Source organism: Coturnix japonica, chromosome 3 (genome assembly GCF_001577835.2).
Source record: "Coturnix japonica isolate 7356 chromosome 3, Coturnix japonica 2.1, whole genome shotgun sequence".
NCBI classification, from domain to species: domain Eukaryota; kingdom Metazoa; phylum Chordata; class Aves; order Galliformes; family Phasianidae; genus Coturnix; species Coturnix japonica.
The window spans coordinates 68,339,168-68,483,346 of record NC_029518.1 but is presented as its reverse complement, the minus strand read 5'-3'; the positions used below and the strand labels follow the sequence as shown (position 1 = coordinate 68,483,346).

Below are 144,179 nucleotides of genomic sequence, written 5' to 3'. Positions count from 1 at the left end.
GCTCATTAAAAATTTGCAGGGCTCTCTCCCTTTTCTTCCAGCCTTTGTTTTAAGAAAGAGTTTATTTTGTACAGATCAAACCAGACCCTTGCCGTTACTTTCCCTGACCTGCTTCCCACCACGAGTGCTGAAACTCCCACGCGCTTGCTTGTGCACTCTGTTTCTGGTTCTAGTTTTCATGTTTGAGTTGAAAACAAGGACTGCGATCTGGTGTGCTGAACAATACAATGGAGATCCCAAGCCTGTGACAACCACCAGTGACTCATTGTGTTGAAGCGTGCTTGGGCAGAAGGAGAAGAAGGGAGGGGAAGGTACATGGAGTTTTAAAGAAGATCCTTTCCCTCCCTTTAAGCACTTTCTTTGATACACCTTGCACTGTCCCTACAGGGGAATGCTGTGCAAACCTCCTGGACCTTTACTCAACCTCCAGCTGCCATTTTGAGGGGTGTGCTCCAGTTTGGCTTTCTCCAGGAATGTTAAGAGCTACACAGGATGCTTTCAAATACTGCATTATGGTCCGAAGCCAAGGGAGTGCTTTTGAGTGGAAAACCCAAGTCAGCCTCAAAGAATTGGGAATTTGGTTGATATCCAAGTCCTTCTGTGCAGCTCTGCTTTTCACATTGTCTTGCCCTCTATTTTCCTCTGTGCTGAACTGAAAGTTAGGTTCTTGCTTTCCCCAGGAGTTTTACTATTCTGCACAGCACCGTGTTTTGCCATCAGATGTGTCCTCCCTCTGCAATTACCCACAAGAGAAGAAGCATCGCACACAGGAGAGAAAAGAGCGTTGTAAAGGACAGCTTACAAATGACTTCAGTGAGGCAGAGTGATGTGTCATTCTGGCAGAGAGCCCTTTAAAGAGGAAGCGTTGCTCTTAAATACATTCAGCTGGGGTTTCTGAGAACTCCTTTGTACCCAGTCATTATCCATTTCACATTCTGGAAGTGGATGGTTATGTTTGCCTATGTGACGCAGATCTTAATAGTTTTCTGCAGTACTACATCATTTAGCTCCCTGCTAATGCAAAGCCAAGCTAGTAATTAACGTTAAATGCTGAGAAATGGATGATATGATGAACACTCGGAACATAATGAGAACACAGAGATTTCAAACTTGGAAGCCGTAGTGGTCTTACAACATAACCAGTGGTTTCCGATGCCCTGACAGAGCTGGGATTAACAATAGGATATAGTTATGTTAGCAAACCCAACTGTTGCTCGTCTGGTAGAAGTGGCGCTCTTGAGTTCCACTTCAGCAGATAACAGCTCTGGCATCTTTTGTCATTTCAAAATGGTGTAATGCTATTTATTCCACAGAAATCCCAGCTGATCCATGAATTATATGCAGATCAGGCACACCACTGAAAATGCAGCTGTGTCTGGGGATGAGGCTTGCAAGGAACTGCTCTGCAAGGCCAATTCATGCACAATGGAGTAGGACAATGCAAGTCAACCAGAATAATTAATAATTAAATGATTTGTAAGGACAGTGAAAAAAAGACCACCAGACTGGAGCCAGACACTGCAAAACCAGCAGCTGGTTCTTGCTGGACAATAAGATAGATAGACACAAAGCAATGTCTAAGAAAATAGCAGAGTAGAATGGTCCCTTTGGCCAAAATGTCTTCATCTAGCACCGGACCTGGGTAGAAATGGAAGTGCAAGGCAACATTCACTCATAAAAAATAATATGAAGGCAGTGAAGATGAAGGTAACTGTATGCTTCCTGTGTGATTTTTGTTTTGTTTTGTGTGGGCTTTTTTTTCATTTATTTTTAACTTTTTTTTTGAAGGAAGATTTGTGTCTTATAGGCTTGTATATCCAGTTAGGAAGAGACAATCCAAGTAGAAATAAAAGGTGAGCAGGAGGATGAGGTAAGGAATGAAAACGGGGGAAATAGGCAAGGAGAGAAGCACAGAGTGAACCCAAGGCAAGGAGACTGAAAATGATTTACATAGATTTGACACAAAGAGCTGATCAACCCAAGGCAGAGGAAACTCAGCCTGTGCTGTGGAAAAATATAACAAAAGTTCCTGTAAGAGTTCACATAGAATAGTAGCTTGGAAAATCCAGCATTGTGAATCCTGAAAGTGTGAAAATAGATAGAGCACTGACTGCTATTCACTAGATTTATCTTGGAAAATTATGCATGTTGTGCAAATTCTACTAAAACTCAAATTTATCTCAGACCTGAAGGCTGGATCACAAAATATGCACTTCTGGCAAGTGTGCAGCTCTTCCTCACAAGTAGCCAAACCTGTGGCTTGCTGTGAAATATTTTATTTTGCCCTTTCTGATCACAGAATCACAGAATCACAGAATCACAGAATTACCCGGGTTGGAAGGGACCTCAAGGATCATGTAGTTCCAACCCCCCTGCCTAGCAGGGCCACTGATAGAAGTACATTTTTAAACTGCCAGTAATGGAGCTGAATAGAAATTTTTCTACCAAAACAGGATGTTGAGCATTGAGCTTTTTACTTCACGTCCACCTCCCTTGGGCCTATGCCTTTGCTTTGTGTATTTTTAAGGTCTTTAGAATAGCCTAAAGTTGAAAGAGCAGGCATTTCTAACTTAGCCACAGTCACCTCCTTGACTAGACTAATCACAAATTACACAGAGACAGGTTATCAAGGAGGAATTTTTCACATACCTTTCAGTCAGTCCTTCTTTTCTCTCTGCTTTTATTTATTTACGTATTTTTGTGTGTAAAAATGCCAGTCACAATTTTGTATGGTGGCAATTTAATTTCCTAGCTTTGTTCATCTCCCCTTATGCTCTTGGATCTAAAATCCACAAAGGAAAAATGAAAACACTTGAGTATAGTGGGAGAGGATCAGCTCTGGGCCTGCAGTAGAAATGAGGAAAGAGTAATCTCTATGAATGCATCTTCATATGCACATTCTGCAATGGCATACATTAATTTTTAATCTATTAATTTTCTAAATTATTCATATTAGAGAAATAGAATGAAGAAAGGAAAAGGAAAGACAGTTGGTACTTAAAGTCTATGTTCCTGAGCATCTAATGTCTTTTTTTTTTTTTTTCATTTTGTATGCTCTAATTCTCCTTTTCTCCACTCTGATTCTCTTGCAGACATAGCTTTGAGTGGGAGCGAATTACCTAGTAGCAGCAAGGATACCCACACTGATGCTCCTGAGGCTGAGCTTCATCAACATCCCAGTGCTGGTGTCAGGGACAACTTTATGAGCCCATTGGATCCTTATGTAGGGCTTCTTCTTTGCCTGCAGTGGTTGTGGGTCCACATTGTGAATTAGATCAGGCATTTTTTTCTGTTTGAAAAAAAATGCAAAATGTAAAAACTATGGAATCATAGAATCAGAATTGCTTAGTTTAGAAGGGACCTTAGAAGCCATCCAATTCCAGTACCCTTGCCATGGCCAAAGTTGCAACCCACTAGGTCAGGCTGTGTAGGGTCCCATCCAACCACAAAAGAAGTGATCATATATTACAGAATCACAGAACTTTAGGTGCTGGAAAGGAGATGGTTTGGGGTTTGGAGTTCCTGGTTCTAGAAAAGGACACATGCTGTGGTGTGAGAGTGGGAATAAAGTTTGGAAACAGAGGAGGGCTGCCTTGTGGCAGCACTGCTGTTGAAGCCTCTGCCCAAGTCCTTCCCTGCATAAAAAGTATAAAGCTCCTGAGCTCTGAGGGGTTTGAGCAGACTTCAGATTGTGCCACTTTCCTACATACTCATTGGTATCTGGCTCAGATGCCTCCCCAGTAGAAATGATCATGGTGACCACTTGATGCATTACAAATGGGTTGAGGATTTTGAGCACTGGCTTGGAAACAAGCCACAGTTTAGATGAAAGCACTTTCAGAATGGATGTGACACATGGATAAGTCTCTGATTTGGGGAATCAAATGAAGATTTTCTCTGACAACCCCTTGTTTTACTGCTATCAGTTGTGCACAAGCCTGTGGATAACACTGGGCAGACCTGGTCTCTGGCTTTTGCAGTCTGCTCCAGCTGTCACATGAAAGCTGCTGTTACCTCAAGATGCTCTACAAATTAAAAGCAGCTCATGAAATACGCCTGCAGATTTTCAGACCCACAGACTTATCTCCCTGAGTATTCGCACCACACACAACACAACTGAGGCTGATCTTGATTGCACCTTTTTTTGCATTACTGTCAAACAAACAATGCAAGAGCTCTCAGCAGCATCCTCCAAGGCATTGCTGTCTGTGTGCCATCTCCTCACTTGATTTCTTCAGGTCGGCAAGAATGTATGAGCAATCCTCTGCAGTAGCTTTTGTTTTAAATTAAAGATGCTACAAGACTATTATGTCATGAGGCATTATGAAAAATATCCTTTCAGGAGATCAGATTGACACTTCCCCCCTGCAAGTGCACAGTGCCACAGCTCCATATGATGATCTGCTGATGTTTGTGTAGGCACCGCATGAAGTCTTCGAGGGCAGGCAGGGATTCATTGCTTTGTTCTCTCACCTGCACTGAGTAAAGGCTGTTATTGGTGCTCAGTTTTGTTACACTTGGAAGGAAAATAATACTATGCATTACAAGTCTGGTAGGTGATAAGAAAATAAAATGGTTGTGTTCCACTGTTTTAAATAGGGGTTACTTTGTGTGTGTCTGTGTCAGGGCATGCAAAAGGGATGAATGTAGCCTGATGGGGAGTGTGTAACTGTAGTGTTTAGGGGCCCTGATTCCAACGCCCTTCTCTGCCACTTTGACGTGGTCTCTGAATGAACACCACTGAAAAAATAGTACCGCGAGTAGCAATTTCAGGGCCAGTTTTATTCATTGCCTAGGGTCCCAACTGTCAAAGCAAGATCCAACAAGCACTTCAGCTGGTATCTCTAGAGGTGAGACTTACAAGGAACCTGACCTTCACAGCACCTACTCTTGGAAATGGATGGTTTTCTACAATACCTTTTCCCGAGATTGCTCTGAGTTTTCCCATGCACAGCTGTGAAGTCATGTGGAAAATATGTAACAAGATCAGTTGCATCCTCATGCACCTTCTTATGGTTTGCCTCTGAAGCATGGACTAGAGGTACAACCTGGCTGGAGTACTGCATTCTCCTATTCATACTGGAGGAACAAGTGTAGGATTACTGCTTTGGAACACATACTGCTGTATGGCAAATGGGACTAGGGATAAATTCATGCCACAACCAGTACCACAAAAAAAGGGAAAAACTAAGGGCAGCTATCTACAAGTCTGGAGATGAGAACAGCTATAGGAATGAGATAATGATGTGGGGAGGTAATTCTGCCTCAGCTGTGGGGTGTTCCGGACAACATAGAGTCCTAACACTGCACATAGCCCTGGTTTGAGTGAGTGGCACAGCCAGCTTATCTGCAGGGTTGCAGCCCATCTCCTGATACAGCAGCACTACTACTCCATGGAGATTTCCAGCAGCACATCTCCACCTTGGTGAGGTTACCTGCTCATCAGGAACAAGATGGCTGCTGACTATTTCACAAAGGTATAATGCACAGAGTAAAAGTCTTCCTGGCTGTTGCTGAGAAGATCTGGAAGGAGTTTCATTTGGAAGAGATCTCCTGAAAGTCAAACATAGGCTGCATCTGGACAATTAGCCTGCTCAGGACAACCCCGAGGAGCACATCAGAGGTGGTTAGACAGGCTGCTCTTGGTACCCCCAGTTTGCGGGCTCTGTCTCTGGGATGATGGCCTCTGAGAGGCACGAGTGATCTGGCAATGATGGACTAGAATAGTGAAGGACAACATGAAAAATAAGAACAGAACTCTGCAGAAGGCCATGAGTTTTTTTCCCCCTGGATTTTTCACTCCTTTGGTTTTCTTTTGATAGGGCAAACTGTCTTGTCTCCGTTCTTTTATAGACGATGATAACAGATTCTCTTTAACAAGAAGATGGATGGATAGCTCATAATCTGATTTTGAGACCTGACACTGTAAGCCAGAAAGAGCTAGTGGCTCTAATTTTTTATTTATTGCACTTCTGCAGACCCCACATAACAGCTGAAAGGGTAGACCATATTTCTTATCTTTAAGGTTTTCTCCACATTATGTTTTTATTCTTTCTGCTTTTCTGCAGTAACCATTTCTGGCCCTAAACCTGGAATGGTCTGGGTACATTTAATCTAAGGGGACTGAGAGTGATCAGCCTTTCAGTGTGTGGTCTGTGCTTAATCTGATCTGGTCTAAGTAAGAAAGCGATATGGATATATAATCTATATCTGTGGGTTCCCCAGTGTGGAAGTTTGGAAATTCTAAAAATGTTTTATTTTATTTTTATTAATCAGTGGCATTGTTATTAAATGTGTGGGCTGGCTTTCACATTTTCCCTTTGCCTGTTGCTTTCTTGCAGGAAATCATTACAATTTTCTTGCATATGAGACCATTGCATTTGGCAATTGCAGAAGATTTTTTTGCGCTTTACAACATCTGCTTGTTATTTTGATTAAGGCCTTGAGCAAACTCTTAGTTTACTCTCTGTCTTCCAGCTCATCTGTGCAAAAGAAAGTAAAGTTCACAATAGGTGCTTTGAACATAATAGGTCTGAGTTTTGTAGATGAAGCATCCAGAGCCCTTGGCACAGGGAGCGTGGCCTGCTTGTTCCTTTAGGCTAACCAGGGTACAACAGTGCTCTGAGACAAACCAGGTGTGTGTGATCACAACACAGGTAGTGTTATTACCTCCTTTTCTAAAAACTCCCTTTCTGCTTACACTTATCAGACTACCACAGCACTACGACGAGGGGAAAGCTGAATGATGTAGAGGTTGGACTCCTGGCTTGTCTACTTTGTTTACACTCTCCGATCCCGCTGAATAGAGGGGTTTATATCAGAAGGTATAAGCAATGCAGGCAAGGCAGGTGCGGGGCAAGTGTGAGAATGACCCTTTAAGGTGGGTTGTTTGGTCAACTGTGTGCCTGAGCTGATGGCAGCTGGCATGTTCTGGAGTCTTGCAGCACAGTGGTGGCCTTTAGGAGTGACCTTACCAAACACTGGGCTCTGCCTTTATCTCCTGGGGACTCTGCTCTGAGCATAATGGCAGACAACAATGCTTTTGTGTTTGTAGGGTTTTCTACAATGACAGATAAGTAATTATCTAAGTAAGGGAAACTAAGTATCTGACATAAGTAGATGAATCTTCTCATTTGGTTTGCTTCATCTATAGCTGGACTGACTCCAATATCCAATTGCAATTCCCCCTCTCTTTAAAAAAAAAAAAATCAATGCTCCACTAAATCATTGTCTTTTTCAACTCCAAACATGAACATTTTATTGCATGATGACATCTACCTCCAAATCCAGGAAGTCGTTCACCCTGGATGCCCATGAATTTTAGGGGCTAATTTTTAATGATGTAGAAAAGAGCATAAATGAGTTCGCTTATGTATGTTCTTCTAGGAGTTCTGAAAAACTCATTGTTTTCAATAAACTTGAAACAAATATTTTGTCAAATGCAGCAGGGAGTATACAGTAAGATGACATAAACATACCTCCTACTCTCACTGGAAGCACGACATGACAGTTTAATAGACTAGCATAAGATCTTTTCATATAACCAGTCAGTCTGGACTATATAGGAGCCACCTGTCTATATTTTAATTACATCTTATAATCTGGCACCAGAGCCAACATCAGTGTGCGTCAGTAAGCAGCTCATTTTCCTGTGTTGTCAGACCTTATCTGTAGAATGGAGGAAGTGGTGGAAAGTATGTGCTATGTACTGGCAAAAGATGCCAGAAAGCCATGATGGGGACTTATGGGAATGCTGCTGGCAGACTTCCAGCATGCTCATGGTCCTGTATAGTTAAACTCTAAACAAACCAGGTTGAATGGGTCTTTGGGCAACCTTGCCTTTTGGAAGAAGTTCCTGTCCAGAGCAGGCAGGTTGAAACTAGATAATCATCTTTAAGGTCCTTTCCAACCCAGGTCATGGTATGATTCTGTGATTCTGTGCCACAGGGTGGGACAGAGGCAATCACACAGGATGGGCATAGGGTGGGCAACCAGGGCACTAATGCCAGAAGTTCATTCAGACATGCAAGCTTGAGTTGGATAGTCATCTGCCTCTGTGTGACTACTATGTTAGTGCAGAGTGATCTGAGAATCACTTTAAGTCTGCCACAACAAAAGGTTTTAAGTTAGGCTATATATTTGGACAGTGCTGACTGCTGCCGGCTTTGGTCCAATGGCCCAGTGGGAGTCTGAATGAAATGCCCTTCCTATAAGCAATGTGACATGCCAGGACAATGGCTTATTTGCATTTTTATCCATTTCTTTACTTATAGATGAAATGCTTATTCAGTCAAACTGTGAAGCTTTTGTTCAGGGTGGTGGTGTCTCTACTTGACTTGAGGGAAGCTTTGCCAGAATAAATCCTGAATGTAAAAGGAAGAATGGCTTCATATTTTGATGGTACGTTTTAACTGACATTTTACGTCAAAGCACATTTGCAAGAGGACTATGACCATAAGAAAACTTTTTGTGGTAAACACTGCAATTTTGGTTTCAAACAATGTCCCATGTGTGCAACATCAGATGATCATATCCTCTGATGGAAGCCTTCATATAGGCTCTGACAGTAGTGTGGATGAGATTAGTAATAATTTGAGTAATCTTCTTGTGGAGTTTCTGTACTTCCTACAGATGTTTCAGCTGGACTTTTAGCTGTGGTGTCTTGCAGTTCTGAATACACTATTATACATGCATAAACTTGAAACAAGTATGTGATACTTTTTCATGTTCTTCACCCAGTAGGAGGCATCCAGTATAATTAAAGCTGGTCAGGGCACATGGCCTTTTTTCATAGAGTGTCCTGTGTAAATATCTTATGAAAATAAAAATATAATGAAGGTACTATCGTTTTCTTTTCACATCATTTGCAAATGCTACAGAGACAGAATGGAGGAATATTTACCAAATAAGGAGGAAAAGGAAAGCTTCTGTGTAGATCCCAAGTGGTTCCTTTTTCAAATGGAACTCATTTGTCAGCGCATTAACACAGAAAGGGAGAGCAAAGGTGGGATCACAGGGCAGCCCTGCCTCTGGGCATTTCTCCAGTTAAAACTGCCACAGTGCATCTTTGGGCAGCACGTTCAGCAGTAGGGGTGGAGGATGTGGCACTGGCAAAGACTCAGCCTGGAAAGATGGGAGGAAAACCTGAGCCAAACACAGACAGTCCAATGGCTCACTCTGTAGTACTACTTCAGGGCTCTTGGCCTACTACTTGCGCTGCTCACAGAGACTGCCACAAACTGGCACGTGTGTTGCTTTCACCTCCTATTTCTCATCAGATGCTAAAGATCTTTGAAAGAGGAATGTGTTTTTTCTCTGTTACATGAGTGTAGTGTCTCATCACTTTATGCTGTGGTTCTCATTAGCCCTTACAAATCCAACTGCAATATGAGTAAATCTTCCTGCTGCTGTGCATGAGAACTCCAGCACAGAATCTCAGGTCGAAAAGGTAAAGGTTAGATGTGGGCTGCTTGAACAACATCTCAGACTTCAGAAAAGATCTGGAGAAACAAAAGCTGCTGCATTCCTGTGATAAAGCTTTGTCCCTTCCCCATCTTCCTTGAGTCCTGGAGGGGTGGGGGGCCCTGAAAAGACCACAAGAAAGGGTTCAGTGAAAATAAGTAAACATCATTAAAATTACTGAGTAAAAATTGTACAGAGCTGTCCTGGCTGAGAGAGACATTTTTCACTCTGTAATGGCCACACATCTCCCTAAGTGGAAGAAGGAAGGTCATTTACTTCATGGGAAAAAAAAAAAAAAAAAAAAAAAAAAAAGAAAAAAGAAGTCTATGAGATCATTTATAACATTACTCACAACCATTATCTATCCCAAATCATTCTTATGCCTTGTCTGATATTGGCTGCCTTGCAGTGCTTTGAGTCTCTCTTAACATAAAACTCCTTCTTATTCCTTAATGGCATACCAGCTGAAATATTTAAAGCGTTTGCAGACAAATGTACCTAATTGTATCCTAGATGCACGAAGGCTCCTGGGAATGCTAACTGCTGCCACAGTCACATTTACTTGCCCTCAGGGAGTCTGTTGTTTCAGTAAAAACCCTGTCAAATACAGGTTGGTTAATAAGAAAATGCTTTTCCACAAACAGAGTGTATTTGGGCTCACATCCTGTACTGACTCATTCCTTCACCTGATAAAAGCTTCCTGACCGCTCTCACAACCCACGGCTCACTAGAACCCACTTTGAGGGCTTTGTTGCCTAGAGGCTGCAAGACCTGGTACACCAGGCCTGCAGACATGGCCCTCCTTTACCTGAGGAAAGGTGGGCCCTGGATTGTGCTCAGTTTGCCAGGGGTCTCCACCTTCACAGCTAGCCTCCAGTGCATGCTCACACACGTGTAAAAAGGAATAACTAAACTCAGTCAGGAAAGTTAGGCAAGGGAACAAAACAGATTCTGCTCAGCCTTGTGCTTGCAGATCCTTCTTTGATTTATGCTAGTTTGATATCTCAGCCCAGATATGTGGGGCAATGTTTTTTTGCAGGCTAGGCTCACAGAAATCACTGGTTTCCAGCCACAAGACCTAGCAAGCACCTTGTACAGTTTCTTCTCTGTGTGTGGTTTTCATCAGCTAGACTAAAAATTGCAGAATGATGCCCAGACCACATTGTGAAGGGCTGGTATGGATCATTCAGGATCTCCTGAATACTTTTTTAGTTACTGCCTTTATGCATCTGGAAGCCCTACCCTGCACATTCTGAAAACATTTGTTTTTCTTTCTGAAGCAGAGCATGACTGATGCATTGCAGAGCCCTTTGGAAGCGTTTGGGGCCTCCTGCAGGATCATCATTGTGCTTACTTCAAGGATCTGACACAGCTACTTACTCTGACTCCGGCTAGCAAGTGGCTTCTATGTACTCTTGACAGGAAAACAAGGAAAGATGGCTTGCCTTTGTGAGGTAGGGCATCTAGGAAGAAAAAACATCCTTTGGTGCATCTCAGCACTGAAGAAAATACAGCTATTGCTCAGGATCTCTGCAAGCAGACTGTGAGCCCTTGCTCATTCCTTAGCATATTCAACACGAACAGTGCATTAGTAAGACATTATTTGAATAGCAGATAACTGTGGAAACATTTGGCAAGAAAACGAATGAGAGATGACAAAACAATCGCAAACTTTGGCTGCCACAAATTGAATTGTTTGAAAATCCTGCCCAGAAAGTTCTGAGGGGAAAATGTTACATGTGGTGCCCCAGATTATTTCATATGAGACATTAACATTTTTGCTGGTAAAGACTATCAATTTTCCCATGCTACTGACAGTTCCCTGAACTGATGCAAGAGCAAAAATAAATTGTCTCGTCCTGATCTTATACATGTGAAACTGCACACCCTATTCCCCGAAGCCAAAGCAGTTGAATGATCTACTCTAAGAAATACGACTCCAAGTATTTAGCAGCAGCCATCTCAGATCACCGTTGTGCAGCCACAATAAAAATTTGAGAGGTAGGTGGAGAGCAGCTGAGAGCACTATGAATGAGAGTGGCTAGTCCTAAACTAGTGCTAAGGCAAACAGCCAAAGAATAAAGGAGCTGGTGAGAAGGGAACACTTTGTTCTCATTACCTGCCAGTGGTTGCACATCTGCACTAAAAGTCAACAAAAAGGCACTTTTCCTACAACTGTACACTGTGTAATTAAGATAAGAATAAAACTAATTCACCTTTATCTGGAATTCCTCAGAATGGTTGTAGTCCCTGTAGACATAGCTGACTTTATAAAATGTGAACGTCTGAGTCATAACAGTAGATTGTACGTGGCAGAAAAATTAATCTGATGTAATAGAAATGTTTACAAGCCCAGTATCCCTTCTCTCTCCACCCCCCTCTACTTCAAAAAGCCACATAAGGCCATGGATCAAAGCAATGAAGTGGCAGCATACTGAACCCTGAAACAGTAACAGCCCTGACTTCCTCCAACGTCAGTGGGGCAAGTTACCAGAGGAGTTTTGCGTTCACTGATGAAGAAGGTAATATAATCATATGCATCAAAGACTGGAAGCTATAATGTCACCAACTCTTATCAATAAAATATTGTTAAACATGATTAAACATGGCTCAGTGGAAGTATCAGAAGCTGGCTACCCAGTGGGATCAAAAAAGCAGCAAACAGTTCAGAAATGTGTACTCAGTTAATGCTTGCCAGATGCAATCAATTTAGAGTAATAGTCAGTTCCAGTCCTTAATTCATATCTTTATGAAATGAGTACAGATACACTCCTCTTATATCTTACAGATTTCCTGCATCTATTTTTTTTCTCTTTTACGAGCAACACACCATCCTTTTTCTCGAACTCTTCGTCCCTCCCTTAAAAGCTGGAGGTTGCCTACAGATAACTAACAAACATGTTATTGCTTCCTGATCAGATCTCAGGTTTGTTAAGGGTAAAGTGATGACACAACACATTTAGGGTTTTGTAAAGCATGTGACTTCACTGTGAATGACACTGTGGAAAATAAATGAGAAGCATAAAGTCAAAAGAGATTGTACTGAACAGATTTAATGTTGCTTGTAAATGAGAATTTCTCACTCTGAAGGATGTTCCTCACAGGGTCTCACAGGGTTCCTTTTCTGGTCCTGGTTAGAAGTCTGTAGATAACAAAAAGAAAATGGTAAAGTGTGAGAGGGAGGTCAACTAGAGAAACTGATCTGGATTACTTGTTAAAGAAAGGTCAGTTGAACAGCATCTATTTTGACAACTAAATGAAAAATGATGAAGCTAGGGACAAACAAAAGCAGCTTTCCTACAGGAATGGGGTCTTTATTTTCAAAAGTGATGGTTTAGCAAAGGGTTTAGGTGAGTAAGCTGGTAATCAGTCCTATAGGCACTCTCGGGGTAATTCGTGGCATGAAGGCCAATCTAAATCTGAAAGAAGGGCAGTGCTATATTAGCTGCTGTGCTTAAATAGTGGAGAAAACTCAGACGAAAGCAACAAGAATGATCACAAACTTAGAAAATATGAACTTGGGAAAAAAATCAGAAAATGAGAACACGTCTTGTTTGGAAAACAGAAGACAACAGCCAGCCTTCAAATATGTAAAAGGTAGCTGCAACACAGACTGTGACAAAGTCTTGTCCATATCTGCTGGTGATAGCACGAGAAGTAATGGGAGTGTTCTGCCTCCCATTGTCAAATGGTAAAATCATTTTATCTTCAAACACAGAGCCCGAAGGTCTTCTTGAGTATCAGAAACAGTGATGATGGTGACACACACAAATAAATATCACACAGGGAACACACCAATTCTGTTAAAAACAAATGAAAATTTACCCTGGGAGGTAGCTGCATTTCAGAACAACCTTTAAGAGCAGGAAAATACTGGCAGCCTGGTTGGGATATGGTGGGGGAGCGTGGGAGCTGCCATAGTGGTGGAGGTTGGGAAGCTGTGTAAGTGGAGTCATTTCAGACAGCTGCAATGAATCAGTCTTAAAGTAAGCAATGCGTAACTGGATTTGGGGATGAGTGGGGAGGAAGGAAAACTGAGGGTGCTTGTGGGTGGCTGTGAAGTTACTGGCAGGTCACAGAGCTGGGAGCAGATTCCTAGGTGAGGGACACAAAATGGGAAAGAGTTGGAGGACACAGTCTGATGCAAGTCTTGGGGTGAGAGTACTTAGGTAGACAATTTTATGACTATGAACACCCACCAAGAAAAATTTGTCAGATATATTGCACTTGCCAGTGAAAAAAAGATACAGAGCTTCTGACAAAGGAAAGGGGGGCAACTTTCTGTTTTCTGTGACTCTTGTGTTACTTAAACTGTCTGAAGTGTAAGAATACATCCACTGAAGGAGATAAACTCATGAAATCAGGGATGCCCTGCTCCACTGGATATTGAAGGGTTGTGAGGACAGTGTCCTTTTGTATCCATTCTGCAAGAAACTGAGGATGTGCCCCTTATTGCTCTTGTTTGGGAGTTAGAGTCACGATCTCAAATGTCACAGTAGCTTGAGCAGAGAATTGCCAGGCCTCCCACTATTACACGCGTGGGCACAACTTAGATTAGTTCAGAATACTTTCTGAAAGAAGTTAAGCTTCATGACATGCTCGACAGACTGGCCTGCTCTGATTAATCTTAATATTGCTGTCTTACTAAAACTTGCTCAACATCATTCTTTATATCATTGCTATAGCATTACCCTCCCACTCCTTTCTTTCCCCCCCCCTTTTTTTTTGTTTGCTCTAAGCATTAAAGTACACTGCTAGATATGGAGAAGAAGCCAGTCTGGAAATGCAGTTCCTTAACAGTCTCTGTATGTTGTAGAAGGCCTTATTGATATCATAAGTCATGCCTGGATGGAACTGCATGTGCTATCACAATTCCTTGCCCAATGGTGACTCTTGATGTGCGTCTGGTCAGTCACAAAGCTGCAGTGGCGCTCCAGCGCCGTATGTACCAGAACTCCTCATAGAGGGAGTCCCAGTCCGCACTTAATGCTCTGAGGTTAAATGCACAGAACTGTAAAAACACAAATCACAAACAAGCTCAGTGAATTCTGAAGAGAAGTTTTGAACACCCCAGTGTGGACGGTAAACCACAACAACAGTAACAGGAAAAGCAGCACCACAAACGAAAACCCAGTACTCCATTTGAAACTAAACTCATTTAATAAACTAGAAGAAATTGCTCAGCAATGAAAAACTGCAGCACCACCCTGACCACATAAGATACATGAAAATAAATAGACGTGTGGGTACACCTCAAGAAAGCTTAAAACTGCAACCTGCTCCGAAACAGACTCCACACTAGCAAGGTGATCTCACCGTCTGGTAGAAATAACGCTCATCAGCCAACTGTAATCAATCAATTTCTCAGGACTGCTTGCTATATATAAAAATTGAGGTTGGTGAAATGTACAGGACGTTTGTTCCAGACCACGGTCTTCTGACCTCGATGAGCAAACAAACTGAAAATATTTCTCACGGAAACTGGTTTTGGGTTACAGGTCAGGTAACAACTTGGGAACTTCAACAAAGGACAAACAGTAGCAAAAGCCTTCAGAGAACACTTGCATTAATGCTTTTAATTTGCCAGTGAAACCTCCTTTGTGGTCCATGTTTGCAGAGGAGTCTGGGAAACTGGTTTTATTCTTGCTGGTGCCCAGGTAAAATGGCTTTGGAAGCTGAGGGCTTCGTGCTGGAGAGGCAGGTGGGGGAAGGAGGGAAAGGAAGGACTACTTGCTGCAGTGGCTAACTGGTGACCATCAGCTTCCTCACGCTGGGGCAAAGATCAGTTGATCAAACAGGGAAAACATTTGACTTTTCTATCACAAACAAGACCGTACACATAAACACACACTTATTCCGTATCAGCCGGTGGTAAATTACAACCTTTCTTATTCGCTTTTTCCATTAATTTTGTCAAGCAGCTATTGAGTGGAAGTAGGAAGTCAATTAAAAGTACATGAACTAGATCTTATATCATCGTTCGATAATAATAATAATAATAACCTGTTTTTTGGGGAAGATGTGTCAAAACAAGCTTTGTACTTGCATCTAACATACATAATAAATAAGGGAAGTAGCAAATGTAGCTAATGAGAGGATTGGCTGCTCCTGGTCACTGTGAAATAGATATTCAATGATATAAATGTTCTTAAAGACACATGTAAGTGCTCTGTGGTGTGTTCCGAACAGTCTCACTACTATCTCCTATGGAAATTAGTGACAGTCATGTGAAATGGGAACGGTACCTTCTTGAGCGGTGTGGAAAATCTCACCCCACATCATTCACGTTTCTAAAATGAGTGCCTTGACCTTGCCCACCTGTTTCTATTTACAGGGTGGAAGAGGAAATGAGCTCTGCTGCTTCTTCCACTCCTGACTGATTTTATAACCGTGAATGAACTTGGTCCAAATGAAGAAAGTGCTCTCGTCACACCTGTTAGATAAACTGAAACCAAAAGTCGCTACTTGAAGCACTTTTCTGCATAACAGAAACCAAAACTTTTTGCATTTAAAGATGGCAATTCCCAACAGAAAATAATATTGATAACATGATATGTTTTGTTTTAAACCAGCCTAAAGTGTTAAGACTGTTTCCTCTTTTTCCTGTGACTTTGCAGCTTCCCTTGAAAGTGGATGTTATCAGACTGATAAGTCAAGGGCAGCAGTTGCTGGAGCTGAAGAGAAGAGAGAGATAAGCCTGAAAGTCTGAGGTTTGCAGTGTACCATCTTCTGCTGGGTAGGGTGACTGCTCTTGCCCCGAGACTGGGGCCTGATGGCACTAGGTCTTCTCTGTACATGTAGAAAGTAATTAATAGTACAGGTGCAAAGGGTGAAAGTACAGGTGGAAAGCAGAGAGAGTGAAGTGAAGACAGGGTTCTTGACATGTTGGGAGATGAGGTACCTTGTCCAGAACCACACAAGAAATGTGTGGCAGGCAGGTGAGTCAGCTGCAGGCACCTAGAAAGGTGTGTGAGGGGTTCAGTGTCTATTCTCTGAACAGCTGCCAAGGGAACAACATGTGCATAATCAGGTGTCACTCAGTAGTTTTTTTCATAGCAACATTATCATTCATTAGCTCCTGAGATAAGACAGTCAGATGGCATGAACTGCCCTATGGAGGCATCTGCTGTTCTCTGAGTATAGAGAGGCTTGGGGTGACCAGCTTGGACTTAATTAGTCATCTTCTCAGTGAGGCGACACAAATCCCCTCCCTACTAGCATGGACACTTTTCCACATATTGGGATGTGGGATGGAGGAGTGAGAGATCCCAGTGGCCAGCAGTGTTAACTTGAGCTCTGCTGGGCACCACCACTAGCAAAGGGAAATAGTCCCATCTGAGTTCAGTCTCTGGTCCTCTCTCTGACCTCACCCAACTGCGTGTGTCAGTAAGTAAAACATAGTCTTTTATGCTAAATGATGTTCTGCTGTATTTTACACAATGTAGGAGGTACCAGCACATAAAGCAAAAACTGGAGCAACTGGAAGTCACCTAGTGATACCACTGAGCTACATTTAAGGCCTAGTCATATACATTCCTCTCAGACTAATTCAGCCCAAACCAAGCACATGTAAGCTGCCTGACTGCATGAGATATTGCAGTACTGATGCTTAACATGGTTGACAACTTAGTGTTTATGTTAGCAATCATTTGGCAGAAGACACTATAAATTATTGTATCTTGTAGTACCTGGTTGGGAAGGATTCTTTATTTTGACTGCAACTTTACTGTCCAAAGGGGACACTATGAAAGTTAGCGCAAGCAAAGACTAAAACAAGTAAATAGCCCTAAATGAATTTCACTATACATAAAATGCTCATAAGCCTAGCTACTCCTAGGCATTTATTATCATTAGATGGGGAAAATGAGGCGTAGTGTTACCTGGCTTTACTAAGGCCATGAATGTAGCACTCCAACCAAATTCCTGTGCCTTGTTAGTGGAGATCCCTTCCCTCCTCCCACCCCCCATTTGCCTCACACAGACTCCACAGAATCAAGGTTGGCTACTGGGTCAATCCTATATGTGAACTTTGGAAAAAAGTGAGCTGCAGGCATTATTTAAATGTTACCAGCTTTGGGGAGGGGGAAACAGAATGAAACAAAACACTACATATCTTTATCCCCAGAGAAATAGGGCAGTGCCTACAAATGGAAAATGGTGGGTTTCCTTTTGAAACACACATAAATCTGGACTTCCTTCCCTCATGGGAACTTCTGCTGCTTTGTAGCTCCCTTGACTTGTTCCTCAGAGAAGTGTATGTCTTTCAGCAGCAGTATTTCTAGCTCTCTTTGGGATACAAACTTTGGGCTTCATTCAAGAAAGCACTTAGGCATGTGTAATTCCTTAAATTTCAACATGACTATTCATGAGCATAGAGTTAGCACATATTTAATTGCCTTCCTGAATGGGGGCCAAAATAGAGACTATCCCAGGAGTGCATGGGAAAGAGGCTTAGTTTTCATTATTTTAATAAAGATAGCTGTTCCACTCAGAAAAATTTCACAAATAGCTTGGAAAGATTTGGGTCTTCTTACTGGCACATCACTGGAGATTGAAGCCATTATAAATGAGGCAAGGATTGCCTGTGCCTGCACCACCCAAAGGGAGAGGAATCACGTGAGAATTGATCCTTTCATGTTAATTTTTTTTTTCTAGATGGCAGGCAGCCTCAGAAGCGCTTAGTTCCAGTGTTCTTCCCATCCATTTGTGAACATATCAGTTTTTATTAACGTCATTTGAGAAAGAGCTCTGGATTGAAAGCATTCAACTGTGCAGGTCTAAATTGCAAAGAAACATTTGTAAAGTGTCTCATCATTAGAAATTTGCTTTCCATTTTAAAAAGAAGTTCCAGTTGGTAGGCAGAAAAACATACTTTTAATGTTAACTCTGGTAAGAAACTGGAGGTAAACTTGTGGCGCATTTCATTAGTCTAATTCAAATTGCCTCTCAGATACCACTTGTCTTCACAGCATTTGAATGAAATTGTTATTAAATGTGAAAACCACAAAAAATCTTTAGCATTTACAACCATTTCTTGACTAAATGGTGCAGGCAGTCTTTTCAGTTTCCAAAACAACTTTAACATTTTCAGTGTGTTGTTTGTTAGTACCACCAGATCTATCATCTTTTCAGTTCTAGATAATCAACATCTGAAATGATGCTGGATTTTAAAACAGAAGCCTTTTGCCCAAGATCCTCATTCATTTATTCATTTGCAGACAGTTACAGTGGAGGCCTCCACTCCACTCTGTGAGGCATCACTCTTTGTGACGAGATTCATCTTGTCTTAAAATAGATGTCTTCTTAAAAGAAGGGAAAGCAATATATACTTGAGAGCTGTTCTGTCTGGGGAGTTCAGTTGTGCACTCCTCACTGCAGAGGCGATAGGAATCCTACCTCACATGGCTGCTTTCTTCACCAACCTAACAATAGCTAATGGACACAGAAGCCAATAGAGCTGCATTACAGTAGTACAGATGGAGATCTCTTCCTTCTGTGAACAACTCTGCCCATTTTATTTTATTTTATTTTATTTTATTTTATTTTATTTTATTTTATTTTATTTTATTTTATTTTATTTTATTTTATTTTTGCTTGAGCATAGCTATGAATGGGGAGAAGACAGAGACTGAGAAATCATCACCTAATTTTCATGCCCCAGTTTGTAACACTGGCAGCAAGCAAGACAAGCTTGCTTTTTTGCATGGTCAGTTTTAGTGGTAACTTGGCCTGCTACAGCCATGACCCATACATACAGAAGATCAGTTGATCAGTGCTAACAATTAGCACACTGACTGCTGCTGCAGACTTAGTGGCTTGGAGTTGAGTCACACGTGGGTGGGGGGAAGGCTCTCTCCTTTCCAAGCAACATTATTTTCAGTGACAACCTGAGCAAGATGGGGGAGGAAAAGGGTTAACAAAACAGCATACATGTCCTGCTTGTGGCAGCATCAAATGCTACTGCTCAGCATATTGGGGTTGAGAGGGGGAACACAGCTTCTACAGTAGGGATACGCTGAGGGCTTGCTGCCTGGCCTGTGCTCCATTCCCGATTTTCTAATGGGCAGAGATGCTTTGGTTTGTAGGGTGAAAGTAGCTTAAATCCTGTCCCTGCAGCACTGGCAATGGAGCCAGTGTGCTCAGGAGCACGTGGCTGATGATGTTACACAGCAGGGTACACTGCTGACATTGCAAAATGCTTCTCTGCCAGAGGTGACACATGAACATCTCCCTGATGGAGGTGAGGGAAGTGCTTTTGAAAGGCATGTCAGAAAACTCCAATGATAATTTCTCATTTGTTCCTGAGGACAACAGCTTAGGAAAGGCAAAATACAAAGGGATGCAAACATTTACATGCAAGCACTCGCATTCTTAAATGTCTTCTGTTAATACACTGGTCATACATGGAAACATGAAAGTTTACACAGTAAAAATGTGATTCTAAGGCAATGCTGGCCTCTACAAAGATAGGGCTCTAAAAGGACTGTTTTAAAACCCACAAAAAAATGGACTGTTCACTCGGCTTGTTTTTTTTAGATCGTAATTCAAATATAAGGCCGTGCTTATGGTGGCATCTAGTGGCTGTTGTGTTCCTGGAGGTTTCCTCCCCACAGCTGCTGTGAGTGAAGAGCACAGGGAGCTAATGATCAGTTGTTGCCTTTTTGTCTAAGGCCGACTTTCCAGAAATATTTTTTCTTGTGTATGTTTTTTTTCTTAGAGAAACTTCTCATGGATTAGTGCAAAGGTGAATATTGAAGTCAGAGGAGTCCCAGACATTCAGATGAGTGTGGTTTTCCCCTTATAAATAGGTGAAGTTCTGAGATGGAGGCTTCATTTTATTCCAGAACTGGGATTTGAACAGGGTAAAATATAGGATGGTTCAGACTGACAAGGGCTAGAGGTAGCTCAGACCGAAGTATCTTTCATGTGAAGTTTTTCAGGCTTCACAAAAAGAAAAATGCACACACATCCATGTTTAACAAAAGGGCAAGAGAGGGCTCTTACCATGTTTCTGGCTAGTTCAGTGTGCTTACCTAATGGGACAAAGTCAGAACAGTTGCTGAAAATGGACCATCCCTTCCGTTAGTGAATATCTTGGAAGGGGACAAGGAGATACAGGTTGCTGATAAGGTGACCCAGAAAGTGATCTTCTTCTCAAGAGACTAAACTGACAGGAGGGGATTTTCCTACAAGAGGGCGAGAACTCACTGTTGCTAAGGAAGAAGAGGGAATTCACTGCCAGTGGCAGCTGTGAGGTCATTCTAAGTAAAGGGCAGTGCAACAGCTGGCCTTCTGCTCACCGTTCCTTCCCATTGAGGGGAGCTCTAAGCTTCTCTTAGTTCTCTCATAGTCTTGGGCCTGTTCCTCTTCTCACAGATTTACCAATGACCCCAGTTCTCCTGGTTCCCACCACCCCAGCCTTCCACAACCTTGCAGCCCACCGAGGCCTGTCACCATCCTGACAGCTCTCCATGAGACCTTCCAGCCCAGTTCTGCAGTGACCCAGCTTCCTACTAAGCCTGCTCCCTGGCTTTGGCTCCCTAATTCCCATGCTGTGGACATTACTGATGAAAATCTCAGCATGATGCAGAGTTTTTCCATTCTGCAGGATCCCCCTCTGTCTCATCTGCCTTTGTGTTAGCTGGCCTCTCCACATCTGTTGATCCCTATACAAGGAATTTCATTTCCTTTTCACCTGACTTAGCCTGCAACAAGTTCTCTCTCCACCACATTCCCTGCTACCCCTTTTCTGCAGAACCATGTGGGTTTTGCTAAGAAAAACACTGAGCTCCTCTGTGACCTCCCTCTTCCGTTTGACCCACTCTTTCCTTTAGTCACACACACAGCTTTGACTAACAGTATTATTCTGAGGACTATGGCCTCTCCTTCTGTGAAATTCAAACACAACAGCTATGTTCTGCTTCAAGAACCAGCAGGCCAATTGAGGGGCCCTGGACAGTAGTGTGGCATTGTCCATGCAGTTAATTTAGGCACACTGGTCCTCTCCCATAAATGCTTAGACACTGTCTGGGGCTGCTTCCTTACAGGCTGCAGAAGGGCGGTAGTTACCTGTATGGTGTGAGCAACATCCTGCAGGTTTGTGTCAGACCTGAAAATCTGAGACCCATGTTATTTACAAAGGTAAGTGTGATTGGCATGATCTAAGCTGTCATGAAGAATGACTCATTGGCCAGAAGGCAACATGAGTCTGCTTGAGTAGCACCCTGGACCTTCCCCTCAGCAAACAAGACCTGAAGCCCAGCAGTTGCACCAGCACTACTGCATTCCTCCCATGAAGCCTGCTCTTCCTAACTGTGCCCATGGGAAATCTGTGGTAAATTTAGGAAGCACTGAAATAAACCCCTGGCAAAATGATCCACCAAGGACTTTCAGACCATTCAGAGACACCTCAGCATTCCCTCGTTGCCTGTCTCAGGGATGGGCTAGATCTGCCCTCTGTGTGAGCCTCTCAGCATGCCCTGGACACAACAACAAAAGTGAATTCAAGCCTAGGATCTAAGGGTAGTGCTTTCCATAGTGTAAGGGCAGCCAGATTTACATACTGAATTGTTTCGTTAAGACAATTCAGGCAACAATATGGGGGAAGATGTAGAGAGCTCGTGCTTCACAAAAACCCAAGGGAATCTTTTCTTATATGCATACCTTAGATTGTAACGTATGAAATATTGTAGCTAATATTGTAGCTAATGAGTCCCATTTACCTGAGATGTTAATACATCTACATCCTGTATCACTTCTCTCTTTTGACATTTTAGAACTTCTTTTTGAAGTGATAATTTCCTTAACTATATTATTGTGAATTCATTTAAACTCCTAAAAGCTTAGCTATAGTCTAACTGTGACGTAGATATTGGTAATATGAAATCTGCTTTTGCAATGCAAATGCCTGTCTTTTAGCAGAATCTTGTCTAATTGATTTTGAGTTGAGAGCAGCAGCTGTTTATTCAGTTCGTAGGTTTCTTGTGGTTTGTGGTTTCTTGCGGTTTAAACATTTGCAGGGTGTAGACACTAATGAGAGCACTGAATTGTTTATGGTGATCTTTGAAGGAGCACTGCAGATTTGTTACGAACTTCTGCCAGCCCAGCAGAAATATATTGGTGTCTCCTTATGCAAAGTGCCACCTGCAGAATAACCTCACTAATCCAATACCTTGGGACAGTGTCACCATTCAGGGGAGTGAAAGTTTACCCTGCCACCAAATGGATGTTGATTGCACCCTTTCTTCAGATCTATTGTGGAGGATTGTCTCTTTCCCAAAATACAGTTCCCGGGCATAAAACAAAACAAAAAGAAAATTCATTTTAAGGCTCTTGCAGCAAAAGCCAATGTAAGAGCAATGGACAAGGCAATTAGCTTAGGAGTTACCTCCATGACTGTTGAACTAGTTCTGTAAGGCTAGCTCTGCACCAGGAGTGCATGGATAGTCTCCCCTAGTTGGAAATCTGTCTCTTACAACAACAGTCTCCTGCCAGAAACAGAGGTAGAGCTCCTCTTTTTTCTTCTTTTTGTAGCTTTTGACTTTCACGAGTACTTCCATACCTATTCTACCACTGCACATCTTCCACTGGACAGCTCATACTGGTTTTCATCAGCTGCAGTGAGAATGGTCTGGTTCTCCCAAACTCAGGGAAAATGTGACCAAATTTCTCCTGCTAACTCTTAATAACTATTGACTGCAGAGTGGTCTAGTAGATGTTTATCAGCTCTATAGGGAAGGAGTGGAAGTTTATTCAAAGTAGGCTTGCCAAACCTTTGAAAAAATACACCTGCAGAAACAATATTAAACCACGGAGGAATAGTATAATTAATCTCGAAGTTCTTTCTCCATGTATATTCTTCATGACAAATCACCTTCCTAAAGTACATGGCAAAAGGGAACCCTCTATGGTATGTATTATGTGGGAAGATCACCATTTTCAAGGTGCTGTGCAGCTGGTTTCATTTTGTACTTCAGCAACAAGGGAACACATGTTCATTAAAGCACAATAACTTATGTTGCAACTTCTACATCTAGGAAAACCTAAACTGCTGCTTATCAAAGCCCAGGCAACTTTGCCAGCAGAAACATCTCTGTATCTATCTATTCCCTGTGTCTCTAAGCATCTGTCAAAGACCAGGTGGAAGAGTTGAAAGTCCTTTGCAAAAGCTCATACTGGCCATTCTCATACTTCCTAAAATAGAGCATGAAGAGATGAATGGAGGCCACCTCTTTTACCAAAATCCCATTCTGGCCTTCACTTCTTTTTGTGCCCCTGTAAGTGTTTCACAGCTGCCAAAGCCTTTCCTTTTCCCAAGGTTTTCTGCCATCACAGCAGCACTTCCACTCTCTGCTACCTATGTGCTGCCACTATCAACAGCCATCATGTCCTATCTGTCTACTTTTCCTGTAATTATCATGTCTTTTCCCCCTGCTGCTCTCAGATTTCTTCAACAAACAATCAGACAGCTGGAAGGAGTGGGATTAGCTGTGATATTTAAAAATACAGAACCTTGGTACAAGTAAGGTAGGTGGCTTTTGTGGTCTGCTTTACACAGCCTGTTCCTTGTGTTTGACTGAATGCAAGACTCAGACCCTCTCTAGTCTTCTGGCAGCCCTGTGGATGGTAGGGTGCCAGGACATCTTTGGTTCAGGTGGGATGGAAGTCCTTTAAGCTGGTCACAGCAGACCCCAGCCAGTAGAGCCCTCCCATCGCACATATCTTGGAGGCACTGTATCCTCTAGGCTCCATAGTCTCATACTGTTCTGTCAGTGAGGATTTACTGCTGTTTCAGATCTAATGAAACTCTCTTCGTTCTTCCTGCTGTTTTGCTAAAGCATGCTGCTGTAGCTCAGGTAAATTACAGGCTTGTAAAAGAATTGACTGTGTGTTACCACCTGGCCTCCATTGAAAGAATGATAGACCCAGGGACTGCAGAGAATCCTCCTGAGCCTGAGAAATGATGAATTGCCTTGCAGAGCTGTGGCTTTGCAAAATGCTACAAAGGCTTCTTTCTTTTTTGTTTTATTTTTGGTCCCTTTTGTTTACTACCCCAGTGGTGGTGCTTTTACTGGCTTGGACAGTTGTGTAGCCAAAGAATTTTATGACTATATATTTTCTGGCCTTTCCTTCTAATCCAGAAATACTACAGGCAGTAAAACAAAACTTGTCCAGAAATTCCTATAAGGCAAAAAGTAGAAAACATTCTTATTTTCAATGGGATTTCACATTTCTTCTTTTTCAATTCATATGCTGAAGAAACAGAAACAATTTTGCCTTGAGTGATAGCTTATGCCTGTTCCCTCTGCCACTTGCGGCAGCTCAGCCTTGAGCTTGCATTGGGACCGTGCTTTGTGTATAGCTCCTGACTTCAGGCAATGAAACAAAAGGTGAGAGAAGTTAAGCTGGTTGGTTGGATGAGAAAAGCACCAAACCTGATGCTTTGCTGTGCCCGTGCCTGTTAACATTGGCCTAGAAATAGAGTAACATCAGAATTCATGTATGTTCCTTTCCTCTTCAGATGCCATGGCACAATTAGGAATACAGTTATCACAGAAGCATTAAATTTGGAGAAGACTACTAAGATCATTTAGTCCAATCACCAGCCTATCACTGCCATGCCCATTAACCTACCTTATTTTGTAAACAAAAAACGTCAGACTGTCAGACTTCACTGCTGACCTGGATTGGGCTGCAGATTCTAGTTTTAGATTTTGAAATTCTCCTCTATCAGGTTTGTCCCAGTTTTGAATTGGCTTCACCTGAGGGACATTCCTGTATTAATGAGCTCCTCTGCCATCTGCTGGAATGCTCGTTGAGTGCTGTGGGCTAAGCGCTCCAGGCTTTGCAACGATGCTTTGTTTTCCCTGCCATGCCACACCCTCTATTATTTCTCCCATCTGACTGGATTTCTAAGATGCATTCTGGTGACAACAAAAGCACAGAGAGTCTCTGGGCTGTGCAAATATCACTCTTAGGGGTGCTATGCTCAGTGCAGCTCATGGGGAACGCTGGCTGGTAGAGAAGGCAAATATAGCACTCACTAGCAGGGCAAAACATTTGCAAGAGCTATCTGACACACTGTCCTTACCTTCCCTCAATAGGCAGAGGCCACCTTCATCAGGCAGGCACGAAGGTTCTGTCCTGAGTCACCAAACTGTATCAGCCTCCAAATCCACCTTCCTGCATCTAGACTGACTCTGGTTATTGAGCCAAATATGCTTAATACCCAATAGCTAGTAACAGAGTTAAGCTGTGGGACATGATGACTGTAAAATTCACTCATTAAAGAACAGTTCAATTAGTGCATTCACTGTTCTGAAGAAACAGACAGAAGATGAGATATGGGGCATTGGCTGCTTCCTCTGGAGCCACAGACCAGAATCTAAAATGCAGTGTGTGCCAGTGCATCATGTTGTGTTACCAGCCAGCACCCTGGGTTTCCAAACTAACAATGAAAGTACCATGAGCTTTGCTGCAGCAGGATCAAAGGGCTGAAGCTCCCTCAGGACAACATTTCTGTTGCCTCTTGAACTTGGGAGATTCAGATCCCACTGTGGAGGGGCTGGGTAGCAGCCTGATGAACAGGCTGGGTGCCTGTTCATCTGCTGTGTTACAAAGATTGACTCTTCAGATGCTCATGCAGATGCTGTAGCTCCAGAGCATTTACAAGAGGCAAAGTGTAACCTAACAGCTCCCAATTAGCTTCTCAAAAAGAATACATGGTGCTTAAGTTATGCCAAAAGATCAGCATGCGACTCCTTTGACAAAAGCAACGCTGCTATTCCTTGTGATGCTTTAGCCTCCTATGGTGCCAGATGTAGCTAGTGTTTTACTATTTCTTTCTTCAAATAGCAGTGCTCAGGGGGGATAAACTTTACTTAACCTAATTAATTTTAATCACAGCTTTCAAATCTCATACTGTGCAAAGAATTACAAATTGGAATACATTAATAGAAGCCATGGTTTATGCTGCAAGCTAATCGGGAAGTGTGCATTTACATTTTCTGCATGAGCTTGCAATTACCATTAAAATAAAATTCAGTTATGTCCTTTTATATTACTAAAATGTGACGAACAGATTGAGCTGGTCTGATTTGTTGTAGAAAATGACTTGAAAACGGCCCACATTTCAAAGAATTAAATGATTCTTACTGAGTAAGAGGTTTTAGAAAATGACTTCCAGTTGTCTAGAGTTAAGGTGCTTCCAGGCATTCTGGTTTAAACAATCTTTCTTTTGCAATAATGGATTACCTAATATTTCCTACCTGCTTCAGTGCTGATCCGCGGAGGGAACAAAGAGAGTTCTTTCATGAAGTCAGTGATGCTTTCCTGAGAGAGTAAGCTGGAGAAATAGCATCTCAAAAGACCTCACCCAAAACCCAGTACTTGGGTACTACAGCACTGAGAAGCAGTCCAGAAAACTACCCACTCAATGAAAGGATTCTTATCTGGTGAATAATCTGGGGAGGGCAAGAATACTGACAAATCCTATAGTCCAGCCAATCTGGGGTTTCATTACAGACACAAAACTCCTTCATATGTTTTTGAAACCATAATTCTGGTTGGATTGTTTTGCAAATTTTACTTGCACCCAATGATTTTGGAACCTACATCTCAAACATGAGTCAAACCTGAGTGCATGTGGAAGATCAGTCCGTTCAGTCACCGATGGGCCCACTCCCCAGCACCTGACCTTGAATAAAGGCCCACTTTTGTATCCATGTGATTATATAAGAAGGCTGAGTGTCAGGTTTCTATGGTCTGTGTCACTCTAAGTCTGGGAGCTTCTGTTTTTGGGGTTCTGGTGACTGCAGAAGTTGAAAGGAGAAGAAAAGAGAGGAGGGAAGAATGGTCTTGGCCTTGCTCACACACAACAAACCAGCAGAGTCTTTTTTAACAGAGCTGTGATGCCAGATCAAAATGATTTGGCTATGTAACTCCTATTCTCAAAAGCAACTTGGACCCTTAGGAAACAAAGTCCCATTCATTTCAGTGGACAGCCCTAAACATGTAACTAAAACCCCTGAAGTCATTTTGGCTCTACTGAAAACATGTCATCTCTTTGCAAATGGCCTCATTTTAAGGAGAAAGGGAATTGCTCCCGAAGGTATATCTGTCTTCAGGAGTGCAGTCTGTGTTACAGTGTGACAGGGCTCCAAAACATCTTTAATCTGAAGTTTTATATTGTAGTATAACAACAGTGTTCAAGAGAGTCCAGTAGTGTTTGTATTTGCTTCCCAACATAAACACCCCTGTAACTTGATGCTCTTTTCCCCCCCTTTTTTCTTTATTCTTTTCTTTTTTCTTTTTAAATTCAAGATTATGCAATGCATGCAGTGGAAAATGAAGAGGAAAACCACAGTCTCATCATGCAGAAACAGCTTACTCCTTTGTACAGCAAAAGGTCAAATTGCACTGCTTTTGGGAAAATACAAGCAGATGTATATATTATAGATGATAACCTTTAGCTAAGTTGTAAGCCTTGTGCTTGTTAAATTATTGATAGTACATTGGAGGTTTGTGAAAGCCATGTTTAACATGCTGAGTTCAAATAAAATGGCTTGTAAAAATGGTTTTTGTAAAATGTAATACAAAGTACAAATATTGATACAGAGACCAGGAAGATGAAACATTCCTTTTTTTTTTATTAAGAATGTTATTACATCTAAAATAGCACTGAAGCTCACTGAAAACTCTGGAAGAAGAAAATTAACTACGTTATTGCTGTGAAACATCACTTCAAACTTGTATCTGCATCAGAAAGTTCATCGAGGGTTTTTTCTCTTTAAAAATTCAGTTGAAATGTTACTTAGAGAGCTCCTAACCACAGAATGATAGAAGTAGCTTTAAAGGAAATGATGAGCTGATTCTTGACTGATGTAAATCACCAGAGCTCTGCTAGAGTAAGTGGAAATCTGCTCAATGGACAGTTCTCATTTCAAATAAGATACAGACTGAAGATCCACCAGAATAGTTTCCGTGCGCTTTCTTTAAACCACGGTGAGAAAAAGCAAATTGGCTTTTCCACCCCTCTGGTTTCTGTGGGTGCCTCTTATAAGATGGGATGCTGATGGGGCAGAAGGAAATGCAAAAACACACCACACCTTCCTTTTTGTCACATGCAGGTAAATCACCAGCAGATTCCAAATGGCTGCACTGCTGCAGAAAAGCAGAGAGAGCATGTGGCTGCGCACAGAGCTGCCTTGTCCCAGGGTGGTTTGCCAGCACCTTTTGTGCCAGACAGGAGGTCTACCTGGTTTGGTAATTCATCTGTGAGCTTTAGCCAGTGCTTTCCTTTATATTCATGTCATAGAATCATAGAATGGCCTGGGTTGAAAAGGCCATAATGATCATAGATTTTCAACCCCCTGCTATGTGCAGGGTCGCCAACCACCAGACCAGGTTGCCCAGGGTCACATCCAGTCTGGCCTTGAATGCCTCCAGGGATGGGGCATCCACAGCCTCCTTGGGCAACCTGTTCCAGTGCATCACCACACTCTGTGTGAGGGTATTCTGTACAAATAATCTGTGTTCTGTGCAAGTAAATCAAGGCTGATTTCTGACAGCCCTAAGGTGACTTGTTACTAACTAACTGCCAAATTCCAGCTTCTCTACAGCTGAGCCTGTCCGGCTGCCATCTGGGTCAGCCTGGGTTTTATGATGGCTGTTTGCAGCTAGAAGCATCGGCCTCCCCCCATGTGGACATTTTATGTGCTCCTAAATTATTAATAGCACCCACCAAGTATCAGACACAAAACCACTTTGCACCCATTAGAGCAGTTCTGTGCGCTGAACAGACATCTACATGATGCTCCCTCCCAACAAGTCTGTATGTAAATGAGGAACCCACCGCAATTCTCAATTTTCGAGTCATAGAACAGCCTTCAGCACTGGCAGCTGATGACTTAGCACAATTTAATTGGCTCGGGAGCATTCCCAGGCCACTGCTGAAATGAAGCATGTGCACAACTTCAGGCTCACTCAATGACAAGCAAAAGTTTTAGGTTGCCAGGCCTGGGGAGATTTCTGTGCAGAGCAGGGCTTCTCCTTCAAAAGCTGTGATATTTTTCTGGAGGCTAGGGAAAAAATAATAAAATCATATTTTTGCATAATCACAGCTTTCAGTAGAACAAAATCCGTGGCTCTGTGGGAAATCACAAAACAAAAAGTCTTCGCAAGCATGAAACCCTCAGCGCACTGACATGTTAATATAAGAGAAAAATTGCTTTGCACAAAAGGGACCATGAGGGCTGCTGGCTCCATTTTTCCCTTGCTGGGTCTTTATTCAAGTTCTTGTCACATTTACCACAGTTTGAAGGTCTCTGTGAACAACTCAGCTCAAAGCCCTGCCTCCTCCTGCTTCTCAGCCCTCCTGCAGCAGAGGCCTCTCACCTGCTGGGAATCCAAGATTTACCTCTCCACCTCTGAGCTGCAAACTGCTGCACTCTTTCTATCCAACTGGGTAGTTGTCCAGAGAAGTGGTGGATGTCCCATCCCTGGAGACATTCAAAGTCAGGCTGGATGGGGCTCTGAGCAAGCTGATCTAGCTGCAGGTGTCCCCATCTATTGCAGGTGAGTTGGACTAGATGACCTTTAAAGGTCCCCTCCAACTCAAACAATTATATGATTCTATGATATACGAATAGATAGGCTCATGGAAATGAGTGTGAGAGCCTGAGTGCAGAGAGCAGGCAGAGAAACCAAAGAAAACGAACCACCAGTGATGAAAAATGGAATAGTCAAACCTCATAGTGAAGATAAGCTCAACATTTCTGACTTCTTTTTTCTTGCTTGCCTGCTTTAAGTTCACATCAGAGAGAAAATGAATGAGAGAGAAGTAATGCATGTGGGAAAGCAGTGAAGGAAAAAAACCCTCATCTGCCAGATGACTACTGAAGCACCTCGATAGGATCAAAACTATAGTCTTGATATAAAAATGTCAGCTCTGCGTGTGCCAAGCCACTTGGGCACTTGATAGGCCTTCTCTTCTGCCAGCCTCTGCAGTAGATATTCTTCTCCACATGCTGCAGAAGTCTTTCATTTGCTTAAAACCTGAAGTCCCCATCCTCACTAGCTCATGCTTCCCCTCTCTTGAGTAAGAGGAGCATCCTAGCATAACCTTCTATATAAGAAATAACTTTTAGTATTGAGGAGTGCAAAATGGCAAGTGTAAAAAAAAAAAAAAAAGTCTTAAAATGAAGACTTTTGTTGCTGTTATTCATACTATCAGACCTGCAGCATTTTACCTCTCCAGTGACACTTGTAATCCATTCATAGCTGGCACGGAGGGTAATTACAATGTGATTTAGCCTGTGCTGGCATTCTTCATATTGCTTAATTAACTTCTCAAATTTATTGTGGTTTCTTGCAGATCCAGCCCTATTCCTACCAGCACAAACATTATACCTTGGATGTAGCAAAGCTGACACCAAAAAACTGCAGAAAAAATATATGTATTTTATTACCACTCTTGTGGTGAAACCATAGTGCTTTTCTCCACAAGTATACACAGCAAAGAGCAGAAAGACGTATCTTCCTTTTTCCTCTTGCTTGAATTTAGAGGGTAATCTGTAAATGTCATGTGTTTATTTCTATATCAATATATTTGCATCTCTAAAAATCATATAGTCAATAAAATCAGAAAATAAGATCAATTATTAGTTTAAAACACATCCATGGATGTGGCCAGTCTTACCAGTGCATAATTTGGGGTACTGGTGACCCAGGAGAGTTCCTCCACTGGGGCTTTGGTTTTGGTGACTCCCCGGCTAGGGCTGGGTGGGAGCTCCCATGAGGGATGGGCACTGTGAGCTGAGCAGCTCAAGTTTCTGCAAGAGGAAGTGGGGCAGCCCTCCTCAAAGAGATGACAAAATCAGATCTTCAGTAAAACAGCAGTGGTGTGCGGAGAGCAAACACAAAATACGATGATGCCTTTCTGTTCTTTGCTGGCTTTTGGTTTTGCCTTTCTGAATGTGGTTGTATTTCCTGGATCATTGCAGGCTAAAAAGAAGAGTGGGTTCCAGCTTTGTCAAAATGGTGGGACTCCGGGGAACTGAGAGTAACTGAGCCAAGGCAGGAGACCAGCAAAATTCACTATTCCATATAGATTTTCTCTAGACATCAACTGAAACATACGTTTGTTTTCTCTTTGCTCTTTCAGTGCTGCCACAAGAAAGTAATGTATTTTATTTATGGCTTTGCAGCCAGTGCTGGATTTCATAAAAGGAAGATGAGCTTGCATTTCCTGTGTCCTAAATAGCAGAGAAAAAACTTGAGAAATTCCTTCTTCAAATGTGCATTGCATGTGGAGATACAGCTTTAGGCAACTGCTTCAATAACTCCACTGAATCTTGAAGTAATGAAATGCAGTCTTTTGTAAGGAGAGCCCTGAAGTGCGTAACATAAACAGATCTCTGACAAACTCCTCCTTCAACAACAAAAAGAATTTTCAACAATTTTACAGAATTTTTAGCAAGTAACAATTCATTTGGTTTAGAATATTTTCCTCTCTCCTTGAATTGTAAATCTCTTTGGGGCATTACCAGAAAGGCATCTCTTATTTCATTGATAGTTATGATTCTGAGCAAGATTCAGCAGAGTCAGCTGGTATGCAGCAGGTCCCAAAGCCATGGTCTGTCATTATGACCTTTTTACGCAGGAGACATGTCTCACGTGAACATATAATTTCATCAGCCTGCTGTGTGTCTCCAAATGATGTATCCTTCATGCTTCGTTATCCCTCTTTCACAACAGTCAGACTGTATTGCAAGTGAGTGTTAAACTTCCAGTCATACTAGTCCATTCAACTTAGTAAACAGCAGCAAAAAGTGCCTCAGTCTTTTCTGGTCTGAAGGTTAAATAAACACTCTCCAGATGTAGGAAGTTTCCCTGTTTACCTGCATCTTCACCAGGAACAGGATCGCTGGAACCCATTGGACAAAATCCCAGATGAACAGGCAGGAAAGCCAAACCTGACTCCCAAACCAGGTATGGACATTTTGGAAGGTCAGTCACCCTCCCCCAGGCCTCTGGGTCCCTGTAACCATGCTTACAGGGTTTTTGAGAAGTGTCTCAGGTGAGAACTACTCTGCCAGCGGGACACGCCATCAATAAAAGCCCACCTGATGGCTACATACACATCTTTTTCCCCTAAAGAGTTTCCATGGGACCAGCAGCACACACAGACATTACGAATTATTGTGAGATATTTGCCATTATGAGTCTGAGCTAAGACTTGTGCATCTAAATAAGCAGTGAAAAGCCAGTCACTCCTGTCAGTTTTCTTATTACTGATGCTTTATGTGCTGCCAAATAAGCTCTTGTCTTCTGGTTGCTGCAATGACATTTTTACAAGACACTGCTGCCTGCGAGACCAGATGACTGCTAATGACCCACGTCCTTGTTCCCTGCTTCCCTCGTGCCTCTTGTTTCTCCACACTCCATTAGGGAAGGAAATTGAGGTTAATATTCATGTCCTTGAAATTAAATCTATCTTTGTCCCATTGAGTAATTAATGAAAAGAATTTGGATACGGAGCCTTTCACCTTTAGGTCACTGGTTTATGTAGGAGGTGCTGGTAATGACTCACGTCACTCATTTATCTGCTGGGTGACAAACACTAAGCAAATTGGTGACGTTAGCCTACATCAGAGATATTTCCCTTGCAAAACCACAGCCGCAGCTAAGCATCCCCTGCTGCTCTGAGGTGAAGTTGTGGTGACTGCACGACTTCTTGTGCTGCAGTTCTGCTGGAGACACAGCAAGGGCACACGTGGCTCTGTTGCTTGTCGTACTGTTATTTCCAGCCATGACTGGAAAACTTAGGCTCTTGTATCTTAAAACATTAACCATGGTCAGAATAACAGGGCAAGTTATGCTGCATGCTTTAACATGAGAACTGCAGGTCAGTTACATGTTTGGCAGTTTTCAGGCCCAGAACTTATTTAGCGTCACAAACACAACAGTGGAGTCAAGATGGGTGTATGTATCACTTCTGGTTTTGTTCATTGGTAGATGCTGACAAATGGGGAGCTACTGAGGGTCTTCACAAGTGCTAACTTCAGACAGCTGAGAACAGTCCCTCCCATGCCCATTTGTACAGTCTTTGGGAGGCTGATGCAGAAGGCAGGGTGCCATCTGCTCTGCATCATCCACTACAGGAGCCTAAATCAGGCTTGTATTTGAGCTGCTGTGAAAGAGCAGCCCTTTCCTATAAAGCTAGTGGAAGCCAATGCTGTGGTGAATACTCCCACTGTCCCTCCAGATGCCTGCTCCAAGGCTGAGTGAACATCTTCAAGCTCACAGCAACAGGGGTTTCGCCCAGTGGCTTCTCTCCTAAATACACTGGGATAGGTTCTCTAACCCTGACAAGCACACAACTCTTGAAAACAAAGAACAGCCTGCAGTTTTCTTTTCCTCGTCTCTCTGGAACAAAACAAAAATGATCCCTAGAGCCATTGCTTGCTTTTAATCATGCTGAACATTTTTGTACTTTGCTGTGGCTGAAAGCAAGCAAAGCCAGCATTAATGCACTACCATCACTCATACTGCAGTAATTAGGTCTGAGCTGATACCATGGGGAACATTAGTCCAACACCAGACATTGGATCATAAAGGTTGAGGAGAGCTCAAAGTGCTTAGCATTCATCATCTGATTCTTAAGGGATTTGTAACCATGCCAAGTTAAGAAGTGAACAGCATAGCTTGCAATCCATTGCCATACCGTACAGCAATATTTTATGCAACTCACCCCAGCAACACTGATGCTGCACTCAGCTTCTGACCTGCCTGGGGGTGCAGACGCTCCTCTGAGCACTCGGCTGGGCAGCAGGTCACACCTCAGAGCTGGCAGCAAGGAGGTTTGGGAGAGCTTGCAAAAGCCTTCACTGTGTGGAGTGCCGCTGGGGTGGCTTGAGCACAGAGCTAAGAGTGTGTCTCCTGAGTACCTCCGTACTTCAGGTAGATTTAAGAACCTGCACATACTTTTCCATTACGCAGCAGGAGGGACCACAGCATAATCACTCGGCACTTTTAAGCTTCTTTTAAAACACTCAGCTCATTCTCTCATCCTGCTGTAGCTGAAACACTCTCGGAAGCTGGCAGCACTGACTTACAGAGCTATGGCTAGTAATTGTGTAGTAAGCTTCTTGCAGGGAGAGCTCTGATGTCTCGTTTATTGAATGATCTAAATTTCAGATTTCTGAAATATTTACAAATTCCTTCTTTTGTTTCAAAAAAAATTGAAGAGGAAAACCAATAAGCAGTTATGAAATAAGCCCTCATGTAAGCACACAACACTGCTCCACCTGGCACCTCTGCAGCTGCATCCACAAGGAGCAGGTGAAGGCTGAGGACTTGGGCAGGTGGTTACACACTCTTAAAACATCAGAAGTGAAACAGCTGTGAGTGAAGACTCAGTTTGACCTATGGAGCTTTTTCTGGGGAGGGCCAACACAGCCCCCTCCAGCTGTGGTTGTGAGGCTTCTTACTTTTCTTGAGAACTGTGAGGTTTGAGCACTCATGAAAGCAACCATGAAATAGAGCCTCCACCGTGTCCCTTCTTGTTTCCCCAAGCTATCCCTGTAGCAGTGCAAACAGACCAGACCTTATGCTAGAGCTACAGGTGTGTTTCCCTGCCCAAAAGGCAGGACATAGTGTATTTATCTCTCTTTCTTTTTCCCCCCTCCATCTAAACAAAAATCCCACTTTGTTCTTCAGGCATCTCCTTGTACATGGTGTTTTAGATGACTATAAGCAGATTCACCTAATCCTCAGACTTCACTACAACTGCAGCATTTCCCAGCATTCATGGACACCTGGAGTGGTTGTTAAACCCCCTATGACAACAGCACTCTCTGCTCCAAGGCTGCCACTTTTGGCTGTTGAACTTCACTCTTATTTTAAGCACAGCTGTGCCCAGCAACATGGCTCCTTGTGTTATCTCTTAGGCCTCATCATTGCCCTGGAGTGACAGAAATACTTTGTGCCTGGAGCATGCAGCCCCAGGCTGAGCTCAGAGGACAAGCTAAATTAGCTGCCTCTCCTACCTCCCCAACCATTCGTGGCTCCGCTCTAGCCCGGCTGCCACTGATGATGTAAGAAACTTTAATAAGAGCCTGATTTGCACGTACCAGGTTTAACTTTTGGGAAGCAGCTGTTTGAAGAATCATTTGGGGCCTGGCAAAAGCAAAGCCCCCTGGGGCCTCTTGAGAACCCTCAGCATCACTCCTGCTGTGGTGGTTGGGCATCCTCATGTCACGGGATGACTTATTCCCTCTTTTAGAAAGAAATTTGTAGCTGCCTGTCTTCAGAAGGAAATTTGAGCAGTCTTAAATGTGTATAGTGGTGGCACTAGCTATGCAGTCTAAAAGGCTCAGTGCAAGCAGCTCTCCTCCTTTCTTATACTGCCTTTTGCCCGCTCCTCTTCTCACCCAGCAGGAGCTGCCAGGGCCATTAGAGGGTTCCACAGATTGCTCAGAGTTGGCCCAACTGCTCTGAGCCCACCTACCCTATGAGATCATCATTTTCAAGTCTCCTAAAACCAAGGATTCTTTTTTTCTGGTTTTCCATTATGAGCTGTGCTTGTGACCTAGCCCATGTGCTGAGCCCATATGCTACTATATGAATGGGAGGCAATCCTTGGTCCTCTGCCTAAATACCAGAGGAGAGCAGCCTACGTGCAGCTGCTCTTCTGCCTCTTGCCATTGACATCAGTGGGAGAGAAAAGGGAAGATCCCTGCATTTTCCTGGTTTGGATGCCAATGTTCAGGGATTTGTATTTACACTGAGACCATCAGCTGCTTAGCATAAGAGAGAGGTCTGAGTGAAGACAGAGCATGGAGCTGCAGTTTAGCATGGGGAAGCATGGTCGAGGTGTGCTATATCACCCTCAGTGATATAGTACCCTCAGTCCTCCAGCTCCAGCCAGGACCCACATTTTCAGCCCCAGGAGACAGACCTCACTTGTTAAGTGTTTGTTCAGGTTAAAGCTCTGGGATTACAGTGCTTGTAAAGAATTTTAAGGCAGTATTTTGTTAATAAATTATCCAGCTTAAAGTTAGCTTGGCTTTCCATGAAGTACACCCTGTGTCTAGAATCAGAGTGCAGGTGTGAAGCTGAATCACTCATAGCAAAACTTTCAACATTTGAACTGTTCCCACAAGCAGGAAAGGGCCACGCAGGCACAGCTCTGCAGTGCGTTCTTCCGCACAGACATCTATATGCATGTGTCCTTATGGAACTTTACCTCACGTGCTTATAGCATCTAACAGCATTTTACAGAAAATAAAAGCATTCTATAGAAAGCTTACCTCCCTCAGCTGTTCGGGTTTTGGAAATAAGAATACATGTAAAAATTCTGATTGGATGCAACTCTCCATACTGTTAAGCAGATAAAACGCTGTACATGTGAACATAAACGTGTATATGGATTGTTATTTGTTTCCAAGATTATTCTCTCAAGCAGAGTTCTGACGGATCAAATGCACCCCCCTGTAGTGGACAGGTTGTTCAAAAACAGCTCAGAACTGATCTGAGGCAAGGTTGTGTTCTTCACAGGCAAGGAGGCAGTTAAAGGTTGCATCCATCTGTGATACGACAAAGGAAGCTCTCAGGGAATAAAACTCATTATAGATAGGACAGAAAAAATCCGGGAGAAGGAATCTGTAAGAACAACAGGAGCAGAGGGCTCATCTTTTCACAGAACCAGTATGAAAGATGCGGCATTCTTAAAATACCTCAGTAGTCAGCTATGACCAGGAATATTCATCCCACGCCCCACTTCTGCATACAGGAAGGGAAGAGCTAATAACAGAAGAATTTTCTGTTGGTGGCGGGAACAACTGTGTGATGATCATCCCCCACCCAGCATGAGATTCCAGCAGAGATCAGGGATGCCCTGGCAAAAGCGTTATTACCTGTTTGTGGAAGTCGCACAGCTTTTATTAATGAGATTCCTAATAAAGTATTAAAACCCTGCAGCAGAAAGCCACACTGCTCATTCCTGAATCATATGAAATCATTCACCATTTTATATACAAGTTTTGAATTACAATCTTCAGCTTCTCATCAGAAAAAAAAAACAACACAAAAAAACAAACAAAAAAAACCCCCACCAACAACAAAAAAAACCCCAAACAAGCCTAAAAAAAAAAAAGCATTTTTTGGAAGAACTGCACAGTGTACAGAAGCATACTTTCAGTTACACGGTATCTTACAGAACACATACTTGAACAAAAAGCAGAGCCTGTTACCTTTCCTAGAAGGCACTGCCCGGACAAAACTAGGTGTTCTACCTCCATTACCAGAAGAACGGCTTTAACCGGACAAAAGAGTACATGAAAAATCTCCTGAACACTCCAGATAGTTTAACAGAAGAAGAAAAAAGTACATTTGTAAACAACTTTAAAAACGAGAGCCTTATGAAAATAGTAACGGTCGCTAGAAAGTTAAGCTATTAAACTCTTCATAGCTCAAATTGCTACGTAATAATTGCTACAAATTTTGCCACACAGAACACTTCACTGAAAAAAATATAGGCAAGTAATTAAAAAATATATGGAGCATTTAAGAAAAGGGACAATTTGAAAGCCAAAGGCAAAACTCCAAGCTCCCCTTGTAAATCACAAGAACAGCACTATAACCCAGCTGTTGAATGGAGCTGGGATCAACAGCGCACTGGTAGCACAGCACTTGGTTTATGATATGAGGTTCTTTTTAACATGAACTCTGAAAAGTCAAAAGCTTCGGTTAGAACTGGCTTTTGTCTTACGTACCACGAAGCAATTGTTTTCACTTTTGTTATTCAAATTTTGCCATAAATTGACTTTTTGTATACAGTATTGACTTATTTGAAGCAAATCCATTTTACGATGAGGCAACCAGGTAAAAACTGTTCTGGGAAATGATTTTGTGCGTGTAATTATCTACTACGCATCTCAAGTCAAGCATTAGTATTTCTGTGCTCCACTTGAGATGATTAAGCACATGATAAGCAAACTGTTGAGCACGGAGTGAGTCCATTTTGGTAGACGGACAGACGTATGCGAACAGCAATGCTTTGGATAACTTGTGCTATTCCTAATACTACGGTTATTTTCTCCACCAATTACATTTTACTATAAATATGTGTGCCCTTAAGTTGATCCCAATATCAATTTCATCTAACTAATCAAATTATCTGCTAAGGTTTTGGGAATGATAGCCCTTCCTTTATTTAAGTAAAAGCGGGACGTGTTTCTTACTCCTAAAAGTTTGCCAACAGCAGACTTATTTTCAAGACAGAGTGACACCATTCAGTAAACTGTTGGGCATTTTTGTTGTTCACAGATAAGCAGAAGAGTATCGATGTTTATTATCAGGTATGCAGGAAGGGGAAAAGAAAATATCGCGATATTTCTACCATTAATGTTTTTCTAAGTTGTGCTCTTGGTTTGCCATAAATAATTACTTTGAAATAAGCATAAGCCAAAGTTCATATTACCTCTCATATTTTGAGCTAAATTTTTATTTTCCCTCTGCAAAATAAAGTTGTTAAAGCCCTGCCGACACCTGAGTGTGCCAAGAGCTCATGTAAGGACTAATTTTCTATTCTATTTAGAAATAACTCACTTCTGTACCAGTTAAAAGTTAACTCATAGACCAAATAATCAATGTGCAATGTAAACAAGCAGTTGTAGGTGTTTTCTCCCATGTAATAATGATAAATAATGACAGTGATCATTACATATTCATCTTGAGTTAACTAAATGCAATTCTTCGCTCACAAAAGCAGCAGCAGACATTTTGAGATGGACTTTGAGCTATGCTCAAATGAGTGGAATAACTGAGATTCCTGATGGAGATCGAAGTCTTTTCCCTTGTTTTCTAAACAGCTTCCACAGTTTTCATACTTAATAGTGTTTCATAATTTGCTACTTAAAATAAATTCATTCCCCCAAGCCTTTTTCTTCCTATACAGAACAAACTTATTTGCATTTATGGCAAGTGCTGTTCAACAAATAAGTTGTAAAGAAAGAAGAAATTTATATGAAGTGGTATGAAGGGAGTATTTAAATCTGTGTTAATTTGTTTTCTGAATTTCATGTTAAGAATGCTTCAGAGACCAAAAGCTTTAAGGGCTTAAAACACATTTTTGCACATTTTTGATTCTTCTAAACAAGGGATCAATTTTAGACACTGAATCACTTTCATAACTTCTGCCCCATAACTGCATGACACTGAATGTCATTCCCCCCAAGAAAGTAAAGAAAATACAGTGTTTTACTTCAAATATTTTATGAATGCAAGATTACAACAAATATATTAGTCAAAATGCAGGGCTATCAAGCACTGAACCAAGGATGTTGGCATCAGTTTGACTACCATTTTGCAGGTGGAAAAAATACGCTATAACTACAGATAAAAGGCATCACTAATGCATCATGAATTACTCTGGTCAGCCAACATCACCTCTGCAGGTTGGTGCATGTTTACGTCCTGAAAATAATAATGATAAATTTGTTTGAGATGAGACACTGGAACAAAGCCATTCTTAAACAGGAAAGTTTTTGTTTTGCTCTTAACGAGGTAACACCAAAAACTAAAACCAAGATCTTACAATTTAGCAGCCACTTTAACACTTGTTAGGCTAGCCTTCACACAAGGAGCATGCATACAGCCACTGTTCTTGCTTTATATTGAGGGCTGTTGGTTAATTCAAGTCACTGTTTTCTCACCTTATCTCATTAACCTGTTGAATCAGATGTCCACCGTAGGAAAAGGAAATATTAAATGATGTTAAGTGTAGCAGACAAATACAGATCACACCGAGAAGCTAACACTCATGAGTTGTCATAATAAGGGATAATAATAACAATTAAAAAAAAAAAAATCAGTCTTTTCTGTGCATATTTTTTTCATTTGAAAGGTCCCAGAAAATCATGACGTGCCTGGCCGTTTCTGTTGCTGATTTCTGATGACCTCTAATTGTTTTTTGCATTGCTGATAATAAGTTGAGAGACTTTTATTTTCATCTAACAGCTTTTTATGTTCTTGTACCAGACGGGATGTATTTTGCTGGTCTTTTTCATCCTGGTCCAGTTCTGCTATTAATTCTTGCCTACAGTAAAACAAACAAACAAACAAAAAACCCGTCAATTATAATCTACATCTATTTGAGCAGGAACGCATCACAGAATCCAGGAATCATTAAGTTTGGAGAAGACCTCTAAGATCATCAAGTCCAGCCATTAACCCATCCCCACTGAGCCCAGTAAACCATGTCCGTCAAGATGAACTCATATGCTTCAAATACTTGTTTGATTATCAGTCTGAATTCATGGCTGTTGACATTTTGTGCAAAAAACCAAGTTGACAGAAATCTTATTCTTTACTGTAGTCCGGGGAGAAATTCTCTTCCAAATCAAACCCACATTTAAACATTAAAACAGCTGGAAAACAGCCTCAATCACTACTATTGTCCTTTTAATAATAGCTTTCAGGTGTAGAACATCAAAGGATCCACAGAGAAATTTATAAATGTAACCCTAATTTAACCCTTTAGTATATGTATATTCAACAATGCAGTAAGCAACTTAAGAGGAAAAACCTGCAATAATTTAGGTAAGTTTTCAGTGAAATGCTGTTTTGCTGTTTTCTATTTGGAACCAACCTTCCTAAAGCTGTGGAAAGCAGAATCAGGCAGAACATTTTTCCAATAATTACTTGAGCTAATTATGCAATAATCATCTAAAATGTTTTTTAGCGACTACTGTTGGAGGAAAAAATACTCTATATTTGTATCTATTAGTTTCTGTATCATAATTTTCCATAAATTGTGGAGTTTTTTCTTGCTCTCCCCGCAGTATCCTAATTATTTACAGGCAGCATAAAACAAAACCACATTTGGAATTACCTGAATGATTCAGTTAAGATTTCATCACGAAAGTTCAAAGCTGAAAGAACAGTATTCTGTGCTTTACATGCCCTTATAACATCACTCATGCTAAGGTTTTGTGTTTTTTTGTCAATCTTTGGAAAAACACCACAGTAACTGGCAACTTCCCACTGAAATGCTGTTTTGCACTGTGAGCTGTAAATTTTTAAGCAGTGGGAAGCAAAATTAGGCAGATTATTTTTGTAGCTGTGATTTCACTCTATTAATGCATTAAGGATTCAATACATTTTTAAGCAACAATTTTAGAGGAGAAAATGCACTAAGGAACTTGTTAAAATTATCCTACAAAATGGATGTGGCTAAATAGATTGCAGTTTGTTTTACTATTTGTTTATGAGGTGTCAAGAAGGCAAGCTGCCAACAGTAATCTAGCAACAAAATAGTAGAGAAAGTTCATGTTGTTAATTAATTGTTGCCATATGGTTTGTAATTACAGTTAAAGAAATTTAATAGTTCAACCCTTATAGAATAATTATTATCTCAAACAACATTAAATACATCAATCACAGCACTATTTTTTGTTTCACACCTAAGAGCAATTATGTTCTGACTAAGCAAAAACAACCGAGATAAATCTACATAGACAGTATGGGGAAAACAAGAAAAAGCAGAAATCAAAAGGTAAGAATTAGTTTTGAAACAGAAGCCTGTTTTTATATTGCCAATCAGTCCTGAGGGACAATGGAAATAAAAACGCAATTAAGATCTTCACTCCAGTTTCAGCATTTCTTTATGAGCTGTGCAAATGCCAACTGTACTTGGAAATATAAAATGTTCTCAAGATGCTAAGTCAGAAGTGAATATATATATTTATACACACATTTTTTTGTTCTTCAGCTATTTCATAAACACCAAGGCAAGCTCCTCATACACAACAGCTTGCCTGCAGTGGCTTAGAAGCTGGTGGGTAGCAAGCCGGTTACTTGGTTTATAAGTACTTATGACCTCTAAGAACTGCACCTCAGCACCAGGATACAGAAATGGTGAGAAGCAAAACACAACAGAATGCACTGCAAATGGACATTCTGAATCAGCAATAACTTTGGCTACAATCCAACAGTACATCCAAGCAGTTTCTTCATGTATACATGTACACCATAAGAAAGTACATAATGGCTTTCATGTATTAGGTCCTAAACCCCTACTAGAATAACATGGCATGTGTTTTGATAACACTGATTGACAAAATACTGATCAGCTTGATTGACAAAAGTTGGATATAACATGAGAACTAACTGCTAAATAAGTAATATTGAGCTTTTACCTAAAATTCTATAATGCAATTGGAAGTATTTTACTAGACAGAGAGTGAAATAAAATTCCAAGGTTCCTCACCAATCCAGATCTTCTATTTGCAATGATGCAAACCACAGAACTACTATGGTACACAGGCAAATGTCCCATAGACTTTAAGGTGGACTTGTCCAGAAAAGCCTTGATACTGATTAAAACTTTAGTTACCTCTCTGAATATCTCACCTGTGGAGAGTAGTTCAGTATTTCTAAGAGATTAGGCCTGAAAAATGATCATGGACTATGAAATGTTACTTTGTAAAGCCTGAAACAGTAGTCACAGATCACTTACTTCCTCTGCAGCAGCAATGCAATTTCTGTCTGAACTTTCATATATTCTTGTGCCATTTTGCAGTGCTGTTCAAACACAGCCATAGATTCTTTGGAGTTCGGGCATGGTGCTAGAGGCTGAAAATAAATCAGACACGTTAAAAACAAATGAACTGATCTCAGTGTATCTCAGTGTACAACATGTTAGAACATCTCCACGAAGTATTTATAACATCTTTGGAAAAACAGTAAACTTTTAAAAATAAGTGTTAAACCATGCTCTGGAAAATTTTATCGCACTGGTGTCAAAGTTAACTCAAACCTCCAATCTGCAGTTATTAATCTGACAGCTTCTTCATCAAAAGGAGCAAAAATCAAAGTAGTTTTTAATCACATGTATAACAATTATAGTGAATGCAACAATTTGATTCAGTAAAACTCAAGCAAAGGATGTCCTATTTTGACGGTCACTCAGATTACATTTGTTTTTATGGATCATGTTTCCCAGAGCCTGTTTTTAATAGCTTGATCAAATCTGAGTCAACTAATCTCAGATTACATAATATATTTTTTTTAGCCTTGGTCAAAAGTTAGACAGAATATAAACACAGGTAAATATGTGGCACTATATTTTGCAGTCCCAAATTCACACATTAGAACGAGAGGTGAAACAAAGCATGTTTGTTACCTGTAACTGATGATCTAATGTAAGATATGCCATTGGGATGGAGTTATCTGACCCATTGGTCTCTGTAACAATAACAACAATAAGATTTTAGTGCATTTTAAAATGGAGATCTATTTTTATAGGACAAAACCCATAATACTACGTCATTTCACAATACACAATCTGAAGATGAAAAGGCAAATGGAAATAGCAGAAAATAGCAGTGTTCCAATCCCAAGGCAGGTAATTTTTTTTTTTTTTTTTCTGATAAAGTTAAGAACTTCAAAAATATGGTCTATCATATCAAGAAGAAATAAAGATTAAGGTGATTATCCTACATTTCTAGAAGTCATTTATCAGCACACAGACTTTAAAAATACTATTTTTGCACAGTTTGCCTTCACGTTCTCTGCTTACAAAAAAAAAAATTGCCATTTCATTCTTGTTTATGAAGGATCAGCCAGCCAGCCATGCATCTAATGATTTTAAAATTAGAAGCTGTGCAAACCAACTCCACCAAAATAGAAAGAGCACAACCTCCTGCTCAGTACTGAAACCAACTCCTGGTGAGGAGTTTAAGTATCTTCCTCACAACATGCTCTAGGGCATCCATCTCCTTTGCTCTGTAGAGACACTTTGTGGACAGCAAGGAACCCAATAATGAGCCTATCTCCTGGGTCTGGGCGCTCTCTGCTTGCACTGCATTTGCTTTGGCTTTCTCTAGTTATTTCATTCTATATTTAACATGGTTCTCAATTCTTATAGGTTGCATCTTTTGGAAGCCCAGAATCTGGGGATCACGAAGTTACCGTTAAGCTTTAAGAGACATAGGAGTAAAGACACATTGAAAAACTACTGATTTTACAGCTGCATTATTGCTACTAGAGAATTATATGGAGGAGGGTAGGTGGGAAAAAAAAGGGGCTGCTTACCCATACCCCAAAAGCACCTGCCACAGAGTAGTCGTGGTAGAGAAACTAAGGTGTTGCCCTCAAAGACTACGCTATCTCCAAGAGCAGCTTCAAAAGGAAACAGAAATAAGAGGGTGGGAATGGAGAAAAAGTGGTTAAGTCTACGCTTGTAAGGAAACTAAAAGGTGGTAAAAATAAATAAAAATAACAAAACAAAAATCAGAGAGACTTAATCACCACAGTGTCTTAGATAAGAACAATATTAAAGGCCTTCCTGCATTTGACTACTGCCATATATGGAATACTGCTACAGCAAGGGAATTACTGCAATGCTTCAAACACATCAATGCATGCAAGAAACTTCAGATTACATTCCTGAGCTTCTGGTCATGTGTAACAGAGCTGTAACTTTTCCTGTGATTGATCAGATTTGTCTGTGTCCTCATTTTATCACTTTGCCTCAATTTTAATATTTCTTTTAATTTCTTTTTAATAGAATTAAATAATTTCTTTTTAATAGAAAACTGATTTATCTGTTTAAAAACATTTTTTTCTTTGAAAAATGAAAAAGAAAAAAAACCATTTCTTTGTTTAATAACCGCATAAGCCTAATACAAAAGAATACACATGGTACATTCTGTATTTACCTGAGTATAAGGTGAGCAATTTCTGTGAGCAAGAAAGTCACCAACTAAAAGACTTAACATTAGCTCCAGCAGCGTGCTGCATTTAAGGCCAAACATTTAGGACAAACTACCTCTGCACTGGCATAAGACAAGCAACTTTTGGTTCCCAGCAAACTGTTTATTCAACTAATGTTAAGAGATTGCTTCCATGTCAAGCAGCAAATCCTGTAAATGCTCACTGTCCAAGGCAACTTTGAAGCACAAAGGAAGGCACGGGATGAGCTATGGTGGAAAGCAAGGGCTTTGGAAATTGTATGTTACTAGGCATAGTGTGCGATTAGGCAAAGTGATAATGGACAGAAAGAAGAAAGCAAAGAGGCAAAGTACAAGTGTATGCTGCTCTCCTCTCACTAAAACAGGAAATAAGTGCACATCTTACACTCAGAATCACCTTATATTTGGTAAAATACGAGTACGCATAAATATATGCTGGCACCAAATCAGTCCATATGTGAATTTCCATTTTGCAGTTGGTTACAGGAAAAGAATGACAGAATCTGATCAGCCAAAGATGAAACAGATCACAAGTGAAAGGTTTCAGAATTTAAAGCACTACAAAATCATAGAATCAAGAATCACAGAATTGTTTAAGTCTAAGACTTTAAGCCTAAGATTCAACAGGTACATTCCAGTAACGAAAACGTAAAACTTATTTGTATTCTAAACAGGAATTTGTGGGGATCCATCATTTCCATGCAGTCTAGCATTGGTTCTTTTCACGATGGCATGCATTATTATCTTCAAGATCAAATTCAGCTATTTTGAATAGTCTTAATCATATTTCATAACAAAAGAACAGTGATGCTGTAGTAGATTACTTAGATTAATTCACTTAAGAACAGTAAATTTTGTACATACATTGTGTAGGAGCAAAATTTCAACATAGATCAAAAAATAAATAAATGTATTCCAGCTTGTACTCACCTAAGTAGCATTTCATTCCAGAAGTCAGAGCAATGAAAGCTTTATCTGTGCATTCATAATACAAATGCACAAGATGTCCACTCCCCTCACTCCACAATAATACATTATAACCAAAACTGGTTCTCAGAGATCTTTGTCAAAGTTGCATCACTGCATACGTACAGTACTTTGTAACAAGCATAATTCCCACAAGCTTATCTAATTCAACACTATATTTAGGGAAAGTTTTCATAGCAGATGTCCAAAACAAAGCAACAGTAAAATGATTTAACCTATGTGGCATTAAAATGGACTATCACTTTCACTGCCTAATTCTATATGTAGGCACATGCCCTATACCGTAATCAATTGTTTCTCTTCTTAAATGTTTTACTAATGAACTACCTGCATCATCAGGTGTCCATGGATTACGAGTTGGCTTTTCAGAGGTTGGTCCCGAGGTAGTGATCATTCTCACACTAGGACTAGATGATCTACTGCTGTTTCTACTCTCCTGAAATGATAAAACAAAACAAAATGACAAGGAAAGTTAAGAGAAGATTTTTCAAAACATTTATTTTACAAAACGGTATTAAAATAAAAAAAATCAATGTGAAGAAACTTTAACATATATTTCTCCTGACCTCTTGCAAACCTTTTACCCTGAAAGTTTTCCAGACAGCTTCATACACTTTACGTGTATTTCATGGATTTCATCATCATCTCTTCTTCATCTTTACCATATAAGAAGAAAAGGCTGCAGTTTTTCTATGCAGAATAGTGAAAAGGACTGTTGAACAATGCATTAAAAATCTTCATGTAAAAGCACTATACTACACATTGTAGTTCTCACAACACTGTTTGGGGAATTCCATCAGCTCCGTAAAATAAAGAAGAAATAAAGTTTTATTTCTGCATTCACTGATTAAACATCAACTACATTCAGATAAAGGATTGAACTTTAGTAACTGCATTTCACTGTAAAGTACTAATCTACAGTTTTAATTGCAATTCCTATGTTAACTCAGAACTTAAATGATTAATCCTCAGAAAACATGAAAAAGTGTTTAATCAAAGCAATCCATTTAAATGATTGATTAAACTAAATTAGAAATTGAGGAAATTCTCTTCTTCAAAGCAAATTAAAAACCAAAGCAAAATTCTATATTAATAGAAAGCCCGACTATTTAAATCCTTTTGTTTACCAAAGCACAGAAACTCATACTACTATCATTACCATATCTAGCTTCTCTTTCATAATTCCAGTTTACAATATGTACAAGTATATTTCATTTATCTTCTCACTGGCAGAAAGCAAACACAGTAAAGCACTTAAAAGTACAGACCCCACCATGTTTTGCAGGAAAATGCTTGTGTCAAATGAAAAAATGCCATTAAATGACAATTATTTTCTATACAGTGCACTGTTAATTGAATGATTAACTGGCTGTCCCAGTTTTTCAAAAGGAGCACTCAAATGCATATTACCTGGAAGCTGCAGTTCTTTATAACTCCGATTTCCAAGTATCATACCTTAAATTAATTTTTAAAGCCAGGATTTCAGTCAGTCCAGCTACAATCCGAAGAGTAGCAAGATTCTACACTGAAATACCCATTATTTCAACTGCCTTACAACATGTTTCTCCAGTAATTGCTTCAGTTTAAGAGGCTAGCAAAACACGCTATTAAACAGCACACACGAGACCTATAACAGTAAATGCCCATACTTTCTAAAATGAAACATCTTTAAAAGAACAATAATTTAAGTCCACTGGGTAAAAGAGGGAAGTCAGAAACACGGCTCAATTATTACCTTCTCAGAGCTTTAAAAATTGTTTCAAATGCAAACCTTATTTTGCAGCAGTTATCACTGTATCAGTGCCAGCCCTGAATACTTTGTTTTTGCTAGCTTATGCAATGGAAAAATGTTTGTAAAGTATGCAGCTACTGTAGAAATAGTTGTTAAAAAAATCCTGTAATTATTTGAAATGCCCTTATGTATTTGCTTAAGCTATCTGATTTTCTTCAAATGATTTCAGTCTTCAGATGCTAAGGAAATTCATATCTGAGTGTTTTCTGCCATATCAAGGGAAATAAATTCAGAGAGTGATGTGGAACACTATTAAGAACAAAGGAATTGCCAAACTGGGATGGAAATTTATCCATTAGCTGTGCATTCCTTCTTTGACAAAGGCATGATAAGCAACACGAAGAGGGGTAGTTTCATTGTTATTAACCTTTTAATGTTTTGTGTTAGTAGCCAGAGACAATTGTAGAAAGAATCCAATGGGATGATACTATCAGGTTGACTGCATTAGAAATTTTGAAAAAGCATTTGTGTTGAAGCCTTTGTTGACATTAGGAAGCCTGTTGTTTACTGGTAATGTGCTCAGATATGAGTGATAAACATGCACAAGAAGACAGAGCAATCTTTTATAGTGAAGTGTAAGACTTTAAAACAAAAAGAAATTTGTTGAGTATTTAGGTTGTAGCAAGCTTGGGTTGTAGCAAGCTAAATTGCAAGCTATGCTATACTGCATTGCATGCTGTACCAGATTGTTTAGATCTATGAGATACTAGAGATAGGAGTGAAGGATTTTTATCAGAAGCATATTTAAAAAGCATAACAAAAATCCAAGAGAAGTTCTCAAATGTGAACACATGTTAGATTACAGTGTTTGAGTGTGCTGAGTAAGATGCTTCAGCTTTTCTGGCATAACACTGTACTGTAGCCACCTTCCCGGACACCAGCCTCTCTGAAGGTAAGCCAGTGACTGCTCTTCAGCAGTTGGTTCCTTTTATTCATTCATGGATCACCTTTTACCCTTGCCTCCTCCAGACATCACAGTATGCCAAGCAGACTTTTTGTAGTTTTGACCTTATACTACGCCAACCTATCTTGGGATGTATCAAGCAAGGCATCGCTAGATGACTGAAGAGAGGGCATCCTGAAGGAAAGCTGGGGAGGGACTTTTCATAAGGGCATGTAGCAACATGATGAGGGGAAATGGCTTTAAACTGAAAAAGAGGGTAGATTAAGATTAGATATTAGGGAGAAATTATTTACTGTGAGGGTGATGAGACACTGGAACAGATTGTCCAGATAGGCTGTGAATGACCCCATCATGAAGGCATTCAAGGCCAGGCTGGATGGGGCTTTGAGCAACCTGGTCTAGAGGGAAGTGTCTCTGCCTATAGCATGGGGGTTGGAACTAGATGCCAAATCAAAACATTTGCTTCTATGATTGTCCTGATCCACATTGCGCTGGAGCAGCCTAACCTTGAGCACTGTGTGCAGCTTTGGGTGCCGCAGTACAAAAAGGAAACAAAATTATTAGAAAGTGTCCTAATGAGTGCTACAAAGGTAGTGAAGGACCTGCAGCAGAAGACATATGAGGAGCAGGTGAGGTCCCCTGGTTTGTTCAGCCCAGAGCAGAGCAGGCTGAGGGTGGCCTGCAGCTCCTCACAGGGAGTGGAGGGGCAGCACTGTGCTCTGCTCTCTGATGACACCAACAGGGCCCGAGGAAACAGAGTGGAGCTGTGTCAGTGTGTCAGGTTGATATCAGGAGAAAGTTCTTCATCAGATGGCAGTCGGGCCCTGGAAAAGGCTGCCTAAGGCAGTGCTCAGCAGGGCACCAAGCTGCCAGAGCTTAAGGAATGTTTCGACAATGCTGTTTTCCCACTTCAAAGTACACTAAGAATTATTAAGGCTCAGCAAGAGCTGTCAAAAAAAAAAAAAAAAAAAAAAAAAAAAGAGTTTAAGAGGTATTTCTGATATTATGATATCAGAAGCGGCAGGATTTTTGTGCTCCATCAAGCCCTCCTAAGCTTTTTGTGGTTGCAGTTCAGTGTGTAAAAGTGAGTAGGCCATCACAATATTTGGATGGAAACAGATGAGGCTGCAGAATATAACTGCAGGAAAAACATTACGTCAGTACTGCTCTTGTAACCTGAAGTCCAGTCTAAGGTCACCAAGCACTAGAGCACATGAGGTCCAGTCTAAGGTCACCAAGAGCACATGACTTTTCACCAAGTCCTGTGACTTAATACATAAGTTCTCATCAGCAAGCCACTCCAATGGTTGGTTCAGCCACTGAGAACCTTTGTTGTAGTACATTTTCCTACCTAAGCTCTCAGTGTAAAAGGGTCAACTGAGCAGTAAAGCGCTATTACTGTCTGATGTTTTGATAGAAGTAGTACTCAGGCATTACTGGAAAATGTCTTAAAACTCTGAATACAATTATTAAAAATAATTAATAATCACAGTCAAAACCACTCAAAGATTTCTATGCAGTACACAGAGAGAGAAATCACAAAACATAACACAATTTCAGGTTAAAACAACCAAAGCTAAGCAATAAGCCTTGGTCTACCCTTGTCAGGTAAGTACTGCAAACCTCAGTATACTTGTCTCATGTTTTCCTCCACCTCAACAGTTTCCATTCTGAGTAGGAAAAATCTTGATAAAAACAAACTTGAAAACACTGCAGAATAAATTTATATTCACATTGGCTATTTCCAGAAAAAAAAATAAAAGTGTTTATTATGATTTCTGATCAGTTTTACTAATCAGTCAAGTGGTTTTAAGAAGAAAAAACAAACAAAACAAAACAAAAAGTACAGCATAATTTTGAGTGGGATAGGGGCCTAAAAGCACTGGATATGGGAGTGGAAGCACATGGTGCTATGGCAGTTCAATGAAGAAGCCTATGCCAAAGGGTGGGTTTAAGGGAGAATGGTATGCAGGAAAGAAGGATGTCTGCAATGAAGAGAGGGAGGGGGAAGGGGATTTTCAAATTAGTGAAGATAACCTATATAGGGTATGGTGCATGTAGGGAGATGGCATAAACTGACCAGAGCTACACTATTTACAGATGTTTTCTCTGCTTTGGCTAGTAGATTCCTTATATAGATAGCAGTTCAAGCTTTTAAATAAACATTTAGATAGCAAAATCCAGAGCTTATAGAAACCTATACAGGATAACCTTTAGTATTATGTTGTGCTCACTTTCTTAATAATTTACTATTTTTTAAAAATACACATATATACATATGTCAAAATTTAGCACTAGTTTCAATTATCTTTTCCATTTTTTCCTCACACACACACACACACACACAAGATGAAAATTCATGATTGATTTATATGGACAGTGCATAATCTTCTTCCACAGAACATTTCTCATGCCTGCTAAGGTCTTATCATTACATTTCCTAAACTGCAAGATAAAAAATGCAGGTAATTTTAATACTGCCACTTACGTTTCCAATATGTATTCTATAAGAAGGAAAAAGGGTAAAATGTGATTCTGGCACTTCTACAGACCCATACCAGAAACTAGAGTAAAAACGAAAGGATAGAGTAAAACCTTTTATAAAGGTTTTGTAAAAGTTATTAATACTTCAAGTAAATTGAAAATTCTATGTTCACATATCAGCCATTCATTAAAAAGAAAGTAAATGAAAAATTTTAAAGTTATAATTAAATACATTCATAGATCAATCAGTGCAATTCGATGTAAATGTTGCACTGTAGATTCTTTTTTTTTTTTTTTTTTTTTTTTTCTTTTTTCAAGTCTGGCATAATTTCTGTTCTACTGTCAACCAAATAGGCTTATTTATTTGCTTACTATATTTTGCAGATTCATTTCTTTCTGCCTTCTTTGAAGATATTAAAATGTATTTAATAGTTATTTCATTATTTTCTGATAGATGCATGTAGCAAATTCTACTAATAATACCCAGGGGATTGATGAGATTTCTGTGACTACTACATTCTACAGAATTAAAGATGGATCAAATGTTGATCTCCCTGATATCCATACACCCCTAAAATTGCCACCTATTTTAGATTACTGCAGTAGGTTGTTTAATATGGAAACCTGATTAACTTGATGAACATGCTAAGCTCTCATTTTCCAAACGTACAAATAATAATAGGCACCTAAAAATTCCTAGTTCACACTAGTGATAAAATGCCCTCTCTGAATTACTTCAATGGGCCTGATAACAATCAAAACACAAAATAAACACATTAGAATGAAGCATTAGCTGTACTTTTCTCATTTAAGATATTCTTAGTTAAATTTTAGCTTTATATAGCATAACGCTGTCTGTTACCATGGCATTTTTAATCCCATCTACAAAGCTATTAAATTATAAATCATCTTATTGAGATGGACTTTTTTTTTTTTTTTTTTTTTTTTTTTATAAAATATATTTGTGATATCTCCTTCTTGTACAACTCTCACAAGAAATGAGAGATAGTACTGTAAGATATGTGTAGGGTAGAGAGATTCATTAATAAATAAATACACATAACATTGATGTACTTTTATTTTTATGCAACATATGAGTCTAATGCATGTCTAACTGATCCAGTTATTTCGATTGCTTTCTATACAGAATGAGGGGAAAAGTCTTTCTGACATAATATCTGAGCCAAATTAAGTGGTACACACAAACTGTTTGTACATAAAAATGATAAATATTGGATGAGCTACAGAGAAATCACTTGTCATCTAGAGCTCATTCATAGATTATCCTCATGGTATATAACTTAAACACAGTGCAAATGACAGTGCATTCTGTCGAGCCACCGTATCATTTTTACATAAGTATGAAAAGTGAAAATTTGAAGATGTTTCCCTACACACATACAGCACAGACTTCATTGAAACATAATGAAGGGATGAAAAAGAGCTTACCTGACTGGACTCTGTTCCAGCAACAGTAAGATCTTGAATGGATCTGCGCCTCTGCTGTCCGTTTCCTGTTGGGAAAACAAAACAAAACAAAACAAAAACAAAACAGTGAAATCTATTCCGAACAAAATAAGAAGGGTGAGACTGTTGCAGAGGAGCTTGGAATTTGTACAAATCCACAGAGAGAAAGGGAGAGAGGGGGAGAGAGAGACAGCTGCAGAATTTTAACTCAAAACATGCTGGCCTGTCAACAAAAAGTATCCCCTAATACAACAACCACTCCTACCACATGAATAGCTGCTGCACTCCACTCCACCATCTTCTGACACATGTATTTAAACAGGCTTAGGACTCGGGGCAGGAGCTGATGACGACATCTATTTCAAGTGCGTTACGTTATGGGGATTTCTAAAAGCTAGACTGCAAAGATAACATGCTGCCAGCTTTAACCTGTTGCTCTTTGGTATGCTCAAGTAACATTGCAAGGACTTCTGCTTGTGTTTTGTTTCCCTCACTAAAACCAGTAAGTGAGAGTACTTCCTTCTGGTCAAAGTGAAAGCACTTTTTCACCTTCAGATGAAGGAAACTATGTCCCATTCTCATGCCATAAGAACTGAGAAAAGGGGACTGCTCATCTAAACCACATCTTACTATTAGCCTACTGAGCGTAGCGTGGTAATCTTTTCCTTTTCTCCTTCCACCTGTTAGCAATTATCCACTTGTGACAGCTACATAAAACAGTTTAAATTCTAATGGTGACACTCAAAGGCATAACTGGGAAACAAAGTCTTCTCAAAAGTAATGGAGATTATGCAATGGAATTTCCCTGACTACTTTGATTTTTATTGCTGTGATTGTTTATATTGTCTCTTGAGAGCAGGTCAGCTGTCCAAAAGGAAACACCAAAACGTTCTGAGTAACAGCTGACAATGCTCAAAATTCTTGATCTGCATTACGTAACTTTTCTACTCAAGGGTAGCATCTCAAACATGTACTACAACAGCAGCAGCCCCTAACCCATAAGCCATGAACTCAGCAGCCAACCCAACTCTAAGTCCTTTAACAGGCACCTAATTTTTTTTTAACCTTTCAGATATTTATTCAGCATCATTTCAGTATTACTCCCCTACCTATCTTGATGAACAAATTTTGATACATAACTGTTACTAAAAACATGAATATCTATGCAATATTAATCAATACATTCAATTGAATCATGATTTAAATTCTTAAATAGTTACTATTGCATGTAGGAATACGTTAGCACAGAGCAGTAATAGAGAACTCTTAGTGTCACTTTACCAATCTGACATGACATTTTATGTTCTCAGATTTCTAAGAAGTCCTATGAGAAAGTAGCTTATCAGAAAATCAAGGGTTTCAGAATGAGAAGCCTATAAAAAGTCTTGTAGTCTTTGCTCTGACTACAGAAGAATTTGTCACAGCTTTTTTGAGGTCTTGATCTTTTGCTTCTGAAATTCAGAGGAAGTACATACTTACCCCTAAGCATCGTGACTATATTATCTTTAATATATTTCTACTAAAATACTAGCGATTGAGTGAATGTTGTATCTATATCAATTTTTTTTTTAAATCTTATTCATTTGAAGTGAGTTTTTTCACTAACTGTTCATTTACAAACACAATTTTACATATAATAGAGTTATGTATACTAGATACTTCATCTGGGTGTCACAGCTGATCTCAATATTCAAGATACAGATGATCCACCCTTGACTGACACAAAATTATGCACACGTTTCATTCAACAACACTGTTCTAAAATTAGCTCAGCTGAAATAAGCTTGCAAAAATATCTGAAATTCTCATTTCAGATTAGCAACATTTGCGAATTTAAAGAACCTGGCACATGTGTTGCTGAAACATTAGAACATGGCTGCCAAAATGTTAAAATAATCAGGGTGGGGTGCAAGAAAAGAAAATGCTTTGAAGGGGGGTGGGAGGAGGGGTCAAAACTACCACGTTGTTATAAATGAACAACTTCAAATGAAATATCTTTGAGTTAGTAGCATGAGAGAAGAGCAAGCTCTACTAGGCAATGCCATTTTAATTAGTGTAACTGCTGCAGACATCTGGCAAATAGCTTAGACAAAGCAGAAATAGACTACAAATCAACAAATACTTATTGCTCCAGATTCAAGACAAACTTCAATTGAAAAAATACAACACAACATTTTTTATTTGAAATCATTACAGCTACGTCTTTATGTCTTCTTTCCCTTTCCAGTTCTTATCATGTTTCACCTCTACATCCATTTAAAACTCCTAATTTTTCTTCACCATAAAACTAACCATGTTGTGAACATGCAGGAGTTGGTCTACAGTAGCTTGATGTTCTATGTCAGGATTTTAACAATTTACTGGACCTTCCGATCAGAAATAAATGAGCATCCAATTACACATCTATTTTGAGAGTTTTAGTGAAAAAAGCTCTGAGTGCCTGATCACCACCTGGAATGATGAAAGACTTTTATTCAATTTATTATACTAAAAGAGAAATAGACTCACAAAATCATATGCTACTTCAAGCAATTACTGTAACATAGTTGTAGAAATTCCATACAGTATCTGGGGACTTGTGCTTTCAAGCTTTCTTAATACACATAGCTTGCATATGAGAGAGCTACAATTACTGAAATATTCAAGTTCTGTGCTGCTTAATAACATATGAGTATATAATCTAAAAAGGCAAAATGAAAGCAAAAAAAACCTGAGGGTGTAAGAAAAGAGAAAAGAGCAAAAAGTAACATTATTTGCTGAAATACCATAGAGAAAAACTGAAGCAATCATTATGGTCTCAAGTGAGTTTGATGCTGCAAAGCATTTCATATAAGTAGAAACTTAAAATTTGTTCATGAAGTATTTGCAGTGGTAAGGTATATAATTCTCTTCCACTCATTTCCTTTGTTCCATTTGTGTTTTCCTATTTCTTCCTCCAGCTTTCCTCTCTTCCTTCTATTTTATTCTCATTCTTGTCTCATTCTCACTTTCACTCCTTGTATTCTCCTTCCTCAATCCACTCTCTCCAACCCCCTCCAGTATTTCTTATTAATCTCTCCCCACAAATATCCCAAATCCCATATCTTGTCCTAAAAAAAAAGTTTTTCACACTGTTATTTCCTAAAATGAAACTCAAAAGGTACAGAAAACTTCCGGTATGTGCTTCTCCACATACTGCAGTGAAGCAAATGACACAGCTTCCTGTTAAGGCTTTTGAACAACCCTCAAAAATCCAGAGCAGCTATGCAGTCCTCTCCCTCCCCTATAGCAGATGCTCGCTGTCTCCTTTTACACTTACACAAGCATACATGCTGCTTGTTTTCCTCTCATTAGGGCAAAAGTATTTTGTCTGTATCCTTCCAGCCAAGTGCAAACTCACTCTTGATCTTCTTCCAGGTCTCCCATTCCTGCTTTCAAATGTACTTGATTACTCTCTTGATTTTATGGTAGAGAGTTTACCTCTTGGCTCCTCCATTATCAAGTTCTCCCATTCTTATACATGTACAGTATTTTCAGGTGCTTTCCTTATAAACAAAGAATCAAATGTCCCTTACAGTAGAAGGCAATTAGTAAATTTACTAGTGTTAGAAGACATTTTAAGGAATTTAAGCCATTCACCTGGAATCCAGAACAACAAAGTGATCTGGAGAGACAAAAGTAGGACTTCTGGCCCATACTGCTTTTAAATGTTAGGTGGAAAAATTACAAGCTGAAATACCTATGATTCCCATACATTTTCTAAAGATACTTAACAAAATGTCTCTATCCTGAGTAATCATTTATGCAGTGCCAATGTTATAAAATTACTTTAATGCTGTGGCACAGAGTTTTACATGACAAAATTAGAAAGCCCAATGCATGCATGCTATACGCATAAGCTGTTTATCATTGTCAGTGAAGAAAAGGCTGTACTTCAAAGTATATTTTGTCAGATGCTTCTTAACTGGTTAGTATACAGAAGGTGTTTGGGTTACTCCTTAACCATATGACAAACTATAACTGGATCTTAGTTTTTCCTTTAAACATATGGCTATTTAAGACTTTTGTGCTTATAAGGATTTTTATTTGTCATACATAAATAAGGGGGAAAAAAAAAACCCGACATGGAGATGTTGGTACCTATTATCTGTACTAAACTGCATATTGAGTGCAAGAAAAGGATACTCCAGCTGGTTATATGGTTGTGGTCTATCACCACTGAAAATCCATTTGCTGATGGAACTTGCTGATCTATTATTTTCAGTTTTTACTTTTGTAAACTAGTAACAAAATAGCATCTTAAATGAAATTAAGTTTATTTACACCTATTGGAAAATATTTAGGAAGAAGAGCAAATTCCACTTCTACAAACATGTAATCATCAACTGATAAAAAAATATATTTTATGACCTCACTATCACAGTCAGTTCATGGACAAAAAGTGACCAAGGCAAAACCCATTATAAAAAAAACCAAACAGCCCAATGATGGCAGATGTAGTAATCATACTTCTAAAATAGCCCTGCCCCAAAGCAGCTGACTCACGGTAACACTCCTCCCAGTGCCGTCCCCTCTGTGGGAAGCAGCTGCTTTGCCGTGTACTCAGCAGCAGAGTAGCAGGCCAGCAGCAGTGTGGACAGTGTCAGTGCTCTCTTCCCATGGATGAATGTGCCCAGGGAAGGCTGGAGGAGCTGGGTACGTGCAGAAGTGCTGAGGAACATAATAGGGTGGGACTTAGACAGTGGTGCCATTCTGGAGAGCTTCGACGTGTAATTGGAAGGGGAAAAGTATTAAGAGGATAGGACTGAAAACCACGTACTGAAGGAGTAAGAAAAGGAATCTGGTGAGAAACACATAACGTCAGGCCACATGCTGTCCTAAAAACAGAGCAAGATGCTTTTGAGAAACTGCTTTAAGGATACAGATAAATATACTTAGTTTACTGGGCAGCTGGTTCCATCTTGGTCATGTAATGATTAAGCTCTATTTTAACAGAGCTGGGGACACGTTCTTTTTTCCTGGCACCGTGATTCTTACCAGGTAGCTGTTCTGACTATTTGAAGCCTTTCATTATGCAGCCCAGACATCTGCACAGTTACAGCCTTTGCCTTAGTGCTGGTACTGCAGCTTTCAGATTGAGCAGTTCTCTCTTCCTAGTCTTCAGCTGCCAATTCATCTACAGAAAATAATTACTCATTTCTCAGCTTTCACTGTGAGAACTAAAAAAGCCATGCTCTTTCACTTTCTTCTTCACTCTCTTCATACTATTCTAGGTGCTTTTCTTGTTACTATGTCAGAGTGTACATATGATTATCTCAATATACTTCTCTGGCTGCCCAGAGTACTATGTTGATTTCCAGATTGGCCCTCAAAAACGGCCTGTAAATTAGCATTAGTTCTTTCTAATCTATCCTGGAAATATTCTTTTCAAAGTGAACCCTGAAGACTGGTATCCATCTATCACTTATAAATAGAAAGTTATACATGTATCTATTAACAACTACCTCAGATTAGTTGCTTAGACTGCCTAGGAGTAATCTTTATGCATCTGCTATGGAGCTTTGCAGTCCACTAATGAGTTCTCTTCATAATTAAAAGAAATTGTTACTACTGATCCCTCAGTGTATGACCCTAAATTTTACTCTATTTCTGTCCACTAATCAACCTCCATAATTCATCCTATGTGATACTTGAGTCCTCCTTTTTATTGTCACTCCTGATAACACTTCATCACTCTCTTGGGGCTTAACACATGCCTTAAGAGTAAACTCTGAGAAAATTCATTCATTTGGTTTCTCCAAACCTATATATAATTTGAAATAAAGTCCTTTATTTCACTTCTACAGGTTGCTATTTCTCTTTTATTTGTTCCAAATTTACTGCTGAACTTGACAAGACTGGAATTATATTAAAATAGTTCAGGTGAAGGGTATCTAAATGACTTCCTTTGCCTAAATAAACAAAACCTCAAAAAGGTATCTGATATGTTTGGCACAATCTACTTTGGGAAAGCCACACGATATATTATTTCACTGACCTTTTAATTATTCTTCTCTAAAAGATTCAAAGTTCTTTTTTGAAGCAGACAGACAGTACGTGCAGACAACAGGTGCCTAGTTAAATTTTAGAGCAAACCTGTTGGGCTTGCATCACTTGTTGACACTGTAAAACATGACAGATCTCTTCAGAATGTAGCTTCAGTTTCTCTTTCCTTGCTCTCTCAAGGTTTACTTTCCTTCACAGAAGGCCAGGAGTGTTTGAAAACTACAGTGGAATACTAGTAAACACTCTGCCTGATCTGCTATTCTCAGTGCCAAAAAGGTTTTATTTTCATCACTGTATTTTTATATGTACACTTCAATAAAGGTATTTAAAGCTTTTGCACAGAACTGTATCTTTTATATTCAATTTTAAAATACAAAAATCCTCAAGATTTACATGGAAGCTTCCTCAGATTACACAAATTTAGAGTTGAGGTCCAGACTTTTTAATTATCTTTTGATTAGCACCATATATTATTAGTGCATCTCTTAACAAATAATTTTGAGGTGACTGCTCTACTAATCATGGTATACCTAACACAGCCTGGGATTGATTAAACTTATTTTTAGTCTTTGAGAAGTATGAAAGGAAATAGGGGGAGATGGGAAATGAAAATATATTATTTCCTACTAAATATAAATACCAAATAGATGAGTTTCAACAGAAAATATCTGCCATGGTGCTGAATATGCTGATTCTCTTACTGTCAGAAGCTTGTCCTAATAATTTTAGTTTTCCTTAAGTTAAACACAACAGAAATACTAATGCAAATACATTTTAGCTCTAGAAAACAGTAGTCAAATATAAAAACTACAGATTAAGCTTTAATCTTGTTTAATCACAAGCATTACACAAATTTGAAGTTCTGTACATAGTGTATTTAAGTATTTTGTTCTACTAATATTTGATTTGATTAGAAATGGGTGCTTAAACATTGCACAGATCATGGCACTGTAGTTATTTATATGGGAATTTTTCAACTGAGGTTCATTTTTGCCAAATGAAGTACTGTAATAAAGTAATGCCTGCCCTATAACGAGAATTTAATGTCAAGATCATAAAAGGAAAAAGTCCTTTATTACTAAAAGTAAGTTAGACCAAGAAGATCATATCCTTTACTGATAAAAGAAAGTTGGTACTGAAAGATCATGCTCCTCTTTACTGAGATACTTAAAAAAATGTATTGGGATATTTCTAAACTGTCCTAGTGCAGCTGGAGCAAGAAGTATTTTGTATCAGTCTGATCATTATTCCAGCATCTTAACCAATTGACCCGTTCACCTGGTCTGCGATACCTGGTATGATGATCTCAGGGACATCCAGAATGTTGCCAAATGAAGCAGTTTTACGATGGCCTCGTTTAGGCTTGGAATAGGCTGAAAAAATACACACACATACAATACACATGCAAAACACTAAAAAGGCAATAGCAAAATTATTAAATTTGTCATATTGCATTTTTCATAAATTTTGTTAAACTGTGGTTCATGCAAAAATATTTCATGCAGAATAAACTGCATTGCCTTTCACACATGCTTACACATAGTAAAGCAACTGTTAAAAAGCAAAAATGCAGAAATAGCTGTCAATACAACACTGTAATTAGTTATAGTTAGCAACATAAAAGTCAAACACAGAAAGCAGCACGGCAACAAAGAAGGGAAAACCAAATGTAATTATCCAAACAGAGGATAAATTAAATTGTTTCAGATCACCTGTATATTCAGAGTAAATTCTTGATTGCCTGAACTTATGTAACACTTCCTCTTTAGTGCTGGGTACAAACTATTTTATGAACAAGATTAAAAGTTGGATATTTTGTCCTTTGAATCATCTTCTGTTAAAGCAAAGGTAATCTGTCCTAGAAAAATGCTTACTGTTACTATACTGGACAATTGTTCCTGCCTTCCACTATTTTGCCCTGTTAGTGAAGATTTTGTTTTGTTTGAAAAAGTGGCTATCACCACATATGTCTTCATTCCTGAAGGATATTCAAGAAACATTGTATACTTTGCAAAAAAACTCATTAAAAAATAAAATTAAATTAAAAAATATATATATATATATATATAGCCATTTATGTAGTTACAAATAAATAGTTCCCACTTAGAGAAAAGCCCAAATACAGTTCCCGAAGACAGAATGTTGCAGAAAATTTAACTCAAACTTGATGTGGAATGGTGGTGTGTATTACACAATTTATCCCTTACACTTAAATCTAGCAGTAGGTGGAACAAGAAGATCAAACATTCTTGACTTTATTTACGCTTAACAACAGCCTGATTCTCATCCAGCCACAAGTCTATTTCAGTTTACAGCACATTATTTCTGTCACAAAGTTAACAGCATTAAAAAAGAAAGCAAAAACAACACAGTGTTGTTTCAGCTCTTTTTGAGAAAGGTATGGCCAGATAGGTGGGACCTGATTGACCTGATTTCTAGTGGTCAGTTAATGCCTGAAATAACTAAAAAAAAACCTGAACAAACAAACAAACATAAACCCAACAACCCACACACAAAAAAACCAAACCAAACCAAAACATAGAACTCCAGAATATTCAACATATTCTTTTTGTGTCAAGAAAACGAAACCCTACAGCCATGAGAAAAAAAAAAAAAAAAAAAAAAAAAAAAAAGTATATATAATAATAACAATTAAAAAAATCCTTACAATATTCTGAAATAACAATTACTATTCCAAACAGTGTACTTATGGAAGACAAACCAGGAACATTAAAAAGTCACACAAAGGAAGGCCACAGTTATCTCCACTAACGTCAAAACCTTACATTGACTTTAGAGGGTCAGTGAGTCCTGACATTTTAAAATAAGAACAGGTTATTATTATCAGGTAAGTACATAATTGCCTTCCGTGTTAGGAAACCTTTAGATATATTCAGGGTGAAGTGCTACACAATCAATCAGTCAAAGACTGACAATGCAAAAGACAAAATTTTGGAGTAAAGCTTTAAGATAAGTACATAAAAGTAAAAGGGTTTAGGACAAGATAATATTATCCCATGAATATCTTCAGCATTTAGCAAAACAAGATCCTAGTAAAATCATTATACAATGAAGAACAAAAATAAAGTAGTCATGGTTGAAAAGAGTCAGAATATGATGTTTATTTCCTTATTTCTTTCTTAGATTACCCTAATTATCAGATTTGCAGAGAATACTATATCAGCTAAATAACCCTGAACAAACCAAAGTAATTTTGTCTGCTAATTAAATCTATGGTTATATATAATTAAAAAAAGTTTCAGATGTCAAACTTAATAACTGAAGTTTGCATAGTTCAACAAACAATATCTTTGATGAAGAAAAGAGACAAGGAAGTTTTTGCCAAGTATAAACATTTTTATTAAATTGTTCTTCTGGGAAGATTGTTTTCACCATAAAATTCTGTATTTATGCTTACTCATAACTTCCAGTTTAGTCACATACTCAGTATTTAGAAACAACAGTTTATGGCTACCTGAAACAAAGCACCTGAAGCTACTTTACTTTTTAAACAAAAGATATTATGCTGTGTTGATCTGATGAATAAAACATGCTTATCTTTCTGAAATATGTCTAAATGGATTTTAAAACTTATTTGGGAACATGCTGACTGTTAACACCAATTATTCATCTTTATATATTAAAGGAATAACTGCAAATAAAATGTTATTTTATTTTAGAGATATTTAAGATAGGTGCAAAGATAAACCTTGAGCATTTTGGAATAGGACTGATATTTAGAACTTTCAGTATGATTTTAGAAAGGTGAAAGTGTAATTGAACAGAAATAATCTCTTCTGTGACCTTAAAAGTACCTAATTAATATATCTGCCTTGCAGCTGAATGTACAATATTCTGCCCCAGCTAATAAAGGATGAGAAATATTACATGAAAAGTTAAAATATTTTCAGATAGCTAATTTAATTAAGCTTTCATAAGACTTTATTTTTTTCTCTCTTTTCTTATTTGTTTATTTTTTTAACATAATTTTCTTTCCTACCAGTTCCTTACTCTACCCCCCAGACATAATTTTACCTGCGGTAGAAGGTATTCTTGCTTCCATTTCAGACATGTCAGCACTCATCCTTTTGGCTTCTCCTGAAACAAGGGCTGACTGAGGTCGCCCACGAACATCTGACAAGCTCTCCACACTGCTCCCGCGAGATGGTGGTAAACTCAAACGGCCAGGATCACCCTGTTTCAATGGTTAGAATTTTATAAAGAAGGGAATCAGATATACATAAACTTCCCTATAACATACTCAGTATGTGGAGTAAAATATATTTCTACAACAGATTTAAAAATTAGGCAATTTTTTTAAATGGTAAAAATTTGAACTATTATTGGCACTAAAGAGCCATATATCTTGTAGCCTGCAAAGAATTAAATTTACCCTAATTCAAACTGAGTAAAATTAGGTCAGTACTGTCTGAAGAGAATATTTGTATTCTTCCATCCTACTTGAAATAAAACATTGTTTTCAAAAGGCACACAAATGTATAATCCTTTTGTGTTATACTAAACTTGTAGCTCTAAATTAAGGCAATGATATTCAAATTCAATTTCTTTCTTTCTTTTTTTTTTTTTTTTTTAAAAAAAAAACAACAAAAAACTTATTGAATCCCCCTAAATCAAGTGACCTCTTTTATTTTATTTCATTGAGGGTACCTCATGATAGCCTTCCAGTTTATCTTTCTGGAATCATTCAGTGTTTTTCCATTCACTCTCATGATCCTTTCTTATAAGTAACTGAATCCAATTTTGTTCTATTTCTTTATAGAAAAGACACTACTGTTTCTAGTAGTTGCAGATAAACTTTTGCCCATATCATCCATTTCATTACTGTGATTCAAAATTACAGACGTTCACTTACCGGCTGCTTGGCTGTATTTTTCATTTGCTGTGCCAATTTAGATTCTAAACGCTTAATAGTGTCATTGGTAGAAGCCCCTTGGAAGTCATTCGGTTCCATGTTTGCATCACTTTTGTTACTTGTATTTGTAGAAGTGATGTCCATAAATGAACCTGGAAATAAAAAGGAAGAAGAAATTTCCATTGAAAATCCTAAGGTGTATTTCTTCTCCTTCTTCTCAGAAGCTTAACTTTGCTTTAAGGTAACTTTTAATGAAAGGAAAGCTGACAAACTACAACAGATCCCTAATTATAAAATGTGAAGAGGAGTGGGTGGAAGACAGAATATATGACTAACTGCTACAATGACACTTGAAGTCATTCTTTAGTTTGCTCTGAAACTCTTGGAGTAGTTGATAAATTAACAGTACAATCGGCAACATAATTCACGATTAATGATAAGGTCTGTCCTTTATTACAGAGGAGCACAAATACCTGAAAAAATAGAAATCAGTATGTATTCATAGTATGGAAGTATAGTATACTTCATAGTATAGAAGTGGAGAACACCTACTAAAGTCAGTAAAAATACAATTTTCAGGTCATTAAGCAGCAAAGTAGCGAAAGAAACAATTCAAAATGAAATAAATTTGGAGGTAGAAAAACTAATCAGATAACAGAAGGTAAAGACAATTTTTACTGAAATGGGAAAATGTCTATAAAATCAGAGCGCGCGATCTTTATTTTCTATCAGTAAAAATGTTTCTGTAGGGGAAACACTACAGCCTACATTTTGTTCTATTCCCCTTTCTAGCGTATTTCTTGCGCTCTATTTAAATTATTGTACTTACTGCAGCTTAACATAGAGCTGGAGATATATGTGCCACTTCTCCATTAAAGACATAATTTGGAAAAACTATTTGACTAAGAATAATGAATACATTGTGGTATGAGGTCATAAAATGGATTCCTGGCAATAGTTAAGATTATGGAAAGATTATCTTTTCAAATTTGAGTATAAAACCAACATGAAACTGTATTTTACAACCCTTCTGTATCACTTCATGTTTCAATTGTTTTCTCTTATTTAATAAGAGTACCTGTACTAGTAGCAGAGTTGCTTTGCCCTTCATCTGAATACTGGCAAGGATACTGCAGAGGTTCATCAGCTCCTGGAAAGTACTATGATAAAAAGCAGTGGTTTAGTAGTAGTAAAAAGTAATTACTTTAAAGTAGTATGAATAGTACTTTATGAAATAATTCATACATATAATAAATTCTGTATTATTAATATAATTTTATTTAGAAAAAGAAGTAAGATTATTTTAAATAATACATTAAAATGACAACTTTTATTAATCCATGTTTGTTATAAATGAAATACTCTACACCTTCCACAAAGAAATAAATTACTCCCTCTTTTTACTGCAATAACTTGATATATACATATATATATATATTTCAAATAAAAAAGAGGATAGAAGAAAACACGAGTCTGTCTTTAAAGTGTGATAAAAGGCATACCTACTGTAATTCAGTTTCTCAACTGATTAAGTTAAGAAATGATTAAGATACTAAAATAAATATAATACCCGCATCAAGTGTGTCATTATTTTAACAATTTCCTCCATGGAAGGTCGTTGTGAGGGATCCTTGGACCAACAACGGGTCATTAAACTCTCAATTGGTTTAGGTAAATTTTTGATCAGTGGTGGTCGAGTACCTTAAGTTGAAATTAGAAGAAAAAGTTAAGCAAACCTTAAGAAGACTGACAGTGACTGATCTTTTTCTGATATTTTGCTAACAAGTACATGAAATCATGTAGTCTGAAGGAGCTGACCCATACTTCATTTTCTCTTTTAAGCAAACAACTGACAATGTTCCTTTGTTTACACTACAAACAAGTTACAGGTAAATAAAAAAGAAAATATGACTACAATTCTCAGGCACAGTGCCAGCCATCATTGCTTGCTTGTTAATTAGATCATCCAAACAAGTTCATTCTTTCTTTGATGGTGTTTTTCACAAATGGCAGAAACTCTTTGCAGACATTCAGTGAGCTAGCTATACCCCTACCATTACTGCCCTCTTCTTACAACTCTGATTTGCCATGGTAACTGAAAGTACTCTGTTAAGAAAGCCATACTACCAGAATTAAGATTTTACAATCTACTATTTTGACTAATATTGTACCACTGCTTTGTCCATCTTAATTCAATAATTTCTCCTGTACATTATACTAAAGTGCTTGGGACATGGTTCTGTAAAATACCTAGTACAGTAAAGTGTTCCTGCTCCTTGACTGCAGGACCCTAGATAAAACAATTCAAACAGCAGAATAAAAGACACAACAACAGTTGAAAAACAAAGTGACATTTATAGTTCCCCAAGGACCTGCAGAATTTAACAGTTTTTACATTTTAAAATATAGGTTAATTACTTAATAAAGGATAAAGATAAAGGAGCTATCTTTTTTTTTTTTAAAGTACATGACTCAGACCACTGTCCAATCTTTTAAAATGGGGAGTTGTAATAAATGTACTGCTTTTCTCCACGGTGTATTTGTACAGTGGTTACATGCGGCAGGAAATGCAAACAATGCAGCAGCCAAATAACACAAAAACCACACTAACATAGAAGTGTTAGTGTCTTAATATTTAATCTTTATGACAGAAGTCCTTATTAAATATAGAATTGAAAAACTAATAATTTAAAAATGCATGCTTCACAATGTTTAGCAAATTTATAGGTGAAATATACAACTTGAAATGCAGTCAAACATTTTCAACTCACCATTGTGAACTGCCCACATTATGCGGAAAGCTGGACCACCAATCTCATCAAAAGGTTTCCTGCGGGTGATTACCTCCCAGAGAATAATACCCCAACTGAAAACGTCACATTTTTCACTGTAATTGCTACCTGGAAGAAATCAGAAATATACTCTGTTTCTTTTTCACGTAACTTTTCTATAACTCATTTTTAATAGGTACAGTTCCATGTGAAAAATAGCTCTATATACTTCCTTTTACCTCATATTTGCTTTCCTAAGAAAATAAGGTTTTCTAAAGCTGTTTGATTTAAGCTAACTTAAGTCTGAAATAATTTGACAGTATGTTCATTAGGAATGCCTCTCTCTGGAAATCAGCTCATTTCACTTGGAATAATCCCGAAATGATAAATGAAGTCAGTTTGGTTTTATAACACCAAATGCAATTTATTACATTTCAATGATCTTTTGAATTCAGAACTGAACCTTGCTTCATCTAAATATTCTTGTTGAGCTTGCTTCTTCCACATTAATCATAATATGTTAGTCATCTTTGCCATAGCCTCTGCTTTCAATTAATTAGAGGTCTTTAGCAGAATCATAAAGTTACCACGTAAAACATTAGCAGATTCTCCAATTCACCATCTTGTTTCTTCTCTGTTTACCTTTCTTAATGTTTTTGTCATGCCACTATTTAAATCAAGTTCCCTGATCACAGGCTAAATATTTATAAGTCTAAGTTACAGGTGCAGAAGACATACAGGCAATATAACAACATTCAGAAACTAAAAGAGGAAAACTGTATGTTTTGTTGCCCTAACTCATGCAAATACTGAAAGAAATGTGAATGATTAATAACATGATAATGACAGCATATTTATAAATAACATGGATTTTTAAAATTAATATGTAATAAGAAAGTATTATTGAGACAAAGCATTTCATAAGTAGGAATTAGTGAAGCAGTATTTCCTAAGACCAGTTCTTGCAGATTGGACTATGAAAGTCAAACTGAATAAACAGGATGCAGCCATGTACTCTCTAAGCAAGGGCAATCATTTGAACTTCTCTCATCTATTGATATTACAAAACTCATAAGAACTTGATAACTCTGAAACCCCTTATACTTGTATCACAGTAGCTGAACGTGGCTAATGATTAAAAAAAATTCTGAAGGGTAATAACAAAGTCAGCTTTCTCTTCAAAAGGTAGCTGTTAATGATGACACATTATAAGGGAAGTAAAACAATCTCTGAGTCTATGCGGTGACAGCACTTCTAGCTACACATTCACTCCATCTTAGGCACTCCACTTTTAAACTGATTCTTCCCAATGATGGCAAGATAGGAGCCCAGCAAGAGCTTTAATGCTGCTGTGTTGAGCAAAGCACTAAATAACTGCATCCCTCCCCCTTTTGTCAAAACTCCTGCACGGTAAGAAGAAAGTGACAACCTTTACGCCTTTTGTCTCTGACAGGTCTGAAGAAGTCCCTTTTCAGTGGACAAAGCTGACTAGAAATGATACTTGGTACCAATAGAGGAGTGAAGACCCCGTGGTACACAGTGGCCGACAGACAGCCCATGATAGGAAAGTAATGCTGTACTCCTGTTTAAGCAAGGAAATTCTAGTTAGTTTGAAGCTGAAAACTAACTCTGAAAAGTGATAGTTCGAAACCAGTACCTAGCATAAGGGGGAATGTCCTATTGTTTCCTTATATAACAGGCCTAGGAGGGATAGCAGATGCATCACTTTTCAATATCCAATTATCTCAAAGCATTTTAAAAATAATTTTGACAAAGAGAGCTCAGAGCTTATAGTACTTTTTTTCTCTTTCACTTTATTCTATCTAAATTATAATATTTTCATTTAGACTGTATGATCTGTTACAAGAGTCTAAATGCCTTAATACTTAAAACTCAGAGGAAGTCATAATATTAGGAAAATTACATCCGTAATCACTTTTTAAGTATGTCACCTACAAGAGATAGTTCTTAAGCCTTTTTAGTTCTTGACTAAAACTTAGTAATAAAGCAGTATCAAAAAAATATTACTGCTTATCCCACTGTTAATTTCTGATGCAGTAGTACACGCAAAAAAAGTTTAACATTTTTGACATAATTTTAATACTCCTTTAGTACATTAATACTTAATTGACTGTCCCAAGAGTAATTTGATATGCTGCACCACAGAATTTACTGGATCCCTTGATCTTTCCTTCACACTGATTCTCACATAAAAGACTTGTGGCATCATCACTAAAAGCTTTCAGGAAAAGGTACGTAAAGCCAACTGCAAACTGAAAGCTTTTGCTGCCACCTAACAATAGATTTGCAATACAATATTTCTTTGTTCTGCCCTGATGAATTTATGTAGCAGAGAAATTAAGCTAAGCACTGTAAATCCCCACCATGGCGCTGCTCTTATTTAAAAATCAGCTTTTATTTTTTTCACTCAAAAGCAAAAATTTTGTTTTAACGCTGATAGGGCAATTGATAACCTCTAAAGGAAAAAGATATTCACACAATTTCATTTAACAGTAAATGTTAAGAAAGTAAGCACTCCTAGCTAAAGTTAAAGAAACAAAGTAGGTGCTCCAATATAAAGTGACATAATGGAAAATTTTTAGGCACCAGGGTAAAGCAGAATCATCCTTAGGTGATTCCCCAAGGTGACAAGTAGAAAAATGAGGCACCTTCATAATAAAAGCTCCAAAATTGGTGCCCAGGAGAAAAACCCTCTGAAAAATATTAATTGTGGACACTGCAAAACAGAACACCTGCTTTCTGAAGAAAGAAAATGACGTCTTCAGACCTCTCCGCTAATCACAATCAATGCTAAAATGTGTTTAATTTGCAATCTAATGACAATTGCATTATTTCTCTAGCAATAATAAAGCAATTATACCTATCTAATTATCAACTGTCATCTGCCTTTCCCAGCTATGTTCAAAGAAATAGTTTGTTTTCTTACCTAACTAAATTAACTGTTAATAACGAGTTTCTCAGTATGCAGGGAAGAGGAAGTACATCAAACCTCTAGAGATAAAGAAAACTAAGAAAGAGATACAAAGAAAACCAGACAAAAGTGGAGTTACAAGAAAGTGGAGGTTTGAAAATGAAGGCAATTATGTTCAATTTAGTGACACTAACAGGAAAATTCTAAAGATAAAAGCTGATCGGAATTGGGAGTGAAAGTAATAACAGTATATTTAAATGTCAGGAGAACTTGAAATTACTTAAGAATCTCAGAAATAGCACAATACTTGTGAAATAGCCCTCTATTACTTAGTTTTACTTAGCTATAAAATAAGAAACAGCAGCTGTCTAAAGGTATCCTGTATGTAAACCATTGAAATGACACAAAGGTCCCATATCTTCAAGTAATTGATGGCATAACACTAACATGATAAATTCTGCTTGGTGCTGTTCTTTGAAACGTTGCACAATTATTTGGCAATATACAAACAAACAGATTTTAAAATAAAAGTTAGAGTTCCACCAAAACACTTTCAAATGCTATCTCAAAATTTGATATGATGATTGAAATAGAAGTATAATTAAATGGTGCTTTCTGGTGTTTTTATTTCCTATACAAATACATTCAAAGTACCATCCCAAAAAAGAATGCATAATAACGACACCATAAATTATTGTTACCTTCAAAAACTTCAGGTGCCATCCAAGCAGCACTTCCCTTATTGTTGGTCATGTGTGTTTGAATATCACAGGCTGTACCAAAATCACAGATTTTTAGGACTGTCCCCCCAGCTACCAAGAGCAAACTGTCAAGGAAAAAAGATAATTAAAAAATTCAAAGCTGTAGGATGAGATAGCCCAATGATAAAACACGGAATTTTTTATCCCAACAATGATTCTAATACAAATGAACATATAAGGCTTTGCTTCTTTTTGCTTTAGTTTTGTAATGTGAGAAGTAAGTTGTCACTTATTAGTTGTCACTTGTGTCTAATCTGAGCATGTAAAACAGTATTTAAATCAAATATATTTCATCATTTATTGATACTACTATACCATATATACTTCTGTGCTATATTTTAAGTATTCTCAGGCATAGCAATCCACCAAGCATATACTGATAAAATTTAGTCTCTTGGATGGGAGAGAATGAAAAACAAGTGCTGTAAAAATTTTTGCCCAAAGAACGATGATTAAGACTCCCATTAACGTCAGTCAGTGTAGTTATTTAAATCTTAATCAAAACAGGGGATACAAGAAAGAATTCAATATTCAAAGTGTGACTTCAGGCTGTAATTTTATCTGGTATAAGTGCTGGCTCCCACCAAAAGTGGGTGATCCTGCAAATCTCTATTTCCATCAAACCTGTGGAACCAGATCTGAAGGTTGTACACTTCTAGGATGAGTAAGATCAAAAAACTGCCTGGACAGAATATATATTCATTTTTATTTCAGTGGTAAGTGATAAGAGATTTTGGCTAAGGATAGTGGAATGGGCAAGGGAAGACAGAATAAGATGATCATGTCAGATTAAATATGACATTAAAACCAACCAACTGAATACTCTCTTACTGATTGCCACTGTGTTGTAAAACTGATGCTTTACATGCCTCTGTTTAGGAGTCCTATCCCTATGAAAATGCTCTCCTGTGAGAAAGGATGGGAGCAGAATGTTTTTCTGGTTTAAGAGAAATACAGTGACAATGGATTATTTCCTGTACTGTGCACCCTTACTCTGCAACTGAAGCTTCAAACACACAGTTTTCATTTAAAATACAGTACATCCAATAGATGTTGTATCAATTAAAGGTCTTTGTGGCAAATACAATGACATTATTTAGAGTGATCTTCTATCCAAACTCTAAGAAAAAATGAAATACGTGCAATAAACCTACTTTGGTGGTTTCAGGTCTCTGTGAATTAGGGCCTTTGGTTTCATACTGTGAAGATATGCCACTCCTTGGGAACACTGTAAACACCAACTCATTGCGTGTGCAGCAGTATAATGAGGCAGAGGTTCAGCACCGTGCAGCACTGCAAAACAAAGGCACAAACTAAAAAGAACTTTATTGCATATTACAACAGATACAGTGGAGTTAACAACAGTCAGAAAGCTGTACAGAACCTACATATTTATCACTGCAACTTAAAATACTCTTTTGCAAATTGTTAAATTAATAGAAATGTCAAACTGATATCTAAGTTTTAGTATGTTTCTCCTAATACTTTTATTAGAATTCTTCCAATATTAACAATATGATTAACAATATGAAAGAAGTTACTTTTCTCAAGAAGAGGTAAAATCTGTGTTAAACAACTATAATGGGAATTTACATGTAAGTGAGAGCTTTTTAGATGAAATTTTCCACAGGAAAATCTTAAATGACTTTTACAAATATCAATAAACAAGTTAATGGGCTTAAAAGTAATTCTTAGAAGCACACATCTTTTTCTTCAAAATTCATTTAAAATATATGTATGAAGTGACATTAGATTTTAGATATTTTCCCCAGCACCGGCACCTCAGCTCCAGGAAGACATATTAAAATGATACTCACCATTGTATAGAGAACCTCCTTCAGCATACTCCATAACAAGACACACCTTTAAGGAGAGGGGACAAAAAATATGAATGTTTTAAATGGAGGGACAGAAAACAGATTTTGTAAACCAAAAGTTCTTTGAGAGGATCTGCAATGCTCCACTCCTAAGCTAAAAGAACATTTACCTGTGAGGGAGTCAGGCTTAAAGTAAATACAATTTAGCTTAATACTTAATTCCCACTGTAAGTTAGGGAATAAGGGAATGCACTTTCTCCCTTCCCTCAGTCATCTCAAAAATCAAACGCTGTCTTCACACCGCAATTCATTTGCCTTTGCTACTTTCTCAGAGTGGCTTTCAACAGTTTTAAATACTATGTCAAAAGAATGTGATTAGTTCTAAGAAAAAAGCAATTCAGCGTTATTTTAACCAATTGTAAATTCCACATTAGAATCAGTTAGGGATGTATTTTTCCTGTGACTGTACTTGCCCTTCTGCTTTCAGAATTTGTGAGAATGTTTGCAGCTGTGGCATGAAGACAGCAAATCCTGGAAACTGCATATAAGGGAACAGGATCTGATTTCCAAGCTATGATTGCTAATATATATAATTTCTGCCCTGTTGATTTGCAATTAATAGGACTATGAGGCTGAATGACACTGCAAATGTAATAACGCTGGATGCCATTTTGACAAATTGAAATATAAACAGTGTTTAAAAATGTTTTTATGGGATTTTTATGAAAAAATGTATATCTCCTAACAGAGGAGAGAAAACAACAAAAAACACAGCTGAAAATATCAACCAACCTACACACCTCTATCTATATCTGCACCAATAAACCTTTTGTAGCTTAAGCATGCCAAATCTATATAAAGCACACTTTTTTTGTATATAAGTTACACATTTGCATGTTGATGCTTACATAAGGTAAGCGAGTTACCTTTTGTTGACTGACAGATCTATAACTTACTGGGTTTAGACAGGCTCCATATAACTTGACAATATTGGGATGGTTTACTCGTGACAGTTGTCGAAGCTGCAATACAAATTACACTTAATTTCAAACCAAGGGAAAAAAATGCTAACACTTCATTTTTACATTCTAATTCATATAATTAGAATTGTGTCTAATTTAAACTGAATTAAAAAAAAAAAATCAAGAAATGAAATTTAAAGATTTTTTTTTTATTTTTTTTTTTTCTGGTGTAGTAAGAACATTAAAATCATAAGCACTGTGCAACTCTGGTTTTTAAAGCTTTTGCTGTCTTGTGCCCTTCCTTCAAGTCAGACTGCCTAGCCTCATAAGTAATCTGAATCATAATGGCCTTATAAACAATAAAGAAATCTATTCCTCTGGTAAAAAAGAATGCCACAAGCCTGTAAAAATATACTTTTGAGTTTGATGTTAATGTAACACAGTTCTAAGAGTCTACTGCTGCTTGTTCTGATACTGTTTAGAAACACATCTACTACAGAGAGGAGACTACTTTGCACTGAATTTTTCTTCACCTTTAGACAGAAGGAAAGGCAAAAGGAAATCTTTTCTCCTTTCCATAGACTTCTGAGACAGCTTATGCTTTTTGACATTCAGTCTAGGGATCTAATGGTATTTTTTCTGTGTACTTTGGAAGTTCTAATAAAACTGGAATATTAGATCTGATGCTTGCACTGTGTAGGCCTTCTTGAATCCTAGTAATTCATAAAAAAATTCTGGAATTCTCAGATCTCCTCCTAACACAAAAATGCTAAGAGAGACTCATTTGATCTACTCAGCACTAAATTAGACTCAAATTAGAAACACAATGGTAAATGAACAGCATTCTTACATACAGAGAACTGTATGCAAATATGCTTTCTTTACTCCTTAAATGTTACATTTGTAGTACAGTGTCTGAGAGATCTTTCAAGAATTTTGTTTATCTTTAACACTGCAGATTCTTATTAAGCAGCATGACACAAAACACCTCATTTAAAATACCTAGCTCTTAATTATAGAAAATATTATACATCTTGGGAAATTTATCTGTATATCTGAACTACTCAAAATCATTCAAAGGAAACAGACACTGAATGGAAAGTGATTAGTCCTTGAATGGTTCACATGTATTAACAAACCTACACACAAAAAATGGCAGCATGATTCAAACTGCTGAATGAAGATTCTAGCTCAAGCACCTGGAAGTCTTAATCAGCTCCAGGATACTAGTGGTTATTTCATCAATGACTTGACTTCACACTGGAACAGAATCAAAAAAGTGGTGGCTCCCCTGCCTCTCTTTTCCTCTTTCCTTCCATTTTTTGTGGGGGTGAGCTAAAGGAGGTGCAGTGCACTCTAATTGTCCTAACTAGCACTGTACAGGGTACCATAGGCTGCAAAGACTTTGTAAAACATAGTTTTTAATACTCAAATTCAACATGCAAGGAAACAAAGCCCTGCCAAAATCCATGACTGCTGAAAAACTTACTGTACCTCTACAATGAAGGCTTTTCTTTCAGATTCACTTTCTATTTGTTTAATGGCTACATCCTTAGCTCGCCATTTTGCCTTGCAGACCACACCAAAGGCTCCTCTTCCAACAACCTAGAGCAAGAGGATATAAAACACTTCAGTTAAAACTTGATATGGTTTAATGTTCTTCTCAGAATTTCACAAAGATAATAGAAACTTATCTATCTTCACTATTATGTTATCCTTGCTATAAATAGAGGAAATCAACCCTCTTAAATTAAAATGCATATGCAAAAAAAAAAAAAAAGAAAAAAAAAAGTAAAAAAAAAAGTACAGAATTATCCTGAAATCTGGATGGGATGTTTATGATCACAATTATCCTTCCACTTTCTTGCAGGTCCCTCAATAATGTAAGAAACGTAAAATTTTCCCATAAGACCTGTGGGTAAGCATAGTGTTTGCATAATTACACTTTCTCCATTGTTGTTCATGTCTGTTGGAATCACATTGCCTAAAGGTAATACAAAGCAAGACAGGAGTTATAATCTCCAATGAAGTTTCACAGAAGCTACAGTAGCCACTTCACTATACTTCGCTATCCAAGAAGCCCTTAAAAATAAAAATAGAAAAAGCTTATGATGAAGCTCATTGTTTATAGCAGTTCTTACAAATTCAGCATGAGAGAGAAAGCAGGATAGAGAGAAATGTCCTTCCTTTGTGAGGTTTCCTTTCATTTATGGGTGAGTTATAAAAACTGTAAACTTCAATTTCAATTCTTTTACTGCACTTTTTTCAGGGGAAAACCAGCAATGAACAGAAACAAAAACAAAACATTCATGTGCAATTTAAAACTGAAACAAGACCATCACCAGCAGTGACTCTAGCTTCTATCAGAAAGCAAAGACAAGTAGTTATATACGTATATATGTGCCTGAGAGAGGTGGAGAGGAAGAGGAGAAAATGGAAGGTATAGAAAGACATAAAAGAAGATAAGGGATAGGAGCTCCTCAAAAAGAGTGTGAGGCAGGTTTGAAGGATGGGGAAAGAGGAAAGGTAAAAGGGGCTGGGCAAGCAGGTCTCACATTCAGTAGTTGGCCATAGCAGCATTTCTGTGTTGTTGGCTTTAATGGCATTCTATGCTTGTGCTATTAGCCCTTGACTTTAAGTAATTACATATGTATCTTTGTTATGCAACAAAGCAGACACTTACAATTCAATGAATGCTTTTTTTTGGGGGGAGGGGTGGGTAAAGGAGAAGAAGAGTGGGCAGAGAAAATAGCAAGGGTGGAGTGGAAGTATTTAGCAATGTGATTATAATAACAGTGTATTATGGCAGAGTTTAATTTTACTAAAATGGGTAACACACACCCACATGAATATTATTTTAGTTTGAAAAACAGACTTCCCAAAATTACATTCACTCTTCACTAAAGTCATATTTATTTATAACTTTATAAAAAAAGGAAAAAAAGGAGTGAAAAGATGCTTTGGAAAAAGAATAGTAGAGAATAAAGAGAATATTCAAAATAATAAAATAAAATAAAATACAAAAAAGAGATGATAAAAGACAGACAAAATGTTTAAACCTGAAAATCTGATACTGCATCCATGTTATAAACATTGCAGTGATTCTTTCAGGATTGTTAGTGAAGTCACTCAACAGTCACTTAAAAGAATGACTTCTTACAAGTAAAATGTAGCTTGGAGGAGCTCAGTGAGTAACTGCACATTCCCAATGCTTAAACAATGCAAAGTGCCTGCTGCCTGAATGCTCATCCTTTGAGGCAGTAATATTTAATGGTTTTACCTCAAAATATTGAGATGTCCCACTTGCATAGTAGTAGCTTGGAATGTAAAGTAGATGTGAAGGCAGCATAGTGGCCAGGAATGTGCAAGTGCCAGACTGAATCTGCCAAGGCTCTTTGTCTATCAGGCATGAAAACTATGCTCTGGTGAGGTTCAGCCTACTAGATTTCAAAACAAATACACCGTGAAGCTGATGTCCCCTGAGAACAGGGGAACAGAGGCAGATATAGCCATAGCTGCAGGTACGTAGTTCAAGACCTGCTACAATTCCATGCTAAACATCACAGAATCTACAATCTAAGGCCCAATCTGAAGAGAAAAAGAAAACAACCACGATTTTTATATTAAGAAAAGGAGTATGTGAGATCTTTTTGAAAAGTCATTTATGGATGTGAAAGACCCAGGAATGCTGATCAACAGCATTTTTCTTTTCTGGTTTTCTTTATACTCTCAAAAATATTTTCTCTTCTACATCATAGCACAGACACCTGTCCTTCTCACCTTCACCCACCACAGACTGAATCTACTGGAGGAGAACTACAGCATTTCCACTGCATGCTGTATTCTGTCCCCCAAAAAAACATACATGTTGACTGCAATGCCTTTCTTCAGCTACAGTGTAGGACCAAGACTCTTCTCGTGAAAGAACGGACACCAATTATTTTCTTGCAGCCTACAAGAGAATTTGGAAACCTGGAGCCAAACAAATGGTCGTTTACTACAGAAAAGTAAATGGGAAACAGTGAGTCATCTGAAGACCTTAAGACCCCAAAGTCTATTTTGATAGCTCCTCTTCTTACTTAGACCATATTTCATATTAAAAAAAACCCAACCTGTTACTGACTTTGGTAGCTCCCCACCTTCTTCCAGTAGCACAAGTGAGCTGTCCTTCACAACATCTCTCCTCATCCCTCACAACCAGATGGACAGTTTATGAAAACTCTCAGTCTGTTGGTGTACTGTAGGATTGCACTTCATAAAAATGCAGATTTACTCAACATGTTGAGACCAAGATCATCTACTGAGCAAGGGACACTTAGATTGCAGCCTGCTCACAGCACAGCAGTTCTAAGGAAATGCCGTTAAACAGAGCAGGATGTCACAGAACAACACGTGCATGAACTGCTCTGGCACCACCAATTCAGTTCCAAGTCTGCTGCTATTCTATAACAAAAAGAAACCCAAACTGATTGAGTAACTGAGAACTTTGTCCTCTGCTTACGGAAAGAGAGCTGTGCATATGATTTGTCCTAGCTGAAGACAATTGACAATAAGGCTGAGCGAGTCTCCATTTCTACATGTATCCTTACCTTTAGACCCTTACACCCTCAATGTTTTTTGACTATAGCTTATAGCTCTGTTCTATTCAAAGCAGTGATGTAGAGAAGCCACTCAAAGATACTTCAAACCCTTCAAAAGATTTTGAAGATATCACATGCAATCCAAAGACATCAGATAAAATCCAATGAAAAATTTTGACCTTTTTAATTTTTTTTTTATTTTTTTATTTTTTAAAATTAGCCTATATCATTTACAAAAACACCTGACAAATGAAGTTTATTTTTGGAGAGGCTAGTTGTATCTTTCCTTGCTGAAAAGATTTGTGTATTGATATGTTTCACTCTCTACAACTACCAGAAAGTAGGCTGTAGTGAGGCAGGGGTCGGCCTCTTCTCCCAGGCAACACTGATAGGACAAGAGGTAATGGCCTTAGGTTGCATCAGCAGAGGTTCAGGTTGGATATAAAAAAAAATTTCTTCTCAGAAAGAGTAGTGAGGTATTGGAATAGGCTGACCAGGGAGGCAATGAAGTAACTGTCCATGGAGGTATTCAAGAAATATGTAGATGTGGCACTGTGGGACATGGTTAGTGGGTATGGTGGTGATGGGTTGACCATTAGCCTAGATGATCTTAGAGGTCTTTTCCAACCTCAGTAATTCTGTGATTCTAAGAGATTTACAAATATATATAAATATTAGTAACAAATATTTCTTGCATTTGATTTTACAGTCAAATCCAGCCCATAAGCCAATACAAGAGTATACTTTGCCCTGAAGATGAATTTATGACTATCTGCAGATCTAACATCAACAATCTGTAAATAAATGCTACAAATCAGATGCACTTGAGGATCTCCTACCAAAGCCTGATGAAAAATAAAAATAAAAATCAATGTCAAGTGCAAACAGGAAGAGTTTACCATACAGTGCAGTCAAGGTTTCATAACATTTGTCAGTGACTTGGTGCCTGCTTGTGTAGAAGCTTAAACTTCAGGGAAGGAAAAGAATGCAGTAAATATTTATCTGGGATACAGGGAAAACAGAGAAGAAAGAGCAAGCATTAAGAGCAATGATGGATTGGATACAAAAGTTTACTATATATGGTATCCCACAGTATGTCTTTCTTACATAATGGGGAAAAAATATTAATTGTAAAAGACATTCTTTATAAACAACAGAATGAATCCAGTGGTGGAATCCACTTTCATTTAATTTTCTTCCATTTATGTATTTGCCAAACTTACTCTTTAAAGGACCAAGTGTTGGAATTTGTCAGAACTGTTCAACAAAGGCACTAAGTTTCCTTCAACACCGTGTGCTGGAACTAAGTAACTTAATAGCACAGGAGGGAAGTGCTGTTTGAACTTTAATTTCTTCATGCTCATTCCTTCTTGCCCCCTGCTGTTGGTGCCACACCATATGTTTGGGCAGTAGTGCATATTCTGAATTATATGAAGTACAGTTAATGGAATTATTGACACAACAAATCAATAAACAGCAGTTGATCCATGGCACCGTGTACGTTTGGAAAATGATCTAAAAATAAACACATTCTTTTGGTAAAAGACTTTGGCCCTTTAAATATCTTATAAGATAGAAAAGGAAAATACAGGGCAGATTACAGGTTTAGAAGTAGAACACTGCTGCTTCTACTAATCCATATATTAGTTTGTCAAGAATCACTGAGCTAGTACGTGACACAGACATTCTGAACTAGCAGAAATGCTTAAAGAGCTTTACAGACCAAAAGGTCTGTACCTGAATATATTGTCTCTATAAAACTCATACCAGTAAAAAATTATGTTTTAGTGTGTGACAAAAAAACACTGAAAAAGAGAGTGCCATTTGCATGTTTTCCAGATAGTGTATTTAGAGACTTATTTAAAGAATATGAAGCATACAAGATCCATGGAACAAACATTACCTCTGTCTCTGTGTACAAATAGTATCAAATGCTGTACGTAAACAAAGATACATGATACTGACTGGTAAGTATGTAGACCATACCCACTGCTAAGAATGTAGACTAGAAATCATGTAGGAAAAAGAAACTGCAGATATGTTAAGGATGTATTTTGTACCAAGGGTCATGAAAAGTATGTTCCCTAAATGAATAAGAAAAATGCATAAATGAAGCTATGTGTATTCAGAAGCACTATCTTCCTATCAAATGTCAAAACCTTTCAAAGATTAACTCCAATTTTATATCAGCTGTTTTCTATTCATACAAAAGAACAAAGAAACAGTTTTTATTCCTATCCATGAAATTTCCACATCATTTAGCTCTGTATGTTGGATACTTGGTGCTTTTCTTCCTAAAAAGACACAGCTGAATATGCAAGACAGCAATAAAATATAATAACTCCCTGGTTAGCATACGGAGTATTCCTTGGAGAACTGTCTTCTTTGTTTGCAGCATCTACAATACACTTTTGTTTATGATTATGGGAAGCAAGACAGGCATTTATAAATTAACAAAATGGAACAAAACCCATGCTGCCAGACAAACAGTAGTCTCTGAAGTATCCTTAGTGTCTGTCCATCTTTTTTTATTGCTGGCATATTTGGAAATGAAAGATTTAGTGAAACATTTGGAACCCTCAAGCATCATGCACAATAAAAGATGGAGAAAAACTTAGACAGCTCCAAAAAAGTGACAAAAAAACCAGCACAAAAGCCCTGAAATATATACCTAAGTTTTCTATCATTCATTTAGGCAGCATCAAATTCCAGCTACTGTTCCCCTGTGCTTGTTATGCTTTATTAAGCAGGTTGAAGGAAACTGGCCCCATGCCATGAATGACTGTGGCCAATACTCTGCCAGTACTATTCCGAAGGAACTCAGATCTGCCAATTCTGACAGATGAGTTCTTTGACATTCTGAGTTCCATTTGCACCAGTGCTCAACCCAACTCTAAAGATTTCTGTCATTTTTGGAATGGATACAACAAAGTCATACAACTCCAAAAAACAACAACAACAACAACAACAACAACCCCCCAAAAAAACCCCATACACATCATCAGTCCTACTGACATGTAGATGTCGTGTCTAAGTTATGCAAAACACTATAAGAAAAAAGATTTCTTAAGGAAAAAGCAGTGATTAAAAAACAATTTGTATTCTTAACAAATATACTTCATATCTGTTTGCCACAAACTGATGCTTGCAGTCCTTGTTAATTAAGGCAGTGTCTATTGGAGTTGGACAACGCTGTGCAGACATTATTTAGTGACTTTGCTAAACTGAGTTCAGTTCTGTTGTAAGAAATCACCCTCTTTTCAGCTTCTTTTCAGCTTACAGAATATCAAAATACCATTATGTTTATTTCTAATGCGATAAGTGTTTCTGGAAATTGTTTGTTTTTTTTTCTTAAATATACAACTCCCCGCATGTAGATAGCTCACCCATTCTAAGAAACATGTGCAACTCATGCAAAGATAACAGTTTATCAGGTTATACCTTCGTTCAAGCTTTCTCCATACTGACAGCCTCAAGAATTGAAATAATTACAATTAGCAGTAATTTAAGAATATTAACAAAATATTTGTCCCATGTTCTAGTATTAATCTTTTTGTTCTGTTACAGCAGCATAGATGGAAGATGCTAGTTTTAGACAAAATGCTGCATATAGTAGCGCTCAAGGTAAAGCACTTCAATATAAGCCTGGCTTGCTGGTCTTAGAAATAGTCTTAGAAATCAAATAATCATTGGGCAGTCAGTAAAGTAGTTCTAGAATCCAAGTAAGGATAAGTAAGGGATACATGAAGAACATCTTATTGTTCTATTTTTCATAGGGAAAGACCCTACCCCATATTTCTGAAAGCAGTTACATTGTCATTCAGTTGTGACATTACTTGCTGTGTTAAGCATGGATGCTTATCTCAAATAAAGTTTGCTCTCACCACTGGCATATAAGAGCATGTAAAATTACTTTTTCCAAGCATTCATAGATACATGCATAGAAAAAAATGCGAAGTCTTACATTAATAGCTTAACAGACTGTTAGCGATTTTCTAACGCTTTATTGCAAGCTAGATTTAAGCCATATGAAACTGGTGCTGTGTAACTTCACCTATCAATTCACACTCCAGTTTACAACACTTCAGTTGTTTTCTCATGTAGATTTATAATGAGAATCCTTGCTGATTTAACTTTATATATATATATATATATATATAAATTAAGTAGTCCTATGATTAAAACAGAATTACATTTAGACTAAGTCAGGGAAATTCTGGCTTATGCTTTTGCCATCTACTCATTTTTCAGCTTTGCTAAGGGATGCCAACCTTTGCACCTTAAAGGTTTATTTTCTGGAAAACATGAGGCACTGCAGATGTGTCTAACTTCAAATGGATTCCTAATAACTACCCTGAGCTCTCTAGAACCAAACTTTTTTTAGTCAAATCAGATATCCAAGAGTATCGTTCAGATCTCAGCTCACACCTGCAGTTCTTCTCTATGCTCCTTTTAGTTGTGAAGATTTCTGGAACAGGTATCCTATAACTGAACACAATCCTCCGGGGTCCATTTTTATAAAAACAACAAGTATTACATAGATGTAGTAACAGTTTCATGTTCAACGGTAGTTTACACAATACAGCATTGCCTTGCAGCTCAAGGAATAGAACTGGTCACTGCATCTCATTAACTCTGTAAAGTTAACTACTATATAGGGGAGTAAAAATGATTTGTCTCAATGACTTCCTCATATGTACATCTCTAAGGTGTTCCACACCCAGATTTCAAGGATCATGACACAGTTTTCAGCACACTTCTCACACAGCTGATGAAATTATTTACCTATTTAAAACATATCTAATGAAGGTAAACTGACTTCTTAGCTGCTAGCTCCTTAATTAGGTTTGCTAAAATCACTATTTAGAAAGCTTACCTATTCATCTTAAAGAAAACATTCCCTTCACTCCGTCTGATTTAACTGCTGTTCAATTAGATCACTGAATGCAAACTTCAATACTTCTTTATCATGAGAGTGTTAAAAACACTTTAAAATAGTTTTGAACGAATGGAGATCTAAATTAACTTGCAACTGAACAAACATGGTGATGATTTTCAACGCATCTACGTCATGCAGTGCCTGGGCAGGACCAGATACTTGATGAGATGTGCACGTTCTGGTTGTGCAGTCTAAATCATACACATCATGTGATGAAGAGGTTTGCATTTTGGCCACGTATAAGACTGAAGTCAGGTTACACGATGGAGGAAGGGCTGTGGAGTTTCAGGAAAGCGTGGCAGGGAGCAGGCTGTGAGAACGATTCAGAACCAAAGTCTGGGTACTGCTTAGATGTGAACTCCTCTAAGAAGAGCAGAAAGCATTACTTCAGCTATATACAAATCAGATATTTTTTAAAGCAGACCTACTTGGCTTTTCCTTGTTAACTCGATTTCATTTATATTAAGTTTTCAGATAAATCGTGCAGTTTTACTTATTCAGCTTGTAGTGATTTGTCTGTGTAATAGGAAAACTTGAAAGGATGTTCACACAGTCAAAAGGAAAAAGAAAAAAATGCTACATGGTAAAGTAGGGAACATTCCTGTTGAGCCCAATTTTTAAACTGTTTTTTCCCTTCCTGGTTTTGAACATGCTTCCACTGTGATGCATCAGCTTTGATTTTAACTCCAACTCATCCTTCATTATCATCTCCATATTTTTGATCTGTGCTCTTCTAAAAATGAAAAGATTGCTTGGTTGGAAACACGTTTGACTTATGGGAAGTAACACTGCAGGATTGTTGTGTAATATAGTCACACGTGTGGCAGATAAAACAAAATATGGCATATTCTCAATATGATCAACTAAACCTAGATGGAAGTGCACTCATGGATCTCACGTTTATTAGCAAGGACTCAGTGCCTGCAAGTATTTCAGAACTTCCATATCTATTAATAAACCCGTGGCAGAGGAGAACTGCTATCTGCTGACAAGACAGCCTTGATAATACAACAGCAAAGCTATGATTATACAAGCATTCATTTGAGTTTCCACTGTAGATCTGTTGACACTCCAATTTGAAACATCTGAAGCTCATCAGGTACATAAAAAATAGACCATTTCAAGTACTTATAGCCAGATAAAAACCTTTGAAAGCTTCTGAATCTGCAGTGAAAGTACTGAAATTTTTCATCAACAGCGTATGGTTTGTTATGACTGTATTGTTGGAAACTGCACCATCAACTACATCTATGAACACCCACACGTAAGAACCATGCTTAGGCCTTGCTTTCCTTAATCCACTTGCTTTAATGTAAGGTAGATCTTAACTCTTCCACTGTGCAATGACATTTAGATTGTATTCAGCGCTATGGTAGCCCTGTTGCCTAATAAGACTTTCTTGTAGGACAGGTATAAAAAGCATAACTCAAAGTGTTACAACAGCTGTCAGCAGCCTTCCTCATGACAAGAACACTTCATCAGGGCTCCCTTGCTTATATTACATGAGATTTGTCACCTCCAACAGAAATACTACATGGAGGGTAATGCAACAATCACATTAAATAAAGCACAAATTACTGCTTAGGCATCATATCTACAAAAACGTATGTACATATGTTCCTGTCTCTGCAAGTGCTAGTACGGCAAGTATGTAGGGCATATCCATGCCCTGAATGCTAAAACTCAGAATGATAAGTTCCAGTTACACCAATTACACGCTGTGCAACTCCACATTTCCTACAAGCAAAGGCGAATATAGCCCTTGCTAATAGTCTTTCCAAGGGTGCTGTGAGGATTAAGGGTTTGCACAGTGTTTTACTCATTCAAAGTGTTATGTGTAAGGCATTATATGTACTACTCACTTTCAGGAGCCATCACAGAACAACTTTTCATGCTGGCTAAATTCCTACCAACTTTATTTTCTTCTTTGGGTGAGGAAAGCAATTTCTGCTGAAAAAACGTGGTTTGATCCCTGCCCATCAGTAAGTGATGCACAAACATCAACACATTATCAAATGATTAAAATACTTTTCGTTCCCAAACATCATAAAATACTCTCATTTCACAACAGTTAAACTTATAAAGTGAAGAGGAAATACTAAACAGTAAAAAAAACCCAAAAACCCATAATGACTGCAATATACAAAGAAGATTAAGGCTATCTTCTGGAAGGCACTAGGAGAGCTTCCAGTGTCTGCAATGGTGAAAGCTGAAGGTACCCTGATGCTATCCAAATACATCACAAACTGCTCTGGTGTTCTACTGAAATACCAAAGACTTTGTTTCCTGAGCTTTCCCAGGCCATGTGAGCCCAGTATAGTGATTATGACTAAACCAATGTCTAGCATGTCACTCAGCGTGAGACAGTGCTTGTAATACCCATGAAAGCTACTACAAATAGCTAAATTTACTTCCACAAGAGTATCTTAAGGAAAAGAAAGAATATATATATATATATATATATATATATATGTATATATAATTACTGAGAGACAATAATCAACAGATAGAAGCACTGTTTCAGCAGTCTTGGATATCTCTTTGACCCTGACCACAAACTAGCCTGAATAAATTCAGCATGTATCTGTGTAATGCAGAGGAGAGAAATCCAACAGGAATATTTTGTGTGTTTCTGAGATTTGAACACCCCTGCAGTAGATATATGTGCTTTAGTAAAGGACTCAAACTTTACCAGCTACAAGAAATCCAGGAGGCAAAACAGCAGGTATGAAATTCCGCACTGTACCACAGTTACAACTTCAAAGAACTTCAGAGAGTCACTTCACTGTGAAACTTTGTACAGAAGAGGGAGATATACTATGGTACAAGGTAACCCAGTGCCACTTCCTGGGTAACAGTGACAAGTCACAGATGAAGTGTTACAGATCTACAAGTGCAACATAGTCAGCCTATGTTAAAAATAAGAAGATGTGCGTCAACTGTTGGAGTTGTAACTTCAGGAAATCATTGGTACCGATGTGATGAACATACATGCAACGATGCAGTTAGGTGGCAAGAGGAGAATGCAGAAACACTCAGAGATCTGAAAGGAACAATGAAATTAACAGTTTCCCCTCGTGACAGTGCTTGACAACTCTCCATACTAAAACGGGTGGTGGTGTAGGAATTTTGAAGCCCAGAACGAACTGGGCTAAAATAAAAGCCCACATTGCAGCCCCTCGCTCTCGTGTCCTCAATAAGCGAGGAACCTGGCACCTGCACACCTTTCCCTGCCCGGTGCCAAAGGCTCTGGCTCCCAGAGGGGCATACAGGTACGCACCGGGAGACCCGCAGCGCCGCGACCCCTTCTGAACACGGAACGCGGCTCGGACAGGCGGCCCTGGAGCGGGCGGCCCTGAGGCAGGCGCCGCTTCGCGAGGCCGCGCCGGGAGAGGCCGGACTGCCACTCACCTCTTCCACTTCGATTTCTTTGTAGTCGATTTCTTCGAAGTTGAGGACGGGGGGGGTTTCAATCATTTCAGCGGAGGCGGCAGCGGACATCCCTCCTCTTTCACCTCGGGGAGGAGAGGCCAGGGCAGGCCGGGGGCCGCGCTCGGTGGGCCGGGCCGGCTCTAGTCGGGGCGCGGCGGCGGCTCCTGCCCTCCTGCAGGGCGCAGGTCGGCGAGGGCCTGGCCGAGGCGCCGCCGCGCAGGGCGAGGCCGCATCCGCGGCGGCCGCGGGCCTCAGTGGCGGCGGGCGGGGGCCCCGCCGGCGGCGCCGCCGCTCTGCATCCCGCGCCCTCCCGCACCGCGCCGCGCTACACCGGCCGCCCTAGGCCGCGGCCTCTCCGGAGCCTGGGAGCCGCCTCGGCCGCAAGTCCCCGGCGGAGGGAAGGGGGCGCCCCTGGGGCCGAAGCCGGCCGCCTCCGCCCGCCCCGGAGGCAGCAGCGGGCGAGGGGCCGCGGCGGGGGTGGGGGAGCCGCTTAGAGCCGCGCCGCGGCGGCCGCTGCTGACATCAGAGCCGCTTCCTGCCGCCCCGGCCTGGGGACGCGGGGGAGGGAGCGCAGGGGGAGGGGGCGGGAAGAGGAAACGCGCCGGCAGCCGCTGCTACTCAGGCGGCCGCGGAGGGGCCATGGCCTGGCGGCGGCACCGCCGCTCCGCCCCCCGCCCCGCCGCCCGGCTCCGCCAGGGGGAGCTCTGCCGGCCCCGCTTCCTCTGCCTACAGCGCTGGCGCCGCGAGGGGCGGGCACGGGTGGCGTGTCCCTGCCCCGGTTCCTATCCCGGTGTCGGCAGGAAGAAGTGCGGGGTGTTTCGGGCCGCGGCTCTGAAGGCAGGAGCACAGTGCAGCACTGAGCTGTACAGCAGCACTTTCTCACGAAAGTATGTGTGTAGGAGGGAGGCGGAGGAGCAGAAGGTAATTTACTGGTGTAAACACATAGCAGACAAGGGATAGGACTGGGGAATGAACACACACCTCCACCACTCCCTTTCCTGTCCACAGGAAATCCAAGCCTGTCCTCCCAGCAGCGAGTGCCTGCTTGCACTGCTGGCTTGAGCAACGCATCTGTATCTTGGTGATCCATCTCCCAAGTGTAGCGTTTAGAGCTACCTACAGTGTGAAACATACGGTGGGACGAAGTGAGTATGACTCATGTGTCTCACTGTGCATAGCCCCAGCGGAGTGCATTCAGTCTCCATGCTATGTAGAAAAGTTATGCCACTGTAAAATACTGTTAATAGCATGTAATTTTAGTAGATTAATTTTAGTGAGCATTCATGGCTTTCTTGCTGAAATGTTTGTACCTCACAGTGATGTCAAGTAAATGAGGTAGGAAGCTGATTTACAGAATAAGTCTGGAAAAGCTGCTTAAGCAGTTAACTAGGAAATAGAAGACCAAGGAGGAACATGTGCAGTAACCTACCATCGTGATGACTCAGATGATATTAGAAAAAGTGGAATAAAAGCACCCTTGTCACAGTTCTTTTGTGTGTGTGTGTGATGGATTGTCACTTTGTGTTGTTTGCTCCCCCTGTGAACTTATTTATTTATTTATTTTTAATCAGCTTTAGTGATATGTTCAGGATTTTCAAGTGTATAGCAGCCCAGAAATCCCCAGACAAACTGTTGTGACACATGCGTCCATTGACTGACTTGATCAGACTTGCCTCACAGATATATTGGATTGGTGTGATTGCATTGTGCAAGTGACATTTGTCAGCATGGGGAATGGACTCATGTCCTGATTACATTGAATTCTTGTTGCTTCTTGTTTTTTCAATGTATTTTGCTCTAGAAAGATCTGAAGATGCCTGGGTTACAAATGGAAAGGTTTATCACAAGATCTGGTTAATACCTTCTTCATGCAAAAATGGGATCACTCAGAGCTCCTAGTTTCTCAGAGATTATATTCAGGTTTACATAGAATCATAGAATCACAAGGTTGGAAAGGACCTACAAGATCATCTAGTCCAACAGTCCTCCCTTTACCATACCAACAGAAAAAAACACTAAACCAAATTTCCTAGATCCCTATCCAGACACCTCTTGAACACTGCCAGGGATGGTGACTCCACTACCTCCCTGGGCAGGCCATTCCAGTGCCTGACCACTCTCTGAGAGAAATATATTCATAATGGCCCAGGTGTTCTCCAGATTTGTAGTTTCTGGATAATTAAGAAATAGCACCTGCTTATACTCAAATGTATTTTTTAGTTTTGCCTGCATGAAAGGCACCATTAGTGCCAGTTTTTATTGCAGTGTGACATGGAGTTCTCTGCAGTTGGGTTAGAACTAGATGATCTTTAAAGTCCCTTCCAACCTGATGCCAGTCTAAGTTTCTGTAATTCCACAGTGTTGCAAATCATAGAATATCCCCATTGGAAGGGATACACAAGGATCACTGTGTCCAACTCCTGGTTCCACACAGAACCACACCAAAATCCAACCCTATATCTGAGAGTGTTCAAATGTTTCTTGAACTCCATCAGCTTGGAACTATGACCCTAAGGGGGCCTGTTCCATGCCCACCACCCCCTAGTTAAGACCCTTTTCCTAATACCCAACTTGGCCCTCTCATAAACACATTTGTACCTTATACCTACAAGTTAACAGGAAGTACACCACTAGTGTACAAGCAGCTACTTAGGTGCTCAGTGTGCAGTCTACTGGCTGTTGGAAAATTAAGAATGAGTTTCTGAGGTTTTGAGAGATTAGGTCAGGTTGGAAACAGGGTTATAATATTTAGATGTCTCTCATATGTAGTGCTGAATGTGTCACCTCAGTACTTTTTTGCCTTTAAGACTGAGATTCAGGACAACACATAGAGTCAACCAGTGGCAAAAATGGGCCTGAATGAAGGAAATGATGTGTGTACATCTATCACTGCTGTTCTTGATACCTAGACCATTAGACACAATTCTGAAATTACTTTTTTTCCTGTTGTTTTTGTTGGATTTAGGCTCACATGTTATGCACTGGGGAAGGTAAACTACATCAGTGCTTTTTGGAAGGATGGCTAAGTGTCTTTAGATGGTGGCTGGGGTGTCTGATAATAATAATTATTTGGCATTCTGTTAGTTTCATAGCCCCCTCTTGAGGATATACAGCAGACAAACAATAGTTGTTGTCTTTTATATTTTAGTAGCTTGATTCCTCTATAGCCTTTTTTTTTTAATTTTATTTTTCGTGGATGAGAATTAAAAGCACAGAGGAAAGCATTCCAATTATAGTTGTTTGCAAGGTTCATTTCCTTTCTGATATTGATGTAAAAATATGTATCTTGAAAATAATGAGTTCTCCCTCTTGTGAAAGTGGAGTCATCATTATCAAAATGTCAGTGTTATGATGATCAGATAGGATTTTAAGAAAGCAGAAATTTTGCTGCTACTTCTTTTTCTTTTCTGACTGACAGTCTTAATTAGCCACGTGCTGGGTTTGAGGACTGATTATAACCTGTACACTCCCAAATGGAACAGTTTTTAAATATTTACTCAACAAACACATCTGAAGGTTGAAGGAAAAAACACTTGAGTTGCATTCATCACAGGCCTTAATAATCTGTGAGAAAAGCTTTGGTTAGAAGAAAAAATCTAGAACTGGAGGAGACCGTGTTCTGTCTCAGTAATCCATGTCTAATGTCTGAAAGAAATTACATTTCATAGAAGGTCATTGCTTACAGATTGTTTGAAATCTCAGGATACTGTGGGTGGAGGTGCAGAAAAATTCTGAAACCTGAGTTAACTGCAGTAGATCTGCTTTTTCCTCTTGCTGTGTAACAGAATTATAACTATGTTTAAGATAGGCAGTAGGTAATACTCAAGAAAGTAAATCTACGTGACCAGATTAACAGACATGAGACATTTATTCCCAATGTCTGGGTATCTTAGATAAATTTTAACAAGCACATAGAGGCTCATATGGCTTAGAATTCAAGCATGTTTCTTGAGGACAGACAGAAGTGTGCATACACTATCATAACACTCTGCCAAATTTTGAGTTCCAGCTCTTTTAGAATTATCCAATTTGACAACTGTAGGAGTTTCTTGGATGACAGGTTGGCCATGAGCCATGAGCCAGAAGTGTGCCCTCATGGACAAAATGTCCAATGGCATTCTGGGCTGTGTTAAAAAGAGTATGGTCAGCAGGTCAAGGGAAGTGATCCTCCCCCTCTACTTTGCCTTGGTAAGGCCTCATTTGGAGTACTGTGTCCAGTTCTGGGCTCCCCAGTACAAAAAAGACAGGGATCTCTTGGAAAGAGTCCAGCAGAGGGCCACAAAGATGGCAAAGGGTCTGGAGCATCTCCCCTATGAAGAAAGGCTAAGTGAACTGGGACTGTTTAGCATTGAAAAAAGAAGACTGAGATGGGATCTGACCCTGGTCTATAAATATCTGAGGTGTGGGGGGGTTGTGGAGTCTCCTTCTGTGGAGGTACTCAAGACCTGCCTGGACACCTTCCCTTGTGACCTGGTGTAGGGACCCTGCTTTGGCAGGGGGTTGGACTCTATGATCTCTGGAGGTCCCTTCCAACCCCTACAATTCTGTGATTCTGTAATTCTTTTTTAAGAAGAGCAAACTGTTAAAATTTTCCTCTAACCTAATTAAGAAAAAATGCCAGGTAATTTATTTAACTATCTATTTATTTATTTTGAAAGAGGAAACTTCACATTGTGTTATACTTTCAATACACGTATCTTTTTTGTTGTTGTTGCTGTGTTTTTTTTTGTGTGTTTGTTTTTTGTTTTTTTGTTTTTGCTAAAATATCTAAGGTTAAGCAGTGGAAGAACGATGATAGAAAGAAATGGTGAAAGGTTTTGGATGGTCTCAGCAATTGCCATATCTACAAGAAGAAAGATTCCCTTCTAGCTGTAAACGCAGGAATAATTTATATTCTTACAAGGCTGATTTTTTATTTATTTTTTTTGGTGTGTGTGTGTGTGAAATATTGTCTTGTAAATGTGACTTTTTGTCATTTCAATTCATAGGAACCGTGTGTGATTAAAGATCATCACACCAGATCTAGATCTGACCATGAATCATTTGCCTTGTCTCATCTGTTGGATAGTGGGTGTGTACTGTATTTAGGATACCTGTAGGAATTAAAAGGAGAGGAATTAGCCTGGGTTACTGAACAACAAGAGCTTGTAGGTGAGCTATCTTGTCCTTTGCCGTGCAGATTATATGCCAGAGCAGGTCCCTGGCAGCCAGTTGCATGGGACACGCAAAGAAACGCATAGAATCATAACATGATTTGGATTGCAAGGAACCTTAAAAGATCCTCACGTTTCACCTCCCTGCTATGGGCAAACATTCCCCCCTCCAGACTGGGCTTCCCAGGGCCCCATCTAATTTGGCCAGTGTCTCCAGGGATGGGGACTGCTTCTCTGGGCAACCTATTTCAGTGCCTCACTGAGTAAAGAATTTCCAACTAATATTTTATCTAAATCTCCCCTCTTTTCATTTAAGACTATTTTTTCCCCTGTCCTATCACTACCAGACTGTGTAAATAGTCAGTCTCCCTCTTGTTAATAGTCTCCCTGAAAGGCTGTAATGATATCTCCAGAGCCTTTTCTTCTCTGAGCTGAACAGCCTCAGTTCTGTCAGCCTGTATTTGCAGGAGAGGCTCTCCAACCCTTTGATAATCTTCATGTCCCTACTCTGTACCCACTCCAGCAGCTCCATATCTGTCTTGTTCTGGGGTCCCAGGCCTGGATGAGGCCTCACAAGTACAAGGTAGAGGGATATAATCACTTCACTTTCTCTGCTGACCATCTCTTTTTTCATTCAGCCTAGGATGATTTTGGCCTTCCAGGCTACAAGGACACACAGCTTGCTTATGTACAGCTCTTTGTCCACTGGGACCTTCAAGTCCTTTTCCACAGGGCTGTACTCAACATATATCTGGGACTACCCCAACATAAGTGCAACACCTTGCACTTGGGCTTGTCGATCTGCCTTAGGTTTATGTGAGCCAACTTCTCAACCTTTTTCCCTTGCTATCTCCTTGGATGGTATCTCTTTCTTCTAAAGTATCAGCTGTACCACTCAGCTTAGTGCCAGCAAACTTCCTGAGGTTACTCTTGATCTCACTGTCTGGGTCATTGATAAAGACATTAAAGAACACTGATGCCAATGTGGACCCCTGGGGAACACATCTCATCAGTGGTCTTTACCTGGGCATGTTGACCTGCATTTTCACCTACAACCCTCTGGCTGTGAACATCCAACCTTCTTGCTCCTCTGAGAGTACTATGCAACTTCTCTGGGCAACCTGTTACATTTCTTGGTTAGTTCCACCATTAAAAAGTACTTCCTGATTAACCTGAACCTCAGTCCTCCTGTGTTTAAGTCTATTCCCATTGCCTCTTATCCTGTCACTGGGCTCCACTAAGAATAGACTATTCTTTTTGTATTTTGACAACTTTTGCAATGCAGCACAGAGATGTCTTCTGCTGAATACTCTGTGATAGCACCCCCAGTGTGCTTTATGTTTTCTCCTTTTCCTTTCTGCAAAGACTTTCTCACTTTACAAAAAAATTCTGAAAGGCTATGAATTTATTCAAATTCCCTCAATTGAGGTATGCCTTTCATTTGTAAAGAAAAGTATGCATTAAAAAAAATGAAGCTTTGCAGGATAAATGCATAAGCGCAAGTATATGCAAGAAACTGTGTTCGCTTTGGTAAAAGGAAAAAGAAAGTTCTCTTATATGAATGTTACAGGAGCTTAGGTAGTTTCATTTGTTCTTGAAGTGTATGCTGCCTCTTAATCTGCAGCATGTTAGATCTCAAATCTTTTCAGCAGCTTAAACCACCCAGAGAGCAAGGAAAGAGTTGCAGTATAGCTGCTGTACACTAAAGCTGATACAAAGGTGAGAAATGATCTAGATGGAGCCCCAAAACTAAATTAGCACTATTCCAGAAGCTGGTTGGCTAAGTGGCTTGTGGAAAAAAGAAAGATAAAAATTAGCATGCAGGGGATAAAAGTCTCATGCCAATAGACTGGCTGATCTTCATTTAAGAGGTCTGAAAGACATGGTACTTGAAATTTCCAATAGGAGATATTTTAGAGAAAGGCAGAAATGTTATCAGGTAACTATAAAATAAAAAAGGTATTTTTGAAATGTGCAAAGTAATCCAGGTACTAAAATACATGGACTGCTCTCAGAGAGCTTTAAAGCAAGGCTTTAAAACAAAGCTTGCAGGAAAGCATAATAAAGAGCGTGGAGGTATGTAGAATAAAATGTCATATCTTTTTTAATCAAGGGTGTTTTATCTCAGATTAACAGAATACCATTTTTGATAAATTCTGTGATATTTTTAGGCATGAGGAGCGGAATAGAACTATTCTGTCTTGGTTATATTTGATTTATTGCCTTGTGGGAAATTATTAATTAAGCTGAGAATGATAAGAATCATTAAAAGAACTGAAAGTAGGTAAGGAGACTATAGGAACAGTCAGAGGACAGTGGGGACTTAAAAAGGGAAGTACTGGAATGGAGAGAAGTTACTAATAGATTTTTTTAAGATTGAGTTTTGAGATCAACCTTGTTAATCTTAATAATTTCATTAATGATGTTGACAAAAGAATTAGGAGAGTGACATACTTTCTGGTGACACAAGTTTAGACAGCAGAGTTAATGAAGAGGAGGATAAGAATATCAAATGGGAAAAATAGAATGACTCTAAGGAAAAGAAAAATAGAAATGACTAATATTTAAAATATTAGAGTGCGACTTCATGAATTGACTTGAGGACTCATAGAATCTAGTTATCCTATAGGAAACATACTGGGAAAAGAAAAAGAGGACAACTCACCCATTTTAACTAATTTTAGCAGGACTATGAGTACTGTAAGTAATGTGCATAGAAAAAAAAAAAAAGCATGTATATATCTGTATGATATAATTGATAAAGTTATACAAGGTTATATGAGACCTCATTTGAAAGCCTCTGCAGTACTGGTTGTCTGCATTTGAAGAAAAAATGTGTTATGGCCAAAGCAGTTGAAGATAAAAGCTACTAAGATGGCCAAGATAAGAGAGGGCTTACCATGGGAAGGAAAATAAAACAACTTGGCATGCTTAACCCTGCAAAACAGAGAGGATATATGTTGCTTCTTTTGAAAGAGATTGGAAAGATAAAGATATTGGGAAGGTAAACAGCATTGATGGAAAAGTAATGTTCAGGCAACAGGAAACTTTCCTTGGCACAAGAATGCTGCTAATGCATGTAAATTAGAAAGCTGAAACAGCTTTCTAGCCATCAGGGCCAAAGTTGCTTATCTGTCTGGTGCCTGCTCATTGAAATCATTTACTTGACATAACTACCTGTGAGAGCAGCAAGCAGTATTCATTGCCTGGGGAGGTCTTTTTCAATCTTATGTCGGCCAAATTAATGCTATTAAAAGTGTAAATAATGTAATGAATTCTAATCATGGTCTATTTTTTTTTTTTTTTTTTTTTTTTTTTTGGCTGAGTGTACAAAAGAGAGGTGTCAGCCCTCCGTGTTTTGGGCAAGACAATTGAATGTGTGGAGTGCCATGATGTATTGGAATAATCTGTTGCACAGGGATTAAAGCGATTCAACAAGAGTGGCTCATACACTGGTAATTTCTCTCTTGTTGGTCGGCATCACACAATTTCTTATTTCTTTCTTGCAAAAGCCAGAACATATAAGATAAGCAATTAAAAATCTGAAAATAAAAGCATGGAGATGTTTCTGTTCAGTGGCTGATTTGTCAAGCTGATAAGTTTGTACTGCATCATGTCATGATGGAGTGGGGCTGCAGCTGTAAAGCCCTTCTGGTACCTACCTGGAACACTTTAGCTATTTTCCACTGGTATCTTGGAACTAGATGCACAGTAAAATGCAAAGTAATACCTCTACATAAATTGCTTTATTCTGAGGTCAGATAGATAGATCCAATTCTCAAAGCCATTTAATTATCTATTCATTTATCTTGATGAGACTTAGAAGCTAACATCCTCTAGAGAATCTAAATCTGTATGACTTGGCCCCCACTAGTGAAGAGGAAAGAATATGAATGTAAACAATTTTAGTATGTAGATGTCACAATTAGGGGTGAAAAAGCAAATATAACCGATACCTGTATTCATAGACAACTCAAAATATTAACTTTGAGACTTGCATGTCTTTCCTCTGAGAAAGTCACTTGTCCTCCCAGACCTAAAGTTAGACATTTGGTTTCCAGGTACCATCAGTAAAGAGAGAGGCATCTTCAGCAGGTATTCCTTCCCATCTACCATATACATTTATGTTAGAATGTGACAATCTACTTTTTGCTTTTCTCTAATGACTCTACATGGAGCTTGTATGACAAACTCAGACACATGGCACTTGATTCTACTTTCCACCCCATAGCTATATTAGTGATTTTGGAGGCCCTCAGAGATTTCTGAGGCCTCCGTGTGGGGCTGGCAAATGTGGCACAGAGTACCAACTGAAAAACTAGGAAGCATATCCTGGGTAACTTCTTTCTGTTAGTGAGAGTGTTTCCACAGCACGAATGCAGCAAGGTTGAAACTTTGTTTATCTACAGCAAAAACAAAAACAAATATTCCTCTCATTCTCAGGACAACATAAAATTGAAAGTTACTATACATACTTTGGCACCATTTGTTCCAATTTAGCCTGACTGGCAGTATACAGTGCAGAATATCCCAAAATGTCACTAGGAGCAAGAGTTAAAGAGTGCTGCAGAGATGTGTATAAAAAGTTATTTTTAAAAGTGTGAAAGTTTCATTTAATAGAGCTCTTAAAATATGACGACTGTGTGACTGTTTCTCTTGACTGCCAGCAATTACTTAATCATACAAATTTCTTTCACTATGTAAAAGAAATGGAGAAAAGCAGGTGATAGTTCCCCCGGGGAAAGAGAATTTGATAACCTTATTTCTTCAATTGTATTCTGGAATATTACTGTCCCTAATCACTACATCAGTTACAGAAAAGCAATAAGAGAAGTTGTCTCCAGGAGTCTGGTGTTAGTTTGTTTATGTCATAGCCTTTAAGTTTATGAAGCATTTTGTGGGGGCAGGATTCGACATGCCTGAGACAATTGTTCTCTTGATTCAGTGTAACTAGAGAAATAAATTTGCAGCAAATGGAAGTCAAGAAAGGAATCCAGGCAAATATAAAAGGAGTCATTTTTCTTCCAGGAAGTTTTCACGTTAGACCTGAAAGATTTTGACTGGAACATGGCTTCTTCAAAACAAATAATTTAACTTTGGGAGAAGTCATGCATCAACATATGTTGCTGGTGCCTGGGTCTGTTTCATTCATCATAGTTAGAATTTTATGCTTATATTATAGTTATTTCCTGAAACTAACTGCTTGGTGGAAGAAATCAATACTGAGGCTGTTTTTATTTCCCCACAAGGTGGTACTGTGGTACTGACTACAGAAGTCTTGTTTCGGTGAGAGTTGATTTATTTCTGCAACACTTCTGCAAATGTTTTGAAGACAGATTTTTGTCTGTGAAAGAGACAGTTCTGGTGTTACAATGAAATTTCTTAGCGGAATGCTCCTAAAGCTCTCCCTGTCTCTCTCTCTTTCTCTTTTCTTTTCTTTTTGGTGTGCTTTCTTCTAACTTTTCTGTCTTGTTAGAATTTCTTGCAAGTTCAGATTGCCAGAAAAGCTCCTTTTTTTTTTTTTTTTTTGCTGTTTGGATTTTTTCACTGTTAATTTATTTATTTTTAAAAATCTAATCAAGCTGTTTCAGCTTCCTTTATTTTTCAGCCCACAAAACAACAGCTTCTGCATGGATATTCAGAAATTCACCTTTTTTTTGTGTGTGTGTTTGTTTTTCTCTTTAGTTACATGTGGGTAAAAACATTCACATACAATCAATTACAAAAATGTAAAAATACATTAAAATGTTAAATATTCAGAAGGATATATATATATATATTTTCCCTGGAAGCAGACCTAACCACTATCAAATACAGAAATGAAACACAATTAATTGCTTAGATTGAACTCTGCAGCAGTATGTGGAACTCTTCTAGTTGCTTGTGGAGCCTGTAATTTCTGTCATATCTGTCACAAACATTTGTGCACCCACCATCACATTCAAGAAGCTGTGTAATTTCAGTGGTTGTATCCATACAGGTATACTACTGTAGTTTATATTTTATATTAGAAAATTGTATAAGGCTAGGGTAGATGTCTGAGCATTACTTTGGGGATGTGCACGCCATTAAATGCTCAGTATGGCCATTGGCCAAGGCCAAGGCCCAGGAAACAAAGTACTCAGAGATTGCCTGGATTTGGTGTTGGCCTGTGCCTTACCAGGAGAAGAGTTGAAAAGTCATTTAGTTTTCTATACAGTTTCTGCGTGCTTCTCCTCCACAAAATATTTGTGAGCTGAATGTGGCTATTAGATTTCATGCTGTCTTTTCAAATAGTGTCTTGCTCTAGATTCTTGTGCTTCATGGCCATCAAAGGACTACAACATGCTTCAGACAAGTGGTAGAGACCCCAAGGCAGCCATGAGTTAAGGGTGTGTATCCATACAGAACAATATAATCCTTCATCAAGGCAGAGAATGTCATGAGTCCAGAAGCAGTTTTGGAGGCTTTGTTTTCTGAGGTTCACAACCTCCTCTCATGGCTTCTATGCCAGAGGATAGAACTGCTCCTGCTGCTGTGAAAAAGAGAAACAAGGTACAGCTTGTTTTCAGAACATGTGACTTTGCAACATTCATGCGAGTAAGTAGGAGTGATAGGACTAGCAGATGGGGGCTAAAAGAAGATCTAAAGAAAGACCTAAATTCCCCTGGCAAGTTCATGTTTGCAAAGCAGATATACAGCTGTGGGATACAAGTATGTGATGTCAGTTGGGTCTCTGTTGTCCATGTTATGGTCATATTATTATGCTAGAGGTAACATGGGAGCAAGATAGGACGTGCTACACAAGGTATTTGTACTTAAATGTTCTGTATGCACTGCAGATAGGAACACTTTCTTTGCACATCATATCATGAGCAGAGAATTTCTGCATGGCTAGATCTTCTCAAAGCACAAAGCTGTGGTCCATTAAATGCCTGTACACTCTGTCTGGAAAATGACCTAACAGAACCATGCATCTTCAGATTTTGTCTCAGCTTTTGGCTGATCTCCATCTACTACTGTTCTTTCTCCCTACTACTTTGCTTTATTATAAAAAAAGTCCCCTGAATTATGGGGCTTTCCTTCAAATATATACATATTTAAAATTATACTCTGTGGGTTCTTTCCGATATTCATTTTCTTTTTTTTCACGATATAGACAATTCTGAATATTAATTCTATGTGGGAGAAAAATATTTGCAGTGCCCTGGAAAGATGTTCTGTATCTAGAAGCAATGTCTCATATGTGTTTGAAAAAGGTCCATCTAACAAGAAGAATAAGGCTTTAAAAACTGCAGGATGGGAGAAATATGCTGGAAGGAATCACACTGAAGTGGTTTGCCAGTAGTACATAGATAGCATTGCTGGTAGGGATGTTTAGTAACATGGATTCTTGTTTCCAGGACTTAGAGCTTGTAAAAAGAGGGTGAGAAGAGATTAAATGTTTCTCTAACATCATCTTTTTTTTCGTGTCAGGATTTGTTGTGGGTACCACAACTTATATTTGCTGGAGGAAAAGCAAGCTACATTGCTACAAGAAGGAAATGGGAGTGCCTGTATAGCCTGTAAACTGGGAATCTTGTTTCCCAGGACATTAGATCCTGGTAACAATATTGCTTTGTTATAAAAATGCACTTCAGAGACTAAACTGAAGCAATACAAGACAACTTTAAGGATCATACTGCTGAAAGCAGAGGAATATCACCCAAAGAATCACAACAGATACTGAAAATATTTGCCCTGTGTCTTTCAGCTTCTGTTTCTTTCTTAAATAACCCTTCTCTGAAGCCTAAGAACACTATTAAGCTGGATTCACCCCATCACAGGACAGATTCAGCATGCATGCACTCTGAAACATCTGCAGACTCTGACGTAAAGCAACTGGAAACCCTCATGTTTTATGAGCCATTTTGTGCTTTAGGGAACCTCTAGTAAAGCACAGCTTTGGTATCATAGAAAGAAATATAAGAGTTGCAGATTTGAGATGGCCACCGAAGGAGGTTGCTGGATCATAACTATAAGAAATCTTTTAGGAGTGCACTTAGGAGGTAGTAGAGTTGAGAAAACAAACTTTCAAAAATCTCTTATTCTCTTTTAATTTCTCTGTCAGTTGCTTTTGCCAGGTATGTTGACATGATGCTTTTGAGAGAAACAGCTGACCCTTGAAGCTTAGGAGTCCATGTACTTTCCACTTCTATTCTTATTTTGTTATTATTATTATTATTTTTTTTTAGGAGAATTCAAACATATATTCTAGTCACCAACTGAAGAATGGATGCTGGTTTATCTAATAAATGATATAAATTGCTGGTCTGTTCTATCTGGACAAAAGAAATGAAAAAGACCTCAGATAAAAGGCTTTCTTTATTAAAGAGCCAAAGACATTTTAGATCTCATTTGGCCTTCATGCCCTACTCATTCCTCCTTTCTTTATCTAGTAGTGCTTTGCTGATACAGTTATTATCCTTCTCAGCTACTCTAAACATATATTATTAATTCTGCATTTGTCTTTCCACTTCCAGCCATTTCAGTGGTAAACCCACTGAAATCCTGCAAGGCTATGTGCCCCAGGAACAACCTACATGTTTCTTATCTGAGTGTACACAGTCTGAATGGCCCATTTGAGCCATTCCTTTCTGGCTTTGATTGCTCCCTTGGCTTCACCCTTTTCCTTGCTTTGCCTCACCATCTGCATCCCTTCTTTTCTTGTTTCAGGAAAACCAATTTGTCCATATTTAATGAATATTTTGCAAAAAATCAGGGAAATAGAACCTTACACTTAGAACTGAATCCCACCAGTGAGAAGTTCCAAGACCTACATTGCGATATGCCAGGGAATGCCAATTTACATGTTATATATATCTATACCCATATCTATCTTTTTTTCCTACTATCTGAAATGTGTGATCTAGGCTACTGTATTGATCATGCTGACTACTTTTAAAATCCTTGGATTCGTCTTTAGAGAATCACTTAAATAACCCCACACTTGAAACAATTACTTCTCTATTTCTCTCTGCATTAATAATCCCCTCACAGTCTCTTTGCTACAGTGTTGTTTCATCTTGTGTTTGTTTGTCCTAGCTAATTTAGATATTAAGTCCTTGGTGGCTGACAATGTGTCTATCTATGCGAAGCACACTTAAATAAATAAATTTAATAATAATTAATAATAAATACTCCAGCTGAAAGCAATGCATCTGAGCTAGCAAGGGCAATGCTGACATTGATGTATGCCATCTCAGCAGCAGCGTTTGCTGTTCTCCTGCACAGCTCCTAGAGTTAATGGCTGCTGCACTCAGTGCAGTGTAAGAAGGCTGCTCCACCATTTCTGCCTTGATCCTTGCCAGCAGACAGTTTGAAATCCAACCTTCTGGGCTAGTACTCTCCTAAAGGTGGTAAAGAAACAGGAGGAGAGGATGGAATCAGGCTTGGGGGACAGGATCTTGCAAATCTCTGGCATCTTCCCAAAATCCCTATTCATAACTAGTGCCAGTTTCTTACAGGCAATTAAATTTTTGCATATTCACATTAGTGTGATATTGAACAAAATGTTTATTTTTAATAATAATAATAATATCTTTTTTTTTCTTTTTGCTTCAGTTCCCTGTATTTAAAAGGCTTGCAAAGAAAGCAAGCTCTTTTGTGTAACATGTAAACACTCAGACAGACTCATTGAAGCTAGCAGGAAAGAATTCATGTGGTGTGCACTAACAATTGTCTAAGCTAGAACACTATTTAATCTGTTATTCCTGGTGGGCAATACCTTGTAGAAAAATAATATTATTACAGATATAATCTTTCAGTCAGTAATAAAAACTCAGGAGTGGTCTGGCATAGAAAGTGGAGAACCAAATCCTTCCTGAACAGAGGTAAACTGGGCAAAAGCTGTTCTTTATCTGTCTGCCTAAAGAATTGTGACTCCTGATAGAAGAAAGTTAGTCACACTATATATTGCCTTTATATTTCATTATGGGAAGAAGTGATTATTTTGCATACACTTTCTCTAGGCCATCCAGTAGCTGGAACTTCAATAAATGTAATGAAGAGTAGCTGAATAATAAGTAGCAAATGCAGAAGAATTATTGTAATTTCTATTATCCATCTGAGCATAAAAATTGTGATCAGAGATGGCATCGTCTATAATGTGTCCACAATATGAGTGGTTTTATTCCTTATACTCCCATCAAACCAGGATATTTAGGTATGATACATTTACTGCTATGAGTAGCATTTGTCCCAAGGGGTTTAATCTCCCATGTCACCCCTGGGGAAGATAGGTGAGTGGCTGTGTGCTTTGGTGTTTGTGGAATGCTTTTCATTTTTACATAAAAAATACTTTCACCTTTGAGGGGAAGGTGGGATGACCTGTAGGATTGGATTCCACAGGCTGGATCCCAAGGCAGTTATTTTCTTTTTACTGTGTAAGGCTTCATTGCAAGAGAGCTTTCTGGGGTTATTTGGATATAAACACTGCAATCTTGAGCTGACTCAATACTTTGTGGAATCAGTAGGGGAAGTAATATGATTTGTTTTCTGTAATCAGCTAGTAGGTGTCTCTGAAGGTCTGATTGCTCCATGTTCAAATAAAATGCACTGTTACAATCCAGATGGGAGTTAATGAAAGCATATATACATAAGATGGACTTGTTTGGGATAGTGTCTTTTAACCAATCAGAGATAAAAGAAAGCATTATTGATGGTTATGGCTCCTTGGGACCTCAGTGAGAATGAGAAATCCAAACCTAAATTAAATACTATAGGCTGTCAGTGTCAAAGAAAGGTTGTTACACAGTGACTATAAACTTTCTAAAGTGTGCTCCACAGCCCACAGCATAAACTCTGTGTTTCTCAAATTCTTGATTGTCTAGTGGTTTTTCAAATATGATCCACTTTTGGATAATTTAGTGTATTTGCTCCTTCCTTCTCTCTAGCTTTTCCCTTAACAGTAGCAAAGAAGTGGCCACCTATAGAATCTTTTATACTTTACAGTATGTATGTATGTATGTATGTATGTATGTATGTATTATTATTATTATTATTATTATTGTTATACACCACCAGTCTGGGGATTCATTCTGTGGTCTTAATTACTGCTCAAGTGCAGCTGGGCTGGGGGATATTGAAGGTTACGCAGTACTGCACATCATCTCTGGATTTCTGTCATCTTTCCCTATCATCTGAACTCTCTGTTTCATGGCTGCATGCAGATACTGACAAGGCTATAAGTGAAAACCGTTTCTTGCAGGACTATGTTTGTAAGAAGTCAGTTGATAGACAAGTGATTTCTTGTTACTACTTGTTAGGTGCTTCTAACCATGAAAGAGGCAACTATTTTAGCTTGTTCTTCATAATGCCTTTCTCTTCCAGGCAGGACGGCAATACTTGTCAGCACCACTCACAGGTAACATATACAGGTTATCTCTGAGTATAACGAAGATCGTATGCTCACTATATTGAAGATTCTATAAACTTTCTGTGAAGCAAACAAATATTATATAGTGATCTTTTTATTTCTTTTGAAAGGTGTATATCAAGTCAGTGTGACTGAGACTCATCTGCTCAAACAAATTTGGAGCTGATCTAATCACCTTCCCTGATAAATCAGGGAATAAAACTAAGAGTGTGATTTGTCTTATATCAAAGCAGATACCATAGACATACAAAAGGTACTGAGACCTGAAAGTCTCAAAATTAGTGACCTGTTCATCCCAGGGAACAGGTTGTTCAGGCTTAGGGGACAACACATTTATGGATTTATTCATTATTATAAAGAGGAATATCAGTAATCAATATTTTCGTATTCTCTTGTTCAGAAGTACTTTACCGGAATTTTATTTGTTATCATTTGACTTTTCCCCCTCCCCAACCCCCCCCTTCCTTTTTCCTTTTTGGGTTCCAAAAATTGGAAAATTGGATTTCCAATTTGATTGTGATTTCTATCCATATCTTTTAAATGGCAATTCTACCCAGGGATCCCCTAGAATGAATGAACTGAAACAGGAATAAGCTACTCAGACAAATGCAGTGGGTTTAATGCGGGGCTAACTGGATGTTATTTTATGAGCAATACAGAAGGTCAGATCAGATGATTCAGTAGTCCCTTCCAGCCTCAGAATCTATTAAAAACCTGAACAAGTTCATTAAAAATGTAATAGCATTTTACAGAAATTACTCTAAAACCCCTAAGAATTAAGCAATAGTCATTAATAGCCTTTTTATGATGTTTTCAGTGTATACTTCTAGGGCAACAAATCCTACCAAGAGGGATATATTTCTCTTAAAAATGGTAATGTGATGGGGAAAAAAAGTCCTCCCTTGAACAATCAGCCTGGGTATAACAAGAGAGCTTATTTTCTAGTGTGAATGCCTCATATGCATTTGTAGCAATAGCTACAAATATAGCAAGAGCAGTAATTTAGAAATGAGAGGGGAATCTCATTGGAACATGAATTTTCAAAGCACCACTGTATGTGTCATTTAGACAACCCTTGGCTCTGACCGCTGTGTGCAAATGCATAAGCCAGTGTGTGTGGGCAGTGTGAGTCATTCAATTTTCCTACTATATAATAATAAAAAAACAAATGGTGTTGAAGCTAGCATTTAGGTCTAGAGAAGGAAGCTGTGATAATGCCATGAATCCTTGCACTCAGGGGTTAGCAGTGATGACATGCAAAGCTGACACACTGACAGGCAGACTCTTACTTAAGGGACATTGATATGAGTCTCAGACATACTTTGGTCTCTCTGAAAGTAATGCCTCCTGTTTATTTCCATGGAAATGACAACAGATACGAAGAGCACAATAATGCTGTTTGGTAGAACAAATTCTTAGCTACAGAGCACTATTTTTCAACATTCCACCACCTGTGATTCCCACCATGCAATTTCACCAGCAATGAACAAGAACCTGCATGCCACACTCATCAAAATCTTCATCAGCAGAGATGAGCCACTGTTGCTTTCACCACTGCTGAAATGTACCACCCACTGCATCACAGTGCTCACATCCACAGGTTGGTCTCCATGGATGCTCAGCAAGCATTGATGTATGTCAAAGGGCTCCATTTTTATTTTTTTTTTTGAATGGAGGAATTAATGACAAACCTTTGCTTCATATGCATTTCCATGTTAGATACCTTTGTGTCAGACTGTCCCTCTGCTGCCATCTGTCACATAGCAACAAACTGTAATGGAATATTGGTGGGAAGTTTCTATCTCTACAACCATACCACCAACATCCACCTCTAATGTTATATGTCAACATAATAGAGTAGGAGACATTACTTTGAGAGCACTGCACATTTTTATTCAATCTTATTTGTGTATCTTAGCTCCTGCACCCCAGCTAATAACTTTACAAATATGGAAGATGCTTTAAAACACAGCAACATAAACATACAGGAATTAATCACATTTGAAATCAAGTTAATTCATCCTGGATAATAACGCTGGTTTCTGGCCTTTCTTCCTTACTCCTGTTCCCCTCAGTTATATCTGTTTCACATTTTTGTGTAATTTATTGTACTGTAGGGACAATAGTTTCAATTCATGCTAGTGAAAAAGAATGGAAACTCAGAAGTGCTGAAATATCATGTGCCTTCCAGGGTTCCCCCTAGCCAAATGTGTCTGAAGAACTTTCCTTCATAGAATACAGTTTCTGTGTCATCCCTGGTATGAGTCATGATTAAATGTCCCTTAAAGTAGTTAAGTAACTATTCTATATACAAGTACATGTTTGATGTGGGAAAAAAAAAATAATGCTTTGTATTGCTTTTATTAGCATTATTGCATGAGGATTGGACAAATAGTTGTTTTTACAAATTCTATTTATGTTGAGATGGAGAAAATGAAGTGTGGAAAGAGAAAACTGTTTCTGTAATTTTTAATAAAAAGGCAATCAAATTCAAGTTTACATTCTGGTTGGAGAAAGTGTGATGGTCCAAAAGAAGAGAATTGAGAATGATGACTGTCAAAAATGGAGTAGTAAATAGGCAGGGAAAGAATCAAGCCTCCAATTCCATTACAGTATTCACAGATGATAGAAAATAGCAAATGCAATGGCATAGAAAACACTGACATGTTGACTCTAGAGAAACGTGTCGAGGTCATTTGCATGACTAAAATTATAATTTTGATGGCAGAAGTTCTGTATGTAAAACTGGCTCAAGAAAGGGTTGCTGAGCTTCTCAAGACTCAGAACATTTTTGGCTCAGACGTGCTTTAAGGGTAAAGCGTTATTTTTAGGAAACTAAACACTAGTAAAAGGCAAGTGTATTTAGTGATGTGCTGGTTGGTGGTGATGCTCAGTGATGTAAAGAGAAATACGGAAGAGCTGATATGATATTCAGTCATATTTTTCTCCTGTATTTAGAAGGGACCATTAAAGCAATGTCCACAGATCCTTCCCAGCTCTGCTTGCACCAGAGTACTGTAAGTATTCCTTTGAGATTTTAGCCCAAAATGGAACACAAATTGTGGCAGGGCTGAAGACTCTTTATTGTTGCTGAAACAGTAAGATACAAATTAATGAAGAAAGTAACAGCAACAAAATGCTGCCGGTCACAATTTGTGATACAAAATTAAAGTAGACAGCCCAAAGGAGTTAGTGACAATAAGTAAATAACATTTACAAATATGCTGGAAGTAAAAGAAAAAAAAAAAAAAAAAAGGCTAAAACAAGAGAAGCAGTCAGTCTTTTGATAGATGACAAGGGCAGTAAAAAACAGAAGGATGAGGTTTTGCACAATTCTCTTATCTTTCTGTCCTTGTTCTCACTCATGCATTCTACACTGAAAGTGGGATCCTCTTGTGTCTAATGAGAAGGGATGTATAGTATAAAGGAAATAACAAGAACAGGCATATTGCAGTGCATTCACTGCAGCTTGTGGGAGCTTATGCAGTGAACACTAAATCTTCAACACTGCAACAAAGCTCAGCCCAAATGTCTGCCATGGCTCACAACACTGTGGGCAAATCCTGCCTTTCTTGCACAGTCTTCAGATCCACTCCTCCATCTTCCCACAGTGTCTCAGTCCTGGTATAAATGAAGTCTTCACAGCACTAAGTTGTGATTTAGACCCGGACATGTCAGGGAGAAGCAGCTCTCTGTCTTCCTTTTGTTTTTATACTGATTCCTCAACTAAGGTTTTATCTGCCGTGTGAGCAGACATGAAGGAATTCAGTTACAGTTGCTGGCATAACATGCAATTACACGGTTGTAGACTGTTGGGCTCTATTTAGTAATCAAATCTTTGCTTTTCTCCAAGTGTAACAGGAAAGAATATGAAGTAAACTTCAAGAAGTTTTGCCTTCCCTTGAGACTTCATGGCTGAACCAGGGGTCAGTACTCCCCACGTCTTACCTTAGGCATTTGCTGTATCTGTGTGGGAAGGAAACTAGAAAAATTTATAGAAGGAAGGTAATGAGAGCTTGACAAATAGGGAAATTACCCCATAGAAGACCTCTGCATTTCTCAGGTTGCCTTCCTCAGGGCTGGAGCAGTCTCTGGAGCTTTTCAACAGGGACATGTAAATGGACAAAGCTGCAGAAATGGAACAAATGTAAGTGTGGCTGCCATCTCCCTGGGTCTATTAGCCACTCCTCACCTGAGAAAAATGGGATGGAAGAGGAATTTTAGGGAAACTCCTGATGAAGAACGTATTTGCACAGGCAGCACAGTGAATGCTGGCTTGGTGTGGAAGATGAGCCCCAGTAAACCATCAGATGGCAAGGCTGAGTGTCACCCAGCAGCTGGGCTAGGTAGACCAAGCCAGGGCCTGTACCCAGGTCTGGGTCCCCTTACTGTGTCAGGAGAGAGCAGATCGGAGTCCCCATGAGAAGCTCCAGGAGCCACAGCCAGATGGGACAGAAACTGTCTGCTGACTCATTTGGAGTTATTTGGGCCCTTAATTTCCAATGCTCAGACTTCTTACTTGCTTTGGGTCTGGGATAGCAATAGAAACTCACTGAGAGAGCAACACTGAGGAGAACAGTGAGTGACTATAGTTGGTAGCTGTTTGTACCTGTGTGGACTGACTCACTGTTGCTTCCCTCACATTCACTTAACTTGACACTTGAATACTTAGCAAGTAAAACCTGAAAAACCCTAGAGTGGATTAACTGCTGCAATGTGCTTTTCCACCTCTGAAGTAATTATTGCTAGTTATTCATTTAGATAAGTATGTTATATCTATGTATCTATACTATATATCTGTCTACATCTATATATTTATATCTATTTCCCCGAATGTACTATGGAAGCTCTTATTTGAAAAGGCCTTCATGTTCTTTGCTGATGTGTTCAGAACATCCGTCACATAAGAACTACTTCTGCCTGTTTATAGAAAAAAGGAATGTAGATGGAGGACTACAGTGAAACACAGAAAAAAAATTCATGAAGTGAAATTCCCAAAGCAGTGGCACTGAGCAGGACTGAAAGCACATACTTAACATAAAAAAAAAAACCAAAAACCTACAACAAAACAACAACATTCTAAAAAGCCCAGCAAACCCCCAAACATGTCACATGTATTATGCAATATGGAATACAGTAAAATTAATCTCTCTCTTGGAATCTTAAATCTGGGTCTCTTGATTTCTGTGTGTTTAGCACTTTCAGGCTACGTGTTGTGACAACAATCTTTTTCCGTTAGTTTGATATTTAATTGCAAATACAGAGCACTCTTTTTGTTTTATTTGTTTACTTTTTATTTACAGTGTTCCTTCTTTGCCAGAGGTGTGTTAAATTATTAACAGGTTGTGTCCATGTTCACAGAAAGTTAAATTGAATCCAGTACAAACTGAGCTTATTAAAAGACTGGCTAACCGATTCACTTCTCCCACAGAACCGTGCACTGTGGTCTTAGGTATTCCTTTTCCAATTAAATCTATTTATTTATTTTGATTTCTAGCAGTTGTGCTGTGTTCTTGTCAGTAGTATTTTTTTTTTCTTCCACAGAAATGCTCTCTATTTTTGCAGGAGTAAAACTGCATGTTTAATTGGTTATTTTAACACCTCTAGTGCAGTATCTCTGTGCTTTAACAGGCCTATAATTTTTAAATGTAGGTCCATTATTTTCTGTGGCCTGAACACTGGCAAAATTCTCAAGTGTCTTGCTTCTCGCTGGTGTCTCTGATTTCACATTAAAATCCCTCTTTGTCCCTCTTTAGTCCCTGCTGATGACCCTTATTAACCAGAAGGATTTCTCGAGCTGAAAAGCTTATCAGGTTAGAAAAGTACATGTTACAAAAATGTGATTTTGCCAGAACAGAAAGTAACCATTAGGATAAAGAAAAAAAGGCCTATTGTGTTGCACAGGGCTGCATAAAAATAAGTATGCAATAAGTTAGCTGATTTTGTTTTAGTCTGTTAAAAGGCATCTCCATTATCTTGCTTAATAGGCACTTGGCTAAACTTTCAAGTGGGTGGGTTAAGCCTTGTAGGTGGTGACATGAAGTTGATCTGCCTACTTTCCAGATGTGTTTGGAGGAAACTTTTTAACTCTTGCCCCTTTCTGCCCTACCTGCTGGAAGAGTTTGTAGTAGGTTCAGCAAGGAATAGCTATATGAATGTCTGTAAAATACCTTGCAGTGCTCATACTGAATGCATTAGTCAAAAGGTGTTAGGTGGTGTGATGCCATGGGTTGACAAGGGGAACTGTGTTCACTGACACTAGTTAGGACCTGATTTTCTGAGCTGGGCATCTTTCTTTCAGTCATGTTTTCATTTAATTAGAACAACTCATGTAGTTTTGCTTTCTAGGAGTAAAGCTAATGAAAAAGGGATGTTTATAGTATGAAATTCTAAAAACTCTGCATCTAAAATGCAGAGTTGCTGAAAAAATTGGAGCTCATGAAATGCTAGCCATTGAAGGTAGAACTCTCTAGGAAGTGCTATGGACAGAGCCCAAGCACCACCATTAGGTGTTTGCAATGAATATCGAGTATGAAGAGGAAACTAGTATTCTCCACTGTTCAGTGATGAGTAGATAACGGAACAATAATGTATCAGGTAGGAATACCTTCAAGAAGAATACTGAAACAAACAAGGAAATGTTACTGTCACTGTCACAAACCTTTCACAAGTATTTATCTTCAGAGATAGTTTCAAGCCCCTACATATAACAAAGATTTAGAGATGCAAAAAGATGGATGCATTTTAGATTTTCCAGGCGGAGATTAAGAAGTGAACTGATTACACCTACCTAAGGAAGATATCTGTAGAGGCAGGTCTTTCATGTAGTGGAAAAACTGTAATGGTATCTAATAGTCAGAAAATAAACTGGACAAATAAGATGAGTATTTCTAGTATTGAGGATGTTTTGTCCACAAAATAAGTTAACTTGGAATATTATATCTATTCAATCACCTGATCTCTTCAAATCAGTGGTGGTTGTTTTTCTCAGGGATAAGCTGTAGCTCACAGAGATGCTATGGGTTTGATGCAGGATACACTTCTTTCACACCTGTGGGGAAAAACTTCAGACTAAATGATCATATATCATAACACATAATGATATCACTATATATCATATCATAACTTGTAGTTTTTGAATCAGTTATGTGATATTGGCCAGCTGTATGTTTCAATTTCTGCTTTTAGCTGACCTATGGTTGAGTACAAAAGTTCCATGCACAGTAAGTCTACAGAATCAGAGAAGAGACAGAAACATTTCTTGATAAAATATAACTGCTAATATTTTGTCTTTTCCAAAGCAGGAAATATCAACTTTAAAACAAATGTACTTTGAAACTCTTCCTGTTGTCCAGACCAAGTGGCACACAATAACAAGGTTCAGGGTCCACTGTGCCATTCAAAATACAGATGCAAAGAAGACATTTTAACTCAGACTTCACCCCATGAGAATATTTCAGCTTGTGTGGCATATACACGAGAATTTGTTTTTCTTCTACATTTAACACTCTACTGTGTCTAAAGTATGTCCCCTTTCAAACAGTGCTACGAGGGAGGAGTGGAAATAGAAAAGACCAGTCTTAAAAAGTGTTTTCATCAAGAATATGAGTGAGGAGGATTAAACTATATGAACAAATAGATGGATGATCTGTAACCTCAGACAAGAATAAAAGTGAACTGAAAGTACACCCTTTGCAGAAGTATGTCATTACATTGCTTGCACTATTGAAAACATGCATTTCATTCAAAAGCTTTTTACAATAGCTTCATGAGAGTGAAGAGATGGCTTAGTCACAGTTCCCATAAGCCATAATTGGAGAAAAATAAATGTAACAATTATTATTCTGCTCTTGGAGTCTGCACAATTTCTTTCTCTCATCAAGGATTAAAATAATGAATAAATTACAATCATACCATCAGAGCAAGTTTCACATTTTAATTCAAAGTTGGTGGGCTAATACTGGCTGGGGTGTAACTCTAGTGAAGTTTATTGAAGTTGCTCCACAGAGGGATTAGATGCTATTTGTCTTCTGATGCCTCTGTTTTCCTCTCTGTAAAGATATCCTTATGTAGTCAGTCAGGCTTTTTAGCCTGAGTGGAAATATTGACTATAATATTGTTTTTATCAATGCAAGCTGCAACTCAGTTTTTATTTTATTTCAGTAATATCTTTGTCATTTGACAACAAGCTGTGGTGGGTATGATAAGTTTCTGTTTAGTCTGGAAATGTGAGATGAATGTATACTCCCAGAGTAATCAGAAGTTGAACTTGGGTAATTATGATTAATAATGTTTGGAAATAAGTTGTGTTAATTTTAAGCTTAATGAAATTCCAATAGCCAATTTTACACTAAGAATTATCTCTGCAAGATCTTGAGGTGGCCCCCATTTGTGATAAATGCGTTCACATCACAGTGCTCTTATTTGAGAAGAGATCACTTAATTTTGCTGTGGATTGGAAGTTATGGCTATGATACAGAACTTTGCATCTCTTCTTTCCAAATGGCTAATACATGGTTTGTTTCTTTTTCTTTTGGCTCGCAAGTAACCCAGTGCTTAAAAAAGACAAACAAAAAAAAAAACAAATAAACAAACAAAAAAAGCAAAAGTGGGGATATTAGTCCCTGAGCACAGCAACATCTCCTGTGTCTTAATGTTGAATGTGGGATTACTTGTATTTAGATATCTTTTATGGAATTTAAGATGAAATGCAAGGCATATGCCATACCAGTCATAACCCTCAGATGTAGAGGCACCTGGAGAAACCAGACCTATCTTTGTATACATATATATAAGTCTTCTGGTATTTGTTCAGCTATGCAAAAGCACAGCACAGGAGTTTCCTGGTAAACATTAATCAACTGAAATGTTACAGTAGCAGCACAGAGTGTTAGTAAACCCTCTGAGGACTGCTGGAAGGAAAACAGCTTTTCTGGAGCAGGCATGCAAGTATTTTCCTAGCACTGGGCTCAGGTGCACAGTAACCTTCAATGGGTGGAAAAGAGAGTGAAAGAATGGTACAGCCATCATGCCGGTCATTTATATATTGCCTTCTTCTGTAGGCCAAGCTGTAATACGTCATAGTTGTTTTTCTTGGGGCAGCTCTAGAGCACACCAACCAAGCAGGAAAGGGAACATTAACTAATCATGGAGGGACAGCAGCAGATGACCCCTTCATCTTTTGTGGAGAAATAAATTTATTTTTCCCAAAGATCTTGGGAATTCTGTTATTAGAGGATAGAGGGTGAGTTTTTCAGTTGTTTTATTTTCACATCTTTATAAATATCCTTTAGTTTTGACCTAAGTCAGGATCCAATTTCATATTTTTACACTTTTCTTCTGGGTATTAAAGTAGTTACTCAGTATTTGAGTGTATAAAGCTCACCTCAGTGAATGACCAAACTCCCACTGTGTCCATAGAATCAATTTATTGCCTCATATTCCTCAGGATTTCTGAGTTGAATGTGGCATTTATTTGCCTCTGAGACAGTCTGCAGGCTTTCATGGCTATTCTAACCGCTACTGAGCCTCACCTACTGGAGAAGAACAGCTCACCCTTCTTGCCCCTACATCTCCTTTGCCCCAAACTCTTGACAGTTCTGTGCAGCTCCTGTGTTAGTTGTCTTCTGTACTTCTTTTTGGAAAGAAGGGAAGGGCTTGGGATTTAAGTTATCAAAAATGTCTTTTTGATGCTATGAAAACCTTAATCTAATAAGAATAAATTCACTGCAGTAAATGAATGAGTGAAGTTTTCCTTAAAACCTTTTGCAGGGATAAACAGCATTTGTTGAATTTGTTCTCATGTTTCATAGCTTCTCCAACTGCAGTGCCAAGAAGGGCAGTTAGGATCATCTAATCAGTATCCCTCCGCATAAATAGAATTTCTACATCAAGCCTGGCCATTTGTTTCTCTGAAGATGTATTCTTTTTAGCAGCTTTGTGCTTCTTAATGGTTATTGATTTAAGCAACCTCTATCCTGCTCTTAAAAATGCTTTGGTTAGAGGTAGTAGAAGTACAATTTGTTTCTTGTCTGAACAAAATAAGCTTCTTTACTCAGCTTGACGTTTCTTTCCTTTGTAACAAGAAACTTCTCTGTAGTAGCTCAGAGCATTTCAGGGAAAATTCTTGATTGCCAGTCAAAAAACCCAATCAACTCCAGGTTAGAATTGAAAGGAAAAAATAGAAAGAAAAAAGAAGAGAAGGAAAAAATATGAATACCTGGATAGGATTACCAGATTTAGCAGCTTCATCCACTTCTCTGTTTATAAACTGATGAACAGCAATTGCTTACGTTTTTATAAACTGATGAACAGCAATTGCTTACGTTTTTATAAATTGGTTATGGTGTCCATGTCAGCTTTGCTTATCCTTCCAAAATAATTTGAAGAGCTGGGTCACTGAAATATTTATTCCCCAGTCAAAATACACTTATATATATATGCATATATATATATATATGACATGGAAAAACAATAATGAGATGAAGGAATTTTCAGAAAAGCATTTGAATAAAGATGGTTGGGAGATGAGCACACAGGATGAAGGTAAGGGTAGGATGAGGAATGTTTACTGTGGGCTTTGCCTAAGGAGCCACAAAGGGTGTGATGCTCCAGATAGAATTACTTTTTAGAAGGTTTTATAAATACCACAGTCATGCCAATCTCATGATTAAATACTCCGCATACACTAACATCAGAAATTAGGAAACATACTATCTAAGAAATGTTCAGGACAAGTAAAGCTAAGCTTTTGTGTGCAGTAGTCTAAATATTTTGGGACTGAGTTTTAAACTGAGGATTATTTGTGTTGCTTGTTCATGTTGATTAGGGTCTTTCTGGTGAGAATGAGTATAAAATGGGGAGGACCACAGCTCTGGATAAAGAGCCTGAAAGGGAACATAGAGAATTGAAAAGAAATAAATATGCAGCTTGGATACTAGAAGCTTTTGTAGTAGTGTACATTTTCATACAGTTCGTTATACATCAAATCTTGAGTAATGCAGTGTTCCAAATGAACCCTTTCTGGGGTTAGGGTAAAAGAAAATAAAAGAAAATAAAACAGCAAAGTAAATACTGTGTGTTTTCAGCTGTACTGTTAGGTTTTAATTATTTGGTTACAAACAGAAAGAGAAAAGAACATAAAGGATAGCAGTTGGTGCAAAGCATACTGTCCTTCATTATTCATTGCATTCATTGCATATTTTGTATATACTGGGAAGGATGCAGCAAGTTGGACAGAATCAGATGATCAGGACCACTGCGCAGTGATGACAAATCTCAATACTGCATTTGTGATTCAGTGTTCATTCATGTTCTATATTATTGCTAGTGAATGCTGTTTTCCAGATTTGTACTTAGCAAACTATATGAGAGTAAATATTTCCTGCTAAATACATCTTAAATTTCAATAATTATTTATATTTCCAAATATGTGTTACACTTAGTGTTTGATACAATCTATATAAGTACAAATGGTGGCTCTATAGAGAAAATGTTATTTTATTTCTCTGAAAAGGCCCACTTAAGTAATAAACTCCAAACTCCCAGTGCAAATGGTTTAACGAATGGCAGCAAAGTTCTAGGAGTGAGTTCATTTATTTTTATTCTGGGGCCATCTGTTGTTATTCCTAATATATACTTCTTAGCTTTCACCTCTGATCTTTGCAGTTTCTAGGCTTTTAAACTTTTATAGTCCATGATTATATGTTTTAGTGGTGTCAGTGAAAGTATATTATCACTTTCAGTGAATTAGGGGGAGCTTAATATTAGTTTACTACTCTAAAACTTTCAAATAAATATACCAGTAAGTAAATATTATGGAGAGATGTCTCTCCATGGTTAGAGGTTGTGATTAGCTCTGTTTCACAGTTGATTATTATGTGTTCCCTCACAGGAAAGTCTGCTAATTCTAAAGAAAGATGCCTAGTAAATCAGACATGAAATGTTTGCTTGGAGATTTACTCACTGGGAAAGCTCTGAGGATACACAAAGCAAGACTGAACTGGAAGTCAGCAGTAGTATTTTATCTCTTCATGTACTTATTCAGTTTTCTCTTCTTGAATTAAGCTTTCTTAATGTTTTTTCTTGAGTTTTGCCAAATTTACACACATAAGTACTCATATTCCAGAAATGGAAAACAAGCTTTGCACGAAAGGGCAAAGCAAAGGAAAGGGGTATTTATCTATCACATTTTAATTATTCTTTCTTAGTTCCAGTCATCAGTAGAGCATATCCTAATACCCCTTTACCATTAGTTTATGTTTCCATTCACATAATTGTGCAAACCTGAAGTTCCAAATGCTCTGTTTTGACAAAGAGTTTTTGCCAAAGAACCCCCCTTTCAACCAAGGCCATTCCAAATCACATCTTCCTGAAAAACATGCCATCCAGATGAGAAAAGCTCCTTTTCTTCTTGAACCACTACCTGAGTAAAAACAATTCTTAATTCACTGTAAAAAGCACCAGAATTCTCATTCTTTAAATCATATCTCTGTATATCCCTCTGAAAGGAGGCAGGAAGCCAGTCTGGAAATGAAGGACATGTAATGGGGAGCTTTCTGGGCAGCTCTACACAGCTGGAGCTTAAATGTCTATGGTTGCATTATCTGTGCTTAGATTATTTAGTCAATGAGAAGTTGCAGTAGTATTCATTTCACCTTAAAACATAGAAAAATAAACCAGGTTACTCGGGTATGAAGGAAGTTACTCCCTGAAAGGATCTTGGGCTGAATTGTTTTTATTCACACAGCTGCTGCAGGAGTGACTACTTTCATGGTTGCTGGTGTACCAAACACAAACTCCTCTTTCATTCAGAGTAAGGAATAAGGCCCCATTTTATCACTGTTTTTTGGTGTGCCTCATCTTTGACCACTATGAGCAGTTCTAGCCTTGTGTTTCAAAACAGATGTAGAGGAACTATAAAAGACACAGGGAAGAGTGAGCAGAGTAATTAATAGAATGGGGCAGCTGCCTGATAAGGATATTCTAACAGATGTGGGACACTTAGCTAGTGAAGAGAAGGTTAAGAAGGGATATATATATGACTGAGGTTTACAAATTCAACAAGTTGCTCAAAAAGTTAATAGTAGAACTGCATTCACCAAATCCTGCACTGGAGGAACCAGATCACAGTATTAGAGGGAACAATATACCATCTAACATACCAAAAACCACAGCTGTGGGCACTGTGCAATAGAAAAGGAGTCAGTAGGAAGCAGCCTTGCTTGTATGCTCTCCCTTCCTACTGTCTCTTATTGTGCAAGTCAGAAGTATGTCACTAGATTGATCACTACACTGACTGTAAGAAATGAAGAGTAGCTGTGCTCCTAATTTAATTTGTTGACTATGCAGGCAGTGGTCTGACATAATTTCAAGGCTGGGAGCTCTGGAAGTGGCTGTTTCTGATGCTGGTCTGATTTTCTGGAATCAAAAATTTTCACCAAGGGCTAACTCTAGTCTAACTCTAGTGAGGCTTTTTCTTTTTTTTTTTTTTTTTACCCTTTCTTTTTCTTTTTCTTTTTTTTTTTTTTTCCTTTTTTCTTTTTTGGTCAGTCCAGATGACCTGGGAGAGAGCAAGGTCTTTCTCTCTAATGAAATCAATGAGAATTATGGGCACTGAATGTATTCCAGCAGGTGTTCAGCAACCCGCAAGGTCAGGCACTTGGTTAATAGACTGGAGCTCTATAAAATGGTGTGTGCTATTAGCAGCTAGGGGAAAAATCAAAAGGTAGAAAAGGACAGAGGGCAGAGCTGTCAGTTAAAAGAAAAGAGAGAAACTGTAGTGACTTGAGCAGACAAAATAGGGAAAAAAAGCTGTTATTTATTTTTATCAAATTTATTCTATCTCACATAGGTTAAGTTGACTTTATTGTAAATGTTTCCCCATACAAAATAAGCAAGACCTAAATATCTGGTCAATTCAGGTCAAAACAGCAGTCTAAACCTTTTGAAATCACTGAAGCACTGAAGCAACTTCATGGAACTGGTAACCTCCTTTTGACCAATCACCACACCAGTGATATTTTCTTAATTTATAGCATCTATACCAAGTATGTGTCTCATGGTATTGTAATCAGATTCAAAGAGGCTTGTCATACTTTTAACTTTGCAGCTGGGTGTAGCATTAAATAAATAATACCAATCTCATACCACAAATTGACTCTAATGCAAACAGATAAAAAAATCAAGTCTGTTCAGGAGAGGCTATTAGCCACATAATGGAAACAATAACTGAGTTAGAACTGCTCAGCTAATCAGAGCTTTTTATTATCCCATTACTTTTTCCTCCAAGTTCAAAGAGACAAAATCAGAGGTTAAGTTACCAAGTTCACATTAATTTTTCCTCAACAAGAGCTTCATCTCAGAAGAACTGTGAAGAATCACACTATGACTCTGTCTGGGCAAGGCTGCACATCCTCTGCAGTCAGTAGGAGCTCAATGCAGTCAGCAACTCACTGACGTGTTCAGCATCTAACAGCAATGGAACACTTTGGCAACATAGTTCTTTCAGAGTCAACTACATGAAAAGTCCTGTCAATTAGTAGCACAAACCCCGTGGTAGCGTCATAATTGGTTGGGTGGGATATTAACATTAGTAAACTCACAGTCCCTTCACTAAAAGTGGCTGTGAAATGCTTCCATCTCTTCAACAGAACTCTAGTGCAGGCTCTGCATGGGTCCACCCTTCTTAGGGGAAATGTTTTTCACCCATCTCAAGCCCTCTAGGCCAAGAAGAATCCATGTGAGTTCTTCATTTTAACTCTTCATTGTGCTTCTTCGTACTCTGCTGTTGTAATGTAGCTTTATAGTTTCTCAAGATCATGGAGGTATTTCTTTCTCAAATTTGATTACTGAGCCTGTGAACACTTCAGGGCATGCAATATCTATTGCCCTAGCGCAATGTTTTTTTCACTTGTGCTGAGGCTGCTGGGTTCTTCTGCAATTGGAAGAAGATGATATTTTTCCAGTTTTCTAATCATCTGATATTGCATTCTGGTATCAAAACTCCCCTGAAGTAATTGTTCATCCTTCTGATCCCTAATTGCATTTATCAACTCGGTATGAAACCTATTGCTACCTGGAGCTTTGCCTTCCTTTATCCAAATATTTCCTCACAACTATTTTCATAATCTGCAAAAGCACCTACAAAATATATCCTCACAGGAGGGGCAGTTAGTATTCTTCTTAACGAGTACAAAGTTATTGAGTTTTTGTTACATTCAAAATTACTGGAATATATTTTTTTTCAGCAAACTAAATCCCATGCAGCACTATAGGCTGTGAGATAAAAATTGTTTGTATGTTATTAAGTTCATGCTGTTTCGAACTACAGAATCACTTTGGTAATGTTTTTCTTGGAAAATCAATTATATATGAAATTGTGTAGCAATTTAGTAACATAAAGCAATATAATAATATAATTAAAAAGAAAATATTTACTTTCTGCACAGAGTATTTTGTATCCATCTTAATTATGTACCTTTGCTTGATACGTTATATTGTGTTTATGACCTTTGGGCTCATTTAGCATTAGAAAGATTTTAAAATAATAAAAGCTGATACCATAGTTAGACTTCTGTTGTTATTTTAAAAATGATTGCTATCTAGATCTTTGCTGTCAGTGGCACTGTTTATTAGGAAAGTAGGTAGAAAGATATTCCTCATCATGTAAATCTAATGTGATAGTTCAATGAATCAGACCCTAAGCATCCAATTGTCCACCATTAAGCATTTGGGGCCAGGCTGGCCTATTTTTAACCATATAAAAGTGATGCAAGTATTTTGACTCTAGCAGAGTTGAATTCTTTATGTTATTTCCGTGCTGTAAATCAGCTCTGCTTCTGATCCTCTGTTTTATTGTTTGTTCTAAAGAAAAGCATTTTAGGAAATATTCTCCCCAGATATCTTAGTACTGTAGGCATACACAGGAAAATTCATTTTCCCCTCTTTAAAAAAGCAATAATAATTAATTTATTATTATTATTATTATTATTTTAAAATCAGAAGTATTTTCTTCATGCAACAGAAAGATCTTCTTCATACAACCTTTTTCTTGGACTAGCTGTTATACGAGGAGCTGAAGATGATGAAATCACCACAGTCATTCTCAGCATCACTGAAGTAAACGAGACACGACTTATCCAGCTAGCCATGTGAGGAGCTCAGGCTGATATATCAACATTCCTCAAAGTATTTACAGACTTCTGGAGTCTTTAATTAACTACTGCATGCTGAAGATTCAGTTCAGTGAAGACAAACAGACTGTATTCTGTTCAAAAGCTGGATGAGTTTCACTGCAGTTCTAATTTAAAGATTTGTTCTGTGTTGCAAAACAAATCAAGTACATTGTGACTGTAGCTTCACATTAATCACTTTCTGCATTGTTTTCTTAGCAATCCTAAAAAGACTTTTTCTTGAGGAGTCTTAAAGCCTAAAATCCATCAGGGAGACCTGTCTCCTCTGCCCAGGGAGCTCAAGTATTTTCTTTGAAGGGGACTACTTCACTCATTTTACCTGATTTTAGATGGGGATAAGCACTAGTGAGTTTGTGTCTACTTTCCTATTGTTAGCAGTGCAGATCTAGCCCATACTGTCAAAGAAGCTGATCTGTCTGACCAAGCAAATAGCTTACCGGACTCCAGTGACAAACTCAGATGTACATATCAATGCTGTAGAGTCTAAATGTAAGAGAAAGACCACTCCTGATGCCTTAAACATAGGTAGAAGTCAGATACCCAAGTTAGGTAAGCTTGATATTTACATTCCTCTACTACAATAAGTAGTCTACAGATATATATTATGAATATCTCATGTGACAGAGGTGCACCTCAGGTTTTGAGGGTGTTCGCTGATACTGACCCATGCACTTTTACTTCTTCTGAAGCCACTGTGTTATTTAATTCTGTAAAATTGATACATTAGTCTCCTTCCATTCCTAATACAGGCAAGCTCTGATGTCATTTTGACATTCATGTTTTCTTCACTATATTCTTGCAGTTATTCATCCTAAGATTCATTTCAAAGACAAGAATAAACCAAAGTTTTCTTCATGGTCCCACACCTTGGGAAAAAATGAGGAGAGATGAACAGGTTTTTCTGATCAACAGCAAAACTATTTTCTATACTTTGCTGTTGTCTTGGCCAAGAAGGTACAGAAGTAGCCCCCCCTACAGTGTGAGATGCCTGAAGCACTGTTCATAGTGCTTTCTCAGAGACAGGATTCTGCCATATTTAGTCATTTCCTTTTGCAGAGAGCTTTTCCTGTACCTCGTGGAGGCCTTCCAACAGTAACACAATCTCTCTTAGAACCTGTTTTTTCTAAAATTGAATTCAACTCAAGGTCCCTGCGTTGTTAGAAGCCAACGTCCATTAGGCACTATTCTATATTTATACTCAGCTGAAGTCAGTGTCAAATGCTGAGTCTGGGCAAATGCCAGGGTTGGCAAGTCCTTCTTTTCTGTGGAGTCTCATGTATGATTGTCATTTATCAGAATGACAAAAGACTTCTTCCACAAGTAGTGTTGGATTTCTTAAATTCTCAAAATGACATCTCCTATAGTAATGAATAACCCAGTGTGGTTTTATCCAGAACATCCAACTGACTGCTCTCTGACAGCCATTTTGTGGCATAGCAAAACTGCTCTCACATCCAACAACAACAACAACAAACCAATTAAAAAAATCTCAAAGAACAGCAAAAATTGGAGGGAGAAGATGAGCAATTTGTTTTAAAATAAGTAGGGGTTCGAGGACTTTTTTTTTCCCCTCTGGAAAACATTGATCTTTTTCTAAAGCTCTGCCTCAGTTTGGAGATGCCTGTGGTAATAATTTTGCAGACCTTGAGTATCATGATTTAGATTTTTTACAGGGGCTAGAAGTTGTTCATGTTCTGTAACCCTGAATTATCCAGGATCTTCATCTGTTTCAGCATAGCGAGCCTGAAAATAGTACTTATTTTCTGCTGAAAATTGAGGTTTTTTTCTTGGTTTGTTTGTTTGCAGGAACATATGCTGCCTCTACTCTATAAATGTTTGTCTGTATTTTGATAAAATTTTAGCCTGCTTCACACCTATGGAGAAAAACTTGTGATGGAAATAGACTAGGAAAGAGAGAGATTATTTGGTCTATATCTAATTTTCCTCTGTGCATGTTTCCTTTCCATTGGCAGGTTCAAAGTCTTGGTGGGAACAAGAAAGGCAGACCATTTGTAGGGCTGAGGCAGGTGGTTTGGTTCTATCAGAAAACTTCACTGAAAAAACACCCCATATTTTTGTCCACTGCCATTTTATAAACTGCCTTTTTACTGAAAATGTAAGGAGTTGGTCCTGCTTTCTTTAATGAACATGTATCTCTAGCAGCATTTTCTAAGCTGTTGTTCTGCAGTTTAACCTGAGATTTTTTTTTCCAGTTTTATTCTAATTATTGCTACTAATCTCTTCCCAATGGGTGTTGACTTCAGCTATGGCCTACTGTATTTTTCTTCAGGTTATTGTGTTTGAAAGGACCAGTTAGAGCCTCGATCTTGTGAATATGTTTTCTTCTGTAGACAACTCATTCCTTATCTACTAGTCTCAGTTTCATTTTGAATTGATATTATTTGCCTCCACTGAACAGACTGTATCAATCTTAATATTTACCTCTAGCCTCAATTTTTAAGCTGTTGTTACTGAGTTTTTTTTTCATCTTTTCTACCTGTGTACATGCTTGCATTCTTTCTTCTAGCATATTCGTCCTTTTTGACAGTTGCAGAACTGTAGGATTATTTTTCTTTTCTCCCTTTTGACTTAGCATTAAGGTGTCCTTTAAGACCCAAGTTTGAATTAGGTAAGAAGAAAAGGAGACTGGAAAGAAAATATTTCAATGCTGCAACAGTTTTGGGTAGGTCAGTTTATTTCTTGAAGACCACCTGCAATACAGTCTCTCAGTGCTTACTCTTGTAAGCCTTTCTGGAATAGTGAATTTGGCTAACCAACTGCATATACTTAGAAAGAAATAAATGACCCTCACAATGATATAAAAAGGATAGACACTACACTTTTTAAAGTACAGTTTTTAAAGTACAGTTTTTCCTTTTTAAAAGCATATGTTGACTCTACAGGCTATTACAAAAAGCAAGTGGGAAGTGACTTTTGAACAAGATAACTGAGTATACGAAAATATTCCTTATCTCTTTGTACCCTCAGTCACAAATACATATTTATAGATAATAAGAAAGCTTTATATAGCCACCTACAGCAACATAAACCTGCTTTTTGGCCAGTAGCAAAGTAATTTTTTTTTCTGACCTGAAGTAAAGAAGGAAGAATTAAGGCAACCAAGGCAGATACCAGTTAAAATTCCAGGACCTCATTTTAAAACTGGCTAAGTCACTAGACTACTTTGGATGTCATTGAGTAAGAAGAGCATGATGATAACCTGTACCTCTGACACAAGCTTGGAAGGCAATAACTGCACATTCACCTGTGTGCCCTCATTTTCTGTCTGCATGAGTAAATAGGAGCTGAATGTGCTTCAAACTTCTCTCCAGTTTCAAGCGGTTGTGCAGCTCAGTGCAAAATAACAACATTAGGTAAACATGATAGATTGATGCTGAGGACATTTAGGGTGAGTGAGATCTTCTGGTTTATACATGAGGCAGCCAGGTAGATTAATATGGGAAATTGACAATCATTTATACATGTCAGCATCAGCAAGAGCTTCTGCAAAACTGCTGGTGAAAGGTTACGTCTCATCTGCCACTGAGAAGACCAAGAGAGAGGCTAAAAAATATTCATTTTCAGACACTTCTTAGGTAGTTTTTTTCACAGTAGAGGAATAAGACTTTTCCTTCTTTTTCATTTTTTGTTTTCTTTCCTTTTTATTTTATTTTTTATTTTTAGCAGAATGAAGCAATAAATCAGCTAGTTTAAGACGACCTGGCTAGCCCAACACAGATTGATCTCACAAGATAGTCGATGGGCTGCTAATAGAATTACAACTAACTGTCAAAATAGGGAAAATATATCCATGATGACAGTGACAAAAAGCAAATCAATTGAAGAAGTGGACTCTTTTTTCCTTCCCCACAGCCCCCAATTCTTTTTGAGATTCAGATGCAAAGTACATGGGTGCCTTTCAAAGCCTGCAGTTGTGAAAACCAGTTGTATGTTCACACCATTTCAAATACCAGTCCTGCAATACATAACTCCATCAGTCAATTTAATTCTACTGCAATCACTGGACTACTCCCATGAGATGAAGCCAAAGAACCTCAATCTATTTGGGCTTTTTCTCATGTTATGAAGTCTGTTTAAAAAGGTTTTATTAGCAGCTGTAATAATTTGCTCCAGGTGAAGAACCTGGGAGCTTTTTGTTTACCACAAATTGTTTTTGTTTTTTCAATTACTCATGGAGGCTTGCCAGTTTCAGGTGGATTTTAGTGTTAATACAGCTCAAGCAGAAAATCAGTTACAACAATGTTGTTGGCTCAGAAATTATGTTGTAATTTGCAATAATTAGATAAAAATTGAATTATTGAACAGTGGAAAGTTGACATGGTGTTGCAACATTACTCTGCTACCTACTACATCACGTTTATAACCTGTACTCTCAGTATATTCTGCACTTATAATAGAGACCAGAAAGGTTCTATGTAGTTGAAAACATATCTAAAATACATACCTACTCATACATACATATGTACCTGTTTATGCAACAGTCTGTTCTGGCCCTGCAGATGTTGTTACTGAGTACTGAATTTTGCTGTGCTGTCTATGTAGAAGCCCAATTTATGATGACTTGAAGCACAGCTGTGTTCCAGCCTCATGTACAACTGAACCGGGGACACTTCCTTGAAGTCAGTTGAAGTTGGATTTAAACAGATGGTAAACCTTCCACCAACTCTGAATGAGAACAGGCTTTCATGTAGTGAAATTAAACCAGACTGTACAAGGAATCAGGGTCAGTGTTCTCAGACCTGGCTATCTTGTTTTTCTTGTTTTTCTTTGCTTACTCTGCCTAATCAGTGCCCACTTGTGCTCTTAATCACACTGTGCAACTTTTGTAGACTTTCTTGGGTCCTTCAGGCTTACAAGAGAATGGCAACAAGGTCTCTTGAGGCAGAATTGTATTTTAAATTCTTTGGAGTAAAGAATAAACTACAACATTAATCTTTTTGCAGAACATTCTATGCATTTTTAACACAGTGATTTTTAATAGATAGTAATAATAGCAATTTTGAAGTACCCTGCAGATCCCAGTAAAGGACGTGCCTTTAGAAGCACTGTCCCCTGCTGCTAGTTTGCAAATCTTCTAATTCATTGCCACATGGAGTGTCCTATGTGAGCAACATTTTTTTTAACTTCAAAACAGATAAAACTGTAAATTTTATCAACAAAGTCTCTCCAACAGCATGTTACCATCTCTGAAGTAATGGGACTACAGTTACTTCAAATTGTTTCCAAGTAATGGCAGTGGGTAGTTTAAAGACCATGAGTTAGTTATTTAAATTAAGCATTTAGATAAGCTATCTGTATTTCAGAGCTTATGGATTGGCACTAAACCAGTACGCTTTTCCAGAGCGTTGTTTTCTTGATGTGGGTTGTTCAGCAAGTCTCAAAAAGTTACATAATCCTTCAGTTATATATCCACAAGAAGTCTCTTCCCACACACACCATGATGGATGTGGATCTTTGTGCCAAACAGACCTCAGGAGCCCAGCAGGGAGTGGCTGGTCTGGTAGTTCACAGCTCCTGTAGCACAGAAAACAATGGGGAAGCTGATGCTGAAGCTCTCAGAACAAAATATACAAAGTTATATCCAAGCACTGACTGACGGATAAGAGCCTCTCTACTATCTACCAGGGCTGTTGCTGAAAGCTTACTCACTTCAAAAGCAGAGGGAAAACTCCAGGAAAGAGGGCAGATATTCCTGTTAGTTTCAGTCAGATAAATAAAAAGCTGGGTAGCCAAAAGGGTTTAACAGCAACTTTGTAATGAATCTCAGAAAAGATCAAGTGGCTATAGCTTTGACATGGCTTCATAGCACATAAACATGGAGCCTAATTTGATTTGCTTATGGCATTTTAACTTCGACTTATGTTTTATAAAATAAAGCTTATAACTCAAAGCCTTAGGTAGAAACATCGCAGTGAACTTTTATTGCCACTCAAGTAGAACTGCTTTGGGTGAGGGTCCCTCCATAGGTGCCATAAAACTCAATTGTCTGAGGAAAATGGATGGGGAATGGATCACAGAAACAGTCAGTCTTAAAATACTTGAACAACAAATTCCATGCTGCTGCAGGGCTGGGCCTTAAAAACATGACATCTCTATGCCTGGCTGTTATGGGAAAGAGAGCTAGCTGGGATCAGAAAAGTGTAATCACTGCTTTCTACATAGCACTGAATCCCTCTCAAGGTTATGTTTGGCCCACTTTTGTAAACTACGTGTTTTAATATGCATTATGGCCATTCCACTAATGAAGGTATTTACTTTTCTTAAATAGAATTTCAGTGAAATATGTCTTGGGAGGATATATGACCCTTTTAAGGCTGGAGCAACTATTAGTTACTATAGAAGCCCAGAAAATATTTGTGCAGTGCTCTCTTAAGCATGCAGCCGGAATGCCTCACAAAGACAGTGTCACCATTATAAATTAAGCAGAGACAAGGAGCCTGACAGTCTTCTCTTGTTCCAGTTTGATACACAAAGTCCTGTGAAGTCCAGGACTTTTCAGTAACATCATGTTAGTGAAATACAGTGGCAAATCAGTTTGGAGGAGTATTCCTGGTAGGCTTATTAGCACATTGGAAAGAAAGATCATGCTGCTTCTTCTGTGGATTCTGCTTTCTATGTACTGTTTTAAAAGAGCTAATATTTTAACATTATGCTTTAGTATGCAGAACATGGAGTGATAATATTCTAAAATATTACTGGGGGGAAAAAACACGGTTCAGCTTTTATAAAAGATGCTTAGAACCCATTTTTGTACTACTCAAGGCAGAGAAGCTTTCAAGGAGTGTCTAACTCTCTGAGTTGCTCAATACTTGTATCAGAGTGCTAGAGGAGCCACAATTTCCACTGTATTTTGAAGGAGCCAAAGAGCTCAGTTTTTTCTCAGCACTGGCATTTAACAAATGGTCTATAGTTCTAACAGTTAAATAACACGAAGCATATCTGAAAGGACTTAGGAATTTTTCTAGTGCGTTTAACTTCTGGTAATTTCATTTCAATTTTTTTGATGGAAAAGAAATTAAAGTAGATGAAAGTAAATGAGATAAATATTAGTTACTATATTATTCAGTTTTAATGCAGTTTAGTACTACGAAAAAAAAAAGCCACAAGTCATTCCACTGCAATAAGATCTAAACCAAGTATCAAAATTTAAAGAAAAAAATAAAGTGCTTCCTCCAAAAACCTGCAAAAACAAAAACCAAGACAAAGTCATTATAATTAATACAGTTTAAGGACTACCCACAATATGGAGGGTTTATCTTCTGCAAAGCCTTCACTCCAATTCATTAGTTCTTTCATAGAATTATAAAGTGCATTAACACTCCTGTGCAGAAATCAGCACTGTTACAGAGCTCTTGAGCAGATGTGATACAAGAGAGCCTTTTGATTTTTTTAAACTCAAAGAGTAATGACACTGCAATATCATGTGGTGAAGGAGCAATAATTTGATAAACATTGTCTTTCCATTAGATTAGAGCAATTAATCTGATTCTAATTTAGCTGAAACATTACCATACTGGAATCCCTAGAGTCCTATGAATAATCTCTAAACACATTGACACACTCAGCAGACAAACATTATCTCCACTCATACTGTTATTCCATATGGTCTCCTCCCATTCTGATGGAGGGCACCCTGCTGTTTCAATCAAATAAATGTCAATTATCTGAGATAGATTTTTAGTTCACAAGCACAGGCTTACAATTCAGCAAGTGAGGCTTTGGAACAATTGTCTGCAGTTCTCCCCTGATTGCCACTGCTTCCTTTTCAGCTGCAGACCTTGTTGTATTGTTGTCAAACTTTGTTGCCTCATATAAAGTTTCAAAGTCTATCTCTTGAAAATTGTAGGTACAGAAAATCATTTGTACCTGGGGAGAAGGAGCAGAGGATAGAAGAAATGGCAGAAGAGTTTACCATATAGACGTCTGTTGGGATGGCAATTTATTGCCTTTTCTATTTGTTGATCTAGCAGGGTGCCAAAATTTCATGTGACTAAGGGCTGCTTAGACAATACGATAGGAACTTAATCTTCTAAGGCAATGGCTCTCAGGCCTATTGCTTTGGTGGATTATGGTCACAATTCATCATCTCTCACAGGCTACCTTGCACTTTTAGTTAAAAACACTATGAAAGAAGGCAGGCTGCAACCTCAAGCCATTGCAAGCCAGTTTTGACCAATGCTACAAGGTTCAAGGCTTATCCAAAATATCCCTTTGGAATCCAACTCTGACTGCTTAGTATATTTTCCTAGTGTTAGCCTCCTAGTTACTCTGGTGTCTAATGCTGAGGGAGTGATGTGCAATTAAGTTGCCTACTGTGTAGAGCCATCTATAGAGAGAAGCACCCAGAGCAGCCAAGGCAGATTTCTCTCAGTGGTGGTCTGAACACAGCACTTTGCAAGCCCAAGCTAGTATTACATTATGTCTTATATGACCCCTGTTATTTAAGGTAACAGTTTTCTTTGGATGTGAGATGTTAGGTAGACACGCTTGATGGTGAAGAAGTATGGAGATGGAAGATTTAACTGAATTGTCGTTTTTCCTAGTTTCAGTTCTGAGGCTGTTCAAAGTAATGTAGCAGAAGAAACATTATTTTTTCCTCTTCATAAAAGCACCTTGAACAGTGTCAGACAATCTTATCACCCCAAGATATGTGACATCAATCATATTTGCTTGTATAGATATGCATATATATGCATATAGATATGCTGTCTTAGAGAGACTAAGTGTATGTCTTTGATAGAAAGATCATTTGTCAGTCTGACCTGGAGAAAATACTAAAACATGAAAGTTCTGCAACAATATAATTATACTTGGCTTTAGTTTGACCTGAGAGCCATGGCCATTGATTTAAGAATGCATTGTTGAATTGGGCCTCTGATCTCTTTAGGAAGCTACTCCTCTGAGAGTATAGGTGAGGGTCAGCGTGGCATTCCTCTGGCAGAATAAAAATTGACTTCAGTAAGTCTTTATGTCCAGTAGACATAAAGTAATTAAAGTGTTTATCAGAAGCTTTAACTCAGTCTAGTCTATTTTGACTCATGTAGTATATCTCTTTTTGAGCTACATTGTACTTCATGTCTATGTAAGTCTCTGAAAGTAATGCCTCCTGTTTATTTCCATGGAAATGACAACAGATACAAAGAGCACAATAGCACTATTTGATAGAGTACTATTTTTCAACATTTCACCACCTATGCACCCCATCATGCAATTTCACCAACAGTGAACAAGAGCCTGCATGCGGCACCCCTCAAACTCTTCACTAGCAGAGATGAGCCACTGTCACCTTCAGCACCTCTGAAATGATCCACTCACCACCTCCTTGTGCTCACACCAACTGCTTGGTTTCCAGAAGCATTCATTAAGTGTCAGTGAATGCTGATAGATGCCATTTCTTCTGCATGGAGAAATTCATGACGCACCTTTGTTTCGTATGCATTTCCATGTAAGACGCCACTGTGTCAGACTGCCCCTCTGCTGCCATCTGCCTCATGGCAATGAAATGTAATGGAATACTGACGGGAAGGTTCTACCTCTACCACCACGCCACCAACATTCACTTCTGTTGTTGTACATCAACATAATGAAGCAGGACACACCAATTTCAGTGCAGCCCTTGTAATACACTTGATATATGAAAATAACCTAATAAATAGTTTACCTGAGAGAGTGCTGTTCCACTCTTATCAGCTCATCCAAATTATCACCAAATTCTCTTTAGCATCCATTGCACAGATTGAAAAATGTTTGACTCATTATTGCTTAGAAAAATCTCATTTTTTTCAAGTTGGAGTTCATCAAATCATCAAATGAACTTCCAGATCTTTCCGTACTTCACGAGTAAATTCATCCTTCTACTTTCCACCGTGTATTCTTCCTCCCTTGCTTATGCATCAGAAAACACAGAGAATCAGTCAGTAAAGTGGGGTGATCTGTGTGCAGTGGCTATCCATTCATTTCAACAGGAGATCAAGCTTTCAAGCAGAACAATATGGTTATCAGCTTCTATTCTAGAATTTTAGGCTATCTGTAATCGTAAATTGTAGAAATAAAAAATGTCTCTTACTTAATGGAGTTGGACATTCTGTCACAATTAATGTGCTAATAAAGGCTTTGCTTGAGGACATTTTTGAACAACACACTTCTGTTAACGTTGCTCAATAAAACCATTAATACAATCAGTTTGATTTGAAATGTCTCTTGTCTTGTAAAGTATCAGGTCATTAACTTTAACAGTGTCAGAGAGTTCTGGCTATCAAAATCAACTAAATTAATGTCCAAGGAATAGCTAAGAGCTCATTTTGCACAGTGAAAAGTATTAATGCACCACAGTGGAAAGTATTAATGTGCTACTGGATGTAAATAAGCTGAGCAACCTTCAAACGTTTTAGGAAGGATGTAGGCTTGCACTGGTACATGTCATAAAAAGGACAAAATGAAGGACATGAGGTGCAGAAGGAAACAATAATGATTCTTGAACAGAAGGTAGGAGGTCGAGAAAAATGATTCTGAATATCTGAGATGTCTGAGGTTGCAGTCTCTTCTGTCTGATAACTGATGACAGAAGATGTGGTAATGTCCCAAAGTTGTGACACTGAAAGTTCAGAATGAACATTAGGAAAATTTCCTTTACTGTGAGGGTGATTAAATACTGGAATAAGCTTCCTAGAGAGGTTTTTGATTCTGCATGCCTGTCAGAGTTCAAAGGGTCTAAGGATAATGTCCTTAGTAACATCAACTTTTGGTTAGTCTGGATAAGGTCAGGCAGTTGGACTAGATGATCTCTTAAGTTCCCTTTCCAGCTGAACCATTCTTTTCTACTCTATTATTTTCTATTCTATACCTGAAATTCATCTGTAATCATACAGATAGGATAAATATGTTCTCAGAACCTCATGTTCTTAACATACAAGATGTAGGCTCAGAAAATGCACAGAGATGAAATCCTACAGGTACGCCTGTATTACCAATGTAGTTCAAATCTTAATCTTCCCAGGCTACAGTATTGTGGTTCATGTTGTAAAGAGGCCTTGGAGTACGTGATATGTGACCCATTGCAGGGAACATACTTTAGCAAGAGCTTGGACTTGATTATCTCCTGAGGTCCTTTCCAATCTCTACAATTCTGTAATTACATTTAAAAAATTCGTGTTTTTACACCTGTTCTTAAAAGCATCTGTGGCTATTCTTGTGCTGGCAATTCCAACAGCCAAGTTTATCAATATCATGAGGTAAAGACTAGTGTGAGCAGTGTGAATGCCAAACACAGAAACTAAAGGAATCATGGAAATTGAACAGCTTCTGAATTCCTATAGATATATGGTGTTTTGCTTTTTTTCTAGCTTGCACTAGTCCTGTGCTTAAAATAAACTCATGCACTGCTAATCCTGGGAACTGACTGCATGAGTGGCAACACTGATGAAAAGAGTTAGGTGGATGCCAACAACCAGAACATGCACCAGCGGGGTATTCTTGTTGTAAGCGAGGCACATGTGTGCTGGGTACATAAGGAGGAGCATGGCCTGTGAACTGAGAGAAGTTACTCTTCCCTAGTCTGTTTGGATGAGGCTGCATCTAGAACAGCTTCAGGGTTAGTCACAGGAATGACGGAACTGTGTCTTTTTGCAGTAATGGCAGTTGATATAGCAATGGGCAACTGCCACAGACTGTTCAGGCTGGCCATTAGGAAGAAGTTTTTGCTGTAAGTGCAGTGAAATTGGAGCAAGTTATTTTGTAACCTCTAATACTGGATATTTAAAAGACATGACTGGGCAAAACTGATCTACTTCTAATGATAACCCTGCTTTAAGTAGGGTTTTAGACAAGATAACCCTTCAAAGTCCCTTTCAACCAACACTCATGTTTTTACAAGACTGGGAATCAAACTTGACTGAATAATAGGGAAGTGACATGATGAATGGTTTTGTACATTAGAGTAATTGGCCTTGTCTAGCTTTGCAGGTGATTATAGCTGGCTTAAACTATATCACTTACTGGGAAAACAACAGTCTTTAGCAGTTACCTAGGGATAGTCTGCCTATTTTCATCTAAGATTTCTTAGCAAGGAGAAAAAGCAAGATAGAGAAATTAGAGGAAAAACTTTGGAGAGTGTTGGAGAGCTTGACTTACCATTTTCAAGAGGAAGAACAGTAGTTGTTTCTTGTACAAGGCCCCCATTCTCCCACTGGAAACAGCTGCTGCCCTCCACGTTTCCAGCTGCAGAGGGAGCAATGGCTGATTTCAAACCCTGCAGCCAGCTGCACAAGGCAGCTGCCTACATCACCTTGCCTTGATGACTAGCTCTGATCAGGTCTTACAAACTTGCTCTAGGGAACAGAGCACATGTACTCGAAATATAGAGCAGATATCTTCACCCCCACCTCAGTATTGAACACTTGTCTCTTTCTCCCCAGTGGAGAGGCTCAGTGGAGCAGGTTAGGAGCAGAGACAGGTGTCAGCATGGCCTTAGTCAGAAATCTCAATTTTCATAGCTTCAGAGATGCGAGGAGATAAAGCCACAAGCTGGCCTCGGAAATGTCACACATATGGAATGACAACTAGATGTTACTCACAAAGGTATATCTAAGCAGGTGTCTGCTTGAATAGCAGCTGTCTTTGTGATGGCTTTTATTCACAGTCTATGTCAGTTTTCTCAACCAAAGTCAATGGGATCAGTGGTATTGAATTTACTGAGTACATTGTTTTAGCTCTATTTTTAAAATTACTTTTTCTTTCAAATTATATATTTTATTTCCAATTTAACTTAATTGATGTTTTAAATTAACAACAAAATTAAGATTTCTTTTCTTAGACATCACTGAGTTTGTTCTGTTTGTCAGTTCCTTCCTGAGAGTTTTAGCGATGCAAGTGAAAAGTTCAGTGTTGTGGAACTGAAGAAGCAGGCTGCACTCATGACATGACAGTCTGTTAGAGAATAGCAAATATGACCTGTGGCTGTAAGAATCTAAGTGGATTTTTCTGCTGCTCTGTTTTCAGGATGTGACAAAATTGCTAGGTAGCCTACATACACACAGTCAGAAATACACTAGGAGCTGAACACTGTCAACAGTACTAAAGAAACCTGATTTTAGCTCCATCACAACACAGCAGAGTTATGCTTTCATGGTGCATTAATTCAGCACCTTCAGGCGCTCTCATTCCTTGCTCAAATTACAGGCTGTCTTGTCAGTAGTTAAGGCTTTGGACTGGAGTGCAGACTAAAGTCGTGTGGTCTTTATTGATTCTCACAGGGCTGGATCCTAATAGTGTATGTAAGTTGCAGATGCTCACTCATTGCCTAAAATGAAGATTAGACATACCTGAGATATTTTACTGATATGTCCAATTTTTGGAGTTCTTCCCCTGTAGGCAGTCACCTTTAAAATAGTCCTTTCTTTAAATTTGAAAGAAAAAAAAAATACTGAGAAATGATCAGTATTCAAATCCATATATTTACTTGTCAGTTGAGATAATAATTTAAAAACCACTTCAATTTCTCAAAACCATTTTGAAGCACAAGACTATATGAATTAGAAAAGCCAAAGCAAAAGACTTGCTTTTGTTTGTATTAATACACTGAATTAGAAGCATTAGAGAAGTTTGACTTAATTTGAAAGTAGGCAGCTGAAAACATTGTTTGGATGTGGGGCTCTTGAACCACTCTGGCTCCTGTGCTAGGACTGGAAGTAGCAGAGGCTGGACTGGAGGCCGTGAACAAAAAAGGCATTTATTTCAGTATCTTGAGTAAATGTTTATCAGTCATAATGAGACTGCTGTGGGGAACGTTAGTTTGCTCCAATAGGCAATATGTTATTGTTGTTTCTTTGCATTCCCTAACATGGCAGTTGCTTTATAAAGTCTCTGACATGCAGAGTAGAGTGTTTCTGAGCTCAGCAGAGAGAGCTGACTGCTGCCTCATACTCAGGAAAGATCCTGCTCCTCTCCTGCATTTGGAGCAATGGTGCTGCTGGGTTCTCTCTGGCACTCACAATGAAACCATTACTATTACGATTAAGTCTTGGTACTGTTCACCTAATCAAAAGAAGTATGTATATGTTGGCATACACTAGTCCACACTGAGAGCAGAATCAGTGGTGAACATCTTACTTGGCTTTAATGGGATCTAAGAGCAATAGAACAGGCTGCCAAGAAAGGCTGTGGAGTCTTCTTCTCTGGAGATATTCACCACCCATCTGGACACTTACCTGTGCAGCTTGTTGTAGGGAACCTGCTTTGGCAGGGGGATTGGACTTGGTGATCTCTGGATGTCCCTTCCAAACCCTACAATTCTGTAATTGTGTGAAAGGAGTCATACCACATGGAGAACTGGCTCTCTGTCCTGTCCCTGATTGTGGTCAAAAGAATATGTCTAGTCAAGAATACAAGATAGTGCAAGATACATGACACTTCCTTGGATACTGGCCCTGTGTCCAATCATTTGCACTTCTTCACCTGGAGATGTTTTCTTGTATGCTCTGAATGTGTTTGTGCTCTGTGAAATTGCCCATTCCCTCCGTTAGTCCATGTAAGCTTTTAGATTCTGCAACATCCTATGGCACAGAGTTTGTCAGATGCATGTGTTTTTACTAAGCCAGAGACACAGAGGTCAGGCCAGCTCCTCACATCAACCAGATTCTGCCTCCCATTACCATCACAGCAGGACTGGCATCAGAAAAGATTTCGGTACTTTCTCTCTGTACCTGTTAATACACGTTAATATTGATTAATGCACTCACCCCATATGGTGTAAACTTTTGTCTTACTCCCCATCCACCCTGGATACACATTAATCAACAGTACACTGTGGTATAGAATGTCATGTCTCATTGCTTAAACATTTTCCTACTCCCTTATGTTATTAAATAGAAGAATACTAAGCACTCAGACAGAAGTAATAGATCAGCATAACTGGATTTGTCCTAATACACCGAAGATGAAATTGCCTGGAGGAGTTTCATGGAAATTCTTCTTGGGCATAGAAAATATTTTTGTGGAGATAAATCATGAAGGATTTTTTTTTTTTTTTTTGCCAACTGCAGTAAAAACCAAAAGGCCTTTTTCTTTTTTCCTGGTCCTGCATGTCCCTCAAATTGGAGACATTATTTCTCTCCTTCCCCTCTTCTCTTTTTAAAAGAACTGAAACAACTGGATTCAGAAAGACAGTATTTCAGCTTCCCAAACTTTGTTTCTGAAATAGTACAATAATACAGGTCTGTTGTACGTTAGTTAAAGCCCAGTGGTACTGGTCGTCAGTTTTCCTTATGTTAGTTGCCGGAAGTAATGTGCCTTCTCTGAGCAGCCAGTTCTGCAGTTGTCACAGAGGGATGGAGGCCTCCTGAGAAAGATTTATTTTACCCTGGCATTTTAAATCAACATCCAGAGATGTTACTTCTGCTTTATTGATCGGAGGTTATTGAATCATTGTAGTTCAGCTTAGACTACACATTTCCTCTGGGAAAAGTTACACCCTAGAATATGGAGGTGGTAATTATGCGTAGAGAACAAATCAGCATGACAGAGCATGACTGCAGTTGTATTTGACACAACAGGCTTAAAATATATAAAAATTAATATTCATTAGAAATAAATTATCAAAAAACTGTTTTCCTGGAAGCATAATGTACAGAGCACTAAGGAAAAAGGACAAGTTGGGCAGACCACTGGTGTGAAGAGTTACTGGTGTGAATTGCTCTGTTATAGGCCACATGACTAATTCCCATCTTTATCTCATTCCTAAATCAGTTTTGTTGCTGATCTTAATGTAGAATGAAGGACTACTCTAAAAGAGCTGGAAGTGGCAGAAACTGTGTTTTAATTGATATATTGGTGTGCCAGTGAAGATAATGGAGAGGCAAAGGAGCTGAACAGAATCATTGGAAGTTTTGCACTGTTTTTTGCTCTCTGACAAAAAAGTGTTTTTTTTTCACATATGTTCTTGAAATTATGGACACAGTTTTTTAATACTTAAGAAATTCCTGAGCTCATTAACAACCTTTTAATTGTATGATGTGCTTTAATGTGCTTAAAATAATTCATCAAATTATTGTCGCTAACACAATATATACTACTCAATTTTGTCACTTTAGCGCACTTTTTGTTTGAAATTTCACTAAATAAACCCATGTTCCTTGATATTTTTATCTTCTAGAAGTGCGAAGATTATTATCAATATGCATTGTGGATTATTGTTACTTATATGAGCACAGTGTAGAAGCTGTGATGTTCTTACATTCACTGCTACTCTGAAATAAAGGATACAGGCATTGCAAAGACAATAACAAGAGGAATAAGCCTTGATGCATGAGGGATTTTGATGCAAAATTGAGAGGCTTTTCTTTTTTTTTGTGGGATGAAGTTTTTCAGAGTATTTATGCAGTGTCTTACATTTTTAAGCAACTGTATAAACAATAAATAATCCTCCTCATCAGTGTCACTATATCCTATTGTATATGTCCCTGGGGCACTATAAATAAAGGTTATCTTGTAATCATCAACAACAAACAGATGAAGAATGTTTTCCCCACTGACATTCATGACGTTTTCAGTAGTGTTTTGATTTGATTCAGCATTTTTGATAGCAAGACAGTGTTTACTTGCTTAAGATGTTCAAAGGCAAGCAAGTCCATTAGGTTCACAAATCCCACAACTCCCTGAAGGACTTCAGGATCTTGCTGGGCTATTTGGAAGTCACGCTTCGATCCACTGCTCTCCGGGGTACATTTGAAACTTCACTTGTGTTAAAGCTTGTGTCAGGACAACTGTAGGTCTATAGGATGAGAACAGGCCAATCTGCTCTCATGTCAATCCAAGGTTACTGTTTGGGTTTTATTGTTTGTAGACAGTTCAAGCTATTAGGCAGAATACATTTGCACCTTTTTAGGCACTTATTGTCTCTAGATAAATATGTAAGCATTTATCAACACATAATATGTGCAACTCCAAATTTTAAGCTCTTATTCATTACAAGGTCCCCATGAAGTAAGAAAATGTTGTTATCCTTATTTTACGGGTGAAATACTGAGTGTCAGCAGCAAGTTTGTTAAAGATATTTTCTTAGTATTTTCATTTCCATGGAACAGGGATCTCAGCACTAGTGAAACTCTTATGCTGAAAGTTGTGCTTAAATTCATTTGAAGGTGTTTTTTTTGTTTTGTTTTTTTTTTTTTTGAGAAATATCAAGGAATGTTTCCTCTTTAGTAGATATGAAATGTCAAGTTTATTATCCCTTTTTGACTTCAGATTAAATCAAGGGGAAAAAGGGAAACTTATTTAGTAAAAATAAACAAACAAGCAAACAATTTTCAATTTCTTTCAGTTTAAGGGTTATTTATTTATTTATTTATTTATTTTTACAGATTAATTCTTGCGCTTGTCAGTGTGTCGTGGTTTTCAGACTTCTGATTACTAGTATTCCAGATCATAACATCATGTAGTACACTGGGAGATAAAGTGTTAATGCTCCAGTTCCAGGTTCCTGTCTGGAAAAGAAGAACTACATTCCCCTGGGGACTTTGAGGTCAGAGAGGAGATATAACCCCTGGTAAGGTCACCTGGTAGATCTCTTCTTCACTCTCTTTGTTCTCCTTTCTTCTTTGCCTCTCCTCTCTGCTCCTGTCCCAACTGCTCACATCACTTCAGTATTACTGGAAGGCCTACAACTTTCAGATACCCTCTCATTATATTTGATTTAATAGCTTCAGTTCTGATTATACTGTATTATAGTGTGTTATCTTGCATTCCGATACCATATTTAGTTAAATTAGTCTGTTTCTCCTCAAATCATTGCCACTGTTTTCAATTAGGATTAAAAAGGGATTTAAAAGGGATTTTTTTTTTTCTGTCAGATTTCCAAGTAAACACACTCTAGCTTTTGAAAGTAATGAAAATAGTGATTTCTCTAGAAAAAATGGGTTGTGAAATTTCTCCAACTCTTGGCTCCAGATTTCTGAGATGATTCCCACTGCACACACAGGGACTGGTGAGGAAGCCAATAATTACATTGGAATTAAACTGTGATTTGACTTCCTAGGATCATCCCACTGGTGGTCTGCTCAAAAAGCATACCCTGGTGCTACCTGTACAGTGAGTTTGAGCTGCTATGGTTGCATCTCTAGACCCGGCCCAACAGAACACTGAGTAATGCTCAGCTATTCCTATCACTTGAGCATGGTACTTTTCTGTTTCCTTTTCATGCTACCAATGATGGATTATTTTGTTTCTCAGCTGTGGCACAAGCAAGAGATACTCTGTGCTCAACCAAAGGAGAAAACTGGAAAAACATTCAATTATATCAATCAGAGAAAGCATAAAATGCCTGAAGAAAAAAACTCTGTAGATTTCCACTTTCAGAGGACGTTGCTTGCCTTGTACCTTTCAAACTCATCCGTACAGCTGCTGATCCAAGCAGTATTTCTGACAGTTCTCATCAGGGCTGTCCCACCCAAAGTCAGTAGCCTGCCTATATCATGCAGCAATCCACACTGCCCATCCCTTTACATCTACTTGGTCATGGTTTTGATAGAATAGAGGATACATTTATACACTTGCTATTTTTGCTATTATTGTCGTTATTGTTTGCACTGCTTTTTTCCTATACAGTATTAAACACTATGATCTGGGGTGCACATCACAATCTGAAATCCTGCACTGTGGAAAAATTGATGCTGGTTCCATGACACATGCTCAGGTGGATGCATTTGCACAAATTACACTTGAGCAGATAAGCAAAAAAAAAAAAAAAAAAAAAAAAATAAAATCATTTATTTTCACTCTATCTTTTTGAAATGATTTTCCCCTCTTGTTGTAACATAATGAAAAAAAATCTCAGTTTTCAAACCAGATTGATATGTCCCTGGAAATCACCTCTATTTTCATTTACATTTCTTTGGAAATACATTATTGAATAAATATTGAGAACTGTGTATAATTTCACCCACAGTTTTACTTGTATTTTCATTTCTCATTACAGTGATGGGAGAACTGTCAGCTACCACTGCATATTCAGATGCTGTGTCTAATCACTGGGTCAAGCCGCTGATGACACTGAGCTGCTGAGTTCCCTCCACCAGAAAGAGGTGCTGAAACCCTCAGGGGGAGCAGGGAGGAAAAGGAGTTTTTTGAAGTCTAAGGGCTGGAATCAAATAAACCTTGAAGAGCAAAGATTCAGCTCAGATCTTAATCTTACAACATTCCCAGGGTTAATCTAAAGAGAAAAAGAGTGAAAAGAGAAATCTGAAGAGAGAAAGAGAGAAAAAAATCCCAAAAAACTAACCTAGGTGTCAGGACATTATAAATATTCATAGAGTGTAGTTTCAAGTGGAGTACAAGAAAGCTGAAAAATAGGAGAATGGAAGATACAAGTTATGAAGCACTTAAAGGAGTCATCTGGAAAATATCCATAAGAAGAGAATATTGCTTTATTCACAAATAGCATGGAGGAAATCTAGGTAGTTTCTGACAGAGAAATCAGCGGTAGCTGATCTTCTTTGGGATCATTCATTTTGTTGTTCTGCCCAGTTTCTCATTTCTTTAGATACCATTTCTGGAAAATAGGTAGTTGTATGGCAGCCATTTTTGATGCCTGGTTTCCTAAGATGGTCTAAATATTCCCTTTAGGAAGCAGAATTGTGACTAAATACTACAACAGATTCCTGCCTGCTCTGAAAAGGAGGAAAGAGAAAAAGCCTGCAGTGTAAACTCTTAGTAGTAAGCAATAAATAACCTGATCAATAAAACAGACTCTAAAGGATGTTGTCCGATATGAACTTTCTGTCATGAAAATCTGGTTCTTGTGGGAGCAACAATCCCAACTGTTTCCTAAATGTTTTTAGTCATAAATTGGTTCTAAATATCAGCCAGTTTAATTGACTATCAATACCTCAAAGAAAAGATTTTGAGAGGAGGCTTTAAAGTATAAATTCATAATATATTTGAAGAGAAAAAAAACATGGCAGGATCAACAACAGTAAGTCTGGAAACGTTCTGAATTTTTGCAACAGCAAAGACCTTATATGCTTTAACAAAGGCTTGTATTGGGCTGCGTAGATCTGTGCTTTCCTCATGCTTTTTTCCTTCTGTTTAAAATAACACTCCAAACTACTGTCAGGTTGACTTCTGGTAAAGCAAGAGTGACATAAAGTCAATTTATTTATTTTATTTATTTAATTTGATTGAGAGAAAATGTACCACGTGTAATTTATTTATTTATTTAATTATTTTTAATATTAAGTTGTGATCTACATAACTAAAGCACAAAATTTCAAGGTAGATCCTATAGTCACACAGGAGAGCCTACTCATGTTTAAGGAATCATTCTGGTTCTCATAACAAAACCACAGCAGTCTGTGAATATTTTTTGTTTTTAATTTTATAGCAATGTGAGCTCTGCTCTCTATACACAATACAGCAGTCTTTGTACTGACAAAGTGGAAATGACATTTATCCAAATACACGGGCTCAATGAACCTCGGTTTTGATGACCTTATGCCTTTTTAGTCTTCTGGTTTAACTGTGTAACTTTTATTGGTGGCTTTCAAGCAGTTAAACATAGTCTGAAAGCCTTTTCTTATTTCCTGCTTCTTGTTGGTTTTTTTGTTTTTTTTTTCCCCCTTTTTCTTCCTCTTTCTTTTCTCATTGTGGAAAAAGTAATGACTATGTCAAGGACAAACACTTGTGTTATGGATTTTTTCTTTGCCTTTACTATTCTTATTACAAAGCAGCCCTGAAGACCTTTTAATTCTCTTGATTGTTTAAAGAGGCCTCGTGAAAACATGACATCTCAGATGTGGAGATAGGCATAATTGAGTGCAAAAGTCTGTTTGCCAGGACTCTACTACAGTAAGAACCTAAGGAATTCAACAAAAAGGATGGGGTCAGTAAGGGTTTAGTGGAATTTGATAGGAGGCCCCATACAAATATCCAGATGAAACTATAGCCAATTATTCTGTGCTGAATATTATGCCCTGATGAAAATAAAATACCTGAGTTTAATCTTTCATTCAGAGTAAAGATTTGTAGTATAATGACCTGATTTAGCAGAGAAAAAGGAAAGAATAACTAAGTCTGACAGCTGAGAACAGAAGGGGGATTAATCTCAAAAGTTTCTATTCTTTGTTTCCCATCCTTTCATTATTATGCAATCAGAGCAAAGAGTTAGTTGCTCTGAGTCAGCTCCAATTGCATTGCTTGGAGAAAGGGTGAAGCATGAAGCAGACTTACAGACAGAGGAACTGACAAGAGAACTGGGAGAAATGGAGCCAGTCAGTCCATCTCTCTGTCTGCCTGGAGCTTAGGGTAGAAGTGGGCTAACAGTGCTTTCATTCAGCCCCAGGCACAACAAGGGCAGCAGCAGTCAGTTACAACAGGGTGGCATGTCTCGCAAGGTGCAGTAATCCCATTGAAAGCAGAATTTCAAGAATATGCTTTTCAGCCATAAATTTGACCTCCTGAATATCTGGCTAAAGGAGAAAGAGAGAGACTATGTTGCAGCACACATCAGAGCATTGACTGCTCTTCTGATCTGTCTGACTTTGCTTCTTCTTGGCGTACAACATGATGCCAGCTCTCATTCATCTTGCGGACATTTGCATCAACCAGCTTACTGCCATCCATTGTGCACCAATAAACGTTGGTGGCTGTTGCAGGCACACTGCTGTGCATCTAATTGCTCCAGCTGACCAGACTTGTACTTCACAGTGCCAAAACATGCATTGTATGTTTTATACCAGCTATTAGAACTAATACTGTTAGTAATCACATTCTCATAATCACCATGTTAAAGTACAGGAGACATAAAGACTAGCAAGAAAGCATTTTGTAACTCTGCCAGAAGCAAGAGAAAGACCAAGGATAAAACTGGATTCACTATTAAATTAATAATTAATAAGCTACCAAAAGATGAGGTTGAGAAGCTTGACATATTTTTTTCATTTGTTTGATTGATTTTGGTGTGTATCAGTCTCCACTAGAGTGGTCATCTGTGCTATTAAATTTAACAAAGTGTACCTTTGAAGCAGTAATAAGGATGGAGGTATGCCATCTAGAGAGTATTTAGACATAGGATGTTTTCAGGGAGACAACAGGTTTAATGACTTAGGAAATTCACTGTAATGTGAAGCCTGGAAGAAGAAATCTTATCATTATTACTGATAATTCTTGTAGCATGGGCAGGCTTCCAGAAGAGTGTAATAGAGAAAACTTATGTCTGCTTTTGAAAAGGGATGACAGGAGGAACTAAGAGTCATACAGTGGTTCATTTACTTTTGATTTCTGAACTAAAGTTGGAATAAATATCCAAAACATTGATAAACACATGGAATAGAAAAAAGGAAGAAGTTAGCAACAATCATAGATTTGTCAAGAACAAATTTAGTCAATTGTCTAATTTCTTTCTGTAACTAAATAATACCTGCCCTCATGGACACTAAAGAAACAGGAAATGACATAGTATTTTCTCTTGATAATTGTTGATATTATCTCTTATTGCATTTTACAAATTATCTACATTCTATGGATTTAGCTAGCATAAGACTACAGTGAAACTATTTGGAAGAAGGTATTTAGCAAATAGATACCAAAACCTCAATACTAGTTGGTCAGGTGTTACACTTTTCAGTATTTTCATGAATTTTTGAATGATGTGAGCTCTTCAGGAGCACACTGTAAGACAGAATTAGACTTTAGAATGAGTTTGGACAGTTAAAGATGCAGCGTAAGGCAGCACGATGCTGTTCAGTAAGAGGATATTTATGATATGAAGCTTACACAGGAATTTTGGTTCAAAGTGAATCACAAATTAAACTAGATTAAAAAATGGGATTTTGTTATGAGTTAATAGGATAGTTACATAAGTGTATTGCTTGTAGAGAGTATGAAATTATTTTCTCTTTCTTAAGTTATGAGTTAAAGGCTCAGTAGGAGCATTACATCCACTTTTGGGAACCATCTTTTGAGAAAGATGTGGCTCAGCTGTAGACATTACTGAAAACAGAGCAAGGAGGAGTAGAAAACATGTCTGAAGAAGAAAGACTTGAGAAAATGGGGACTGGTAAACAGAGAACGGAGAATATTGGAGAGAAATATAACAGTCTTGAGATATAACAGACTTGAAGTATAACAGACTTGTACAACTTAGAGTTCAGAGGAAACTGTTCTCTTCATGTTCTATTGGTAGATCAAGAGACAACAGGATTTAATTGGAACAAAGAAGACTTACTGTTGAAAGACAGGAATAATGTTATGAGAGCAAAAACAGGAAAATCATAGCACAAGCTGTGGAATGTTGTGGGACCTCCACCTGAGCAACAACTGAGTCAGATATGACTTGGGAACGACTCAGTAGGGCGAAAAATTAAAGGTACTGTAGAGGTCACTTCCAGTTCTATTTTGCAAGTTCAAAATATACTTTCTCACACCTTGTGCTCGTCTGTGCACAAACATAGGAGGTAGATACATATAAATGCGTAACAAAAACTATCAAGTTATATTTTATGTGAGAGAAGTTCTCAGTGAGTTTGAATTTAGTCTTCCATTTTTGAAAGATGTTCACTCTTCTAGAAAGACTCCGGCTTTGTTTCATTTTGTGACACTATAAGCTGGGCTGCAAAGTAGGATGGTTTTTGGAACTGGTTGCTGCTTTGGTAAATGCTGCCTTTTGCTCACTGTATTTCAGAAAAACCTCAACTGTCCTCACTGTAACCCTATTATTCATATGGTTGGAAATTATGAATACATTAACACCCAATCTGTGACCCCAAAGGTTTTCTTGTTAATAAGTTTTCCTGTTACAGGTTGTAAGGTCAGGTTCCATATACTTGGGAGTTTTTCTGTTTCATAAGAAGACTTTGAGCTCCATTATTAGGATTGTTGATTTTGGCTTGTAGTTACAATGAAAACTGAATAATTACAAAAGGTGGCAGAGGTTCAAAATGATTGCCAGTTGTAATTATAAAGCAATATCAACAACCTAGAGCCTACTAGCTCCATCTGTTTTTGGTTTTGTTTTTTTTTTTCCTGCTTGCTACAGCTATACTACCCCTACTTCTTCTCATCTCACTCAGCACTGGGGAACTTACATTGCTGGACCCCCACTGCAAGGACTAGGGAAGGGTTGTTTTTAGGGAGATGTATCATATTACAAGCATTCTCTCTCCACGTAAGGACTTTGTCATCTCTTCTCCCATGAACCTGTCACATGAAGGATGCCTCTTGTTGAAGGAAACATAAAGTAGCCAACTGAACTGATTAGAAACTTTTATTATTGTTTGTTAAACTGACGGCTGGAAAAAGAAACTTAATGTTTTGTATAGAATTTTGGTTACATCTTTTATAATCTTTCATGGTTTATCTAACAGCACTATTTGATGTCAAGAAGTAACTGAACACAAGATAGAGCACAAGTGTAGAAATTTGGGGTTGGATCATTTGGTTCCAAATCCCTACTGTGAGCAGGGATACCTTCCACTAGTCCAGATTGCCCAGAGCTCCATTCAGCCTGGCAGTGAATATTCCCAAAGATGAAACATCCACAAATTTTCTGGGTAACCTGCTCCAGTGCCTCACCAACCTTACAGTGAATACTTTCTTATATCTGATGTAAATCTACTCTCTTTTATTTTAAAACCTCTATCTCTATACTTCATTATAAAGTTGTTTTTTTTTTTTTGGTTTTTTTTTTTTCCCATCGTTCCTGTAGGTCACCTTTATGTACTGGTATACTGCTATAAGGTCTCCTTGGAGCCTTCTCTGGGTTGAATTCTCAGACTTTTTTTTTTTTTTATTTTATTGGAGAAATGTTTCAGCCCTCTGATTATCAGCCATACTCTGTCCTGCTCTGACAGGTCTACATGCTGGGGGACAAAGAGCTGAGCACTGTGCAGATATCCAGGTAAGATCTCACAAGAGCAGAACGGGCCGATCACATCCCCTGTCTTACTGGCCACTCCTCTTTTGATGCAGCATAGTTCATGCTGAAATTTTCAGGCACCAGTACCCCTAAATCCTTTTTCACAGGGCTGCTCTCTGTCCATTCTTTACCCAGACTCTATTCATGTTTGGGATTGCTTCAGCTCAGGTGCATATGTGTAAGCAGGCTTTACATATTGGGTTATATTTAATGAACAAATTATTTGTGTTTTCAGCTATGTCACCCTCCTATTCTGTAAACAGAAATTAAACCAATGCTTTCTTACAGTCCTTTTTGTTTTCCCTTTCCCCCCTTTCTTATATACATTGTGAATTTGAGCATTATTCTTATAAGGCCATATTAAAGAAGTGGCCTAATAATTCTTAATAACATAGTAGAGACTAATTTATGTTTTATGTTCTATGACACTTTGCATTCAAATATTTGCAGAATGGAGTATTTTCTTTAGCATGTACTTTTGTGAGAAGTCAAAAAGAGTACACTGTGCTTGTGAACACATTGTTCTTTTCTTCGTGCGTGCTTTATATTTGATGTGATAGGGAAGAAACAACA

The 144,179-nt window shown here is 38.4% G+C and overlaps 1 protein-coding gene across 5 annotated transcripts; it reads right to left on the bottom strand.

Annotated features, from left to right (window-relative positions):
• Nucleotides 1-37,382: 37,382 nt before the first annotated feature.
• On the bottom strand, nt 37,383-86,186 carry MAP3K7 (mitogen-activated protein kinase kinase kinase 7). Of its 5 annotated transcripts, none has more exons than XM_015858924.2 (18): nt 85,923-86,167; nt 74,487-74,597; nt 72,987-73,052; nt 72,031-72,076; nt 71,368-71,506; nt 70,154-70,278; nt 66,521-66,649; nt 65,320-65,450; nt 64,828-64,909; nt 63,750-63,901; nt 62,912-63,071; nt 60,169-60,249; nt 52,835-52,899; nt 46,533-46,641; nt 44,560-44,646; nt 43,649-43,710; nt 42,983-43,098; nt 37,383-40,561 (listed from the first exon to the last, which is right to left on the bottom strand). In XM_015858924.2, the coding sequence occupies exons 1-18, from the start codon at nt 86,010-86,012 to the stop codon at nt 40,381-40,383; spliced, it is 1,932 nt and encodes a 643-aa protein (XP_015714410.1). In that variant the 5' UTR covers nt 86,013-86,167; the 3' UTR covers nt 37,383-40,380. The 5 variants fall into 5 exon arrangements, with proteins under 5 accessions (XP_015714410.1, XP_032299271.1, XP_032299270.1 ...); XM_032443380.1 differs by having other exon boundaries at nt 71,368-71,526; nt 85,923-86,015; XM_032443379.1 differs by lacking the exon at nt 60,169-60,249 and having other exon boundaries at nt 85,923-86,186.
• Between the last annotated feature and the right edge of the window lie 57,993 nt (nt 86,187-144,179).

Excerpts from the sequence above, each read along its gene's own strand:
- MAP3K7 (XM_015858924.2), bottom strand. The coding sequence starts at position 86,012 with ATGTCCGCTGCCGCCTCCGCTGAAATGATTGAAACCCCCCCCGTCCTC. Across the intron at positions 64,910-65,319 it reads TAATGACACACTTGATGCGG|TACTTTCCAGGAGCTGATGA; the intron begins GTATTATATTTA and ends TTTTTATCATAG. Across the intron at positions 44,647-46,532 it reads ATGGACACCTGATGATGCAG|CTGCTCTTGGAGATAGCGTA; the intron begins GTAGTTCATTAG and ends TTCCTTTTGAAG.